This window comes from Dermochelys coriacea, chromosome 14 (genome assembly GCF_009764565.3).
Source record: "Dermochelys coriacea isolate rDerCor1 chromosome 14, rDerCor1.pri.v4, whole genome shotgun sequence".
In the NCBI taxonomy this organism is placed as follows: Eukaryota; Metazoa; Chordata; order Testudines; family Dermochelyidae; genus Dermochelys; species Dermochelys coriacea.
Window position 1 is genome coordinate 37751470 of NC_050081.1, and position 121896 is coordinate 37873365.

Below are 121896 nucleotides of genomic sequence, written 5' to 3' on the forward strand. Positions count from 1 at the left end.
GAGCTACAGCTCACTTCATCGGATGCATTCAGTGGAAAATACAGTGGGGAGATTTACATACACAGAGAACATGAAACAATGGGTTTTATCATACACACTGTAAGGAGAGTGATCACTTAAGATGAGAAATTACCAGCAGGTGGGGGGGGGGGGGAGGAAGAAAACCTTGTGGTGATAATGGCCCACTTCATTTTCCACTGAATGCATCCGATGAAGTGAGCTGTAGCTCATGAAAGCTTATGCTCAAATAAATGTGTTAGTCTCTAAGGTGCCACAAGTCCTCCTTTTCTTTTTGCGAATACAGACTAACATGGCTGCTACTCTGAAACTCTGGGGAAGAGTAATCTCTAGCCACGATAAACACACTGGCCCAGCGGAGCTGCATCCACGGGCCTGGAAGCTTGACTCTGGCCCAGCGCCAATACAAATCTAGCATGACGCAATATTAATAAAGTATGTACTTGCGGGTTAACTGACGACTCTCGAAAAGCAGTTGTCAAAGGGGAATATCACTGAATGGAGGTGTTCATGGGTGGCAGGTATAAGAGGCCAGGGGAGGCTAAGCCTTCCTTGGTAGAGCGGCCGCTGTCCTGCTGCTGGATGCCTGGGCCATGGTGGCTCTGTCCATGCTCCACCTCGTCCCTTCCCCCATGTGCCCCTTCCCCAATGCCCCCACCATTGCCTGGCTGAGTCCCTCCTTGTGTCTCTCCTCCACCCTCCTCCCCAGTGAGATCTGCCACTTGCTGCATCCCTCCTCACCCCCCGCCTCCATGGAGGAGAGGAGGGATGTGGAGAGTGGGGGGGGCTGAGTGGGGAGGGAGCCAAGTGGGAAAGGACCTGGGACAGAGTGGGAGTGGGGCCTGGGGTGAAGCAAGGGTGGGACCATGGGCAAAACAGGTGGGACAGGGAGTTAGCCTCCTCCATGGAAGTGTTCCTAGCTAGCCCTGATGTGATTCCACATCTTCATCAACGATCTAGAAAGAAACCTAAAATCCTTTGCAGCAGCCATTTGTGGAAGACACAAAGACTCGTGGAACAGTAATTACTGTTGAGGAGCAATCTCGTTAGTGTGGAGAGCGGGGCCCATTCAAACAAAATGCACGTTAAAGCAGCCAAACTCAAAGTTGGACATGTAGGACCAAAGAATGCAGGTCAGACCTATGGAATGGAGGACTGTCTCCTGGAAAGCAATGACCCAGAAAAGAATTTAGGGGTTATAATGGACAAACAGCTGAATGTGAAGTCCCAGTGCGATGCTTTGGCCAAACGGGTGCTCCTTGGATGTATAAAGAAGGGAGAAGCGAGCAGGAGCTGGAAGATGATTTCATCTCTGCGTATGGCACTGGGGAGACCCATACTGCAACAGTGTGCCCGGTTCTGGTGTCCACATTTTCAAAAATGTGGACACCAAAAAAACATGTTTGAAAATTGGAGGGGGTGCAGAGAAGTGCCATAACAATGATCCAAGTTTAACCCAGACACCTGGGTGGGGTGTTCTGTCCCATTTAGTGGCACCGAGACCACTTAGAGAGAGAGATTAAATTAGTCTGCTGTACAGCCTGAAATACGAGGCAGTTGGCTTTTAGCTCATGTGGTAGAGGCTCATGCACTAAGCTCGGTTACCAAGTTCGATCCTGCCCGACGACAACTGAGGTCTGTCGGTGTTACACAAGGATTGGGAAAAAATGCTTCATAGTGAGAGAGATTTACAGAGCTTAATCTATTTAGATTACAAAAAAAGAAGGTCAGAACCGAGGTGACTTGGTTACTGGGTGTAAGTACCTTCATGTGGAGAAAATACTAGCTGCTAAAGAGCTCTGTAATCTAGCTGAAAAAGGTAGAACAAGAACCAATGGTAGCTGAAGCCAAACAAATTCAAACTGAAAATATGGTTAAGATGTCTAACAGTGAGGATCATTAATCATTGGAACAAACTCCCAAGGGGACTGGTGGATTCTCTATCTCTTTGGTATTTTCCACCAAATGCATCCGATGAAGTGAGCTGTAGCTCACGAAAGCTTATGCTCAAATAAATTTGCTAGTCTCTAAGGTGCCACAAGTACTCCTTTTCTATCTCTTGAGTATCAGAGGGGTAGCCATGTTAGTCTGGATCTGTAAAAGCGGCAAAGAGTCCGAAGTGGATATTCATCCACGAAAGCTTATGCTCCAATACATCTGTTAGTCTATAAGGTGCCACAAGACTCTGCCTCTATCTCTTGAGGTCTTCAAATCATAATCAGATGCCTTTCTGGAAGAGATGCTTTAACCAACATTGGACTCAAAACAGGGGTAAGTAGGTGAAATCTTCTGGCCTGTGATAGATACACAGGAAGTCAGATGATCTGATGGTCCAGTCTAGACTTAACATTATTAATAAATTGTCCTATCACGGACCCTACGAGCACCTATCACCTCTGGCTAGAGATGGCCATTTTAAAAAAATATATGTCTCCCCATCTGTACGTGCTTGGGATCCTGGGGAGAGGAAGTGTGACATCTAAGACATGACTGTGTGCACACACGTAAAAGAGGTGACGAGGAAGTGGCAGGTTGAGGTTTGCTAGCATGCGTCATTCAGGCAAGTGGAGAGGGTGTGAACTGAGCCTTGAGCGGAGGTTTGCTGTTCTCTGTCTCTCTGTAGGTCAACTTGTCTAAACTCAAAAAGCATCAGTTTAAGGCAAATCATTTTTAAGTCAGTTTAGTGAAACTGGTGCTACAGACTTAAATCAGTTTACACCCAGATCTCACTGATGTAGCTCAATGTGGCTCTGTCCCTTCCAGATGGCTGGGGAAGCTGAAAAAGTGCTTCCTTTTCTCAGCTTTTGATTCAGAGTCAAAGGGTTGTGGTTTTGTTTAATAACAAAAATAAAGAAACACAGTTACTTCCTGCTGCCCCTGCCATGCACACATTGAATGTGCTCTTTCCTGGGTCACGCTATTTGGTGTTTTACTTCTCAGTAAGTAGAGGGAAGCATCTGGCATGCATGATTAGTGCTAGATGGGATTTTTTGTTGTTGCTGACAAATTGTTTTGTCATTGAAACATTCCGAGTTGTCAAAACTAAAACTTTTGCAGGGAAGGGTCAGTTCTGAGAAATGTGTTTTGTCTTGAAAAAAAAAAAGTCAATTTTTTTTTGAAACGGTCGAAATGGAAATTTAATTTTGTCAACATTTTCAGTGGGGAGGAAAAAAAAAAAAAAAAAAAAACCATTTTCCAACCTGTTCCAATTTGTAGCAGTTTGGCTCATCTCAGTAAATTTAAAGCTGCAAGATTAAGCAATATAAGTAGGCTTGGCAGAATTCAATTTTCTTTTTTTAAATAATTTTGATGGATAATATTGATGTTTATTTTAAGCATTTTCTTCTATTTTTATCTATTTGAATTTTCACAGTTGTGCAAAGTTACGGGCTTTAAGCTTTTATCTGTATTGATTTAAATTTTTACAGTTGCCTGAAAATATGAAGGGTGTCAGAGAATAATTAATTAATGGCAGTAAATGTTGAGATTCAAAAAGCTAAAGCTTTATAACTGTTAAAGCACAAACTGTCAACATTATAAGTCAAAACATACAGTCAATATCCTTCAATCAAACTCAATTAAGTTCACAAACTGCATTTTGCTTACTTTGCCTGTCTGTAAATTTTGATGATCAGCGGAAATATTTTGTCATTGGTTTGTGTGTGTGTGGTGGAATCGAGGTTCACCGACATTTACGGATAAAAATCTATAGCCATAAATATCAGCAAGCTGATTTTACATACAGGAGTTTGCAGGAGTTGAGCTAAAACTGTTTCTGTTTAAACAAGTGTAGCTTGTGTGTGTAAACAAGGCCTAGATCCCCAGCTCCCGTGATAATATCAGAATCTTAGCTTCGAAGGACACAACAAAAAATTGTCAAGTCTTCATTATTGTGATTTATCTATACTAAATAAATAATCATTTGAAAAAATATTAAGTGTTATACTGTAATGCTACCTAACTCTAAGAGATGTTTACTATGGGTTCTCATTTGTTGGCCAAATGCTTAGGATTGTGTCAAGATTACAATAATGTTATGTCGGAAGTCAGCTGGTGACAATGTTAACATAATCGTGTCTAGTCTCAGCATGCGACTAGACATGAGGTTTCATTGCCTCCAAAATAATCTGTATCACAAAAACAATCTGTTGTTAGTGGCAAGAATATTTACTCCCTGCTTAAATGGGATAGCTAGCTTGACACAAAAAGAGATACTATCTAGAGCATCCGATGAAGTGAGCTGTAGCTCACGAAAGCTTATGCTCTAATAAATTTGTTAGTTTCTAAAGTGCCACAAGTCCTCCTTTTCTTTTTGCAGATACAGACTATAACGACTGCTACTCTGAAACCTATCTAGAGTAGGAACAACATATAGACAAATGATGACCCCTACTGATAGAAGAGGTATAGGCAGTACTATACAATGATACAATAAGGGTGCATATACACTTTGTACACAGTTACTTGTGCATTGTTGTGCCCTAACCCTTGATCAGCCACATCTGAGCTCCTGAAACATGCTCCTGAAGGAGAGTGAAGTGCATGAATGCTAGCACATATAAGAGATGTGGGTATGTTCAGGCCTCTATTGAGGCCTGGCCCCATACGTGTTCCATCATGCACCAAGGACGGGGGGGGAAGGGGAATGCACCAGGTCATGGATATCGCTAGTCCTCCAGGGCTGTCCCCACAATGCACTGATGACACAGACAAAGAAAGCAAAATTAAAGAAACAATGAAGATATCTGATTCCGAGCGGTGCTTTTATGACTCCCCTCTCTCCCCCACCAAATAGTTACCACACACAGGTGTGGGAGGAGTCACATCCTGAGAGTAATCATGCATAGAACTTCATAAGAGCTGTAGGCAATTATGGCTACATCTACATCGCGGCACTTACAGCAGTACAGCTGTACCACTGAAGTGCTTGTGGCAGAAACTCTAAGCCAATGGGTGAGAGCTCTCCCATTGATTTAATAACTCCTGCCTCTGCGAGAGGGGTAACTATTTTGATGGGAGAAGCTCTTCCACCGACATAGCACTGTCCACACCAGCACTTATGTCAGTATAACTTATGTCCCTCCAGGGTGTGGATTATTACAACATAAGGTATTCCAACGTAACCTGCAGTGTAGACAAGGTCTTGGTCAGACATAACGGTGAGGAAGGAGTGTGTGAAGTCACTCACCAAACCTTACAGGACTGTTTTTGAATTACTTTAATGATACTTAAATGCTCCCATAAACCACCTCAAAACAGAACAGTGAACGTGCAACAAACACATTACGGTGTTAAAGTATGTCAACAGTTTTCTTAGCACAAAACCACATCCAAAGGTGTTAACCATGAAGACCTCCCACAGCTGTCTGCTTTCATTTAGTACAGTAGTAGTGTCAGTAGCTGCAGGGGATTGAAACCCACTGAAGTATGTTGTTACACAAGTGTGCTGTAAAAGTCTATTGAGCTTTTTCCGCACCACCACAGCATCACAATTCTATGCCTTTCCACAGTCCCAACTCACCTGCTAACTCAGCTCCCCACTCTTCCATGATGTTCAAGCACACAGCATCATGAATGTCTCTGGACCATCAGGAACCAGGAGCAGTGTGCATACAGGTGGGGTCTGGCTTTGGCTTGTGCCTACTCACTGTGGAAATATTTCCGTTTAGCTTCATCTGCATTTTGCTAAGCACAGCATGCTGGGATGATCCGGATTGGTCACACAGGCAATCAGATGGTCCGGAGGCATCGCCAACGGGCTTTCAGATGCCCAAAAGGGCACTCCACTCCAATTCGGCAGCTACTCAGTCTGTAGTTGAATTCCCTTTGTCTTTGGTCGGTGATGCCAGGGTATGGCTTCGTGAGCCACGGTAGGAGCAGGTATGAGAGGGTCTCCCAAAATAAATGTTGGCACAGAAACTCTATGCATAAACACATCATTTCTGGGGAATAACATCCCTTTTCCCCCATGTGGGTACAATCCTAACCTCCTGAGCACCCTGGCATCATGGACCTTTCCCATGTGTCCAAGGATGGTGTTCATGAACTGACCCCTGTGGTCCACTAAGCCTTGAAGAACTGTGAATAGTAACCTTTTCGGTTCATGAATTGACTGGCCCTTTTCAGTGGGCAAAGTACAGGGATGTGTGTTCCATCAATGGCCCTCACAAAGTTTGGAAAAACTGTCCACTGAAATCCTGCTATAATGTCAAAGACTTTCAGTCCCCTGTGGATAGCTCAGAGTACTAAAATCCTTGCACACCTGTTTAATCACTGCCAACAGGTCACTTTGCAATTCCAAACTGGTTTGCAGCTGACCGGTATCTGTCAGGTGTTGCCAGCTTTCAAAGGGTGATAGCCACCTGCTTCTGCATCGATATGCATCAGCAAAAACAAGTGGTCTGGCACTGGACGGCTGGTGCGAGCTCCTTGCTCAATTTGATGAAAGTCTGCTTTCTCATTCTGAAGTTCTGCAGCCACTGGTTGTCATCCCAGGGTTCCAAGACGATGTGGTCCCATCACACCAAGCTGGTTCTCCGGGACCAGAAGCAGTGGTCTACAAATGGGCATATCATTGCAAGCCCAGCATTTAATAATCCGTTCCATGGGTCCCCAGTGGATTTTCATTTCTGTTCTGGACCAACTGTCTTTGCTGTCTCCAATTTTGCTGGACCGAATTCATCCAGTGGTCTGCGGTATAGCACCAGATGAAAATCTGACCAGCAAGCAGGAGCAGAAACACATCATCCCAGGGGTGCAGGAACAATTTGTACAATGGGGGTGCTGAGAGCCATTGAACAAAACTGATGGAAACCTCTTCAAGCCAGGTGGTGCAGCAGCACCCTCCTCCCCTCCTCTGCCCCCACCTAGTTGCGGTTAGCTGGATCCAGCCAGCTTGGGTTTAACACTAGCAGTGAAAACAACAGCAGCTCCAGTTTCAGCATGAGCTAGAAGCAGAGTACACACCCAGGGCCTAGCTCAGGCTCTCTAGCCAGCACTGAAGGCTGGGCTGTGATATCTTAAATTGTGACCGTTACCCACTATAATGGGGTGCACTCTAATGGAGCACCCCCTGGTGGAGTGTGTGTCGGCCTGCACTATCTTTCCCTGTAGCCCTTCTTGGGCTTAGGCCCTTAATTAGTCCCGTGGTCTCAGCCCTGGTATCGGGCCATACTCCAGGACTTCCCTTTAGAGTTAATGTCTTCACCTCGTTTCAGGCCTCAGCTCTCCTGCTGGGCCACTATAGGTGTCAGTTCCTGTTCCAGGGTGCCGCAAAGTCCGGCCACTTCCCCCTGGGGCTAACGTGGGGGCAGGATCCAAGCCTGCTCACTACTCCGGGTCCCAGCCCAGGGACCCGGTAGGTAGCAGCCATCCACTGTATCCCTTTAGCTAAGCTGCACCTTGGCTCTAATTCCCTGGGCCATTTCCCTGCAGCCCCACAACACTGCCCTTACCTTGGGGTCTTGTCATGATGAAGTCCAGCAACAAGCCCACAGCTTCTTCTTGCTCTGGCAGCACTGCCCTGTCCGAGGACCTGCCGCTCCCTCAGCCAGTCACACACCAGTCACCCTCCTCCAGCTCCAGCAAGGAACTGAACTCACTCTGGACCTGCAGCTCTCCTATTATACTAGCCTGCTGGGCCCTGATTGGCTGTGTCCCACACAGCCACTCTAGGCAGCTTGGAGGACTCTCTCCACTGCCCTTTTGTGGGCCGTGGTGTGGCAGGGCCACAAGGTCTTCAGCAGGGGGCCTCAGAGGGTCTGGTATACCCCATGACAGCCACCCTTGATGGATTCAAGCTAGCTTAGTTTGGGTAGCCCATACACTGCTTTTGATGTGTAGACACACCCAATGTTAGTGGATTTTTTCATTGATTTCAGCTCACCACTCAACAACCACCGACGAGGTTTCACCTGTGGTTTAAATTCTACAGTTTCTTCCCTGACTCTTCGCTGGTATAAAATCACTGTAGGGGTTTCGTTCTCAGAGAACGTTGCCCTGAAGTGGGCTGTGATCATTCTGAGACTGCCAGGTAAGTTTCAGAGCTAATCTGTTTCTTACGCATATGTACCAAAGGGTGTCCCATATCCCGGAGCATGCAACAGGAGCCTTTCAGTGACTTCAAGGGGCACTGGGTGAAAGCCTACATTGCCTGTTGTCTTGGTTATTCTGCCTACATTGTATTTACTTTATGTTCCTCGGATGCAGGGATAATGACAGGATCATGAAATATCCCCTTGAGGAGGATGATAAAACTCCTATCATCCAGTTCTGGCAGCTTTCACCATAAAGAGGAGGACACTTATATGCTTTAATGTTTTATCACACTTATCCTGTAGCTCTGCTATGACACAGACAGATGGCGCAAGGAACAAAATTAACTAGTAAATCCTATTCTGAGTTTGGCTCTGAATCCGGCAGCAGGGTGGTGAACGTAGAATAAACGCTTAGATTAGATTTAGATATAGCGATAAATAATCAGAATTAATTATATTGGGTTTTGATTGATTAGATTTAGATTTAAATCGATTATAGATTAGTAGTAGATACATATAGATTAGATTTTAATGGATTTGATTAGAATTAGATTTAAATAGATTCATTTAAAATTGACTAAAACGCCATTTGACAGATTAAATTGAAATACATTGTGTTTAAATGGATTAACATTAGATTAAAATGTATTAATGGGAGTTCGTGTTCACCTGATTATCCACGGCAAATGTCAAATCTTTCTCAGAGTCCCTGCTTCCCAAAATAGAGTCCCCCATCCTGTAAGCCTGGCTTGCGTTCTTGGTTCCTAGATGTAGACATTAACATTTAGCCATATTAAAATACGTGCTGTTTGTTTGCACCCAGTTTGCCAAGCGCTCTAGATTGCCCTGAGCTAGTGACATGTCCTTTTGATTATTTACCACTTCCCAATTACTGTGTAATCTGCACATTTCTTTAGATTTAGATAAGATGGATATAAATGGACACTTTAGGCTTAGACTTGTCCTTATTAGATTAAACTGAGGTGAAATAGATTTAAACATATTAGGATTGGTTTAGATTGACCAGAAGTAGCTGTAAATAGACAGATGCTCTTTTGACTGAGAAAATTTTCTTGATCACTTGTCAGTGTAGCGCCTGGCTGGCTGTCTAAAAAAACCCTGAGACAATCAGAAATTCTGACGAAGAAGAGAGAAGTAAACAAGGCAGCCCCAGGGTAGTTTGTGGTGGGCAGAAAAAGGTGTTTCAAAGCCACACTATTTTTAGTCAAGTGTCAATTGACTAATCTATCTGTGGGAAGCCTTATAACATCCAAGCTGTCATAACCAATAACAGAGGAGGAAGCTATGCACTCTTGGTAGTTTTAGTTTCATATTGCAGGGGTTAGAAAATAGAATAGGAAATCCTAGAAATCATAAAAATACATGTCTGGAAGGGACCTCACTAGGTCATCGAGTCCAGCCGTCTTCACTGAGGCAGGTCTAAGTATTGTCTAGACCAGTGTTTCTGAACTTTTTGATGCCAGGGACCGGTGTGCAGCTGTGTCAGGTCCATCTCAGGGACCGATGCTGGTCCACGATGGACCAGTCATTGAGAAACACTGAGTTAGACCATCCCTGACAGGTGTGTGTCTAACCTATTCTTAACACTCTCCAGTGATGGAGATTCCACAACATCCCTAGGTAATTTGTTCCAGTGCTTAACTCCCCTGACAGTTAGGAAGTTTTTCCTAATGTCCAATCTAAACCTCCCTTGCTGCAATTTGAATCCATTACTTCTTGTCCCATCCTCAGTGGATAAAGAGAACAATGCAAAGTCCTGGGTTCTAGTCCCAGTTCTACCACAATCTCAAGCTCTTGAGTCCAGTTACTCAGTAAAGTTTGTAAGTATATGCTTAATGTTGAATCAGTAGGATTTAAGCACTTGCTTTAATGTGAAGCCAACTGAGATCAGGACCCCGTTGTGCCGGGTGCTGCAGAGACACACAGGGAGAGACTGTCCCTGCCCCAGCTGAGATCAGGGCCCCGTCGTGCCGGGCGCTGCACAGACACACAGAAAAAATATTTTCTGTGAAAATATTTTCTGTTTTCAGAAAAAAAAATTGATTCTCTTTAGTTTTCAAAACCTGAATGTTTTTTGTATTGAAAATGGAATTATTTCCTAAAAAATGTCTGATTTCCCCTTTTTCAAGGGGGAAAAACCCCCAGTTTTTGTGCGAAACTATTTGGCTTTTGTTTTCTGTCATTTCAACAAAAACCCAGCAAATTTTAACCAAAGCAAAAATTCGCTGGGAACAGGTTTGTTTGGGTTGAAAGCCTTTCTTCACTGGAAAGAAATGGTAGACGAAAAATTTTCAAAAAAGGCCTGCTATTTATAGCAGTGTCATTTCATAACCCCTGTGAAGGTCATTCCATTTCTCCATCCCCTGCCCTCCTCCCCACCCCCAGCTGCATGCTAAAGTGACAAGAAAATTCACGAATCACATTGTATAGCACAAAACTCAGAGCCGGACAATTCAGCTTTACCTCCGCTGGAGAGAATTATTGCAGGATCCATTCACTGGTTTATCCGCTTATCACCCCTAGGGGGCAGGGTCTGACTATGCAGCAATGGAGGGAGTGTGGCCAGCGTTGTAATAAATTCACAACCATACTCGTGTGTAAACATAAGCAGCCATGATCTATTTAACCCTTTTATTCTGTGCAGTGACTGGAACTTATGAAGTCCAGCATCTGGTCACTATTCCCAGTTCGATGCCTCTTTTGTTCACGGAGAGAGCCATTTAACAGATTTAAGAATAACAACACATGCTAGATTCCACTGAATTCCCATAAGTTGGGGATAGAGGCCAGAGGTTGAGATTCCAGCCACTCCTGCTCTATCTATTACATAGCACTCTCTTTTTCCAGAGCTGGCATCACGATTCCCTGTTCCTAAATCCTGTTGGGGCTTGTTATAGATTCATAGATTCATAGATACTAAGGTCAGAAGGGACCATTCTGATCATCTAGTCCGACCTCCTGCACAGCGCAGGCCACAGAACATCACCCCCCCACTCCTATGAAAAACCTCACCCATGTCTGAGCTATTGAAGTCCTTAAATCATGGTTCAAAACTTCAAGGAGCAGAGAAGCCTCCCTCCAGTCAACCATGCCCCATGCTACAGAGGAAGGCAAAAAAACCTCCAGGGCCTCTCCAATCTGCCCTGGAGGAAAATTCCTTCCCGACCCCAAATATGGCAATCAGCTAAACCCTGAGCACATGGCAAGATTCACCAGCCAGATACCCAGGAAAGAATTTTCTATAGTAAATCAGATCCCATCCATCTAATATCCCATCTCAGGGGATTTGGCCTATTTACCCTGAATATTTAAAGATCAATTACTTACCAAAATCCCATTATCCCATCATACCATCTCCTCCATAAACTTATCGAGTAGAATCTTAAAACCAGATAGATCTTTTGCCCCCACTGCTTCCCTTGGAAGGTTATTCCAAAACTTCACTCCTCTGATGGTTAAAAACCTTCGTCTGATTTCAAGTCTAAACTTCCTGGTGGCCAGTTTATACCCATTTGTTCTTGTGTCCACATTGGTGCTGAGCTTAAATAATTCCTCTCCCTCTCCTATATTTATCCCTCTGATATATTTATAGAGAGCAATCCTATCTCCCCTCAACCTTCTTTTAGTTAGGCTAAACAAGCCAAGCTCCTTAAGTCTCCTTTCATAAGACAAGTTTTCCATTCCTCGGATCATCCTAGTAGCCCTTCTCTGTACCTGCTCCAGTTTGAATTCATCCTTTTTAAACATGGGAGGCCAGAACTGCACACAGTATTCTAGGTGAGGTCTCACCAGTGCCTTGTATAACGGTACTAAAACCTCCTTATCCCTACTGGAAATGCCTCTCCTGATGCATCCCAAAACCGCATTAGCTTTTTTCACAGCCATATCACATTGGCAGCTCATAGTCATCCTATGATCAACCAATACTCCAAGGTCCTTCTCCTCTTCCGTTACTTCTAATTGATGCGTCCCCAACTTATAACTAAAATTCTTGTTATTAATCCCTAAATGCATAACCTTACACTTCTCACTATTAAATTTCATCTTATTACTATTACTCCAGTTTACAAGGTCATCCAGATCCTCCTGTATAATATCCCGATCCTTCTCCGAATTGGCAATACCTCCCAGCTTTGTATCATCTGCAAACTTTATTAGCACACTCCCACTTTTTGTGCCAAGGTCAGTAATAAAAAGATTAAATAAGATTGGTCCCAAAACCGATCCCTGAGGAACTCCACTGGTAACCTCCCTCCAACCTGACAGTTCGCCTTTCAGTAGGACCCGTTGCAGTCTCCCCTTTAACCAATTCCTTATCCACCTTTTGATGTTCATATTGATCCCCATCTTCTCCAATTTAACTAATAATTCCCCATGTGGCATGGTATCAAACGCCTTACTGAAATCTAGGTAAATTAGATCCACTGCATTTCCTTTATCTAAAAAATCTGTTACTTTTTCAAAAAAGGAGATTAGGTTGGTTTGGCACGATCTACCTTTTGTAAAACCGTGTTGTATTTTGTCCCATTTACCATTGACTTCAATGTCCTTAACTAATTTCTCCTTCAAAATTTTTTCCAGGACCTTGCATACTACAGATGTTAAACTAACTGGCCTGTAGTTACCCAGATCACTTTTTTTTCCTTTCTTAAAAATAGGAACTATATTAGCAATTCTCCAATCATTCGGTACTATTCCTGAGTTTACAGATTCATTAAAAATTCTTGCTAATGGGCTTGCAATTTCAGGTGCCAATTCCTTTAATATTCTTGGATGAAGATTATCTGGGCCCCCCAATTTAGTCCCATTAAGCTGTTTCAGTTTCGCTTCTACCTCTGATATGGTAATATCTACCTCTATATCCTCCTTCCCATTTGTCATGCTACCATTATCCCCAAGATCCTCTTTAGCCTTATTAAAGACTGAGGCAAAGTATTTGTTTAGATATTGGGCCATGCCTAGATTATCTTTAACCTCCACTCCATCCTCAGTGTTAAGCAGCCCCATTTCTTCCTTCTTAGTTTTCTTCTTATTTATATGGCTATAGAACCTTTTACTATTGGTTTTAATTCCCTTTGCAAGGTCCAACTCTACTCGACTTTTAGCCTCTCTCACTTTATCCCTACATCTTCTGACCTCAATTAGGTAGCTTTCCTTGCTGATCCCTCCCATCTTCCACTCCCTGTATGCTTTCTGCTTCTTCATAATCACCTGGTTATATCTGGTGGCAATGAGTTCCGCAGGCTAACTGTGTGTGGAAGTATTTCCTTGAATTGATTTTGAATATGTACCCTTTTCAGTTTTCACAGAATATGACTTCATTCTTGTGTCATGAGACAGGTAGCATATCAGTGCCCAATCTATTCCATCAATCCTGTATACATTTATTGTGTCCCCTCCATCTCCCCTCAAAGACACTCCCAAATACTTTTGATGTTGAAGTCTTTCCATGCCCCTAATCACTTGCATTTCTTGTTGTTCCAATAGGGCAGTAGATGCTGAAGAGCTGCCTTAGAGTTTGCAAAGGAGTTCTCCAGTTTGTTATCCCCCGAAAAGTACAGAAGGGTGGATAGCATCAGAGAGCAGCATCCGAGAGCAGCAGCTAAGGGTATAGCTACACTATGGAAACTATACTGGCATAGCTACATCAGCGTAGCTGGGCTGGCATAACACTGTAGTGTAGACGCACCAATGGAAGGGGTTGGAAGACTTCTTCCATCAACCAAGCTATATTTACACCGAGGGCTATGTTGATAGCTACGTAGCTATGTCCACTTAACTTCTTAATGTAGACCAGGCCGAGGTAATGTGATTTCATGGACTAGACTTTGGGATAGGAGCCAGGAACAATTCCAGTCTCAATTCTCAGGCTGAGTCACTGTACGAATCAGGCCTAATCTAACTGCTTCTGGTCTCCCATCCCTGCAGTAGGTCAGCACCTCAAAATCGCTGATGGAGTTTATCACCGCAACACTCCAGTGAGGGAGGGAAGGGTTACACCCATTTTACAGATATGGAAACTGGGCTGTATTTACACTACAGAGACTATACCAGTGTAGCTAGGTTGCCATAGCTGTGCTGGCACAACCCCAGAGTGTAGACAGAGCCTACGCCAATGGAGGAGGTTTTTCCGCTCGGTGTAGGAACATCCTGCTTCCTGAACGACGGTAGCTAGGTTGATGGAAGCATTCTTCTGTCGACCTAGTTGGGTCTACACTGGGAGTTTGGTTGGCATAGTTATGGTGCCATAGGGTGTGTTTTCTCACACCCCTGAGCAAACCCTAGCTACTGCTCAGAAAGGAGGAAGAACCTGTCCTATCAATGTAGTAAAGGTCTACACTGACATGCTCCAGCGGCACAGCTGTAGATTAGCTCTGAGAAGTGTCAACTAGCTCTTAAAAGTCAGAGTCGACGTAGCTACATCAGGTAGGGGTGTGAATAAAAGAATTAGATAAGTTCATGGACGACAGGTCCATCAATGGCTGTTAGCCAAGATGGTCAGGGATGCAACTCCATGCTCTCAGTGTCCCTAAACCTCTAGAGCCCTGCAAATCTGCACATATCCGCTTTATATCCATGGACCATTTCTGCAGATAGTGGCGCGGGTGCGAATACAAATTTTGTATCAGGCGGGCAGCTGTGAGGAACAGTGGTGTGGATCCTCTACCTACCCTGGGATGAGGGTTTGGGGGGCTGGGACACTGGGTGGGGAGCTCCTTGGGCCCCCTGCCCAAGGCAGGTGAAGGGTCCACTGTCACTCCCCACAGCTGCCAGCACGGCTCTCCCTGACCGGACTCCGGAGGGGGTGTGCCTCGGAGCCTCAGTCCATCCCCCGGTGTCGAGTCCAGCCTCACTCCAGAGCCTCAGTCCAGCTCCCCGGTCTGATCCAGTATGGCCATTCTTATGAACAACACACATCCCTGATGGACAGAGCTACGCCTAACTCAATGTAGACACAGCCATGGCGACCAAAGAATGTGTCCGTCAGCATAGCTAACATCACAGTGTGGAGTTCCTACAACGGAAAAGCTCTGTCCATTGGCATAGGCTGCGTCTCAGCTATGAGGTGACGCCGCCATCGTTAGGCCAAGGTTTTAGTCACCTTTCTTGCAAGTTTTGGTTTTTGCTCTCCAAAAGCCAGCCTTCACATCTCCTCTGAAAACTCTGCCAAACGATTTTTTTTTCATCATTGTCACCATTTTTCCTCAGAACCCCTCCTCCTCCGTTTCCTGACCGGCTCTAACTACAGGCATTAAATAGAAACTAAATAAATGCCTTCATGGGAGAAAATTCTGGCTATTGAAGGAGGCTTTAATGTAGCCGAGAAAGGCAGAACAAGAACCAATGGCTGGAAGCTAAAGTCAGGCAAATCCTAGTGAGAAACAAGGCACAAATGTCGAACCGTGAGGATGATTAATCACTGGAAGAAACTTCCAAGGGAAGTGGTAGATGCACCATCTCTTGATGGCTTGATGCCTTTCCGGAAGATGCTTTTAGTCAAACACAAGTCACTGCGCTCAGTGCAGGAGTAACTGGGTGAAATTCTTCAGCCCTGTTTTATTTGGAGTGATTTCTTGCAACACGTTAGCTCCTTATGCCTAACCATCTCTTCCACCTTGTTTTGAGCTGTGACACGCTGAGGAGCTTTCCCAGACCTGCAGAAGAGCTCAATGCACCTCGAAGGTTTGTCTCTCTCACCAACAGACAGCTGATCCAATAAAAGATATTACCAGAAGTGATGCGTGTGTGTCAGACATGCCAAACCCACGAAAAAAAACGAAGAAATTGGGCTTATTTTTGGCTTAATTGGCTTGTGAGTTGCTTGTTGACTAGTTTTTGACTTGTAGCTGGTTGCTTGTTTAGCTTGTTGCTTGTTGTAACTTGTTGCTTTTTTTTTTTTTTGATTGGCTCCTGGCAAGCAGGGGCAAGGCAAGCCGGGGCAAGGGGGGGAAAAGCAGGGGCAAGGGGGGGAGAGAGTCAGGGGTGCACAGCGGGCCCACCACAGTCCCAGATTGCATGCCGGGGGGATCTACTCACATAGAGTGTTGGGGTTCTTAGGGATTGGCTTGTTTTGGCCTTGTTTTGAGATGCGATTAGCTTGATTTTGGGCTTATTGTGAAAGTCGGGGTGCTTATTTATCGCGGGAAAGTTGGCAACTGAGGTATGTGTGTGTGTATAGGGTCACGTGGGGTCACATGCACCCTCCCTCCAGATTTGCTGCTTGGCTAGTTCTGCGCACGCTCCCGCGGGCTGAGCATGCTCAATAACATCTGCTGAAGCCACCGCCCTCGCTCTGCTCCCCGCACTATGGGCAGGTCTCAGGATATCACCTTATACAGGACGTCAGGCTAGGGGGCCCATCCGACTATGACATGTCTACAGCAAACCGCTCTGCAGCCCTGCCCCCCGCCACCCTTCCCCCCAGCAGCAGCTGCAGGCAGCCCCATTCTGAGGCACCATGAGAGTCCCAGCATCTGAAGAAGTAGGATGCAGCAGGGGTGGTGCAGGGGTGGACCAATGAGCTGGAGGTGATAACCTGTGCGTGCAAAGGGCTGCTCAAGCTGCTTAGCTAGCAGCGCTGTCCTTGCCCAAAGATGGTTTCCTGTGGGCTAGCGTGACCGTGAGGTTGCTAGCAGAGGTGTGACCTGCTGCAGCTCAGTTTGCAAACCCTGATGCCCCGAGGCTAGTTCCAGCAGCCCCCGTTTTGTCCGCACACATAACAATGAGACATTCACACTGCCCAGTAAAACATTGCAGCCTTTCAGTGTGGACACTCACTACGGCAATGGGAGGGGTTCTCCCGGGAGGTGGTACGTAGGGCGGTGGAAGAATTCTTCTGTCAACCTAGTGCTGTCTGCTCTAAGGGTTAGGTCCGTACAGCTGCATCTCTCAGGGGCATGGATTTTCCCCCTGAGACACACACCGTTGCTGCCATAAGTTTTCAGTGCAGATTAGACCTTCAGTCCATGGGTCTCTTCTGGGACCAGAGTGCATTCCCTGCTTCCCTGAATCTCTGCTCAGTCCGCTGCAGAACGTATGCCATGCAGTGGACTCTCAAATACTCCATGGTCTGCGCTTCTGTCTCATGGATGGATAAGCTCCTAACATAGCAGCAGAGTGGTCCAGTGGGTAGGGCAGCACTGGACCGGAATTCAGGAGACCTAGATTTGTGTCCTAGCTCAGCCATCTGGGTGACTTTTGGCAAGTCAGTTCATCGCTGTTTCATCTCCCACTGACTGTCTTGTTTATTTAGTTGCAAGCTCTTCAGGACAGAAGCAGTGGTTCTCAATCTATTTACCATTGTGGGCTGCATATGCAGCTCGTTATGTGTTATGTGGGCCGCAATCCCATCCACACTATATATATACTATGTGTATGGCCCTGAGGATGTCACATGGACCACAGCTGTGCTTTGATTGGGCCATAAGCAGCCCCCGGGCCACAGGTTGAGAACCACTCACAGAAGGTCACTTAGCATTTGTATGTAGAGCAGCAATGGGACCATGCTGATGCTACGGTAATATAATAATAAATCCTGGAATAAATTCCATGCAGCCGTGGGGATTATTCCCTCTTCCCACAGTTCCCCAGGTCGGAGGGATTTCTCCCACAATCCTGAGCAAAAATAACCCACAATGAAGTGGGGGCAAGGATCGGATTGCATGCCAAGGGCGTACAGGTAGGTGAAAAATGGACGAAAGCTTCCAAGTTCTTGAATCGAGGCTGGTCCTTTTTCTGAAAGCCCGGCTGTAGTTCAAAGAGGAATTAACTCCGGGGAGTTCTATGGCTTGTGTTACATAGGTTGGAGATCAGGGATAGTCAATAAGCGGACTGCAGGCCAAATCCAGATTGCCAGATGCTTTTGAACGGACCCCGAAACCTTTTTTTCTTTTTTTACTTATTTATTATCATTATTGGGCATTTTTAAATTATTTTCTCTGGGGTCTGGACCTTGACTAGACCTTGTCGAAGAAATTGGGTTGTTGACCTAAAATAATTGACAGCCCCTGGACTCGATGATCACAGTGGTGCCATTTGGCCTTCGAATCGATGGACTCTGCTTCATTTGGAAGGTTTTTCAATGTTTCATTTATTCAAATTTTCATGTGAGTGGAAGTTTTCATCAGAAATTTTTTAGAACTTTTTCATTTTCAATTTTTTTTTCATTTTTCGGGGGGGGGGGGATTGTGTGGATTTTTTCTTCTTTCCACCCCTACCCCTGATCTTTTTCCTTTTGCCACTGGAAAAAAAGGGGAGGGGGGAAAAGGATGGGGGGGGAGAAAAAAAATGATTAGTAACTAAATATTTTGTTTCCCAAAAAACCCCTCAAAATACATTTATGGGTGAAAAGATCTGGTTTTGAAAAGGCCATTTTTTTCAACCCCAAAATGTTTAACGCTTTCACTTTTGACAAGTCCTGTCCTTGTGCAATACATCTATTCACCACAGAGGGAAGTAAGGATAGTTTAGTGATTTGAGCATTGGCCTACTTAAACCCAGGGTTGTGAGTTCAATCCTTGAGGGAGTCATTTAGGAATCTGGGGCAAAAATTGGAGATTGGCCCTGCTTTGAGCAGGGGGTTGGACTAGATGACCTCCTCAAGTCCCTTCCAACCCTGTGATATTCTATGATTCTACTGTCAAGTATAATTAAACGTCCTAAAAGATACACTCTAGCTCCTTGGTTCTCAAAGTTTTATACTGGGGACCCCCTTTCACACAGCAAGCCTCTGAGTGCGACCCCCTTTATAAATTAAAACACTTCTTTTTATAATTCACACTATTATAAATGCTGGGTTTGGGGTGGAGGCTGACAGCTTGCGGCTCCTGCGCCATGTAATCATCTTGCGACCCCCCCTAAGGAGGCCCGACCCCTAGTTTGAGAATCCCTGCTCTGACTCAAATAGCTGCTGTGGACTCGACATCTGCACTACGGCAATTCTCTGGCCTACGTTATAGGTGTTAGACAAGACGTGCTAATGACCTTTAAATCTATGAAACTATTAATCACTTTTCACAGCCACGTTTGCCAGCTGTTTTCACGCTAGGTTCTAAACCTCACCGTAGGTCACCATAGGGGGTAGCATCACACTCAGAGCAGTGGGTGGGCTGGAAAGGTCTTCTGCAGTAGAAAGAAAAACTTCACTGATGGGGGAGGGGGCTGACCTTTTTCGCCAGCTTCTAGTCAATGAGCCGGGAGGTTCGAAGGACAGCTGGGGGCACGCGCAGGAGAGTAGGTCATTGCCAGTCTCTGCTCCCACTTAGGGCCGCTTGTGCAAAGACTCATGCTCATTTCACTAGAGCTAGCAAGCAAAATATGGCAGGGTGGCTGGGACTTGGGCTAGTCCCCTCAGCTCAGACCGGAGGGAAGGCAGACGACCGGCCTGGACTTGAACTGCTAGCCTGAGACAACATCCACACTGCTATTTTTAAGGTGCTTGCTGCAGTGAAGGAAACACAAGCCTAGCCACATATATAATGAAACAACTGCCCCAAGGTCCTTATGCACATAATGAATATTAAAAACACCAATTTCCAACCCCTTGGACCATGCAGTTGAACCGTGCAAGAAAAGTTTGATTTCAATTGCTGGGAAATGCTGTTGGTTTTTCCATGGAAAATTTTGATGGAAATGATTTCCCCCCTGCCGGTTTCATCAACATTTTCAGTGGAAACTTTCCACTTCTTGTGCAACCACCCCACAAAATCTTTTGACCAAAGCCTTTCCTTTTTGGAGGCGGGGGGGGGGGGGGAGGAAGGCGGTTTAGTTGGGGGACAAACATTCCAAACTTTTCCAGGAACGTGGCTGCTTTCTGCAAAAAAATGTCATTTGAGTGAAACCCCCAAGAAAACATTTTCATCGAAAACTGTCCACCCACCCTCTTTTCGAGCTCATTTCCGCCTCCAGCTAAAACAGCTACACAGGCTTTTGACAGCTGGCTGCTGTGGACAGCCCCCTCAAAGACCATTTATTCTCCGAGCACAGAGGAAAGCAGAGGGGCATGAGCTAGACACACGACTGTCTGCACTGGCTCTGCCTGGTGCTCCAAGCTGGGATTTGCTGCCTGACTGAGTTAGAATCGCCATCGAATCTGAGTAGAGTCAAGCATCCAACCCTCAAAGAGCAGCTGGGGCAGAAGGTACAAATTATTCAGCCATTGGCCAGTGCCCAGGCAGTGGTCAGAAGTGGGCAGATTTCAACAGAGACAATATTTCCTGAGAGAAGAAGTGTCAGTCATCTTAGGTCAGACACAAGGATGGTGCCTTCACACCCAGCTCCCTGCCTGTGACCTTTGCTGGCAATGGCTGACAAGGGGGTAATCTACACTTATCTAAACCACCCGGCAGGCTCTCTGCCCATCGACACGTCGGCCCCGGCTCAGCATCACAGTGAGTGCTCTTTACTTTGTGGCGTTTTTTCAGGGGTGTGGATTTTGGGAGGCTGGGATTCCATTTTTGCAACTGTAATGTTGATAAATAGCAGGTCTAGCAATGCATGAGGGGTCAGATCCTGATCTGGTGTAAGTGGGCATAGCTTCACTGACTTCAGTGCATTATGTCTGGATTTACACCAGGGTCACGGAGATCAGAATTTGGTCCTAACTCCATTGACTTCAGAGAGGTTGCTCTGGATTTACCCCTGGTCACTGAGGTCAAAATCTAGCCCTGACCCCCATTCATTGCAGTGGAGTCACTGTGGATTTGGAACAGGGTCACTGAGATCAGAATCCAGCCCTGACACAATTCATTGCAGTGGAGTCACTCTGGATTTGGAACAGGGTCACTGAGATCTGAAACCAGCACTGACTCTATGAAAGAAAATTACCTGAAGACAATCTAATGTCTCTTTCAAATCAGCTTCATCAAACCCAGCATCCAAAATGCTAACATGTGTGCATCCTAATTGCATATTTATTTCATGGCATCACTACAGGGCAGATGTAAGTTGTGTGGCTGCCTTAATTGTGCATTTCCAGACCTGGATTCCTTTTCAGGGTAACCTTAACTCTCAATTTTGGGGCAGCGCTTGGTGGTAGGATGATTATAACACCCCTGGAATGTGTTTACCATTAAATTAAGGATAAAATATACACTCCACCTTCACATTGATTTTTGTCCGAGCATCACTATGCAGGGCCAGATAATCAACAGGTGCAAATCTGCTCTGTAGACTACAGTAGCGTTTCAGCTAATTTGCAGCTGGGGGTCTGGGTTTAGGTTCCTCTAGCCCAGTGGTTCCCCAACTGGGGTTCATGAACCCCTGGGGGTTTGCGAAATGTTACAGGGGGCTCTCGAGAAAAGATTCCCTAATGGCAGAGAGAGATGTCCCTAGGGACCCCGGGCAGTGCGGGGCCAGCAGCCTGGAGCCCATGGACTTCCAAGAGCTAAGCCGATCAAAGCAAGCACCTGCATCACACTGAGGTGATTTAAACTTCAAGATTCCTTAGAAGAAATGGAAAGAGAGGGAGATATTTTTGCTGTTTTTAAAATTAAATAGGCAGCTAATATTGTTTTTAAAATTATGATGAAGAATAAGTGTAAGCTTTGTTGTAACGTGTGTTGTTTGCCTGGACTGCTCAAGATCTGAATGCTTGTGTAGGAGGAACTTTTTGAGCTGGCTTCTTAAATCCCTTCACGCTGTTTCACATCTGATACTCCTTGATGAAACATAGGAGCCTTGTCTTCTAACAGGCTTAATCTAAACAGGCTTAATTGATACAAGCTACGAAGTGCGATCTTGGAAGAGTGCTGCCATTTTCATAATGTAATAAAAATACTGTAATGATCAATAAAAATTTATAATAAATAGTGTGTAGTAAGCATGTCATAAAAACAAATTGTATATTTCCAACTTCGCTGCTTTTATAATTTATACTCAGGTAAAGTATTTCATTTTTAGGAGGGGATTCGTGAGACTTGACATTTTAGTAAAAGGGGTTTGCAGGTTGTTAAAGTTTGGGAACTGCTGCTCTAGCCTGTGGGAGAAGGTCAGCATAATGCTTGGACTTGTTTCTGGACTGGTAAACGAGACAGTGTCTTTGAACTCTTGCAGACCAGCTACAATCTAAGAGCCAGATTGGCACTGGTGTAAATCCTGGTATCGCCACTGGCATCTACAGGGCTTTGCTGATTTACAGCAGCTGAGCATCTGGCCTTTATACCTTGACTTATTTATTTATTTTCCCACAATGCTCAGCACCGCAAGTGGGACCAAATTTGCAGGGGATCTCAGCTTTCGTGTGGGCACCCAACTCAGTGGCTAGGTTTCAGGGGAGCCCAGCATATTGGGTGCTAATCTCTGGAGATCTGCCCATACACCGTCACAGCCGGGGTTGCTGTTGGACTGGGAACATCTGGAAAGCTGTCTCCTCAGACACCGAGCCCTGATTGTGGGTCCTGACGCCTTGCAAATCTGGCCCTGAGCGCTGAGGAAATTGTGACCCCAGTCAGTGGCGGATTTAGAGTTAGTGGGGCCCTGTGCTCAGCTTCATTTTTGGGGCCCCTCCTTGGGACCCAGCCAAGAAAAAAAACATTCTCTCTGATCTCCCCCCAAACCATGTTTTTCATTTTTTTTTCTTCATCCTCCTCCTGTAAGTAATAGGAAGTAAATGAAAATAAAGTGAGGGACCTTGATTGTTCTTGTAGCCTAACTTATTTTTCCACAGACCACTTGAAAATCGCCGAGGGTCTCAACGGAGCACGTAGTGATCTTTCCAAATATTGTTTATACTGACAGGTTTCAGAGTAGCAGCCGTGTTAGTCTGTATTCACAAAAAGAAAAGGAGGACTTGTGGCACCTTAGTACTCCTTTTCTTATTGTTTATACTGTTAGCCAACTAGTGTAAAGCGCTTTGGATAAGAGCACTTTATAAAAAAAATGTAAAAAACCATTGGGGTGCGGGAGAGGGCTCAGGGCTGGGGGTGCAGGGTCTGGAAGGAAGTTAGGGTACAGGAGCAGGCTGGGGGTTGGGGTGCAGGGTCTGGCCAGGAGTTAGGGTGCAGGAGGGCGCTCAGGGCTGGGGCAGGAGGTTGGGGTGTGAAGAGTTTACCTGGGGCAGCTCCCATTTGGTGCGAGGGGTGCAGGTGGGGATGTGGGGGGGTACAGGAGTCAGGGTGGGCAGGGTGCTTGGGGTGGGGGGCAGGGCGTGGGGGGGTTGCAGGAGTCAGGGAGGGTAGGGTGTGTGTGAGAGGGGTGCAGGAGTCAGGGCTGGGGGTGTGTGAGGGGGTGCAGGAGTCAGGGAGGGCAGGGGGCTGGAAGTGTATGAGGGGGGCTGCACTGAGTACAGGACTGGGGGTGCAGGATCTGGAAGGGAGTTGGGTGCAGGAGCGGGCTGGGGGTTGGGGTGCAGGGTCTGACCAGGAGTTAGGATGCGGGAGGGGGCTCAGGTCTGGGGCAGGAGGTTGGGGTGTGGAGCGCTTACCTGGGGCAGATCCCATTTAGTGTGAGGGGTGCAGGTGGGAATGTGGGGGTGGAGTGCAGGAGCTCCCATTTGGTGTGAGGGGTGGGGGGGGATGTGGGAGGGTGCAGTCATCAGGGAGGGCAGGGGGTGAGGGGGGTGCAGGATTCAGGGCTGGGGGTGTGGGCTGGGATTGGGGACGTGCTCCCAGCCCACTGCCCCATCCCAGCCCCCTGCCCTGAGCGGCTCACAGCAGGGGGCTGGGGGGGGGGAGAATATGTGTAGGGGGAGCGTGGGGGCCCCGCCTTTGCTCCGCCCTGCCCCGATTCTATCCCCTTCCCCAAGGCCCCACCCCCACCTCTTCTCCACCTCCGCCCCCAAGCGCACTGCGGCCCCACTCCTCCCCCTCTCCCTCCCATCCCAGAGTGACCTGAGCTCTGCCAAACAGCTGTTTGGTGGCAGACGAAGCACTGGGAGGGAGGGGAAGGGGCGGGAGTGGGGGGAGCTTGGCTGCTGGTGGGGGCAGAGCCTGCAGCAGGAGCCGCTGGGACCAAGCTTCTGCCCCCCGCAGCTGCCCAGCCCTGGGGCCCTCTGTCGTTGAGGGGGCCCCATGCCAGGGCCCCGTGTGTTTTACTGGAAATTCGCCTCTGACCCTGGTGCTGAGTAACTGCAGCTTTACTTTGCACAGAAAATGATTTCATGCAGGCTGTGGGCGAAGTGAGAGCAATACACAGTTGGTCACAGTATATTGTACAGCTCTGCCCTCCTGTGCCATCCCATTGCCCAACTGGAGTGCGGTCGACACGTACTGAGACCAAGAGGAAGGAGCAGGGAGGCCCGGGGGGGGGGAGAAGGACACTTGCCCAGGACTTGGAAGATCTGGGTTTAAGTCCTTTATTGCACACGCCCTGTGTTGTCTTGAGCTAAGCACGTAGGGTCAGACTTCCACAGGTACTTAAGGTGCCTGAGCAAATTGGCTTCAACGGGACTTAGAGGCTTTAAAAAAATCACACCCAGCCTGGTTTTTAGGTGCCTAAATACCTTAGGAAAGCTGGCCCTCCATCAATCGGTGCCTCCGTTTCCCACCTGTAAGCAGGCGTGGAGAGACAGGGCAGCGTTCTATTACCTCTGTATTTGTCCCCGGTACAACTGCTGCTGGGCTCCTGCGGCCAGTGCTGGTGTGCGCTGTTCAAGAAGGAGGTTAATGAACTAGAGAGGGGTCAGGGAAGAGCCACGAGAACGATTAAAGGGTTAGAAAACCTGCGTTACACTGAGAGACTCCAGGAGCTCCATCTAGTTAGCGTAACAAAGAGAAGGTGACGGGGTGACTTGATCCCAGGCTGTTAGTACAAATATTTAATGACGGGCTCTTCAGTCTAGCAAAGCTCTAACACAACCCAAGGGCTGGAACTTGAAGCTAGACAAATTAAGGCTAGAAATAAGGAGTGCATTTGTAACAGGGAGAGTAATTAACCTGTGGAACAATTTACCAAGGGTCACGGGGGACTCTCCATCATAGACCGTTTTTAAATCAAGCTGGGACGTTTTTCTGACAGCTCCGCTGAAGGCATTATTTTGGGGCAGGTCTCTGGCTTGTGCTATCTAAAGGTCAGACTAGATGATCACAAAGGTCCCTTCTGGCCTTGGTATCTACACAAGGTGGGGATAACGGTGCTGCCCGGTCTCAGAGCAGGGCAGGTAGGGTAAATATTTCCCGGGTTACGATGAGGCGCTCAGCTGCTACAGAAACAGAGCCAGATGAATTCCTTAGGAGGACAGAATTCTGTTACTGACTCCAGTTTCTTCTAGAGTCGGGTTGACTCCTGGAGGGGATAAAAAACAGCAACGAATTTTTAGTCCCTAAACCGATCAGCTATGGCTCTGAATCATAGAGGGAGCAGAGCTTTCGCTGAGTCACCATCCAGAGGCAGTCCCACTCCAGTGTTTCAGTGCAAGTGCCTCTTTTAGCTAGATGTCCTTGTTGCTAAGGTACCAGGCTAGCACGTGGGAAATCTGGTTCTTGGCTTTGCCACTGACTCCGTGTGTGACCTTGATCAAGTCACTTAATTATGATTTGTCTTAGCATGGCCTCTAGCAGCCCCAGTCGTTTACCAGGACGCCGCTGTGCTTGGGGCTGTACAAACCTGGGATAAAAAGGCAGTGCCCTGCCCTATGGCATTTCCAATCTGGGCCTAAGACAAGAGACGACAGAAGGTGACAGACAGATGGCTAGGGGAGAATAACGAGCCCATAATGGTCGCTGTGATGAGCTGTAGTGGCTGCACCCTCAGCCTAGCTGTTGTCAAGTTTTTTTGTGGGTTTCACAACCAAGGAGAGTGTTGGTCTCTCCGCGCTGGGTCCGACAGCTCCTCCCCCTCTCTAAACCGGCATCGCAGCACAAAGGAATCCCTTAGAAGATGATGCCTCCTGCACAGGTGTGTCACTGATCGATGTATTCTGTGGCACACTTTCATCTGACCATGTATTGCTGGGCTCGAGGCAGGAAATCCTAGGTGAAATTCTCAGCCCTGTGTGTTGCAGGAGATGAGACGAGATCGGAATCATCCCATCCAGCCTCAGTTTAGATATCTACTCAGAGCTGATGGTTTACACCCGTTTATTGTATCTCTGTATGATCATTAGCACATGGGTTTCAGATGGATAGCCGTGTTAGTCTGTATTAGCAAAAACAAGGAGGAGTCCTTGTGGCACCTTAGAGACTAACAAATTTATTTGGGTATAAACTTTTGTGGGCTAGAACCCACTTCATCCACTGCATTAACACACGTTCATCTCCCCCCACACACACTTCCGGCAGTGGGTTTCCTGATCTGCTGAGCTGAGAAAAGCAGTGTCTTCTCCACCGCCGTCTCAGAGACTTTTGCAAGCAATTTGCTCAGCTAGCCACAGTCAAACAAGGGGGCTTGTTTCCACTGACAGGCGAGAACTGCAAACAGGCCAGGCCAGCGCGTTAAAGGACAGAGACGTCGCCTTGCAGATGTCAGTGGGTGTGGGTGCACCACAGACAGTTATCTCCTCTGGTGCATGCAAACCGGCTCTGCATTTCCCCCCTTGCTTCTTGCAGCTTGTCCGCAATGTCCGCTTTGGCATCGGGTCAGCTGCGCCGGGAACTTCGTCCTGCTGGGAGCTGTGATAGTGCTGGTGGTCCTGGGTGAGTAGCCCCCGGCTGTGGGTTTTGTGCTGCGGCCCAGCAACGCAGCAGGAACTCAACACACGTGGTTGGGGCGCAATGCCAGCATCGCTGAGCGGCAGCCTCAGGCCTGGGTGATACAGGAGGTCAGACTAGACGATCCAAATGGTCTCTTCTAGCCTTGAAATTTGTGATTCTGGGTCAACTGTGCCAGATTCTCAGTTGCTATAAATTGCCAGTGTCATTGATTTACACGGCCTGGGGATCTGGCCCATTGACTCCAGTGGAAATACATTGATTTACACCGCCTGGGGATCTGGCCCATGGACTCCGATGGAGCCATAGGCGCTGATGCCAGGGGTGCTCCGGGCCTCAGGCACCCACAAAAAAAAATAGGGGTTCAGCACCCACCAGCCACTGTGGTTTGGCCTGGCCCCAGGGCTGCTGGCCGATCAGCTGTTTGGAGGGCAGGGGGAGGGAGCAGGGGGAAGAGAAGGGGATGGGGCAGGGGACAGTGGGGAGAGAGGATGGGAAAGGGGGATCTCGAGGAAGGGGGTGAAGCGGGGGCATGAAGCGGTGTAGCAAGGGCAGGGTTTTGGGGGGAGAGGCAGAGCAAGGGTGGGGCTTCGGGGGAGAGGCGGAGAGAGGGCAGAGCCTCAGGACAGAGCGGGGACGGAGCACCCCCTGGGAAAACCAAAAATCAGTGCCCGTGGATGGAGTCACGGCCGATCTACACCAGCTGGAATCTGGCCTTGTCTTTTCCAATTTTTTGCTTCTTTTTATCTTGAAGTTTGCCAGCGCCCATCTCAGAATCGCCACACGGCAGCCGTCCCGCAGACCGCTCAGAAGAGCGATTCCTGTGAGATAAATCGAAACACAACAGTGTACAACTGTACATTGGAGGATTTCCGATCTTACCTGAAGCAAAACTTGTGTGAGGTGGAAAACAGCTCAGCAGGTAACCCCCGCGCATCCTGTATCCAGCCCGTCACTCACCCTCACTGTTACGCACCCTGATGTTTTCATAAAGCCGAGACACCTTCGTTCCCACCCCCTCTCTATCCCATCCCTCCTTTCCTGAGCCTCTGTGATATCGCCAGGAACCTACAACCTCAGCTGCGACAGCTCGTGGCCAGTCAGGGTGGGCAGAGCCCTGGAAAATACAGGCAGCTGGAGCCATAATAGTGTAATAAGATTTTACAGTTCTTTAGCTCATACGTGTATTACATGTGTAGCACCCAGAGGCACTAACTGAGATCAGGGCCCCGTTGGGCCGGGCGCTGCACAGACCCACAGGGAGAGACAGTCCCTGCCCCAGCTGAGATCAGGGCCCCGTTGTGCCAGGCGCTGCACAGACCCACAGGGAGAGACAGTCCCTGCCCCAGCTGAGATCAGGGCCAGCATTGACTGACATTAGCATACTCCCTATTGAGCCCTGCAGCACAGCGCCTCTTAGCACTGCACTGGTGCATTGGGGTCAGCAGTGGATGCAAGGTGAGAGTGCCCCCATTGAGCCTCTGATGGCCCAACACAGTGCCCCCAGTGCCACACTGGGGCTTTGGAGCCAGTAATGGCTGTGAAGGGAGGGTGCCCCCTCCTGAGCCCCCCCGCTCCACTAGCCTGCAGTACAGCGCCCCCTTGCATCACACAGAGGTATTGGGGTCAGCACTGACTCAGAGCACCCCATGGTGTTATGATCTTGCCACCCTCCCCAGAGCTCTGCCAATGCACTGCACGTTGTCTCACTAACACACACTGAGTGGGAAGGCTCCGTGCGTCTCTGCGGGGGAAGCTGGTCAGAGCTGTTCGAATGATCAGACCTGTTATTGATACTGTTCCATTTCCCCATCCAGAGGGCTCCGAGTGCAAACTCTGCCCCAGGCACTGGGTGCCACACAGGGACAAGTGCTACTGGCTGTCTGAAGAGAATCAATACTGGAGCAGGGGCCGTGATGACTGCTCACGGAGGGGATCTCAACTGCTAGTGATCCAGGACCAGGAGGAGCTGGTAAAGAAAGTGCTAAACTTCACCGTATTTGTGTCTTTGTTATTGAGAGCAGGTCAAGAATCCCTATTAACAAACTTTTGAAAGCAACATTTTCATTCACAATTTTTCTATTTTTCCCTGGAAAATTTTACAGTGAAACGAGATGTTCATCTTTTTCAGAATTTTGACAGATATTCTCCATTTATTTTTAATAATTTTTAATTTTTTTAGCAATTTAAATTTTCAGTTGTGCACACTTATGGGTTATAAGTATTTTTATTGTTTTACATTTCCACGGTTGTGGGAAATCATGGGGCAGGGGCAGACACTGGGCAGGGAGGTCCGACCATAATTATTTAATGACAGTAGACATTGAGATTCAAAACGGTAAAGGTTTGTAACCATCAAAATATGCAAAGTAAGAATCCTTAAATCAAATGCTAACTTCTCAAGCAGTATTTTTCTTACTTTGCCTCTCTGTAAATTTTTATCATCATCAATGGAAATATTTTTTCATCAGTTTGTGTGTCTACAGTGAAGTCGACATTTACCAATAAAAATCTAATCTTTCCAAGCCTAAATATACTGAAATCAATACATTAATAATAGATCCCAAAGCATTTTACGGTCTTAAAATGATGAAGTACAAACTGGAGACAGGGATTGTTCAGCTATCACTGGGATGCGGCTACTTCTGGGGTGGGGCAGCTGGGTAACAGCTGTATAGCAATGCGGCACAGGGTTTGTTCACTCAGTACAGAATCATATATGGAAAGAGGTGCAGTAGCTGGATAACAGCAAAGAGTTTGCCCAGAGCTGAGATGTTACTAATTATTCATTAGAGCTGTGTTAAAAAAAAGCCAGAAAAAAAATTGTAAAAAAAGTTTCATTCAAAAACATTGAGAATGTTTACTGAAGTTCATTGAAAATTTTAAACAAAATTAATCAAAATCTCAGTTATTAATTAGTAGTGTAAGTTATTTGTTATGTTTACAGTACTTTCAGTTGGCATTTCAGCTAGTCCTGGTTTGTCACCAATATTAGTGATCAAACCCCCAACTAGAGATCAGGTCTCATTCGCATCATGAGCAAAGGAACCAGAGAATTCTACCTTGTTCTGTTCTCTCTGACCCTTGTCCATTTCACAGGAGTTCATACAGAATACTACAAGAAATCAAAATCCGATGTGGATTGGACTCAACATCACATCCCCAGGGAGGAAGTGGACCTGGATGGATGGTTCCCCATTAAATCAAACACGGTGAGTGTTTCCTGATTAGTATTTGACATCAGCCTGCAATAAGTATATAGAGTGAAATCCCCATTAAAGCCAATGGCAAATCTGCTGGTGAAGGATTTCATCCATTAATTTTACAGTATAAAGGCCTCAATCTTGCAAACACACATGGGTTTAACTTTAAGTCTCATTGGAGTGAATGGCAGCACACAGGGGAGGAAAGGTCAGCAAATATATAAATGAATCAGGGTCTTTGTTTGCATGGGCTCATCTAGGGTTGCCAGCTTTGGTTGGCTGAATTCCTGGAGATTTCATCACATGACATCATCTTTAATTAAAGATTAATCTTTAATTCCTGGAGATTCCAGGGTAATCCTGGAGGGTTGGCAACCCTGGGCTCATCAGTCCTTGGCAGAACTGGTCACAGGTGCTGACTTTCTTCTTTCTGGGGGGTGTTCCACCCTTGCTGCACCCCAAGGCCCTGCCTCCACTCTGCCCCTTCCCCCATGGCCTCACCCTCACTCTGCCTCTTCCCGCCCTGGCTCCGCCCCCTCCCCTCAGCATCTCCCGCCTGCCACTGAACAGCTGATTGGCGGGTGGCTGGTGGGTGCTGAGCACCCACTATTTTTGCCCCGTGGGTGCCCCAGCCCCGGAACATCCACGGACTCAGCACCTATGGAACTGGTCACACAACAGGGGAAACAATTTTTAAAGTTATTTCTTGTTTTTAATCAACATTTGAGATTTCAGAATTCCAAAGCTGATCGGTTTCAAAACTCAGAAAGTTCCAACTACCTCAAATAATTGGTGAAAAAAAACAATTCTAGAAAAAAAGTCTCACAAATTTCATCAAAACTTCCCCATTTTTTAATTGAAATTTGAAATTGACTCAACTTTTCATGTAAGTGTCAAAAGCGGAACATTTGCAGAGTTCTAAAGCTTGGCCTCTTTGAAGGAGCACCAGCATTAAACACTGCGCTGCAAGTTTCTGTACCGTGTACATCTCTCCAAAACATACCAACTTGCTTTACATATTAGCCTATCTAGGGAAAGACCAAAGATCATGGCAGGAACTCCAGCCTCCTGGAAGGGAGGAGAAAGGCGGCTCTTCTCCACCTCTAAACACACCGATAGTGACTGTCTCCTTCACTCCTTAGATTCACGGTATTGGGTTCTGCTGAAGAGAACAGCTGTGCTGCAGTAAAGAAGAATCAGATCCAGTCTGAACTCTGCACCACTGTCTATAAATGGATTTGCCAAAAGGAAGCTGTGCTAATTTAACCAGCTGGATTGGTGACCTCTGTTTGAATAAATGGAATGCAAAACACCAAGTGTGTTTGTCTTTATTACCACTAACAAATTCTCAGGTAGGGGAAATCTGGGCTGCTCCATTAAAGTCAGTGGAGCTAGACTGATTCACAGCAGCCGGGGATCTGGGCCCACTGATTCAAATGGAGTTGTGGCTGATTTCAACCAGCTCGGGGTCTGGCCACATTGACTCCAATGGAGCTCCCCCCGATTTATACCAGCTGGGGATCTGGCCCTTTGGAAGGGTTCTAGATTTACAAAATGGTAAAATCAGTTAGCTTCCAAAAATTGTTTTCAATGTATAAAAATTTGATTCCTGTGATGACATTATGTGCATTATGGTAGAGCTCAGATCAGGGCCCCGTTTTGCCGGGCGCTGCCCAGACACAGTGTGAGACACTCCCTGCCCCAGAGAATTTACAATCAGAGTCTGAGATTCCAAGGCCCCTGAGGGTGTCAGGTGTTCAAATCCCAAAGAAATTCAACTCTTAGGCTCCTCTGAAAATCAAAGCCTAACTGGACAGAGCAAACATTACTATCTACATTTAATAAATGGGGGAACTGAGGCCCAGTGATTAAGTGATTACAAGGTTACAACAGAAGTGTAAAACAGAGGGTGTGTCTACACTACAGGGACTATAGTAACATAGTGAGATTGCCATAACTGTGCTGGTGTAACCCTGTAGTGTAGATGCAGCCGACAGCAACGGGAGGGGTTTTTCCTTGGTGCAGGAACTCCACTTTCCTGTGCAGGTTGACAGACGCACTCTTCCATTGACCCAGTTGTGTCTACACTGGGGGTTAGGCTGGCTTTGCTCCCGTGCTTAGGGGTTTGGCTTTATCGCACCTCTGAGAGGCCTCGCTACACCAACTTACATTTTGAGTGTAAACCAGGCCAGAGCCAGGAACTGGAGGGAGAACGCTTGGGCTACCGTTCAATGTCTTATCCACAAGGGCATTCCTCTTACTCCCTGCATACGCTGAGTGTGATCAGAACTATCTGTGGGACACATCAGGGCCTCCAGGGAGTAGCACTCTGTCCTTTAAGCCTGTATTTCTTTGTCACCTGCCTGGCTTTTAGCTGGTTGAGTTCTCTCACTGTTAGCTCAATGCGAGTCTTTTTGCATGACATTTCCTCCTCTATTTAAAACGTGTTTTAGACAAATACATAAAAATGGACAATAGGGATTGCCGGCTCTCTGGATCCAGAATCCGCTTTGTTTAAAGAGACCACATCAAACTGAAATGTAGTTACTTTTTAAAAAAAAAACAGGGACAGATTCTTAACTTGTGTAAACTGACATCAGTCCACTGATGTTGACGGAGCTATGACAGCTTACGCCATCTGAGGATTTGGCCCATAGAGTTTAAAGTAGTCTCAGTCCATAGGTGCTGACTCCGTGGGTGGTCCGGGGCTGGAGCATCCATGAAAAAAAATAGAGGGTGCTCAGCACCCACTGGCGGCCCCACCGATCAGCTCCTCCCGCTCCCTCCCAGCAACTCCAGCCCGCCGCGGATCAGCTGCTCAGTGGCATGCAGGAGGCGCGGAGCGGGAGGGGATGGAATGGTGCGGGAAGAGGCGGAGCAGGGGCGGGAAGACACAGGGTGGGGTGGGGCCATGGGGCGGAGCGGGGGTCGAGCACCCCCAGGGAAATGAGGAAGCCAGTGCCTGTGCCTAAATCCCCTGCCAATTGTTGTGGTTTTTAAAAAAACGGTTGTTCTCTTCTTGGCACAGGACAGATGCACAAACAGAGGCACTGGACTATGGTGCAGATTTCGGCCGTTACACAAAGTACAGTTAAATGAGCAAAGTAACCAAAATAAATATAAATTCCAGAAACAGAAGGAAAAACGCCGTAGATTTTTAAGGCCAGAAAGGACCATTCCGATGATTTCGTCTGATCTCCGGCATAACACAGGCCGGAGAATCGCATCCGGTGATTCCGGCACGGAGCCCAATCCTTGTGGCTGAGCGACAGCTCTTAGACCAACCCAATCGTGAGTAAAGAGCTCACGCGATGGCGAAACCACCATGTCCCTCGGTAAGTTGCTCCGATGGCTAGTTCCGCTCACTGCTAACAAAGAGGCAGTTTATTTGCAGTCTGAATTTGTCTTGCTTCAGCTTCCAGCTACGGGATCTTCTTCTGCCTCAGTGTGTTTGACTCGAGATCTCGATTAGCAATGCTCTTCCCATGTAGACTGTGAACTAGTCTCTCCTGAACCTTGTGTGTGATAAGTGAAGTAGACTGATCTCTTTAATGACAGGTTTCAGAGTAGCAGCCGTGTTAGTCTGTATTCGCAAAAAGAAAAGGAGGACTTGTGGCACCTTAGAGACTAACAAATTTATTAGATCCGATGAAGTGAGCTGTAGCTCACGAAAGCTTATGCTCTAATAAATTTGTTAGTCTCTAAGGTGCCACAAGAACTCCTTTTCTTTTTTTGATCTCTTTAATGTCATCCACTGCCTGGCATGTTTGCCAGAGCTTAAATCCTTCTTGTAATTCTCTGAAACAGCTGCAATTTTTCAACATCTTTGTAAAGAGACAGCTCTGACCACCTGAGGTAGTAAGTTAAAAAAACCCTCGCTCATCTTAAAGTGTGATTCAAAGTTCTTAGTTGATCTTCGATACCTCCGGAGCACAGTTGACCACAAAAAAGCAGATATTGCTTCCATCAGGTGACGAAAAACACATAGCACTATTCCACTGTATGTGTGAAAGGCGTCTCTTAAATGCTCATTATAAATATAGTTACAATTATCAGGCCATAGCTCAGTGCTCCCCAAACTGTGGGGTGGGACCCCCAAAGGGGGGCACAGAGGAACGTTTGGGGGGGGGTCCCAGGCCAGCCTCCATGTTGGGCAGGGAGTGAGCACGACCCAGCCCAACTCTGCCCCCAGCTCTGCCCCACCCCCAGCCTTGCCCCTGGCTCCCAGCCCCAGCTGCAACTCTGGCTCCGGCCATGGCCCCAGCTGCAGCCCCAATCCCAGCGGGGCAGGGACCAGGTAAGGAGGGGGGCCGGGAGGGGCATGACCGAAAAAGTTTGGGGACCACTGCCATAGCCCCAGCCAGCATTAACTGGCGCAGCTCCTTTGACTTCTACCAGCTGGAGATTTGGCTCTAATGACTCTAACGAGCTCTGGCCGATTTACCGCAGCTGGGGAGCTGGTGACAGTGAAGTGTATTTTTATCACAGAAGCCGGGCGCTAAGAGGATCTGCGAGTGAACTCTGGCTCCCTCTGCTGTCTGCACCACAGCACATAGTCAATATTGTGCCATGGTATGTAAACAGATTTGGATGTGTCGACACCTCCCCTTTGGAGATACAGGGCCTGATCCCCAGTGACTACGTTCCTCAGCTCAGGCTTGGATGTAAGCCCCCTTTTTGCTTCCCCTATTCTGGGTCTGTGCAGAGCTCTGCCTGCCCCCCAGTGTAAATCAGAGCAGCTTCAAGGCTGCTGTAATCTACAGTCTGTTCTCTATTGGCCTTAGGTAGCACAGAATAGGTGTAGCACAGTGCATTGCGACCACATCCTCAGTCCAGCCCCTACACCAAGAGCCTAGAAGCAGGGTATGTGCAGGGTCCTTATGCCAGCTCGCACCGGCCATGGTAGTATAAAGGTGAGTGTAGCCGAGAATCAGGCCCCGAGCACTGCGGAATATAGCTTAAAGTCATGTAACCTTGGTGTAAGTCATCCCTGGAGTAAATCTAAGACCCTGAAACAGTAGGCAGATCTCTGCGCCAATGTAGCAGCACACTGAACTCAGGATCACGGGTCTTTGGTCTGAAACGACCCGTGTCACATGAGCTTCAAGGAATGTTGCAAAATATGTAATTTACAAATGTTGTAAAATATGTAATTTAATTGTGTGCATGTGTGTTAGTGGAAGGGGAGGTAGATTTGGATTTGGGTGTGGATTTGTAATTTGCCTGACTTATTGCAGGCAGGGCCTATATTAAATTGTACTGCTGCACTTAAGGCATATTATTTGTGATGCATTTTCAAGTTATTGCAGGGCGGCTGGAGTGTTAGGAACAGGCGCCCCTCTTCTAGCAATGTTCAGGAGGGGTTTTTTATGGAAATTGGGAGAGAAAATCAGTGGGAGCTGGGCCCACAAATCTCTTCAAATCTGCCGCCCCTCCCCCCATACATCTCACTAAATAGGCTGGAATTTTCCAAGGAGTTTAAGGTAGTTTGGTGCCAAAATCCCATCAAAAGTCATCCAAAGAGACTGGAGTTGAGAGGGAAACTGGAAATTCCCTCCCATGGAAAATTCCACATTTCCAGCAGAGAGAGTGTGTTCCAAACAGGAATTAATGGTCAGCTGTGCGATACTTTCCATGGAAGGGATTGTTTTAAAAAAAATCAATTTTGGAAGAATTTTGCACAAACATCCAGTCCCACCTCCCCAGCTCCCTGGCATCCCAGTGGGGGCAAACTTCCAAACAGGTGGGAAGCACTGGGAGACCCAGCTCCCCACCTGACACAATGCTGAGGACCTGGGAGTCTAACAACTCAAGCTCCTAGCAAGTCACCTGGCTGCTGAGGAGCCAGGAAGGCAGGCAAGCGGGCAGGAGACCAGGTAAGTTTCCGTCCAAACTTTTGTCAAAATAGACGCGTCCCTGCAGAATGTCTTGATTTTTGATGAATCACCATTTTCCCAACAGGAAAAACAGCCTGTCGAAAAATTTCTGCCTGGATCCATTAGTGATTCTGTAACACACTGGTCAGCGTGTGTCACAGATCATTGTCTGCGCCTGCTCCACAGAGGATCTACGTCTGTTACACCCTTCGCTACAAAGCCTGACGCTTCAGCTCAAGCCCATGGCCCTTTATGCGTCTTGTTCTGTACATTCCTTGGCTCATAAGAATGGCCATACTGGGTCAGACCAAAGGTCCTTCAAGCCCAGTATCCTGTCCTCTAACAGTGGCCAATGCCAGGTGCCTCAAAGGGAATGAACACAGTTTATTATCGAGTGATCCATACCCTGTCACCCAATCCCAGCTTCTGGCAGAGAGGCTAGGGACACCATTCCTGCCCATCCTGGCTAATAGCCACTGATGGACCTATCTTCCATGAATCTATCTAGCTCCCTTTTGAGCCCCATCATAGTTTTGGCCTTCACAACACCCTCTGGAAAGGAGTTCCAGAGGTTGACAGGCTCAACTCCTGGGGTGTCAGCCAAGACAGCAGCTGTCACAACTCCACTGGGACACCTAGCAGAAATAAACACACACTTCTTAATGCAAGGACTGTTGCAGGACAGGCAACAACAGGGGTTGGGATTCAGTTTGGGGCTGGGTGGTGGAACGCAGGGAACCCCAGGGCTGGGGTCTGAGCTCCCTGCCCCCCAGAAGGACTTGACTGAGGGGTCCTGGTTGTACCCACAAGCTCTGTTTTAGACTGTGTTACTATTGCCCAATAAACCTTCCGCTTTACTAGCTGGCTGAGAGTCACAGTGAATCACAGGAAGAGGGGTGCAGGCCATGGACTCCCCCACACTCCGTGACAACTGGTGGCAGCGGTGGGATGTACTGCACCCCGTGAACGGTGCTTCCTGCAGTAAGTGACTGGGGAACGATAAAACAAAGGGGGATTGATGGGGACCGGGGTACTGAAGATTCAGAGAGAGACGGTTTCAGGGGGTGGTTAACCCCTGGGACTGTGTGACCAGAGAAAAGGACTTTTGCAGTAACATGGGCCCCTGGGGGATTGCAGAGAGCGGTCCCAGGGGTGGAGGATTCTGCAGCTCGACCCTGGAAAAGAGGTGGTGATCTCAAGAAGGACTGGCACCCTCGGGGTTCTTCCTGGAAACAGTGGAAAGCTGCCCAGGCCAGCGAGTGGCCAGCAGGGTGATGTATGCTAAATGCCTTAAGAGCAACCTGGTGGAGCTGTGCAGGCAGAGGGGACTGCGCATTGGGAGGTCCAACAAGGAACAGCTGATTGCCCAGTTGGAGGAGAGGGAGCGCTTGGATGACCCGATCCCTGTCCCTGAGGGAAACCACCATGTGGATGCAGCGTGGACCCTGATCGGGCTGGGATGGGTCAGACTGCTGCTGAGGACATCCTGAGACCCTTCCTACCTATGCCTAGGGGAGGGGTTGAGGGAAGTCCAGTGAATACCGAGGGCACCCTGACCCTGGCAGCCAGCAGGGGATCCTCCCCACGGAGCTCCCCATCCCTGGAGCAGAGGTGGCTAGAATGGGAGAGGGAGATGAAAATGAGGGAGCTGGAGGATCATGAAAAGCAGCATTAGCATGAGGAGAAACAACGTCAGCAAGAGCAGGAAGAGAAGGAGAAACAGAGGCAGCATGAAGAGAAGCAAAGACAGCATGAGCTGGACCTGGCCAGGCTGAGGAGCAGAGGGGCCCGGCTGCGGTGAGGGGGAACCCAAGACTGCAAGGAGCTTTGATAAGTGCTTCCTGGCCCAGCATAAGGAGGGGGAAGGACATAGATAGCTTCCTGATGGCCTTTGAGAATGCCTGCGAGATGCACAGGGTTGACCCTGCAGACAGACTCCAGTTTCTCACCTCCTTACTGGACCCCAAAGCTGTGGAGGCGTACAGCCGAATGAAAGGGGTGGGAGCAGGGGACTACAAACTGTTCAAAAAGGCCCTGCTCCGTGAATTTGGGCTGACCCCCGAGATGTACCGGAAAAGGTTCCGGGGTCAGCATAAAATGCCTGAGGTCACATACCTACAACTGGTCAACCGAATGAAGGGATATGCCCGCAAGTGGACAGCTGGGGCCCAAGCTAAAGAGAACCTGCTTGACCTATTCATACTGCAGCAACTGTACGAACAGTGCCCTTCCGACTTGAGGCTATGGTTGGTGGACAAAAAGCTAGAGAACCCACAGCATGCAGGGCAGTTGGCCGACGAGTTTGTGAACAGTCGGTCCGGGGGTAGCAGGGAGGAGTCCCAAAAGAACAGGCCCCCCACGATGCAGAGAGAGAGAGAGAGAGAGAGAGAGAGAGAGAGAGAGAGAGAGAGAGAGAGAGTCACCATGGGACCTCCCAGCAGGGAAATATGGAGAACCCTCTCCCAAGGGGAACGCCTGGTGTCAGGACTCTCCGACCCGCTAGAGGGGACCAACGTGACATGAGCTGCTATCACTGTGGCCAGAGAGGCCACGTACGGACCCAGTGCCCCAGGCTCAGGGACAGACTGAGCAGACCCAACCTACCCAGGGTTAACTAGGTAGGGACCCAGCTGGACGAGGGGCAGACAGCCCAGGCAAGGGGGGCTGCCAGCTTACCACCTGCTCAGGAGGGAAGAGTAGCCCCGGCCAGCTCTGCCAGAGGGCTGGAGGCTCTGGACTCAGGGTTCTCGGTTTACCGGGTGGGCGCAGGGCTGGTCGCAGCTAGAGCTGGGCAAATAATAGATTTTTTTCAGTTTGCTGTAAATTCCAACAAATCAAACAAAAATTCAGTTTCAGATTGAATCAAAACCGATTTTTTCCCCCAAAATTCTCATTGCATTGAAAAAGTTAAAAAAAAAAATTGAAAAAAACTCTGATTTTTAAGGTTTTAATTTTTGAAAACAAAAATTAAAGGAAATCATGAAATAAAAAGCCATTCTCAGTCAAAAAGTTTGGTTTCAAAAACAGGAAAATGAAACATTCAGCTTTATTTTTTTTCCAGTTATTTTTCTGCCAAGTCTATTTGGCAAAGATCGACACAAATTCACATGGTTTCGGTGACGCCCGCTCTGCATTTTTTGCCTAAATAAATAAAACAAACAAAATAAATAGAATAAATAAAAGGGTTTGGTCAAAAAAATTCACCTAGTTCAAGTTGTGACCAAAACGTATGACCTTTAGATTTTGTTAATCCAATTTTGTCAAACCCAAACATTCAAGAATCCCCTCAAAACCATGACTTTTTTTTTTTTAATTTAATACACAGGGTGAGGGGCTCAGCTCTTTGGGAGTGCCTCGAAGTACAGCTGCTACACCTCCGGATTGAGAGGATCCAGCTGGGGATGCCCCCCGGTAGGCTTCTTCTACTGAAGATGTACCACTAGGAGGAGGCCCCGAGGCCAACCCAGAACACGCTGGAGGGATTATATCTCCCAGCTGGCCTGGGAATGCTTGGGAATTCCCCAGGAGGAGCTGGAATCTGTTGAAGAGGAAAGGGAGGTCTAGTCCTCCCTACTCTCCATGCTGCTGCCACAACCCTCACCAAGAAAAGTGGCGTAGAGGAAAAAGAAGGAAAGAAGTTAGGGTCATCATTAGGTTCCAGTGTCAATTAATTAAATGGCACACTTTTCTGAGTTATTGTTTCAAGCTCTCTGCTGACTCAGACTCAATTTGATTTGCCAGAGCATATTCAAAACCAAGCTAGCTATAGACATGCTCTTTTTAAATAAAAGCTGGGATTGCCTGTATCCAGTAGTACCACGACAATGGAGTTATTGTGTAATAGAGTTAGTGTAGTCAAGCGTTATGAAGATAGTTTTTCAGCAGGGACCTGGAGGGAGCAATGGTTGGAGAGGTAGGATGCTCTGCAAGAGATGATGAATGAGTAAGTTCTGCATCCACTGAAGAGGCTGCATCGGCCCTTTAATGATAGGTTTCAGAGTAGCAGCCGTGTTAGTCTGTATTCACAAAAAGAAAAGGAGTACTTGTGGCACCTTAGAGACTAACAAATTTATTTGAGCACTTCACTTCATCAAGTGAGCTGTAACTCATGAAAGCTTATGCTCAAATAAATTTGTTAGTCTCTAAGGTGCCACAAGTACTCCTTTTCTTTTGGCCCTTTAAGTGATCTTAGACATTGTGTCCCCTCCTGCGGCGCTTGGCTTCCTTCTAGAGCACTCATCCGGCTGCTTGCAGATGAAATGTCTCTCTGAGTAGCACCTGGAGCTGCTAACCCCATGTTCATTCAGGTAGGCGCACTGCCCTTCCCCTCTGACCGGAAACCTGCAATGAGAAGCAATGTGGGGTTATCAGATGCAGCCAGCTTCCATTCCTGCTAACGTACAGGGAAGCAATGTGGTCCAGTGGTGTATGATGCAGGGGAACTGGGTTCTCAACCAGGCTTTGCTACTAATCAACCCTGAGCTAATCACTTTAGCTGTAAATGTCACAGTGTACACTGAGCGCCTGAAAATCAGGCTCACAGAGAACAGGCAACAGAGGTTGTCAAGCTTCTTGCAGGTTCTTCCAGTGTATGAGGGGACATAGGCCTGGAAGGGAGTTCCTGGGTCACTGAGTCCAGCCCTGCTACGGCAGGCAAAACTGGCATATCGGCGATAGAGGATCAGGCTTTTAAGATCCTGAGGTCTCGCTTCCAATCCTTGTTCTCCACCCAGCCCAGAGTTTTGTTGCATTTGTCTGCGCCCCAATACTGAGAAAGCAAATAAGGAAAAAGGACGCACAGGTTGTTGAACATGGTACCGTTGGTCCACTTCCAGGGCTGGCCATGGCCTTGCTCCCTCTGGAGGCCAATCCAGCGGTAAGGGTTCCCCCTATAGCGCAGCGTGAAATTCTGTGGATAAGAACACACACATTATATCCTTATCTGTTTTACAGCCACCTTAATGGGGATCAGGGCCCCCATGTGGTAGGTGCTGTACACGTGAAGAAAGCTGGTCCCTCGCCCAAAGAGCTTCCAGTCAAACTACATAGGACAAAGCGGTTTATCCAAAATGATCTTTGCCCTAGGAAAATTTATTTTAAAAAACACACCAAACCAAATACTGCCCCCCACTCCCTATTTCATAACTGGGGGGGTTTCCTCCCATTTTCTTACAGTTTCCCAATTTTTGGGAATCACAGAAATGCGGGGCTGGAAGGGACCTCAAGAGATCATCACGTCCAGCCCCCTATGCTTAGGCAGGACAAAATAAACCTAGACCATCCCTGAGAGGTGTTTGTCCAACCTGGCCTTTAAAACCTCCGATGATGGGGATTCTACAACACCCCCTTAGCAGCCTGTTCCAGAACTTAATTACCCTGAGAGTTAGAAAGTTTTTCCTAGTATTGAACCTTCATCTCCCTTGCTGCAAATTAAGCCCATTGCTTCCTGTCCTGCCTTCAGTGGACACAGAACAACCGATCAGTGTCCTCTTTATAAAAGCCCTTAACATACTGGAAGACTGTTATCGGGTCCCTGCTCAGCCTTCTCTTCTCACGACTAAACATGCCCAGTCTTCTAAACCTTTGCCCATAGATCAGGCTCTCTCAACCTTTCAAACACTTTTGTTGCTCTCCTCTGGACTCTCTCCAAATTGTCCATGTCTCTCCTAAAGTGCGGCACCCAGAACTGGACACAATACTCCAGCTGAGACCTCACTAGCGCCCATAGGCACCAACCTTCCCCAGAGCCGGTGGGGGCTTGCGCCCACCCCTCCGACCCCACCCCAACTCCACCCCTTCCCCAAATGCCCGCCTCCTCCCCTGAGCGCACCCTGTTTCCCCTCCCTCCACCCTCCCTAGGCTTGCCGTGCGAAACAGCTGTTTGGCACGGCAAGCCTGGGAGGGAGGGGTGAGAAGCAGAGCAGCAGCCCGCTCAGGGGAGGAGGCGGAGCGGAGGCAGAAGTGAGCTGGGGGGGCTGCCAGTGGGTGCTGAGCACCCACCAGTTTTTCCCCATGGGTGCTCCAGCCCCAGAGCACCCATGGAGTCGGCACCTATGCCAGTGGCAAGTAGTGCGGGACAATTACCTCCCATGTCTTACATACAACACTCCTGTTCATACACCCGAGGATGATATTAGCCTTTTTCTCAGCTGCATCACATTGTCGATTCGTATTTAATTTGTGGTCCACTGTAACCCCCAGATCCTTTTCAGCAGTACGACCGCCTAGCCAGGTATTCCCTATTTTGTCTCCATGGATTTGATTTTTCCTTCCTAGGTGAAGTACTTTGCTCTTGTCTTTATTGCTGGTTAAATGATATAGATATAGGTAGATCTAGCTATATAGGCATATACTGTTGAGATGAAGACGTTCCTTTCTTTTTCAGAGTAACATTTGCACTGGTTTCCTGTTTTGGAAATAGTTTATTTCTACTTCTTTTAAAGGCAGGTTTCCACACCTCTCTCCCACACTTTTTACTTTTCTTCCCTTTTCTATTTATAAAATTATGTGGAAAAAGGCCAAAAAAAGAAGGGAACCCAAAATTTTGAAAAATGAGATTTTGGAGTTAAATAAACACCCCCCCCAAACTGAAATGGCATTTGAAGTTAAAAATGAAGTGAAAAATTTGGGGGGGGGGGGGGAAATCAACTTTTTTCTATTAAAAATTGTCAAATCCTATCCCTGAATTTCCATTTTACAACCAGCTCCGTAGGAGATTCAGTTCCTTGAATCTAGAAGCTGCCTTAGGCCTTCGGGGGCTCCAGGCTCTGGCATGTCCCTAGCTGTGGTTATGAAGGTGCGTGTCTCTTCCTTACCAGTTCTGTCAGGGAATCAATCGAAGCCAGGGAGGCGTTGAGAGAAGAGCAGTGGCTCTGGCTCGTGCTCCAGTTCCCTTCAGTCTCTGAGAAGTAGTAGCATTTCCCTTGGTATCCAACCCAGCCGTCCGGGCACGCAGCAATGACGTGGGGCGGGCAGCATTGGCAGTGGGGAGTCTTCTTGGCTGAAAATAAGTAACACAGTGGTGAGAGATGGATCTATCCCTGGTGTCTGTCTCCGTGTGGGAATCCCGGCCAGAGAGAGCACCAAGACCCACACGTCTCAGGCCCGGGTTGTCGTTTTGCATAGATCCCAAGACCAGAAGGGACCATTGTGATCTTCTTATCTGACCTCCTGCATCACACAGGTCTTAGAACTGCCCCCAAAATAATCCCTCGAGCAGAGTTTTTACAACAATGTCCCATCATGATTTAAAAACGGTCAGTGATGGTGAATCCACTGCGCCCCTTGGTAAATCGTTCCGATGGTGAATAACGCTCTCTGTTAACAACTGATGCCTTATTCCCAGTCTGAATTTGTCCAGCTTCAACTTCCAGCCATTGGATCATGTTAGACTGAAGAGCCCATTGTTAAATATTTGTTCCCCAAGTAGGTATTTATGACTGGGATCAAGTCACCCTTTAACCTTCTCCTGTAAATAGATGAAGCTCTTTGAGTCTATCACTATAAAGCAGGTTTTAATCCTCCTTGTGGCTCAATTCTGACACTTCTCCAATTTATCAACATCCTTCTTGAATTGTGGGCACGAGAACTGGACACAGGATTCCAGCAGTGGTTGCACCAGGGCCAAATCCAGAGGTAAAATAACCCATCTTCTCCTACTCAAGATTCCCCTGGTTATACATCCCAGGGTTGCATTAGCTCCTCTGACCCACCGGGAGTTCGTGTTCAGCTGATTATCCCCCATCACCCCCAAACCTTTGTCAAAGTCCCTGCTTCCCCGGACAGAGCCCCCATCCTGTATGTATGGCTGCCATTTGCATGGGGTGGCTGGGGAGGACAGGGTGGAGCTAAGATGACGTCATGACAAACAGGCCCATTTGGATGCAAGGGTACAGTCTGCCATCTTAACTTCTGGCACCGTCAGGGTGGACCCATTCTGTCAGGCAAGGGGTGAAAAAATGGAAAGGGTGGGTGCATTTCATGGACTCCCCTTTGACGTACCCTCCTCAGTGCACACATGTGATGGCTGCCACACCAGGGCTAGAACTGGGGCCCTTCACAGCTCAGAGCGAGACCCGTAATATGGGAGCCAAGAGCCCCTAGATGGCGCTATAACAACTCATGTTCTCTGTGGCTGGGCCCAAAGGCCGGCCTGTCACACAAGCTCTCTGAGGCGTTCCACTCAGTCGAGCAAAGCAGCCACTAAAACTGAGGGCAAAGGAGCCTAACAAGAGGGATGCAGGAAACGGTTTTCCCAACATCCTGCAAAAACGTTGGAGGTTTCACAGAAATTTCCCTTCCTGAGTCGGGGAGAAAAGTCAAATGTTTTCATGAACTGAAAAGACAGAAACAATTTCAGTTAGGGTCAATGGAAACTTTGACCAGCCATGTGATTTCCCAATGCACAGACACGTTAACTATGGGCAGAAATGCTGGCGCGTGCTCTGTAGCAAAACAGCACGTGTGGCTGTCTGGCACATGTTGACATGATGCTGGCTTTGCGCTTCCTGTATTCCGGGGCCATTCAGGGCCCTGACCTTCCCCTGGTGTGACTTAGAGCAGCCTCAGGGTTGCTCTAACTTACCCTCTGCTTCTCAGGCCACCTAGGAAGCACAGAACAGCTGTAATGCAGCGTGCTCTGCCACAACCCCAACCCATCCCCTCCACTCCGGGTGCAGAGCCCATACACCAGCTGGGAAGGCCCCCTGAATTGGGGGGGGATTCTCAGAGGGATCTTTGCATCCACCTCGAGTCCCCAGAGTGGTGTCAAGTGGTCTAAGGATCCAGCCCAGAGTCTCCCACTCTCCACGCAGTCCAACCCGACCCCTACAGCGTGTTTCTCCCTGTAACCATTTCCTTGTGAAGGTCTGTTTGCAGTGAGGCCAAGCAGCCGGCCCCTCGCTCCAGCACTGACACTCCCTACAGCATGCGTCTTCTCTAAGGAATCCCGGGAACTCTTCAGTTCTTGGGGGCAGGGCGCACACACTCCAGCACACCCCCTTCCGCTGCACCATTGATGCCCAGACACGAACGGGAAGAACCCGTACGGCGCGACAGTTTCACTGTGTCATGTGATTTTTACAGAGGAGCTTTGGTACAGAAAAAGAAATTCAGAAATGCTCCCGAAGCCACGAGAGACTGGCCCGGATCAGGGAGCTGAATTCTCTGCCTGAGGCTCCCAGTTGCATTTACACACAGTACGGTGGATGCGGGAGGATAAGTGGACTGGAAACAATTTTAGAGACGCGCTGTGAGCCATGGCCAGACGGTGGCACCCAAACCTACGGCAATTTAAGGTGAGACTGGGCGTTGGATGACACAGGTAGTGCGAGGCAGGGAGACCCACCCACTGCATCTCTACACGGCTATCCAGGCCTGGGCTCTAGTGGGGCTGCTTCCGAGGGGGCAGGGAATGGGGTGTTCTTGGCTTCGTCTCCTGCTACTCAAGGCCCCCAGAGCAGCTGGGCCAGCCCAGGGGATGTTGTAAACCAGAGTTTACTCACTTCTTGTTTAAGGAATAAAGTGTTTCCTCCTATACTCATTCCCAGCTGGAGGAAGGGACCAGACTCCCCCGGGATCACCGCAGCCCCCCACCAGGATGTCCCCTTAGCAGCTGCCCGGTGGGGATGTGGCGGCAGCAATGTGGTGTTACACCACTAGCCGCACGGCAGCGGTAATAACCCCCTCAGTCAATCGGGATCCTGCACTATTCCTGGTGGCCAATCAGCGACTGCGCCAGCTCAGAGCAGGAAGCCAATGGGTCTGTGGTCAGAACGACTCCAGGCTGCTGGGCCCCCAAGATCTTCCTGTGCGAGAGACAGAGGGCGTGCAAGGGAGCATGCACGCACAACGAAGAACGTGCAAAGCTTGCCTGCACGACCACCGCAATTGACATGCGCGTCACGTTTCTGTGGGATAGCGAGTGCCCAAAGTGCATTTTAATGGCAACTCTGGAGATCCCGAATTGAGGGAAGGTTGAGAGCTTGTGGCCATTCTGGCAGCGAACGCTGGAAAGCCTGATTCTCAGCAGAGCTAGTGCCACTCAGGCAGATGTCAGAGTACGTGCGCGGGGGAGCGGAAGGATCTAACCACTAGGTCGCTGCCCCCCCCGCCCCCGACAGAGAAGAGTCACTGAGTTGGCTCCATCTCCCATAGACCTCACCAGCAGATCACAAGGGAAATCAAAATCATTATCCCTGCTTTTACATATAGGAAACTGAGGCATGGAGCGAGGAAATGACTGGCTCACAGTCACACAGCAGGGCCAGAGCTGGGAAGAGAACCCAGGTCTCCTGCATGCCAGGCAAGTTCTCTATTCATTAGGTAATGCTGCTGTCCCTAACAGGGCTACTCTCATCATCAGTGGGTGGGTTCTATGAGCTGAGTGCTGCCCAGAGCTTGATTTTCCCAGAGGGGATCAGCAATTGCCATTCCTGTTGGCTCTGGGTGGGGTTGCGGGTGCTGGGAATCTAGGCCCTTCCTCTTTGGGGGAAAAGGGTCTGGAGAGAGATTTCCCCTCTGAAACGGGGAATGTGCTTCAAGGGAGGCGTCAGACCAGGGCAAAGACAGGGTGAGAAGAGGCCATGGAAAATGCAAGTGGGCCCCGTGACCTTGGGGCTAGGACAAGCGGTGAATGAAGAATCAGTGACAAGGGAATGAGAATCAGCAGGGTTAGCAATGACCCTTCACTCACCCGCCAGTGCAATTACGGCGATGATCAAAGCTGTGATGACGACAGTAACGGTAATTGGGATCCGTTTATCTTTAATGCATTTTAGGCTGAAATCTGCAAAATAAAAAAAATAAATAAGACATGAAAGCAGATGAAGGCAGGCAGCTAACATATCAACAGCACATGCTGCCGGTGCCTGAAAATGGTTGTTTTGCTAAGTGCTTCCTTGAGTGAATAAATCTAGCTGATGATGATCAAGGGTGTGGAACAACTTCCATACAAGGAGATGAAGTGGGCTGTAGCTCACGAAAGCTTATGCTCAAATAAATTTGTTCGTTTCTAAGGTGCCACAAGTACTCCTTTTCTTTTTTGAGGATACAGACCAACATGGCTGCTACTCTGAAACATACAAGGAGAGATTACAAAAAGATTAGGGCTGTTCAGCTTAGAAAAGAAACGACTAAGGGGGGATAGGATAGAAGTCTATAAAACCATGAACAGTGTGGAACAAGTGAATAGAGAAGTGTTATTTACCCAGTGCCTGGCACAATGAGGTCCTGATCTCAGCTGGGGCAGGGACTCTCTCCCCCTGTGGGTCTGTGCAGCACACAATGGGGCTCAGCTGCTATCTCTAGGTGTTACCATATTGTACCTAATAAATAATATAATTTTTTACCTACATCTCTTCTCCTTTCTGCCACTGGTCTGTTATCCGGCAGCATTGGGACATTCACTTGTCTACCTACCAGAAAGCAAAAGAAACTGTCATTTAAGGTCAGATCAAACAGTCCCGTCCACGAAGGGCCCAGTGCTGTGTATCAAGTCCATGCCTTTTGAATGTATCCATCACTGCTTCCCCTCGCACATCTCAGTGACTGGCAGTCCCCAGATCTTGCTATCCTCACCCCACACAGCCCAGCCTTAGCCTGATTGAGGGGCTCCAAGCAGATCAGAGAGCATGGTAATGCATTTGACAAATTGTGTGCCATGTCCCCCTTAGTGGCTGGTAAGAGGATAATATCTCTGCCAACATTTTTGTTAGCATTATAACAACTCTGGCTCTTCTGTTCTCCATAGAAATGTCCAGTCCCCCTTGGAATTTTGCTACGTTCTTGGCCTTAACATCATCAGTTGATGTCACCTAGCAGTGAGTTCCACCACTTAATTACCCAGTGTGTGAAAAATTGTTTCCTCTGATCAGTTTTGAGGTTCCCACCTTTCCGTTCCATTCCTTTGTGCTTGTGCTAGACACGGATCTACCTTCTCTATCCCATCCATTATCCTGTCCCTTGTACCAGTCTCCTCTCCAAGGTAACGGCCTGTCTTTTCAAGCTCTCTTCACAGGAGAGTTTTCCCAGGCCCTTGATCCTTCTCGTCACCTTTCTCTGAACCCCTCTAGTCTACAATATCCTTTCCGAGATGGGGTGCACACAGATTCCAGATTTTCAGCCTTTCACTACACCAATTCTCCTGTTGGCCAGAGTCCTTCAGGGTGGAAAAGACCCAAATTGCCAAAATAAAAAACAAACATGAACCAAAAAGCAACAAAAACTCCTTGTATCCTGTCTTTATCCCTCATAAAAATGAGGGGGCAACCCACCCACCATATTTTTGTCCCTATGCGAATCACAGCACAGGATCCCTTTTAATTAAGACCGAAGTATTTCTTATTTACTGGTATCGCTTGTTGCTTCAGCGCTCTCTTCTGCCATTTTCTGGACAATCAGCACCGAGACTGCTGTGTCTCCACCTACCAGGAAGGAACAGAGATGGTCACTCAGGGTGGGTTATTTTAATTATGCACTTCTCCTTTAAAGCTGTCAGAATGTACCATGTGCCAAATGCAACAGACAATGCCCGGTCCAACCTCTCACTGTGTCCATCTCGGTGTTTTCAGTGCATCCATCACCATGTGAGACCCAGGGTTGTGGCTTCCCCTGGCCTTAATATCCTCAAATACACAACAGTCCCCACCCCTCCTTCAGAGGTTTTAAGGCCTGAAATAGGGCTGTCGATTAATCGCAGTTAACTCACATGATTAACTAAAAAAAAAAAAAATTAATCACGATTAAAAAACTTAATCGCAATTAATTCCGCTGTTAAACAATAGAATACCAATTGAAATTTATTAAATATTTTGGATGTTTTTCTACATTTGCAAATATATTGATTTCTATTACAACGCAGAATACAAAGGATACAGTGCTCACTTTATATTATTTTTTATTACAAATAATTGCACTGTAAAAATGATAAACAAAAGAAATGGTATTTTTCAATTCACCTCATGCAAGTACCGTAATACAATTTCTTTATCATGAAAGTGTAACTTACAAATGTAGATTTTTTTTGTTACATAACTGCACTCAAAAATAAAAACAAACAATGTAAAACTTTAGAGCTTACAAGTCCTACTTATTGTTCAGCCAATTGCTAAGACAAACAAGTTTGTTTACATTTATGGGAGATAATCGTAGAAGATTAGGGATTATGACAAGATTGCAGACTAAACAATCCCAGTTCCCTCAGCCTCTCCTCGTAAGTCATGTGCTCCAGCCCCCTAATCATTTTCATTGCCCTCTGCTGGACGCTCCAATTTGTCCACATCCTTTCTGTAATGGGGGGCCCAAACTAGATCCAATACTCCAGCTGTGGCCTCACCAGTACCAAATAGAGGGGAATAATCACTTCCCTCGATCTGCTGGCAATGCTCCTACTAATACAGCCCAATATGCCGTTAGCTTTCTTGGCAACGAGGACACACTGCTGACTCATATCCAGCTTCTCATCCAGTATAATCCCTAGGTCCTTTTCTGCTGCCTGCTTCTTATTTATGATGTCACCTGAAACTGATAACAGGCATCTGCATGGCACTTTTGTAGCCAGCCTTGCAAGATATTTATGTGCCAGATATGCTAAACATTCATATGCCCCTTCATGCTTCGGACTCCATTCCAGAGGACATGCTTCCATGCTGATGATGCTTGTTAAAAAAAGTGTGTTAATTAAATTTGTGACTCAACTCCTTGGGGGAGAATTGTATGTCTCCTGCTCTGTTTTACCTGCATTCTGCCATACATTTCATGCTCTAGCAGTCTCGGATGACGAGCCAGCACATGTTTGTGTTAAGAACACTTTCACTGCAGATTTGACAAAATGCAAAAACCATACCAATGTGATATTTCTAAAGAGCTACAGCACTCAACCCAAAGTTTAAGAATCTGAAGCGCCGTCCAAAATCAGAGCTCCACACCTCGTCCCGCTCACTTTCAGAGGTCTTAAAAGAGCAACACTCAGATGCGGAAACTACAGAACCTGAACTATCAAAAAAGAAAAATCAACCTTCTGCAGGTGGCATCTGACTCAGATGAGGACGTGTCAGTCTGCTCTGTTTTGGATCGTTATCAAGCGGAATCAGTCATCAGGGTGGTTGAAGCATGAAGGGACATATGAATCTTTAGTGCATCTGGCACGTAAATATCTTGCGACAGCAGCTACAATCATGGAATGAGAATGCCTGTTCTCACTTTCAGGTGACATTGTAAACAAAGAAGCGGGCAGCATGTCTTCAAGTCACCAGGGCCTGATGAAATGCATCCAGGAGCTGACTGAGGAGCTTTCTGAGCCATTAGCAATTATTTCTGAAAAGTCATGGAAGATGGGAGACATTCCAGAAGATTGGAAAAGGGCAAATACAGTGCCCATCTATAAAAAGGGAAATTTCCCCACAAGAGTGGGACTCTTTCCTGGCTTCTGCACAACCCCAGTGAAGTGAGCTAGCGAAAGGATCTGAGTCCTCGCTCCCACTTTCTTTACCCAGTGGCCTCCCTGCCCTTGAGGGTTCCCCTTCCACTCTCCTGTCTGGCAGAGTCCTCGTAACCCCAACAAGGCTGGGCCCAGGATTCCTGGGGAGCTCAACCCCCAACCCTGCTGTGGTCACCTAGGACAGGGGCGAGGGTGTCCCCACTCCAGGGGGGGTCTCTCTGCACTGGGCACTTCTCTGACCCACTGACCATTACATACAAGTTAAAGCAAATGCAAGTTATTTAATCCACAATTAATTTTAAAAAGAATAAGGAAAAATGGGAAAGTTTAAAGGAAACATCAGCCCGCTCTGTGGCAGGGAACATCACAAACTGTCTCTGGAACGTCAGGGGATTTCACAGTCTGTTCCTTGCAAGTCCCAGGCCTTCTTCTCAGGCCCTGGCTGTGCTGCAGGGATGCTGTGGGTTGGACACCGGCTCTGGTGGTGGCCACATGCTCTCAGGCTCTAAGTGGTAGGACCCTTCTTCCCAGTGTTGCCCCTGCCCTGTTGGGGTTACGATCCACACCTGGCCTGCAGAGCCTCTTGGCTGAGGTGTCTCACTGTGCTGGGCCCACTGCCCAGGGTCCCCCTTGCTCTCCCCAGCTGCTTACCGCACCCAGCTCCGGACTGTTCCAGCCCCAGCTCCACCACTCGGTCTCTGCACGGCTGCTGCTGCTCTGCCTCCAGCTCCCTTGGCTGCTTCCTTGGCCCCCCTGGCTCCGGTTGCTGCAGTTCTGCTCCCAGGGCAAGTCTGCTCTCTCTGGGCTGCTTCTCTGGTGCCTCTGGATCTGGCACAGCTCTGACCCCCAGCTCAGCTTGGGCCCCTGCTTTCTCCTTAGCTCTGCCCCACTCTGTCTGACCCAGGCAAATCCAGCTCACATGGAGGAGGACGGGACCTCCCTGGCCTCCTGACTCTCTGATTAGCCTGCCCACCCTGTCATTCAGGCTGACCTGGAGCATTGGCCTCTCCCCATTGTTCACAGGGACTATCAGTCTCAGGGTCCTGGTTTCCCATAGACCCTTCCCCTTTTACTACTGGGAGCTAGTCAGCCAAAACACCCCCACTGAATGTTAATAAGGGGGGCAACAGTCCCCTTACACAAGGACAACCCGGGGAATTACAGACCAGTCAGCTTAAACTTCTGTACCTGGAAAGATAATGGAACAAATAACCCACCCCTCGTCTAAATGGAAAAGCACCTGGTTAAAGATGGATTCCAGTTCAGGTGACATGATCACATGTCAACCATGGTTGACCGTATCAATGTGGAATCTCCATTATTGCATATTTTTAAGAGCAGGTTAGACAAACACCCGACAGATGGTCTAGATAATACTTAGTCCTGCCATGAGTGCAGGGGACTGGACTAGACGACCTCTTGCGGTCCCTTCCAGTTCTGATTATCTTCTGCAAACTGCAACCAAACTTCTTGTTCAGCCAATCGCTCAGACAAACAAGTAGGACGGAGTGGACTCATAGGCTCTAACGTTTTAGAAAAAGAAAAGAAGTACTTGTGGCACCTTAGAGATTAACAAATTTATTTGAGCATAAGCTTTCGTGAGCTACAGCTCACTTCATCAGATGCATTCAGTGGATGCATCTGATGAAGTGAGCTGTAGCTCATGAAAGCTTATGCTCAAATAAATTTGTTAATCTCTAAGGTGCCACAAGTACTTCTTTTCTTTTTGTGAATACAGACCAACATGGCTGCTACTCTGAAACCTAAGGTTTAACACTGTTTTATTTTTGAATGCGGATATTTTTTGTACATAATTCTACATTTGTAAAGTTCAACTTTCACGACAAATAGATTGCACTACAGTACTTGTATAGGGTGAACTGAAAAATACTATTTCTTTACGTTTTTTTACAGTGCAAATATTTGTAATAAAAAAATATAAAGTGAGCACTGTACACTTTGTATTCTGTGTTGTACTTGAATATGTTTGAAAGTGTAGAAAACATTCAAAAATATTTAGATAAATGGTATTCTGTTATTAACAGCGCGATTAATCACGATTACAAAAAAAAAAGTAATCGCTTGACAGCACTAGCCCAAAGACATTAAGTAGTGGAAAATCCAGTGCTTCCCTAGGGAATTTGGTCCCAGGGTTAAATGCTCTCACGGTTAGAAAACCTGGGTGTTATTTCTCATTTGAATTTGTCTGGCTTCAGCTTGCAGCCACTGGGCCTTGTCCTGCCTGTCTCTGTTAGTTTAAAGAGGCATTTAGCACCCAGTATTTCCTCCCAGGGCAGGTCCAAGTCACCCCTCAATCTTCCGTTTAAGAAACTAACCAGATGGAGCTCCTTAAATCTCTCACTGTGAGGCCTTTTCTCCAGTCGGCAATCATGTTCGTGGCTCTTCTCCACCCCCCTCTGATTTTTCAACATCCTTTTTAAAATGTGGGCACAAGAAGTGGAATCACTGATCCAGTATCAGCCTCACCAGTGCCATACACAGAGGTTAAATCACCCGCCTTCCCCTGCTCCCATTTACATGTTCACAGATCGCGTTTGCAATTTTTGCCACGATATCACACTGGGTTGAATTGCTTGTTCATAATCAGCCCTGCTCCCCCAAGCTGAGATAATAACCTGCCTTTCAATACATTCAGTGTAATGCATTGCAAAGTGAGACTCTTGTACCCCTCTACTGGTCCATTCGCACAGTGGATAACAGCCTACTACTGCTGCTGCCATCTCATGTTCTATGTTGTGGTGCTAACTGTCCCCACTTCAAACCCAGCTCATAACCTAAAGACTTTCCTCGTTGTCTAACAAAGAGTTTAATGGGTTTCAGGACACACCCACTGATCAGAGAGATCTCCTGGCTGATAAAGGGGCCCTTAATGTAATGGGGTGCACAGGGTTCCCCACACAAGGGTTTAATAAGTAAGAGCAATGGGCCAGCTTTGCTGAGTCATCAGTCCCCATCCCCAGAAACTGCAGATTCCCCTGTTCCAGCCACTGGACTCTGGGCCACCAAATTCCCAACCTTCACGTACACCAACCAGATGGCTACTTTTAAGGCATTAAAGAATGTGACCCTCTCTGGCACCAGTTAACTCAGGGGACATGCAGCATTTCCTTTCCACCTTGGCTTCAGTGGTGCAGGCTGCTGGGAAGGGCAAGCGAGACTTTGAACAGACACCCGGGAATGCAGATGGCTCTTGTCTGTCTCCCTCATTCCAGCCCTTAGTGCTACAGGTTCTATCTCATCGCCATAGCTTCTGAGAATCTCCCACGTACTTGGTGTCAATGGACCTACGGTTAATATTATTAACTACTTCTCTTGCGGAAGTGGCACGGGACACCAACCAAGACTGGAGTCTCGTTGTGCAGGGTGTTGCCCAGACACACAGCGAGAGACAGTCCCTGCCCCAGCTGAGATCAGGGCCCAGTTGTGCCGGACGCTGCACAGACACACAGGGAGAGAGAGCCCCTGCCCAGTTGTGCAGGCACCAGTTCTGACCCAAAGAGCTTACAATCTAAACAGACAAAGGGCACGAGGGGAAATACTGCAGAGAGGGGACTTGCTCAGAGTCATACCACAGTTTAGTGGCAGAAACCAGGATTAGAACCCAGGTCTTCTGTCACCCACTCTGGTGCTCCAGGCACTAAAACTACAGTGTTGCTGTGGTTTTTGTGTCTGATTAGCATGGGCCTGGGCTGGAGCCCTTGGCATAAACGAACAGTGTGAACCAAGCAGGTCTGGACTTTGGCAAGATAAGTTTTAGCTAACACCAAGCAAGCATATCCTGACCAGAGACAAAAGCCACACAGCTCTCTCAAGAGACTACGTCAGCACGTTCCCAAGAGGTGGTGCAGGGAAAACACCGACCTCTCCTGACGACAAGGAGGGGAGGGACAGAACAACAGAAAAGGATGTTTTGGTGGAACTGGACAGGTACAAGGACAAGGGTGGTAACTAGCAACTTCTGGGGCGTCATACGTCACTTGTTTGTTTCAATGCCTAAAAAGCAGAGTGCCAGAGGAGGGGTGACTTATGCTGATCTAGGGGACAGGATCCTGGTGTGCTGACGGAGCAGGTACCATTGGCACAGGTACACATGGGTTAGTGTCCTTGTGGCTCCTATGGGACGCTAGCGCCGTGGTTGGCCAAGTGCCTTCGCCACTGAATTGAGCTCAGGGCCTTAACAACACACTGAACGAACACACTGTGCTGCACGAGGGGGACAACGCAGGAGCAGCCACCGCACCCCCAAGCGCGGACGGCAGTCAGTCATTTCCAAGGGCCCAATCTGCCGCAACAGCCGGGTATCAGGGCTGCCTGCAAATCAGGCTTCTCTTCCCCAATTCAAAGGCCAGCTGTGCCCGTTAAGATCATCTGGCAGAACACAGGCCAGAGAGCCTCCCCCCCACAGCACGTCCGGCATCCAGAACGGGTACGTGTAAAGGGCCGTGTGCGTTTCAGAAAGATAGCGAATCTCAGTTTAGTGGCTTCACTGCTGTGGAAAACCACACTTGGCCTTGGAGCGCTGTTCCCATGATCGAGTGACGGTTACTTTTCTGCAGTATGACTTTCCCCAGCCTCAGCTTCATTCTCGTTCATTCTGCTTTTGTCTGCTCCATGCCAGGGACTTCTGAGGCAGCCCGGCATGGCCTCTCCAGCCACAGTGTTGTTTAGAGCGGCCCTCTCTGCAGGCAGCAACAGGGACAAGGCCTGTGGTCCCCGTAGCAGCAGCGTTCATCGTGTGACAGCCACTGCGGGCTCCCATCTGAGGGCTGGGCTACGAGAAGAAGTGATTCCGGAGTACGATAGAGAGAGAGACGTTAAAGGGCCAGAGCTATTCTGGAATAACTCCCAGGGTGGGCGCTCTCATTCTGAAATAAGATCACCTCATTCTGGTTCAGCTTCCTCCACTTCTGGAACAAGGGGAGCCATCCCGGAACAGCTTAGCCCACGGGAGCTATTCCAGTCATTTCCCTGTGTAGACAAGGTCCTGCGGAAAGTGTTTGATCGTGAGCGTCAGACATGAGCTCAGGAAGTATTAAACCATCCCTCCAGACGGATGAGGAGCCATGACAGTATGGTGGATTCTCTCCCCACCCCCCTTGAACCCCTTATGCCACTGGACTTGATCAGAAGCCCTGTGACCCCCCCTCCTACACAGACCGTAGCATAAAAGCCTGCTGGGGATGCAGCTAGGGCAAGGAGCAAGCATGACTCTGCAAGGGTGCTGCAAATTAGAGTAGCCCTGGGGCTCCTCTGACTTGCACTAACATCCCACAAGCAGTCCTGAATAAGAGAGACCCACCGGTGGCTTTAGACCTTGCACCCCCACTGCCTGGGCTCTGATCCCTGTGCTGACCTCCCCCCCCTCCACCCCCCATCTCCCCTTGTCCCTTCTTGTCAGAACTCCAGGGGTTAAAGAAAGGGGGTGCTAAAAGCAGAGGCAAGGCCCATCCTCCTCTCCCTGGCTTGGGTTGAGCAGCCTCCTTTGCAGCTCCCCCTCCTTTCTGGCTGGTGCAGAAAGAAACGGGAAGGGGCCATCCTATCTAGTTCAACACCCATGGACTCCTGTGGGACAGGATGGTCTAGTAGTGGTAGGGTGACCAGACAGCAAGTGTGAAAAATTGGGACAGAGGGTGGGGGGTGTAATAGGAACCTATAGAAGAAAAAGCCCCAAATATCAGGAGGTCCCTATAAAATTGGGACATCTGGTCACCCTAAATAGCGAGGGTACCACGCTGGGACTCAGGAGAGCTCAATTCTGTTCGCAGCTTTGCCACTGCTTTCCTAGGTGACCTTGGGCAAGTCCCGCTCTGTGACTCAGTTTCCCCACCTGTCCCTTTCTTTCTGGTGCATTTCACTTGCCAACCCTCTGCCTCTGAGTGTGTGTCTGTTCTGTGCCCAGCACAGTGGGGTCCTGGTCTCAGTTAGGGCCTCTAGACCCCACAGTAAGAATACAACCAGTAAAGTAACTGTGATTGTGAGTGAGAGACGCCAGAGGACACATAACGGAGATCAGCTGAGGCACTTCAGCTGAAAGTCTTGTGCTGGTTTAATGAGGAAGGGGCGGCTGACTTGACCTTGGTTACAATCACAGTTCCTAAATGCTAGAACTTTCACCTCACTCTCACCTTCCTGGACCTAGTTTTCTTTCTCCCACACATTTTCAGGTGGAATTGGCAGAGCGAGACCTTTAATTGAACTTGAGCCTTTAACGTCAATGGGCCTTGGAGGCTTTTAGCTTTGGAGCCATTGTTACGTGGTGTGCATTTACTGAGACAGGGTGGAATGGCAGGCAGAGCCGGGGTTGAGCGCATTTTCAAATCAACAAATATTTCAGATTAACAATGCTTAAAAGCAAAAATCCAAGGAGGCAAATTGCCCCTGAACTCCTCAAAGAACCAGTTCATCAAATCATAGGATCCAAAAAATGTCAGATGGGAAGGGACCTCACAGGTCATCAAGTCCAGCCCCCTGTGCCGAGCATGACCAAGTAAACCTAGACCGTCTCTGACAAGTGTTTGTCCAGCCTGGTCTTAAACACCTCCAGTGATGGGGAATCCACAACCTCCCATGGACGCCTGTTCCAGAGCTTAACTCCCTTAGAGTTCTATTTTTTCCTAATATCTAACCTAAATCTGCCTTGCTGAAGATTCAGCCCATTACTTCTTGTCCTGCCATCAGTGGACATGAAGAACAATTGATCACAGTCCTCTTTATAACAGCCCTTAACATATTTGAAGGCTGCTATCAAGTCCCCCCTCAGCCTTCTCTTCTCACGACTAAACATGTCCAATTCTTTCATCCTTTTCCCATAAGTCGGGTTTTCTAAACCTTTTATTACTTTTGTTGCTCTCCTGTGAAGTCTCTCCAAATTGTCCACACCTTTCTTAAGGTCCAGAATTGGGCACTGTACCCCAGATGAGGTTTCACCAGGTCCAAGGGGGCTGGACAATGACCTCCTCTGTCTTCCACATGGCACTCTTGTTCATGCACCCCAGAATGATATTAAAGCCTTTTTTTGAAGCTGCATCACATTGTCGTCTCACATTCAATTTTTGATCCACTAGAACTCCCAGATCCTTTTCCCCACTACAACCACCTGGCCACTTCTTCCCCAGTTTATAGTCGTCCATTTATTTTTTCCCCTCCTTCTTACGTGTAGCACTTTACACTTGTCCTTACTGAATTTCATCTGGCTGATTTCAGACCAATTCTCCAATTTATCAAGGTCATTTTGAATTCTTATCTTGTCCTCCAACGTGCTTGCAACCCCTCCCAGCTTGGTATCAGCCTCCCAGTTTATAAGCATATGCTCCACTCTATTATCCAGGTAATTAAGGTAAATAATGAAAAGCACCTGACCTACAACTGACCCCTGCTAAACCCTACTAGATACATCCTCTCAGCTGGACAGAGAGCCACTGATAACTACTGAGTACAATCTTTCAACCAGAGGTGCACCCACCTTATAGTAATTTCATTTAGACCACATTCCTCCGTTTGCTTTTGAGAATGTCATGTGGGACTAAGTCAAAGGCCTTACTAAAAATCAAGATACATCACGTCTCCTACTTCTCCACTTGGCCAGTGACCCTGTTAAAAGAAGGAAGTTAGGTTGGGTTAGTATGATTTTTTTCTTGACAATCCATGTTGACTCCTACTTATTACACTAAAAAAAAAAGGAGGACTTGTGGCACCTTAGAGACTAACAAATTTATTAGAGCATAAGCTTTCGTGAGCTACAGCTCACTAAGGGGAGTGGCACTTTGTAGCATATGCTGACTGGCCTCACTGCACCCAGCAGGGGCTCCTTGGATGTCCCCATATCCCGCCCCCACCCCACAAGCTATCTGATGTCACCTTCCTCTACTCCCCCACTGCAGGCACTTCCTGAAACCGCCCCCAGGCTTCCCCCAGCAGTTTGCCCTCCCTTGGTTCCTGTCATGCAGACTAAAAGCCGAAGGCCACAGTCCCAGGTGCAGGCACAATGTTTATTGGGGTTACCAAGCAAACACAATCACAGATCTGCACACCAGCAGAGCTATTCCCGTTCCCCCTCCTCTTTCTTATCAGGCCTAATCAGACCTGTAGTGCCTGCCCCTGCCCCATCCCTCCCCTTACAATTGATGGTCATGGTCCCACCCCTTTCAATTGATGGTCATGGTTTGTTTTGGAGGATCAGGAGTCGGGGGCTTCATCACCACTTCTTTCCTACGGGGTAAGGAGTGAGGGCGTGTTTTGGCCAGGATCACTGTTTCTTTGGCTTTTAGCCTCTCTTATGCCTTCCCCTGCCCCCCCATCACAGACCTGTCTCTCCCCTCCCGACTGGTTGCTTGACCTTGGCTTGGGAGAGGAGTCAGGCAGCCTTCGAGTGTCTGCTCGTAAGTCAAACTCCCACCATCCCCAGCGAGACTTTAACTCTTCTCCTTCTCTTGTCTCATTGTGTGCTATAAACCCCATCTGGCCACCAGCAGATGCAACATACAGAAGATCAAAAGTCAAACAGGCAAACAAACCCCCAAATTCCATCTCAGGCTAACAAACAGGGCTAAATACTAGATGATCGTCACTAAACCCCGCCCTCCCCAGCAGAGGTACTCTGTGCCCCAGCTCTGTCCCCTCAATAGAGATTTCAGAGCTGGGGCACAGTTACTAGGCAAAGGACAAGCTGTGATGATCACCGGCTATCTAAATCATGCTCACTGCACTTGCCCCATCTGTTTCCTCCAACGGTTGCTACATTGTTGTCACAACTTGTTTGCCTGCCTCTCCACTGTTGCCATAATTTGAGCCTGTGGGTTGTGTAGGAGGGAAGCATCTGTGCAGGCACCTACACAATGGGGCCCCTAAGCAGGGCTATCATGCAAACAATGGAAATGCCAGTTGAGTTCATGCTCCTTCAGTGGAGCGAGTCTGTTTGCAGAGCTGGGCTTTAATTAGCAACTCCCCCCTCCTGAATTTAAGCTGATAAAAATCTCACGGTGGAGACAGACAGATGGGAGTCTCTTCTCTCTAAGCCAGAGATAAGTTCCCAAAATAATTCCACTGTGACCGCTGTGTAAGTTGTTCCAGTGGTTAATTCCCTTCCTTGTTAAAAATGTACATCTTATTTTCAGCCTGATTGGGCTAACTTTCATTTCCAGTCACGGGAGCATGAGAGCAAGGCTTCTGACACAGCCCCACATGACATTTTCATAAGTGACCTAGGGAAGCATGGTCTAGATGAAATTGCTATAAGGTGGATGCCCAACTGGGTGAAAGACCGTACGCACAGAGTGCTTTTCACTGGTTCACTGCCAGACTGGGAGGAAGGGTTGACGGCATTTTCAATCTAATATTCCCTGGGTCCTCTTTCTTCCCCTTCTTAAAGGTAGGTGCTGTGATGGGTTGGGTCACAGAGACCCCCTTGGGACTGTCACCTGATGTGCTGAATTTACTTCGGAGCCCGTTTTCCCTGCCAGCTTGGGACTCCAGCACCCTGCCTTGTTGAGTCAGACATGCTAGCCTGCTGCAAACACACACACCCAGGTCTGGTCCACGCCCCCAAAGCTGCAGAGGAGCCTTCAAGTGTCTACTCGTATGTTACTCTCTTCCTTCTCTTTTCTCATTGTGTGCTATAAACCCCATCTGGCCATGGGCAGATGCAACACACAGAGTCTACACTGCAAAACACCACCCATGGCAACAAGTCTCAGAGTCTGGGACTACAGACTCGGGTTTGTGCTATGGCGCTAAAAATTGCCATGTAAATGTTGTCGCCTGGACTCAGAGACCCGCTCATCTCACCGGGCTTCAGGGCAGGAAGGTCTACATGGATCTAGTGGCGTCTACCAGGGTCCTGTCTCAGGTGCTTGTAAAATTTGCAGCTGACACCACGCTGGGAGGATCACAAGCACTTTGGGGGGGCTGGATGAGAATTCAAAACGACCTTAACAAATAGGGGAATTGGTCTGAATTCAACAAGATGAAATTCAGTAAAGACAAGCTCAAAGTACTGCACATGGGAAGGAAAAAAAAAATCAAACGCTTACCTACAAACTGGGGAATAGCTGGCTCGGGGGTTGTACTGCTGAAAAGGAGCTGGGGATGCAAGTGGATCACAAATTGAAGGAGTCAGCAATGGGCTGCAGCTGCAAATAAAGCGAACCCACCCCTGGGAGTCGGATTTTCCAAAGAGCCCAGCACCCAATATCCCTTCTTCCCACACAGCTGAGCTAACCAGGGGGAACAGAGCCTCCTTGCATCCAGGATAGTAGCTGATGCCGTTGAGGCCTTATCAGAGACAGAGGACGGCCCTGTGATAAAGGCCTTGTCGATGTGGGGAAAAAAGATTGTAATCATTTTTTCATGGGTGGTGGGGGCAATAAACTGCCTGGCACCCACACACGAGTGAGTGAGCCAGAACAAGGAACCACAGAAATAATCATAACTCAGAATACCGTTATTTCATCAAGAACAGATTTCCCCTTTCATTGCCTTGCAGATTGTCACAGACGCTAGCGGGAACCTTGCTGTGCATTGAGGCAGGTGCGTAGCCCTAAATTTATGCCCCAGGGTCCCCGGATTGTGATTAAAAACAGAGCCGGGCCTGTCGCACAGAATTAATTGGGGAACTTTCGTATCATATAAATAGAATGAAACTAAAACTATCAGGGGTAAAAACAGACCAAACAGCAGCTGCAGCATTAAACTTAACTAGATAAGTAAAACACACGCGAGACTGCAACCAGTCACAACCAACCACATCCCTAAAAAGCTATTCCCATTCTTCACTACTTTCACATGCACGTTCTAGCAAAGGCCCCAGCTGCTGGTCTGTTGTGTCTATTCAGACTGCAAGCTCTTCAGGGAAGGGACTTAACTCTATCTGTAAAACTCCCAGGGCAAAGAGGCTCTGATCCCAAAGAGTCTCCAGATGCTGCCATATAAATTCTATTCTTTTCCCCTCCTCATTGCTGCACTACATGAGCACCTGTCGGTGACATGAAATTCGTTCCCTCTCTCATCCCATCCATGGAGAACAGAATAGGGTGTGCTAGGGAGCGTTTTGTTTTGAGGGGGGGGGTTGTTTTTAGTGCACACACTGGTCTGGGTACTAAATATAAAATGCTTACTCTGGCAGCATAAAGCATCTTTCATATTGATGCCAATTTTCCCTACGCTCGCTTTAAGGTCCCAAAGAGAAGCAATTTTCTCTCCCTCCCACACTGTCCCCCCTCCTTTCTTCCCCCCCCCCGGGTGTGTGTGTGTGTGTGTGTGTGTGTGTGTCTCTCTCTCTCTCTCACACACACACACACACAAGCTCACCCCTTCTCCACTTTATTCACAATGTGGCTGTTAAGAACACAGAGTCACAGCAATGTCGGGCTGGACAGGACCTCGAGAGCTCATCAAGTCCAGACCCCTGCTCTGTGGCAGGACCAAGTAAACATACACAGATGCTGTCAGGGCTGGTCTAACCTGTTCCTAAAAACCTCCAGTGACGGTTACCCTTGGAGTTTGTTACCCTGCCAGCTTAGATGCCTCTCTGGTCTCTCCCACTGGCTCCCGCTCCTCTACAGCATTAGACACAAGCCTCTCCTCTATACCTTTAAGGTTTGTGTAACAGTGTCCCTGCAGGGCCCTCCTGGCTCCTACTCTCGCTGGACTGAAAAAGTCACACAGACCGAATGCGTCCGATGAAGTGAGCTGTAGCTCACAAAAGCTTATGCTCAAATAAATTTGTTAGTCTCCAAGGCGCCACAAATACTCCTTTTCTTTTTTTAAACAGACCTTTTAGGTGCAGTGCCCACCTGGTGCTTTTACTTACAGGCTGTGCTCCCAACACCTTTCCACCATACAAGTTGTCCCCTTCTTGCAATCCACCAGCAGGAGTGAGGGGGCCAAGCTGTCTCTCTACTTCCCCTCACTGCCTTTCCTCTTTCCAGCTCCTCCCCCAGTTTCCTTCCCCTGGGGCTCTTATTCAGCCCCAGCCTAATGAGGCAGCAGCTGTTCAAGCTTCCCCAATCAGGGCCAGGTGGTCTACCCAGCTCCAATTCACCTCCCTTAATTGGAACTGGAGTGACAGAGGGTTGGCTAAGCAGTTTTCTGCTTGGCACCCTGTCACAGTTCTTCACCCTTTAGCCCCTCATTTCCTAGCAGACCTGCTATTTTGTCATACCAAGAACACCACTATTGCACTGCCAATGATATCCAGCCTTTTCCCCCCTGCAAGGCTCTCCCCTCATCAAGGTATAAAACGTCACCAGCAAAAAACAGAAAGTCCCTACAATACAAAAAAGAAAAGGAGTACTTGTGGCACCTTAGAGAAACCTGTTATTATGCAAGGCACTGAATTTAGCTGTATGGAGTGGAAATCTATACACTTCATGAAAAAACTCATACAGATACAGACAGACATCATCTTCCTCTCCAAAAATTTGTTAGTCTCTAAGGTGCCACAAGTACTCCTTTTCTTTTTTGCAAATACAGACTAACACAGCTGCTACTCTGATCCTTACAATACATTCCTTTCGACTCAGTTCTGCTGCAACACCCATAGAACATGGCCAGCTGCTGAGGGCATGGCCGGGGGAGTAAGCGGAGACTAACTGACTATGCAAAACATGCCATTACAATAGCATCCAATCATCTTAATATTTTAAAGCATTTAACCCTACAAGGTAGGGCAGTGCTTTTACCTCCCGTATGACAGATGGGGAACTGTGGCCCAGATTGATTTAAATGGGAAATAGGCTTGTAAATACCAATGAAGATCAGGACCTAGGTGATTCACCCCAGGTATCACGGGTTGGAGCAGGGAATCAAAGCCAGGTTTTGCAGGTCCCAGGCTAATGTCCTAATGACTGGACCATCCTTCCTCTCTTCAAGGCAGGGAGGCCTGGACTCACAAAGGGTGTCTGGCTGCTGAAAGTCACAACACCATTTTTCAGATGCCTAGAAAAATCTCAGGAACTGCACCAGCATCCACCATGCCTGGGTTAGGTTCCCCGGCTCCCTACACAATGAATGGGGAGAGGTAGATGCCATAGAATGGGGTCCACAACAGCCAGCATGCTAGGCAGGGAGACGCCTACTCCAGCCAGTGCTAATGAGATGGGCATGTCCTAAGCCCTGACCCCTCAGGGAGTTTAGCACCTAAGTCCAGGCTGGAGCGAGGCACCTATCTCCGCTAGCTATCCACAAACGGGACATGTCTCTGGAGTCAGGCGATTAAACCGCCCGAGTAGTTTCTTGTGAGATAGTCACCTCCCTGGCCAGCTGCCTCTCTCTATGAGCCAGAAGTGTGATCAGGCCATGAAAAAAGCTAATGCAACCCTAGGATGCATTAGACAATATATTTCCAGTAGAGACAGGGAAGGGTTCATACCGTTAGTCAGTACTAACTGTCAGGGTGGTTAAGCACTGGCATAAATTGCCTACGGAGGTGGTGGAATCTCCATCATTGGAGATTTTTAAGAGCAGTTTGGACAAACACCTGTCAGGGATGGTCTAGATAATACTTAGGCCTGCCTTGAGTGCAGGGTCCCTTCCAGTCCTATGATTCTCTGATTATACAAAGCACTGGTGAGACCTCATCTGGAATACTGTGGGCAGTTCTGGTTTTCCGTGTTTAAGAAAGATGAATCCAGACTAGAACAGATGCAGAGAAGGGCTACTAGGACGATGTGAGATATGGAGATCCTACCTTACGAGAGGAGATTTAAGGAGCTTGGCTTGTTTAGCCTAACCAAACGAAGGCAGAGGGGAGATAGGATTGCTCTCTATAAATAGATCAGAGAGATCAATACCAGGAAGGGAGAGGAGTTATTTTAGTCAAGGGCCAATGTTGGCACAAGAAAAAAAATGGATATAAACTGGCCATCTAATTTCAAAACTAAATTTATGATGAAGGTTTCTAATCACCAGGGGAGTTTAGTTCTGAAACAGTCTTCCGAGGGGAGCAGTGCAGACAACAAATAACTTATTTTAAGACTGAGCTTGATAAGTTTATGGGAGATGGAGGGGGGAGTTACGATGAAGTTCCTACAGTGGCATGTGGCCCATCCATGACTGCCATCCATGACTGCAAATATCTCCAATGGCCCATGATGGGACACTAGAGGGGAGGGCTTGGAGGTACTACAGAGGATTCTTGCCCAGGCGTCTGTCTGGTGGGTCTCGCCCACATGCTCAGGGTCTAACTGGGGTCGCCAGATTTGGGGTCAGGAAGGAATTTTCCCCTAGCTCAGCTTGGCAGAGACCCTGGGGAGATTTCATCTTCCTCTGCACCATGGGGCATGGGTCACTTGCAGGTTTGAACTAGTGTAAAATGGTGGATTCTCTTGTCGCTTGAAGTTTTTAAACCATGATGTGAGGAGGTCAGTGACTCAGCCAGAGATTTGGGGTGGATCGCAGGAGTGGGTGGACGAGGTTCTGTGGCCTGCAAGGTGCAGGAGGTCAGACTGGATGATCACGACGGGCCCTCCTGGCCTTCAGGTCTATGAGTCTATAAGGCTGCGTGCGTGTCTGGTGGGTGGGCAGGTGGGACTCGAGTGTGCAGGCCAGAGATCAGCAGATGAATCCCGCACTGCCGGGGGTGGGGGTACCGACATGGGTGAGTTGGGAAGAGTCTGAGGCAGGCGTTATTCTCTCCCTCCATCACTAACAGGTATCTCAGAACAATCCCCATGACACCTGCATCTGCCGAACCGAACAGGCAGTTGGAGGCTCCCTGCTTCAGGGCACTGTGGGCGAACCGTCAGAAAACAGCAGTTGGGAGTTGTGGTTGACTGCAGTAGCTGCTGGGGGGTAGATACAACATATCTCACAACCGATTATTCTCTAGCCAGGCAAGGACAAACTGGAGAGCTAGATAAGGAAAGATGGAGAGTGGTGAAATACCACAGCCCTCCTCAACGGAAAAGCAGCTGAAATAAATTTCTTCTTTGACAGGTGTTAAAATCCCCTGCCCCTCCCGAAACCACCAATTACAGTGAACAATGAAGAATTGTAGGTGTCTGGCTGGCTGAGTTTCTGGCTAAATGCCTATTTAATGCTTATTATACAGAATGCCATTTGTTTTCAATTTTTAACTGAAAAATTCCAGGGTTTTACAAAATCTATTTGGTTGGGGAGGAGTTAACCAATTTTTGACCTCTCCAGTACATGAAAATACTGATTATGTTTAAAAAAATCCAGTACTTTACATTCGGTGGGTATGTTCACGTTTATAATAAGTTAGTCTAAGTGTAAATGTGAGGCTGTCTATTAAAGTGAAACACACACACATATGTGAGTGCCTACAATATTTACCTAGAAACCTGTGCAGTTAGTTTTTTTTTTAATTTTTGTAATAAACAAAACTGATAAATTCCCAGGGACTTTTAAACAAAATAAAAACCAAAAAAATCCAAAACAAGTGGGTCTTGGTTCTATATATTACAAAAATAAGACATTAGAAAAGTCTGGAATTGGTACCTTTTTATTATCTGAATATTAATAAAATCTCCACCACTGTAAATGTTTCCATCAGGATTGGATGTTTTTCTAAACCCTTTGCTCTAGTTCAAACTGGAATTCATCCAGGGCCGTTCTCTGGCGGGTGCTATTCGGAGCTTGGGCTACGTGATCACAATGGTCCATTCTGGCCTTGGAATCCATCAATCTCATCCGCTCTGTCTCAAAGTTGTGGGACATCAATGGGGCCCCAGTTCCAGACCCTTCAGTTGTCATGAGCAAGTCTTACCACCACAGTTTGGTGCCAGGCTTTGTGTCTCCGCTGCGCTGGTATAAATGGGCTGCATGAACTGGGCCCATTGTTTGCCCTGCGGCTTCAAAATCAAGCCAGACTGGCATCATGATGCAGTGGGTAAAGAATTCTAGAGCTCCTGTCTCTGAACAAAGAGCTCTGCTATCATGAAGAACTGGGTCAGATGCGAGATCAACCCACCCTGCAGCCTGGTCCCCTAGTAACAGCATCTGCAGGGCATGAAAACCAGCAGTAGGCACTTCAAAGGAAGCAGCATTATCCCCACAAGCTGCTCTGTCCGTCTGCAATGTGGATACAAAGCCTGGCACCAAACTCTGTGGGGGTAGGATGTGCAGAGTGCCCATGGCAATGGACGGGTCTGGAACTGAGGCCTGTTGATGTCCCAGGGCTTTGAGACAGAGCTGTCCTAGCTTACGTCCATGCTGGATTCAATGTGCTGGCTGCTGTCCGCTTTTGGAGGCCAAACAACCCCAAGCCTGGCTAGCACTTCGAAGGCCAGTCAGGGACCCAGTGGTCTGCGTCACTGCAGAGCTTCCGCCTAAAACATCTTTCCCAACCCCCCACTCAGACTCATTTCCTGAAGAAAAACAGGCTATAAAACTAAAAAAAAAAAAAAAAAAAAATTGGTTAAACCAATTTGCTTAAAAGCACAAGAAACAGACTGCAATGTGATGCAGCTGTTATTCGTTGGCCGGACTCCTAGCAACCACATTTGCATTTAGATGCTAGGGAAGCAAAGGAAAAAACAAGCAGCAAAAGAAGATAAATGAGCAATTAACAGACAGTTGAATCTGATCAAAACCAGTTTTTGCAATTTCCTAGGGGATGGTTCCCCAATTTTTGCCCCAGATCCCTAAATGGCCCCCTCAAGGATTGAACTCACAACCCTGGGTTTAGCAAGTCAGTGCTCAAACCATTGCACTATCCCTTCAAGATTAGGGAGGTAACCACAGCAGCAGAAATGTTGTGCTAAGATAAGCAAATGGACCACATGGGGAACCATTTGTTAACAAGAAGAAAACAAAGGACAAGAGTAAAGTCAAACATACTGCGTGGGTAGAACTTGCTGTACAGGGATTGGTTCCTGCAAAAGGAACCAAGGCAATACCAAAATGTGAAGCGATGTATCATGAATGCAACGTAATGTATATAGGAAGAGGTTGGTGGTATAACTTGTGTAGGGGGTGGATATAGGTCGTACCACACCTCCCTTGAGTCTGATCAACTCAGAGTAGCTTTGCTATATGCCAAATAAGAAACTTAAGTGATCAGCCCAGAGTTGTTCTTGGGAAGCTGAGGGGAAGAGGTCTCAGGGGAACCCCAACGTAACTAAACAGAGAGGTTGCCCTGAGAGGTGTGCTGCAGTTTAGTTTAACATCTGCTCCCACTGACCATAGGTCCAAGCGTCTGGCATTTAGAAGCAGCCGTGGGGGGGTGTGAGAGCAGACGTAAACAGAGTGATTATTGTGGTCCTAGTATGCTGGGGGTGGGGCGGATGACAGATGATCTCTTAGCAGCTGCATGGTGGGGGAAGCAAACAAAGGACTCTTTAAAGCAGAGAAGCAAAGTGCATTGGCCTACAGAGCATGGCTCACATGCCACATGTCTGGAATGGAGCTACGCAGCAGGGAAAGATTACCTTTATCCTCAGGAGGAACAAAGCAGGGGGCAGTGGGAACAGGTACAGACACCCACACCCACACCCACACACACCTGCCCAGGGACGGACATACACACACAACTGGCTTGGATTCCTGAATCTCTCATGTCACAGGTGTATATAGATCTCTTCTGAAACCTGGTCCTCTTTCTTCCATTATGAGATCTTCCTACAATACATACTTGGGGAGAAAACACACATAAAAGGGGGTGCAAAAGGCACATACACACACCCCAAGGCAGGGGGGACTCACACATACTAGGAATCAGAGAGGACACAATGGCGGGGAACACAGAGAGCAGGAGAGGGAAGACACACATTTTGGGGGGGAGCGGATGAGGACACTGAAAACACACACACACACACACACACACACACACAACCACCCCCCCCCAGGGGTCGACACAAACTGGGGCAACACAGACACACACACGCGTCCCTCTTCACCCATTTGGGAGCAGAGAATGTTCTGCAATGGAACTATTTTCCAGGCTCCTGAAAGCTACCTGGGGAAAGAGGGGACTTTCCTTTGTGAGGTTTCAGAGTAGCAGCCGTGTTAGTCTGTATCCATAAAAAGAACAGGAGGACTTGTGACACCTTAGAGACTAACTAATTTATTAGAGCATAAGCTTTCGTGAGCTACAGCTCACTTCAGCGGATGTTTTCTTTTTTCTTTGTGAACCATTTATGCAGTGTAAATAGGCTCGGCAGGATTAGATTTTGATCTGCCACTGATCAATTTCACCGCAAATGCACAAACTGACGACAAAAATATTTCCATCCACAATTATCAAGATTTACAGAAGAACAAAGTAAGGAAAATACTGCTTGAGGACGGATTAGGGTTTGTCTGACGTGTATTTCCCTTATATGTTTTGACATGAGATGTTGCAATTTGTGTTTTAAAGGTTATAAAGCTTTAACTGTTTAAATCTCAACATCTATTGTCATTAATTATTGTCTGCTCCCCCTCTCTCCCAATTAATTTCCCACAACTGCGAGCATTTACAAAAACATTTTTAAAAGGCTTAAAACTCATAGTTTTGCACAGCTAAGAAGATTTTTATCAATTTTAAATGTTCATTTTTAAAAAGCTTAAAAATAAACATCAATATTATCTGTCAAAGTTATGAAAATTATCAAAGTCTGCCAAGCCTATCTATAAACACAAGCCATTTAAAGTCCCCTAGTAAACAAATCCCCACTAGCCCAAGCTTTGGCTGTTACCCACCTACTGTGGTTCTGCCAGCTCGGACCCACCACTCAGTGACCTGAACAGAAACGGGGTTTGGGATCAGGTTCTAATATGTCCACATTGCAATGTAAGCCCAGGGTTCAAACTCAGGCTCAAGGCTAACCCCTCTTCCATCAACACACAAATCACGCTAACCCAGGGTTCCACTGGGGTAGAAAGCCTGAACCTGATTCAAGCCGGGACCCAGGGTTCAATCCCTACTGCTTTGTTGTGTAGATGCAGCCCCACTGGATTCATGTTCTGGGAGTCCACCAATAGTATCCCACAATCCCATAGGCCGACGTTCTTTGTCCTCTGGACAGTCAAGTTTTTCCCACACTGCACCAGAACAAAGGGCTAGAGTGGCCACATTTTGGCAGGGCGCATTGCAAACACTGGAGCCCTGGGGTGGGGCCCAGGGTTGAATAAGTGTAGATGCTCAAGTCCTAGGTCAGTGATTCCCAAACTTTAACTTTAATCCCCTTTCACTAAAATGTCAAGTCTCGCAAACCCCCTCTTAAAAATTAATGTTTCCAGGGAATTTCTCCATTACCCGAGTATAAATTATAAAAGCAGTGATCTGGGAAATACAAAATTTGTTCTTATTACATGCTTATTACACACTATTATTAATCATTACATTATGAAAACAGTAGCACTCTTCCAAGATCTCACTTTCGTAGCTTGTATCACTTTGATTAATCCTGTTATAAGACTAGGCTCCTATGTTTCATCAAGGATTATCAGACATGAAACAGCATGAAGGTATTTAAAAAACCAACTCAAAGAGCATTCAGGTCTTGAGCAGTCCAGGCAAACAACTTATGTTACAACAAAGCTTAAACTTATTCTTCATAATAATTTAAAAACCAATACTAACTGCCTATTTAATTTCAAAAACAGCAAAAAATATCCACCTCCCTTTCCATTTCTTCTAAGAAGTCTTGAAGTTTAAATCTCCTCAGGGGGATAGATACGCTTGCTTTGATCTGCTTAGCTCTTGGAAGTCCAGGGGCTCCAGGCCCCATGCTGCCCGGGGTCCCTAGGGACAGCTCTGTCCACCATTAGGGAATTTTTCCCCCCCGAAAACCCCCTATAACATTTTGCGAACTCCAGCTTGGGAACCACTGTCCTAGGTTAACAAACCCTGGGTCTGCTCAGTTGAGGTCTACGAACCCTGGGCTTACATTGCAGCGTAAACATACCCTTTAGGGCTACCATCTATATCTTACCTCGGTCCCAACAAAAGATGGAAACAGCACTGATCTGCTGACCAGGAGGTCTTGGTTCACTTCCCAACAACGACGTCACAAGGTCCTTGAGCTAGTCAGTTCATCGCTCTGTCCCTCACCTACCAAACAGGCTCCTGATAATGCTTGCTTGGCGAGGAAATATTTCATTCCTATTCGGGAGGCTCAGACTCTGCAGTGATGAACAGCAGACACCTCCTAAACTCCGCACACCTGGAATAGAAAATTTCAGCCACCTCCAACTTGGCTGCTATCCCAGAGAGGCAAGGCTGGAACAGCAGGTTTGGAAGCGAATGCCAGAGTGACATCTGTGTTCCTTCACAGACACGCAGCTCATTTCAGATCCATAGTTTGTACTCCTGGGTTGCAATACCAAGCACAATAACCAGATGAGCACAGGGCACTTGTTTTTACATCTCATGCATTCATTGTTGATTTCCACTGTAAGCTCTTCAGGGAGACGGGCTGTGGCGTTTAATTAATTTGTATGGCTCCAAGGATGTTGCTAAATAACAAATCATAATCCCTTCCACAGAGATCAAATGGCCTTCCGCCTCCTACAAGACAAGAAATGTTCAATATGAGGAACGGAGAGGAATTCTCCATACCCTTGAGATCAGCTGCTGAGCCAGCCCACATAGGCAAATGTCACCCTTTGCTAACATTTCAGTATTCCTAAATAACAGAAGGGCTCAAACATCACGAGCAACAGTCATAAGACTGGTTTTCAGCAGCCGTGTTAGTCTGTATTCGCAAAAAGAAAAGGAGGACTTGTGGCACCTTAGAGACTAACAATTTATTAGAGCATAAGCTTTCGTGAGCTACAGCTCACTTCATCGGATGCATTTGGTGGAAAAAAATCTCCCCTCTGTTTTTTCCACCAAATGCATCCGATGAAGTGAGCTGTAGCTCACGAAAGCTTATGCTCTAATAAATTTGTTAGTCTCTAAGGTGCCACAAGTACTCCTTTTCTTTTAGTCATGAGACTGGCTTCTAAAACCATGAACTATGCCAACATTTACTAATTTTGTGCAACAGCTGCTGTAGATGCATTTAATATCTTTGAGACCCCAGATAGAAAGTGTGAAAAATTGGGATGGAGGGAGAGGGGGGTAATAGGTGCCTATATAAGAAAAGGTCCCAAAAATCGGGACTGTCCCTATAAAATCGGGACATCTGGTCACCCTAGGCTTTGATCTACAAGAAAGCACTAGAAGAGAGGTGTGGCTTTTGGTAAGATTAATGTGCATTTAGACCTTTGACATGTTTTCACTAATGCCTTTGTCCCTCAAATAAGGCACTTAGCATCCAAGGCATGGGGTACATGGAGAGACGTGAGCAGAGTGAGCTGTGGCAGGAGACAGGAGAACGCCTATCAAATTGCAATGCGAAGATCTACAAGACGATAATTAGGCCTGGATTTTTATAGGCTCTGAATGCTGGGCAAGGAGAAAGAGACAGGAGCAGATCTTTGAAAACAGTGAAAAAGAGAAGGTGGCGCTGGCCGCTGGGAGTTAACAAGGAGGGTTCTGTTGTTCGCCTCCTGGTTTCTCGGCCTTTCGGATTCATGTTTTCCAGTTTTCTCCCTGGCCACAAGGCCTAGAAACGGACCAGAAGGTGAATAATCATTCGGGGTTCGCTGCACGTCTCTCCCCTTCCCTGGCCTCCCTCAAGCCCAGCCTCTTAAATTTCAGGCCTCTGACCTGGTGCCATGCTACCAGGGAGACAGCTGCTGGCCTGGCTGAATTCAGGGATCTCCAGCGCTAACAGCATGAACTGCTCCAGTGGTGAGCTGAGCCAGGCTCAACATGCAGATCCTCTGTGCATTGGGTAGAGGAACAGCCTGTAACACACTACAGAATGGGCAGCTTGTTTCCCGTCTGGTCCTGAAAGGCCCTTGCACTGGTGAGGGGGATTTTTGGGGTATTCCCAAAGCAGGGGGACCTTGATCTCTCCCCTCCAGCCCCATTGGCATCCCTGACTGAGGCCCTCGCTTTGGCAAAACAGATATCAGACTCCTCTTCCCAGCCCCGCTCCCCTCTGCTCCCCCACCCAGCCCCATCCCACCTGGCTCCCTTAGCCTGGCTCCACCCTGCCTGCTGCAAACCAGACCCCCTCTGCTGTCTGCCTTTCCCATGGAATGAGCACGTCTCTGTCCTTCCCCAGCAAGCATGGATCTCCCCCTCCTGCCCCACCCCTCAAATCCAGGGGCCTCCTTCCCCCCACCCCACATCCCATATCCACCCACCCAGTGCTGCTGGTCCCAAAACAGGGAGCCTCCTTCCTCCATGTCGAGATCCCTCCATCCTTCCCCCAGCCCATTGAGCAGAGCAGGGGCGAGGCTGGTGATGGCTTCAGCTCTCCCTGCATGAGGCCCCATAGGAAGGGAGGTGATCCAGCAAATCCACGATCGCCCATCTGTTTTGGCGGCCCCCTGGCTCCCATCTGCCCACAGATGCCCCGGCCCTGCCTAATTCAGGAACCCCACTCCCTTTCCCCAGGGATTTGGGGGTGTGGCCCAGTGGAGATACATCCAGGCAGTTGGATGGAGGACAAGCAGGCACCTGGCTAATGGAAATAAACTCTGCGGGCCTTGTGACAGCCCCTGCCTTCTCGCTGCCCACAAGAAAACAGACACACACACTGCCCTGAACCCCACCGGGGGTCCCACACTTCACAGCCTGTGCAGGCCAAGTTCACTGCACACACCGTGGGCTACCTACATCCATCCTGCCCCCCCCCAATACGCTCCCATCCCCCTTATTGTGGGGACTCCAAGCAACTCCCGCCACTATGCCAGGGCCTCTGTTTGCCCCCAAATTCCTCCCTCCCCAGATACAAGGATCCCCCATTCTGCTCCCATGCCAGGGCCTCTGTGCATCCCCCTCCCCACACACACTCATTTCTTTTCTCTGAGCCATCAATCATGCAAGGTGACAACCTGCCAAACACCCTGGGGACAGGGACAGAGCTGAGCTGGGGAGCGGTGATGCTGGAAGGTGCTGCCAGCACCCGGCTCTTTCATCCCCAGACCAATCCCTGCCATCCTGCAACTGATCAGCTGCAGTTTTCTAGAGTCATCCTGACACAGAGAAACGGCACCAAGCCGAGGGCTGCCCTTGCTTGGCTGGGCCAATTCACCCGCCTGAACACCCTTTTCTCCACCGTCGGATCCACTCCCCCTGGATCTCAAACCCGCAGTCCCTTCTCGGATGTTTCCCCCACACCTTTGGGGGGCTGAAGGGAGGTTTCCCCTCTTCTTCTTCCAACAACCATATTCCTTTAAGAAATCCACTAACTCCCCCAACTTCCCCTGGACACAAGCACCACTTACCTGACCCCAAGCAGCTGCAGCGAGCTAAATGCATTGGGCCTGCTCCATGCAGTGAGCATCTGTAGGACCCCATGGTTGGTAGCATTTCAGCCCCTCTTGCCTTTTTTCTCTCTCCTGCGCCCTCCTACTCCTTCTCCCTTGGGTGTTGAGCTGTGACGACAAAAGGGGGGGCGGGGAGGAGAAAGTGAGTGAGGAATTGAGTTTCAGAGAGAATTGTGTTCTAACAGAACACAGAACACAATAAGAAAAGGAGTACTTGTGGCACCTTAGAGGACTAACAAATTTATTAGAGCATAAGCTTTCGTGAGCTACAGCTCACTTCATCGGATGAAGTGAGCTGTAGCTCACGAAAGCTTATGCTCTAATAAATTTGTTAGTCTCTAAGGTGCCACAAGTACTCCTTTTCTTTTTGCGAATACAGACTAACACGGCTGCTACTCTGAAACCTGTGATTAGCAAGGCACAGAACACAATGCATCCGATGAAGTGAGCTGTAGCTCCGACAAGCTTATGCTCAAATAAATTTGTTAGTCTCTAACGTGCCACAAGTCCTCCTTTTCTTTTTGCAAATACAGACTAACACGGCTGCTACTCTGAAACCTGTCAAAAGAAACTACAGGCATTTGCCTCAAGAACTCCCTGAAAAAGTACAAGAACAAATCCGCACAGACACACCCCTAGAACCCCCGACCTGGGGTATTCTATCTGCTACCCAAGATCCATAAGAGAGGAATTGAGTGATGGCTGCTAAGAACTGGAATAAATTGCCTAGGGAGTTTGTGGAATCTCCCTCCCTGCATGACCCTTTCCCTCACCCTGTGTTGTCTAGTTGGATATAAAAACTCTCTCTGGGCAGGGCCTGGGCTGTGCCTTTTGCTCTTTGCACAAACAAAATAGCGTGTAGCACTCACACAGGCACAGGGGAGTTCCTAATCACCATGTTTACTGACTACACACCCGGCTTAGCTCCACACACAGCGCCGCTCCGGCTGCGCCTGGCTCAGGAGCGCCATTCACTTAGTCAGTCCGAGCCCTGGCCCTTTAGTGTTACTGCTAGCAGGCTGGCTTACAGGACAACTGACACAGTTGCTGGTAAAAAGCACTTTATTTCCCTTCCCACAGCAAAATATATACAGCACTTGTTTATTCCTTTTCTGTTGTTTATCACCCAATGTTCTCATCATTCTTATCTTTGGGTTCCATTATCTTGTGGTAGTAAAGACTCTCAGGTGCTGCTTATGTCATTAGTCCTTAGTTCAGCCAAAGTTTAGTCCTCAGTCCAGCCAAAATCTTCTGGCCTTGTCCTTTATCTCTTGTACTGTTATTTTCCATTACTTGGCACACATTTCTAAAACATCTGATACTCAGCATTTCCCACACTTTAGATCGCAGAAAAACCCACCATCAAAAGGTAACAAAAGTTTCTCCCCGGTTCAGTGATTTTTATACCAGCCCTGCAATGAGATCACTTTTCCCCCAGCCATTCCCTGCTGGCAGAGCCTGAGAGCAGCTGGTTTATAGCTTCCTCTCCCACAGCAGCTGTATGTACCTGAGCTGTTATTTAAATCATTCTCTCCCCACAGGTGCCACAGGACAACAAACACTAGATCCCCAGCCAGTGTGTGTCAGTGTCGCTCCATTGGAGGCAATGGGGCCAGATCTCCAACTGGTGTGGCCACACCTCCATCCCAGACACCCAGCTGGTCTGAGCGAATACTTAACCAGCTGTACTCCTTCCTGGCTAGATTACCTAGCTGGGATGAAGTGACTGCAGTGGATCTAGGCTGAGTTACATGTAATTTTACATAATTAGACTATGGAACTCATTGCCACAGGAAGATGTCGGTTGTAAGAACTTTGCAACATTTAAAAAGGATTGGACCCTCTTATGCATAAAAAGAGCCTCCAGAGTTACAATAGTTAATGCTAACAAATTGTGGCAGGGAACCTCCTGGTTCAGGGGATAGCTCAATCTCCAACTATTAGAGACCAAGGTGTGACCTAATATGGGGAGCAGATTAACCCACCTCTCCTGCTGCCTTTGAAGCATCAGTTACCGGCCAGAGGCACGGTACTGGATTAGATGGATCTTGGATCTGATCCGATCCAGTCCGGCAAGTCCTATAGGAAGTGCCCCGAGTATAACGGACGCAGTGACTTCTGCCTGCGTCTGCAGACAGCCTGAAACAATCACTCTGAGATACGAACTTATCTCCACTAAGCGAGATGATGCCTTAAATATTAATTTTGTGAGTTATGTCACTGCTCATTAATGACTGGGAACAAGGAGAGGGCTGATTAGTGTTATGAAAATCCACATTAGCAGTTCTTTTGGTGAGGAATGATGGACTAGCTGGGGCAGGGAGCAGACACGGTGCATGGTCTCAACTGAAATAAGGAGGCCGTAACACCACTTGCTTTCGTTACAAAAAGGGGCACAATTAGTTTCATTTCCCTGACGTGGGAACATGGGGAGTCAGGCTGGGTTTTGCACCTGTTTAACTAAATGGATTTAAAAATGCACCTTTTGTGAAACCAGTACAACCTTGATCCAACAGCAAAGCCAAAGTCTCTGGATGTGTTGAGCAGTGTTGGCCAGGGGCAGCCATGTTGTGAAGAAGGCTGGCTCAGCGCTCGAGGCATTGCCATGGTACCTGGAAAATTTAGATTTAATTCCTGACTCTGCCACAGACTCCTGGTGTGACCTTGGTCAAGTCATAACGTCTCTACAGCTCACGTTGCCAGACTCTGTGGGGCAGGGAGGATTGCCTCTCCCTGTGTCTGTGCAGCGCCCAGCCCAACGGGGCCCTGATCTCAGCTGGGGCAGGGACTGTCTCTTGCTGTGTGTCTGTGCAGCGCCTGGCACAGCGGGGCCCTGTTCTTAGCTGGGGCAGGGACTGTCTCTCCCTGTGTGTCTGTGCAGCGCCTGGCACAACGGGGCCCTGATCTCAGTTGGGGCAGGGACTGTCTCTTGCTATTGAGCTGTAGCTCACGAAAGCTTATGCTCAAATAAATTTGTTAGTCTCTAAGGTGCCACAAGTCCTCCTTTTCTTTGTGCAGCACCTGGCACATAGTATTCCCTATAATTTTTTCCACCCATGTGCAGAATGAATTTTGTTATGTGCACCATATTGAGGTAATGTGCGGATGTGCATCACCAGTAGAAACCAAAAACCTAGATATAATATATATTTTTAAAAAGTTACCAAAGGGAGAATTACTCCAGTCAGGACAGGTTGGGTATTTTAGAACTCACTACTCAAAGAATTAAATTTAAGCGTAAGAGAGAAATAAAAAATATGAAATGCATAGACCAGTCAAAAAATTAAAACAACACACTTTGAAAGAAGTATCAAGAAGTAACAACAAGAACACAAGCATGTGTTGGGAGGTAAGTGAGAGAGAGAGAGACGTGCATTGCACTTTAAGTACGCTGCCCTTTTAAGTAGATCAGCGAGTTCAGATATAGCGCAGCAGCTGCCAACAAGCTCCCTCTGTCCTTAGCCTTGGTCTGCCCACCCCCCTGTGGAGATGGGGTGCAGGGGGACACCCTGACATCAGCACCCCTCTCCCTCCTCCTCCTTCCCTACACTGAGGCTCCCAGGTGCAGCTCCAAGGCAGAGGGCAGGCGTGCACGGCAGTGGGCGGACGGACACCTGAACTGCGTGGGACTTGATAGCCTGATGGAGGCACAACGGGGCCCTGATCTCAGCTGGGGCAAGGTCTGTCTCTCCCTGTGTATCTGTGCAGCGCCTGGCACAGCAGGGCCCTGATCTCAGTTGTGGTCTCCAGATGCTATAGCTGTTAGTAACTGTTCACCCCAGCAGGGTGTGCCTAGTGGGGAGCTCAGTACAGCACAAGGCCAGAGAAGCCCCCGGCTCCAGCCCATGAACCCCACCCATTCCCAGTAAGCAGTGGATAACTCCATACTGTAGCTGGCAGAGATAGAGGGAGCCAATGCCCTGAGCACTGGGACATCAGCTTATAACAGAAGATCAGCGCAGCCGCTGCTAACCCAGCCCCCCAAGACAGGCGGTTAGAGGGGAATTGAACCCAGGGGCCCCTCTGTCCTAGTGCCATGTCCCTCCAGGGTCCTTTCTCCCAGGGACAATCCAGCAGCTCCTTGCCGATCTGCCAGGCCGAGCTCCGATTTGTGTCTGTGGCCTCACTAGGGACTTTCTGCACCGTCCTCCTTCCACCCCATGTGCATTTGCCCCACACCGCCTCACTGCCATCCCCCCCGCCCCATCCACAGCATTCCCGGTCACTTTAGCAAATCACTTCAGCAATCTGCTGAGACTCCATCCCCTGCAAACTTCCTCCTGCAGAAAATGAATAGAATGCACTGCGTCAGGGTGGCAATTATTTTTCCCTCCAGTTTCATGGGAATTTTCCCCAGGAGAGGAAAGATTTCCTGATCGCTCTAGCTGCAAGCTAAAGTTGCATGTGTAAGAATTAAATTAAATAGTTGTCAGAGTTGCCAACTCTCACAATTCTATCACAAGCCTCACAATATTTGATGATTTTCTTAAAGTGCTAGCTCCTGGAGTCATGTGATTACATAAGAATCTAAAAAAGAAAAGGAGTACTTGTGGCACCTTAGAGACTAACAAATTTATTTGAGCATAAGCTTTCGTGAGCTACAGCTCACTTCACGAAAGCTTATGCTCAAATAAATTTGTTAGTCTCTAAGGTGCCACAAGTACTCCTTTTCTTTTTGCGAATACAGACTAACACGGTTGCTACTCTGAAACCTGTCATAAGAATCTAAGCATTTGTTTTATAAAGCAAATTCCTTACCTTTTTGGTTCCATAGGACAGCTTAAAAAAATGACCAGAGTTGGCCCTAAATGCTCAGAAAACATAAGTCAAATAAAAGTACCTTCTAACATTTATTTTTTAAAAAACCTCATCATTTTGAAACCAGTTTCATTATTTGGGGACCTGATCCATGATTTTTAAACACTTGGGGTTGACAATACTGATTACTGGCTGCATCAATATGTGTTCCCATTACCTTCCATCTGTACTATAGCAACGCAATCGATCTGGGCATGGAGCCAGCTCCCACAGGACAGTATAATGAGCTTTTAAACCCGACATCATGTTGGCTTAGCAATGGGGGTTCCCACCCTCTGCTCTCTGCACTGGCTCCCTAGAGAACAAGCCTAAGATCTCCCAACGCACTTAATGAATTGGTCACCTAAAAGCCCAGCACCACATCTCTGCCACAATAGAGCTGTCTGAAACAAAGGTTCCGTATATACAGCTGGGTGAAGTTTTTCACACAAAGCTTTTTTCCCCTGAGATAAATGCAGATCTAGCGACATCAGGATATTTGGCAAATTCATCTTGGTTTTGCCAAATTGTCTCAATAAAAATAACAAACCAAAACTAACTCCAAAAAGGTCAAAATGTTTCATTTTCTGGCCTTTTTTCCACAAAATGTTTTGATTTTTTTGATTCAACCTGACTTATAGTTTCAAAAACTTCCTTTCATTTTACTGAGCAAATGCTTAAAATGCTCAAAAGAAACACACCACGGTTCATTTTGGATCCAACAAAATGTTTAATTCGACCCCAAATTAACTCTTTTTTCTTCAATTTTTTGATTCACCAAAACTTTCAAAGAGTTTCATTTTTCGGTTCAACCCAAAATAAATGTTGGTATTATTTTTCAGAATGGGCAGCGTACCAAAACAAATCAATTATTTGCCCAGCTTTATCTGCATCTCATTGTGCAAAAAATAGAGGTTTCTTGGGGTACGTCTGCAGTGCAAAAAACCCTGCAAAACCCTGCAGCCGCAAGTCTCAGAACCCGGGTCTACAGACTCAGGTTTGCAGGCCTTGGGCTACAGGGCTAAAAAAACAGCCATGCAGATGTTCCCGCTCAAGTGCTGAAACCCAGCTGGGGGGCGGCTCTTAGACCCTGAGCTCCAGCCCAAGGGGGAACGTCCACACAGCTATTTTTAGCCCTGCAGTGTGAGCTGGAGACTTGCTACTGCACGTTTGGGTTTTTTTTTTGCTGTGTAGACATACCCTGGGGAGCTGGGTGGGCTGTGGAACAAAGTCCAGCAGACTCTACGAGCTGCCCAAACAGAAGCCCGGCTGGTAGAAATCAACCTGGAAAGTTCACCGCTCCCGGCAGTAGGGGGCAGCGTGCATCCATGCTCGTTTACACCCCTAAAAGCGATGCAGAGTGTGCTGAGTCTTGGTAATAGCCAGGCTCTCTTAACTCCCCGAGGTGCCCCGCGAGTTAGGAGAGAACTTTCCCCAGGGGCAGATGATCCGATAGCTGCAGGGTTACAGCCCCTTCCTGCAGCTGGCGCTGACCACCGGCGGAGACAGGAGACTGGACGAGGAGACGATCCAGCCTGGCAGTCCCTGGGAAGCCAGAGGTTACGCACCACTAAGTCAGTTGTGTTCTCTGGCTGAATCGCCTCCGCAGAGCCACCCCGACCCCCACTCTCAGCCCCCCACCGCCGAGAGTTACAGGAGTGAGCGAGCAGCTGAGAGGCAGGGTCATTCTACAGGGCCTGGGCAATTTCCCGGGTCTGAACGAGCTCTCCGCTGGCATCTAGCAATGAGCTGGGGGGGTAGGGGGGGAGAAGACCTCAGCACTGGACTGAATTTGCATAGACACACCCACTCTGCTCAGGTATTCAGCCACGCAGCTGGGTCGCCAAAGTGTTCGATTCTGGCTGGTGCTGGGTTACAAACCCCTTTAGTACTGAGTGCAGGGGTAATGAAAGGTGGTTTTTCCGCTTGTGCGAGTAAAGGGCAGCAGAACTGTGCTTAGCCTGCCCAGAGTGAGGAGGTCACCCTCAGCCTGATCTCACTCGCTAAGCCTGGGGTAGGAAGGGCTAACCCCACTGAAAGCAGAGAGAGAGGGGGTTGGGTCCTGGGTCCTCCTGAGAGGAAGGCTAAATTCTCCCTTAGGCATAGCGCTGTCTACCTGGGTGGGGGGAGTAGGTCAGAGTAACTACGTTGCTTGTGGGAGAGGGGATTTTTACACCCCTTAGTGATGTAGTTGTACCCATGTACACAGGCACCGGTTTCCCTGGGGGTGCTCAACCCCTATTCAGCCCCATCCCTGCGTCCCCTCCATCCCCATTCCCACTTCACCCCTTCTCCCAAGGCTCCACCCCTGCCCTGCCTCTTCTCTACCTCTTTCTGTCCCTCCCTCAAGCTGGCCCCGTCCCCGCTCCACTCCCTGCGCTGCCTTCACACTGCAGAACAGCTGTTCTGTGGCATGCAGGAGGTGGGGAGGAGTTGACTGGCGGGGACTGCCGGCAGGCAGGAGTGTGGAGCGCAGGGAGAGAGGGAAGCTTGGCTGCCGGTGTTGATGCTCCATGGCTGGAGCACCCACGGAGTCAGCGCCCATGCCGATATAGGTTTGCAGTGTAGACCTGGCCTTAGAGTCCTTGATACCCTTTGACCTGTCCCCTCTGCACTGTTTAAAGACAGCACAGATAAGACTCAATGGAGAGTCTTTTGTTGCGGAGCTGAAATCACCGGTAGCCCGGTCGAGGTGCTAAGCCTTAGATCCGCTGTGGGGCAGTGAAAGACACGGCCCCTCCTGCACGAATGGTGAGGTTCCCGGCTAACTGCTGAGATCACCGAGAGCCGGGTGAAGGGGTGGGACGTCAAGACACGGCATCGCAGAGAGTGCCGGGCGGCAGCAGAGAAAGCCATGGCCCCGGGGTCAATGATGGCACAGCGGCCAGGGGGCGGAGTGAACAGTGGCCCGGCAGTGGGCAGCTAATGCAGAGTGAACAGGGCAACTGTGAGCCCGGTTGCAGCAGCGGGGGTGGGAGGTGGCCCCGTCTGAACTCTGGGCCTTCCCTGGCCAAGGACAGCGACTGAGTGTGGGATGCGATGGAGGGAGAGGGGAGCAGCACGTTAAAGGATCATCTGTGAGTCAGACTTTCACTCTGCCAGGCGAGCCACTGAGGTGAAGGCCACCGCCCAGCGTACTCTGGGGTGGGCGGTTTGTTTATGGTGGCATGTCTTGGCATGTGGTCGCCATGTCTTCCTACACTAACACTCGGTTCCCTTTCATAAAAGTTCTCATTTCCTAGACGCAGACTCTGTGCTTGGGAAAGGGGAAGTTCTGTCTGGTAGAGATACCCAGGGGTGGGGGTAAGTTTTCACAGAATACTGGGTGGGGGCTGGAGCTGGTTCTGTTTTGTAGGGTTACGAGGAACCGCTAGATATTGAACCCAGCCCTCGTTGCTGCCAACTTCACCAGGCAGAAGGGTGACGCTTGTAGATCCTCAAGCACGACAGGGCGTTGAGACCTCACTTCTTCCTTGTAGGAGAAAACACACCAGGCAGCTTTGCGTGTCCAACCCTGCAGAGCTCCATCCATCGACCCAGCCTGACCCCACATGGATCCATCCACCCATCTCTGCAAATGTCTCTGTTTCTGTCCTTCTATCCAGCCACCTCTGCAGATTTCTTTCTAGCCACCCCTGCAGGATCTTTCTCTCCTTCTCTTTATTCACCTGTCCCTGCAGATTTTCTCTCCCTCTATCTCCACAGATTTCTGCTTCTATCCAGTCATCTCTGCAGATTTAAATTTCCTTCTATGGCATGGTCAACCCTAAGGAGTTTATCAGGCAAAACTTTCCTTTTGTTGGCACAACCTGTGTCCACACTTAATTTTGTGTCCTGCCAAAGAAAACCTTCCACTTTTGCGCACTTAAATAATCCCCTTGACACACAGTGAGAGACAATCCCTGCTCCAGCTGAGATCAGGGCCCCGTTGTTCCGGGCGCTGCACAGACACACAGCGAGAGACAGTCCCTGCCCCAGCTGGATCAGGGTCCCGTTCTGCTGAGCGCTGCCCAGACTGATAGTGAGAGACAGTCCCTGCCCCAGCTGAGATTAGGGCCCCGTTGTGCCGGGTGCTGCAGAAGCAGAGTTCAGACTCACGTGGCTATTAATGCAGCCATGGTGCTGAGATGGGAGTCCATTCTACATGAATGACCACTTGCAAGTCTCCTTCTTTCATCAAGAGTCAGTATGGGAGGCTTTAGCCTTCTTACAGCCCTCAAAATTGTGTCTTCCAACCTCATTCATGGCCAACCTCATAGTGTATTTCTTTCCACCAATGCTCTGTAAACCTTCTGTAGATGCGTATCTTCATTTGCATGGTGGACATGATCCCACCATTGCAACTGTCATATTCTCAACTGGTGTAAGCCTCAACTTGCAGGGGTTCTCTAAATATCTCCTAGCTTATGACAAAAATCAAGTCAATGGATGTTAAGAATATGTTGTAATTTTTGACATCCAAAACTGTTTCATTCTCTCTCCTCAGCTGTTTTTAACAACCATGGTTCTGCTCCATAGAACTGGGTTGTCACCGCCACTGCATTGAATGTTCCCCTGAATTATCACACAGCTATCCTGCCACCCAAACAGGGGCCTTTGAAGATACTGAAGGGCCATCGATGCAGGACCCAATGCATGACTTATGTGGTTAGAGAACCTCTCGTTGCCAATCGACTACCTAGAGAAATAAAGCTATTCACCCATTTGGTATCATTGCCATCTACCTGCAGTGTTGACAGGTCGTCTGTTTCCATTTCTAGGAGGCGTGTACACCTTTAGTTTGATCACCATTGATCTTACGTCCCATACAGTCTGCAGCTCTTCCACCATTAGCTGTTGTCTCTTCAAATCAGGCAATATCCTCTAAATACTCAAAATCCTTTAAAGATTAATCTTCATATTTCACATCTCCTACTTTGGCATCCATCAGCTTTGGCATCAGATAATCTATTAGAACATTAAATAATGTAGGCAAGAGAATGCATCCCTGGTGTACTCCTAATTCTACGGAAAACCAGTCTGTAATACAACTGTTGACAATCACACAATGAAAAGGTACCCCAGTAAAATCACTCACTAGGGACTCTAAATTGTCATGTGCCCCATACTGATGTAACAGTAACCACAGTGCCAATGGAAGCACTGTGACAAGAGTCTATACAGGTGATGCTAATATCCCTTTGTTGCTCTCGTAATTTTTAATAACATTCCACAAGGCCTATATAGCATGGATTGCAAGTCAACCTATAATGAAGCCACACTAATTGTCGTTCATTTTAGGGATGAGCCAATTTTTCAGTCGGTTTAGGAGTGTGATGATCAACACCTTCGCTGGGACTGACAGCAGCGTGATGTGATTTGAGCAATTTGGTCGCTCTCCCGTTTGTAAAAAAGGGATACTGCAGTCCTTTCCCCAATCTTCTGGAAAGTGACTTGTTCCCCAAACATTTTAAATGATTCTGTGAAGCCAGTGAATGAAATCCGGACTTCCCCTCTATAGCAGTTCTGATGAAATACTAGCAAGGCCAGATCCTTTATCATTTCCTGACCGTTTTGCTTGCAAGTATGACTTCTTCTTATGTCACCAGCTGACTTTCTGTTGGATTCATTTATGGCACCTATGTGTAACAGGTGGCTTGGAGGGCCAGGTGGCCTAGTGGTTAGGGCAAGTGGCTCTCAGCCCCACTGCTTGGTTGAGGAGCCTTAGTCTTTAAGGCCTGGGAGGGGGGGAATAGAGGAACCCAGGCCCACCCTCGCCACGCAGTCCCATCCCAGGCCCCTGTACACATCAAGGCCCTATTAGTAAGGAGTCAAAATCTGCTGCCCTGGGCTACTTTCCTACCAATGTCTGTTCAGTTTGGGGGTGTGGCCCCTCTAGTCCTGTTTGCAGGTGGGTTGCTTCACATTGGATCCTCTCTTCGGTCTTGGGTGGGACCTTGCCGAGGTCCTTCAGGCTCCTTCAGGCAGGGCAGCTGCATGTTGATGAGGGTTAGGGTTAGGGTTAGGGTTGGTGGTTTGAGCATTGGCCTGCTAAACCCAGGGTTGTGAGTTCAATCCTTGAGGGGGCAATTTAGGGATCTGGGGCAAAAATTGGGGATTGGTCCTGATTTGAGCAGGGGGTTAGATTAGATGACCTCCTGAGGTCCCTTCCCACCCTGATATTCTGTGGTTATCTGACCTCTCTTCCAGTGAGTTGCGTGGCCCCAGAGCCAGTTCAAATCTAGTTTTTTCATGACCCGTTCAAATCCAGTTCTCTCATGATTAGTTCTCACGTTCATCTCTCCTGGGTTCCTTTGTGAACCCCACCCCTTGGTGCTTTTGAAAACCCCACTGGGCACCTATCATCATCGTTAGGTGGTGGGAGGTGGGGGCTAGCGGGTGCAACAGGTGCTCTGATGTTGAAGTGATGCATTAGCTATGTCATCGAGCCTGGCATAAAAAGCAGCTGATTCATACATTCCAAGGCCAGAAGGGACCATTGCGATCATCGAGTCCAGTGGTACTCAAACTTTTCCTCTCCCCCCGCGAATCCCATTACTAGTAATAGAATGTGTCTGGGCCCCCACCCGGCCTGGGAGCGGAGTCGCGGCTGGTCCAGGGCTGGGAGCAAAGCCGCAGCTGGGGCTGATGGCCGAGAGCGAGGGCTGGGGACCAGCGGCTGAGCCGTGGCCAAGAGTGGAGCTGGGACTGCAGCTATGGCCGTGGACAGGACCAAAGCAGAGCTTGGGGCAGAGTAGGGCCAGGTGGGTCTCCCTCCCCATGGGGGCTGGCCTGGGGCCCACCACATCCCCCTGGACATTCTTTCATGCCCCCCGGGGGGGGGGCATGTTCCACAGGTTGGGGCCACTGATCCAGTCTGACATCCCGTATATCACAGGTCAGAGAACGTCCCCAATAGCCGCTAGGGGGTTCACAAAAGGTCTAAGGTGACAGGCCCATCAAAATACATTTGGGGCCTCTGTACCTCATTTGCCGGTGCCCCACCTCCTCCTATTTCACCCCAGTTTCAGACATTCTGAGCCCCCCTAAGCTGGGGTTCCCCCAGGCACACTTAGGTGTTATGACGCTCAGCACTGCAAAGCCAAAGTCCCTCTGTGAACCAGGGCCCTGCGTGCTTTGAAAATGCCACTCAGGGCCCTATCTGCAATGGTGGGTGCTTAAATACCTTTAAAAATCTGGCCCTTCATTTTGGTCTTTGTTGCCCTGCTATAAAGCGGGGTGACCAGCACTTCCCTGCCTCCCAGTGGCATTGCGAGGGTAAGTGTGGCACAGGCTAGAACATGCACAGACATTACAGTAATAGGGATCAATAAAAGGGTACAGCACAGTGAGCATCATTAGAGGGGTCACAAACTATTTGAAGAGATACTACATCATTCCTAAACACGACACGCAGCTGTGTTTAGCATCAGCAGGGCACTGATATCTGACTGCCCACCTTTAAAGGGCTCTTTATTTTGGCCTCTACATAACCCAGTGGCCTTTCCGTTAAATTGTGTCTTTCCACCCTTGCTGACTGGGTTATTTCTCGCCTCGCTGAGTTTTCCGCTGCGTCGATTCATGTCCATGAGGGATGGGAGGGCTCGACCAAGAACAGACAGTTCAAATCTGCACGCCCCTTTTCCTGTCCCCTCACATCCCCTTTATACCGAACACACCAAAGGGTGGCGTGAAACCATGAGAAAGAGCCATGTCAAGTAAGAGGACACACTTCCCTCAATGGAATAGGGTTGTGGTTAGCAGTATGTAGCAACCGAGCCTTCTCTGAAGTGCAATGGGCCAAACCCTCAGCTAGTGTAAACCAGCACAGCCCTGGGGAGCTCAGTGAATCAATTCAGATAGACAGCAGGGATCTGGCTCTATTGGCTCCAATGGAGCTAGGTCCAATTTACATAGGAAATGCCATACTGCGTCAGACCAATGGTCCATCTAGCTCAGTATCCTGTCTCTGACACTAGCCAGTACCAGAGCTTCTGGAGAAGTGTACTGAACAGGACAGTTTTGGAGAGATTCACCCCACCCGCCTCTTCTGGCTTCTAGCAGTCAGAGGTTCAGGGTCATTTCAAGCATGGGGTTGCATCCCTGCCCACCTTGGCTAATAGCCATTCATTGACCTATCCTCCGGGGGCTTACCCAGTTCTCTTTTAGAACCCAGTTATATTTTTGACCGTCACAATATCCCCTTGCAATGAGTTCCACAGGTTCAATGTGCAGTGTGTAAAAAAGTATTTCCTCTTGTTTGTATTAAACCTGTAGCCTATTAATTTCACTAGGTGACTCGTGGTTTTTGTGTTATGGGAAAGGGTAAATTACACTTCCCTATTCATTTTTTCCCCACACCATCCATGGTTTTATAGTCCTCGATCATATCCTCCCTTAGTCATCTCTTATCTAAGATGAGCAGCCTTAATCTTCTTTGTCTTGCTTTGTACGGAAGCCGGTCCATCCCCTTGATCATCTTTGATGCCCTTCTCTGAACCTTTTCCAGTTCCACTATCTCCTTCTTGAGACAGGAAGACTAGAACTGCACACAGTATTCAAGGTGTAGGCGCACCATGGATTTATACATGGATATATATTATGATATTTTCTGTCTTATTTTCTATCCCTTTCCTAACATACTGCTACCCTTTTATGGCTGCTGCACGTTTTCGGAGAACAAGCCATGGTGACTCCAAGATCTCTTGCTTGAGTGGCAACAGCCAATTTAGACCCCATCATTGTGTCAGCATAGTTGGGATTAGTTTTCCCAATGTGCATTGCTTCACACGTTGGAAAAAATTACCTTGCACTGGTAGGGGGGCTTTCTGGCCCTATGGATTCCAGCAGAAACAGGGCGATTTCACAGCAGCTGGGATCTGGCCCGAGAGTCCTGTTAATACTTTGTAATGGATTTTTTACCTTCAGTCCTTTTGGTATGATGTCCATCTGTTTGCATTTGGAAAGGAAGATGATGTCTGTCTGTATCTGTATGAGTTTTTTCATGAAGTTGATAGATTTCCACTCCATATGGCTAAATTCAGCGCCTTGCATAATGACAGGTTTCAGAGTAGCAGCCGTGTTAGTCGTATTCGCAAAAAGAAAAGGAGTACTTGTGGCACCTTAGACACTAACAAATTTATTTGAGCATAAGCTTTCATGAGCTACATCCAATGAAGTGAGCTGTAGCTCACGAAAGCTTATGCTCAAATAAATTTGTTAGTGTCTAAGGTGCCACAAGTCCTCCTTTTCTTTTTGCGAATACGACTAACACGGCTGCTACTCTGAAACCTGCCACAAGTCCTCCTTTTCTTTTTGCGAATACGACTAACACGGCTGCTACTCTGAAACCTGTTAACAAGTATTAACAGGTTTCAGAGTAGCAGCCGTGTTAGTCGTATTCGCAAAAAGAAAAGGAGGACTTGTGGCACCTTAGACACTAACAAATTTATTTGAGCATAAGCTTTCGTGAGCTACAGCTCACTTCATCGGATGCATTGGGGAAATAGTTTACTTTATGTAATGACCCATCCACTCCCAGTCTCTATTCAAGCCTAAGTTAATTGTATCCAGTTTGCAAATTAATTCCAATTCAGCAGTCTCTCGTTGGAGTCTGTTTTTGAAGTTTTTTTTGTTGAAGGATAGCCACTCTCAGGTCTGTAATCGTGTGACCGGAGAGACTGAAGTGTTCTCCGACTGGTTTTTGAATGTTATACTTCTTGACGTCTGATTTGTGTCCATTTATTCTTTTACGTAGAGACTGTCCAGTTTGACCAATGTACATGGCAGAGGGGCATTGCTGGCACATGATGGCATATATCACATTGGTAGATGCGCAGGTGAACGAGCCTCTGATAGTGTGGCTGATGTGATTAGGCCCTATGATGGTGTCCCCTGAATAGATATGTGGACAGAGTTGGCAATGGGCTTTGTTGCAAGGATAGGTTCCTGGGTCAGTGGTTCTGTTGTGTGGTGTGTGGTTGCAGGTGAGTATTTGCTTCAGGTTGGGGGGCTGTCTGTAAGCAAGGACTGGCCTGTCTCCCAAGATCTGTGAAAGTGATGGGTCGTCCTTCAGGATAGGTTGTAGATCCTTGATGATGCGTTGGAGAGGTTTTAGTTGGGGGCTGAAGGTGATGGCTAGTGGCGTTCTGTTGTTTTCTTTGTTGGGCCTGGCCTGTAGTAGGTGACTTCTGGGTACTCTTCTGGCTCTGTCAATCTGTTTCTTCACTTCAGCAGGTGGGTATTGTAGTTGTAAGAATGCTTGATAGAGATCTTGCAGGTGTTTGTCTCTGTCTGAGGGGTTGGAGCAAATGCGGTTATATCGTAGCGCTTGGCTGTAGACAATGGATCGAGTGGTATGATCTGGATGAAAGCTAGAGGCATGTAGGTAGGAATAGCAGTAGTAGGTTTCCGATATAGGGTGGTGTTTATGTGACCATCGCTTATTAGCACCATAGTATCCAGGAAGTGGATCTCTTGTGTGGACTGGTCCAGGCTGAGGTTGATGGTGGGATGGAAATTGTTGAAATCATGGTGGAATTCCTCAAGGGCTTCTTTTCCATGGGTCCAGATGATGAAGATGTCATCAATGTAGCGCAAGTAGAGTAGGGGCATTAGGAGACGAGAGCTAAGGAAGCGTTGTTCTAAGTCATCCATAAAAATGTTGGCATACTGTGGGGCCATGCGGGTACCCATCGCAGTGCCGCTGATTTGAAGGTATACATTGTCCCCAAATGTGAAATAGTTATGGGTGAGGACAAAGTTCAGCCACCAGGTTAGCCGTGACATTATCGGGGATACTGTTCCTGACGGCTTGTAGTCCATCTTTGTGTGGAATGTTGGTGTAGAGGCTTCTACATCCATAGGGGCCAGGACGGTGTTTTTAGGAAGATCACTGATGGATTGTAGTTTCCTCAAGAAGTCGTGGTGTCTCGAAGATAGCCGAGAGTGCTGGTAACATAGGGCCTGAGGAGGGAGTCTACATAGCCAGACAATCCTGCTGTCAAGGTGCCAATGCCTGAGATGATGGGGCGTCCAGGATTTCCAGGTTTATGGATCTTGGGTAGCAGATAGAATACCCCAGGTCGGGGTTTTAGGGGTGTGTCTGTGCAGATTTGTTCTTGTGCTTTTTCAGGGAGTTTCTTGAGCAAATGTTGTAGTTTCTTTTGGTAACCCACAGTGGGATCAGAGGGTAATGGCTTGTAGAAAGTGGTGTTGGAGAGCTGCCTAGTAGCCTCTTGTTCATATTCCGACCTATTCATGATGACGACAGCACCTCCTTTGTCAGCCTTTTTGATTATGATGTCAGAGTTGTTTCTGAGGCTGTGGATGGCATTGTGTTCTGCATGGCTGAGGTTATGGGGCAAGTGATGCTGCTTTTCCACAATTTCAGCCTGTGCACGTCGGCGGAAGCACGCTATGTAGAAGTTCAGTCTGTTGTTTCGACCTTCAGGAGGAATCCACCCAGAATCCTTCTTTTTGTAGTGTTGGTAGGAAGGTCCCTGTGGGCTAATACGTTGGTTAGAGGTGTGTTGGAAATATTCCTTGAGTCGGAGACATCGAAAATAGGATTCTAGGTCACCACAGAACTGTAAAACTGCCCCTGTAAAAGATCCTTCAATTCCCATAACTTATAAACATGATTTACACGCAGAGTCTCTAACGGCAGGGCAGACGAACCCCGAATCCACCGCTCCTCCTGGAGCTGCTGGGGGGACCCCCCCAATCTGCTGTTCCTCCAGGTGCTGCTGGGACCCCCCAAACCATTGCTCCTCCAAGTGCTGCTGGGAGGGGAAGGGAAACAGAAGCACTGGGAAAAGAAGTGACCTGTGCAAATTTACACAGCAGGGCAGAACTCAGATCAGAAGCCAGGAGTTTTAATTCGCAGCCCAATAGCTTTGCCCCTGTGCCTAGAGCCTGCAACAGTTACCTGAGAGCTCCGGTGCATCCGAAATCCTGGCCCCAAGACTGCACCAGTCTCTACATTTCAAGGCCAGTTGCATTGGTTTAAGGCTGCAGAACCTAGACAGCCTTGGCTGTGACAGGACCCTTTGCCACATGTCACAGGTCACATGTGAGAGGAGTGGAATTCCGCTCTCAGAGGTGGCACTTCCTGATGTTGGACTGAGGTCAATTTTATACACACACCAAGTGGCAGGCTTCCCTGCGAACACAGCCTGGTGCTCTTATCAGCTGCTCGCATCATGGCTGGGGAGATAGTCTATGCCGATCTGAACCTCCTCTCTGGCTTTCCTGACTCCAGGATGCCCCTTTCAGCTCAGCCCCTCAGTAAGTGACTTTTATTTCCCAGGGGGTTCATTGTAAACCCAAAGATGGATTTTGCTGGGAAGCTGAGAGCAGGTCTGTGCCAGGGGAATTTCAGGCTTTTGGGGAGGTGGCTGCAACATTTTTGATCAGCTCTCTGTAACTGCTCACTTCTGTGTAAGGGGCTATCTCTGTGCAGAAGCCTGGGGTGGAAAGGGGAAGTCTATGCACCCACTCGCCTATCTGGATGATGCACCAGACGGCACTTCTCCAGTTACGACTCACCGAGCTCTAGTTGGGGGCTTGTGGAATTACAGATGGTTGCGTGACAGACTCAGACTTAGGGCATTGCCAAGAATAATTTGAACTGCTCGGACACGACCCTAGAGTGGGGATGAGCTACAAAAGCTACTACATGAACTTTACGTGCTATTGAGACAGTGGGGGCTGTCTCTGGCTATATGCTCCTGCAGCCTCCAGCCCAACAGGGTCCTGATCTCACACAGCCTCTCAGGGTGCTATTGTAATTGACTCTTCCTTCCGAGGAAAACCGGTATGTGTAACTGTCATGCTGCCGCCAGGCGCCCTCTGTAATGGTCCACAGAGCTGCTACTCGAAAGCTGAGGAGCACTGGCTGGGCAGGGAAGCCTAGCTTCCGGGGTAAGCCCCTGCACTGGGAATCTGGACATGGTGGGTCCTTATTTTGGTCAAGTGCTCAGCCCCCCACAGCTGGAGCCAGTTTTCCGAACACAGCTCAGCACCCAGCCTGCCTCAGCCCCTATACTCCACATCTGCAGCACACAGGGGCAGGATTTTCCTGCAAGTGGCCAGAGGAGAATTTGAAGGTACAGCATAGGGCAGTCATAAGCTACAGTGCCCTCCCCCCCAAAAGAACACCCTAGCAGAGAACAGTTTCCAGCAGGGGTGGGTCTGGGAGCAGTAAGGAGAATTTCTGCTGCTCCAGATAATCCGAGTTTCTTGGGACTGTCCTTAAATTAAAGCAACCCCAGGGCTGCTCTAATTGACACCTGAGACTGTTTTGGAGAAGCCCAGAATTACAAGCCCCAGGGTTGCACTTCCCCGCTGCACAGAATCTCTGCAATGCACAGCATTAATACGCTTCTTAAGAAACTCTTCGAGAAGCCTACGGTTCTAACCTCGCTTTGGGCAGCTCTGACTTCATAGCAGCTCTATTGTTTCCTGTCCTAACCTCTGTGAGGGAAATTCACATCTCTGCAGAGGGCCAAACGCAAAGGCCAATGCTCTACTTCTAGCTTGCAAAATAGGACAGGAGTGGTGTCTGGACTTTGTGTTGGTTCTCTACACAGGGGTGAATTTCATCCCGTGCACCCAGTGTCTTGAAGGCAGGGCATGTCTCTTGCTAGGCATCTGTGATTCATACACGTTGCATGTCTAAGTGTCACTCTGATCATCAAGTCTGACCCCCCGCATAACCCAGGCCAGAGATTTTCACCTACAGATGGCGACTTTGATTAGAATTATTCTTCCTTATGCTGTGGCCCCAATTTAGCAAAGAGCTTAACACGCGTGCCTCTCATTAACCACTTCCTTAAGCCCCATTACAGTCAATGGGACCGGAGCACACTGTTCAAGTTAACCCCACGTCCAAGTTCTTTGCTGAATAAGGATGTTTTGTTGAACTGGGCCCTAACTGACATGACTGAGTCCAACAGGAACAAAGCATGCAGGCCACGCTTACAGGATGGGACACTCTGTCCTGGGAAGCAGGGACTCTGAAAAGAATTCAGGAATGGGGGGTGGATAATCAGCTGACCATGAGCTCCTAGTGTGACACTGTGGCCTAAAAGGCTAATGTGACCCTGGGATGCATAAACGGGGATCTCGAGTAGGAGCAGGGCGGTTTTTTTATCTCTTGATTTGGCCCTGGTGTGATCGCTGCTGGAATCCTGTGTCCAGTTCTGGTGCCCACAATTCAGATATTGCTAAATTGGAGAGGGGGTCAGAGAAGAGCCACAAGAATAATTAAAGGATCAGAAAACCTGCCTTGTAGTGATAAACTCAAGGAGCTCAATCTATTTAACAAAGAGAGGGTTAAGGGGTGACTTGATGACAGTCTAAGTATCTACATGAGGAAAAATATTGTACAAGCAGCTCTCCAATCTAGCATAGAAAGGTTCTAACATGATCCAATGGCTGCAAGTTGAAGCTAGACAAATTCAGACTGGAAATAAGATGTAAATTTTTAACAGGGAGAGGAATTAATCATTGGAACAATTTACCAAGGGTTGTAGTGGATTCTCCATCACTGACAAGTTTTAAATCAACCCTGGGTGTTTCTTCTACAAGATCTGCTCTAGGAATTATTTTGAGGATGCTCTCTGGCATGTGTAATACAGGAGATTAGACAGAACAACCAGAATGGTCCCTTCCGGCTTGGGAATCTCTGAGTAGCTCATAGTTTAACTGTGATTAGTTCAATCGGTTTGTGACAAGGGCTGGTATTCTTGTTCTTAGACCTTTACCACGGAATCTTTTTAATCACCATTTTTTGTTGTTTTCAAACATCATCATTTTGAAATGTTTTGATTTCAAGACAGAGAAATGTTTAGAAGAGGTTTAGAAAACATGATCTATGAGGAGAGGTTGAAGAACTGTATGTGTTTAGTCTAGAGGAGAGACGGATGAGGGTGGACATGAGACCAGTCTTCCAGTATGAAAAAGGTTATTATAAAGAGGGTGTAGATCAGTTGCTCTCCATGGCCACTGAAGGTACGATAAATAGTAATCAGCTTAATTTGGAGCAGGGGAGATTTAGGTTAGATTTTAGGAAAACCTTTCTAATGCTAAGGGTAGTTAAGCGCTGAAACAGGTTAGCTAGGGAGGTTGTGGAAACTCAGTCATTGGAGGTTTTTAAGAATAGGTTAAACAAACACCAGTCACGGATGGTCGAGGGGTAAATATGGTCCTGGCTCAGTGTGGGGTGAGGGAGGGGGAAGGTGGGCTACATGACCTCTTGAGGTCCCTTCCAGCCCTACATTTCTGTGATTCTCTGTCTTCAAGATTGAAAGATGTTCAGTCTGAAATAATAATGTCATTTGACTAAGCTGACCAATCAAGCCTGGCCATGCAACATAGCAATTAAACCTTGAAAATGCAAAGAGAAAGCACCAAACCAAGATGTTTACAAATGGGAAAAAGTTTCCAGCCAAAAAAGTTGCAAATGGGAAACCTTTGAGAAAAATCAAATCTGGGAAAGCAAAGTAATAATAATAGTGATGCCAAATCCTGTCCGGGCCATTGTAGGTTTCTCAGGGCACGACCCAGGCTCCACCATCCCTGTCTAAACTGGGCTGCTCTTTGCCTGTCTTTTATATTGTTACGTTCTGCAAGCTCGCTCTCTCTCAGGACTGGCCTTTGCTAGGCCCCCTTTGCATGTTCTTCCAGCTGCCCAATGGCCAATGCTCCGCTTCATTCTTAACATAAGAACGGCCATACTGGGTCAGACCAATATCCTAATATCCTGTCTTCCAACAGTGGCTAAAGAAAACACATCCCAGATCTTTCCAACTTCTGTTCTAGATAATTTTAGAGAGCAAGTGATGTTGGACTCTTGGCATTTATTATTAATTAATTGCATTTAATGTCTAGTAGTTTTCTAAGGCATTTGCTTTCTAAGGTATTTAGACATCTTCTATGCCTCTGGTGGATTTTCAGCTTTCACATCTATGCATTAGGGTGGAAATAACATGAGTTGAACATTCATAGTTTGGTCTTTAAACTGCAATGACCAAATCTTATTTAAGCTGGTCCATGCAGCTGCTACCTTGCCAATTTGTGACATTATTTCCTCCTGGACTTTCCATTGGTGTGCATGTTACAGCCCAGGTATGCAAATTGACAATATATATAATGAACACAATAGACAATAATTAAGAATAATGCAATCGAACAGAAAAAGAACTTGAAAAACAAACAAATATGGTGAAAAATAAAAAAGGGGGGGTTGGTTTAAAAATATGGGAAATGTAAAATATTGAGCAAATGTTAATATTTTCATAAAAATTCCCATTTTCAAGAAAATGGCCAAAATTTCACCCCGTTGACTTTACATAAAAAGTCAGGCAGCTCTCCAGTCATCCCAGACTAGCCTACGAAGGGAAACAAGATGAACAGGTGAGCGTATAGGCCCCAGTCCTGTAATAAACTCCCTGTGGGCATAGGATTCTACCCACGCTATAAGACTGGGGATGTATTTTTCTTTTAGTCGGTCTTTCATACACCAGATTCTGATTGTTTTTCACCAGATGTTGGCTCTTACAGGTCCCCCGAGTCCCCGGTGGCATCGGACAGCGCTGTGGGTCGGATGGATTGGGAATATTGTCCTGGTGATTGCTGTGATAGTGCTGGGGATTTGGGGTGAGTAGCTGACAGTACCGTGTTTATTTGTGCGGGTCCATCAGTGTATAGCATGGATTATCCTGTCCCTCCAGAACTCCATTGTGGAGCCCCTCCCACTAGCTGGTACATTTTTTTGATGCTCCAAAGAGCTTGACTGTAACGTAGAGAGAAAATTAAATATGTAGGGAGATGGGTGTGCATGGGGATTGATGGATAACTAGATAGATCCAGGCATACACTGAAACTGGTTAAAAATAAGGGGGGAAATTACTGATATATTTAAAAAACCACCTTGTCACCTTCTGTTCAAAATTCAAAAGACCCCCCCCCCAAATTCTGAAAGCTCAGAATTTGAAAAGCTCTGCAAGTTGGCTGAAAAAACGGGAGGGAGTGGGGAGAATTAGGTGACTGTTTCATCAACATTTTCCCTCATTTTTTGTTTTAAATTTACATCAACATTTTAAAATTAGCAAAAAATTTCAGCCAACTCTAATACTAGCCCTGGTTGAGAATTTGTCATCCAAATGTGTGTTTTAAAAAGGAAAATTTGGATTTTGCTATATGTGTAGTGCTCCCTATCCCCCCCCAGTTACCTTCTTTAGCACCAATCCCCTGATGGGTTTTGAGGGATGGGCCTGGGTTCTTCTGGATCCCGCCTTCCGCTCCCCAGGGTGTAACATTTTTATTTGTGTCCCATATGAATTTATTTGCCGGTGCCTCCACTTGCCTCGCTGCTGCCTGGCAGGGTCACCAGGGCAGCTTGGGAGGAAAATTCTAACCACAGGGTAACCCCCACTTACTTGCCAGTTAGCTGGAGACTCCCAGGAAATAACACAGACACATACAACATATTCCACACCATAATTATATTAGACAGGAGATAAATATAACAATATTCGGGGGAAACCGGTGCCCACGCTGATAATACCCATGAATTTCCCCAGTCACTTGGACCTGATCTAGCAAAGGTCAAATTAGTGTCCTGTTGGCGCGAGTACTTGTAGGGGCCCTTGATGACCTGTGACCACGATATCATCTGTGCCTCAGTTAGCAGCTTGGCTGACTGGGCTCAATGTAGCCCAAAGGACTCACACATGGGATAAGGCGTCAGTCCCGCCACGGGTTTAATAGGCAGCAGGTTATAAAATCCCCAGACCCGGACCCGCTGGCTTGAGGGCACATTTCCCAGGAGTAGGGGGGGTTTCTTCCAAACTATCTCCTTGACTAGCTAACGGAAGGATGATGACTCACAACTTCACACCGGATCCTCACGGTCAGAGATGGCTCTGGACTGCAGAGGGGCTGATGATCACTGCGGGCAGGCGTCCTCTTCATGCAGGGATCAGGCTGCTGCTGCTCCCAGGATTTCTCCTCACCACCAAGGGGTGTACGGCTCAGGGGGCAGGTTACTAAACTAGCCTAAAAATCCTAACTTTAGTCTCCCATCCCAGCACTCAGCCACACTCCCAGCAGGTGGCAGCCCCGGGCTAGCAGCCAGAGCAGTGGTGCTATGGGGTGGCTGATTTTCCCTAGGGAGATGGGGTCTAAACTCAGCCAGGCTGTGGGGGGAGTTTTCACACACACAGCATATCAGGGTTGGAAGGGACCTCAGGAGGTCATCTAGTCCAGCCTCCTGCTCAAAGCAGGACCAATCCCTAATTTTTGCCCTAGATCCCTAAATGGCCCCCTCAAGGATTGAGCTCACAACCCTGGGTTTAGTAGGTCAATGCTTAAACCACTGAGCTATCCCAACAAAGGTCTCTAACATGAGAGTCACCTTCCTCCCAGGGACAGCACCTCTCCCTGAGCTACTGGCACACAGAGCCCCAGGAACCTAGGGAAGCCCCTTGGGGGTTACACATGTATATATAGCTCTGCTCTGGCTGTGTCACTGCAGTGCACCTTGGGAGTCCCAAGCCTGTGGTGCATCATGGGAGATGTAGTCCAGCCAGGAAGCCTAGCCCATAAGGAGGAACAGCAGCATGAGGCACGAAACTACAATTCCCAGCAGCCTAGGCAGTGGCATGTCAATATTGAACCCACCTGAAGTGAAACATTTCATCCTCCCAATCAGATTGACTCTGAATTTTTCCTTCCACAAACAAGTTTTTGATACTTTGACTTTTTGTCCCAATTCAGGGCAAAAACAAATGTTGAAATATTGGAATTGCCTGTGGCACATAAATTCAGATTTTTTTACCGACTCTATCTAATACATACACAGCCCAAGAGAGAGTCACAGCAATGGAGACACAGCGAGCGAACCAGACCTGTAAAAAGAGGATATTGTCTTTAACAGACCTGGGTTCTGTTCTCACATCTGCTGGGTAACCTTTGCACAAGGCACTTTGCCTTTGTCTTTCTGTTCCCTCCCCAGCCTATGATTTGCCTTGTACATTTACGGGGAGATTTTCAGAAGTCCTTAAGGAATTTAGGAGCATCACCTTCACATTGAATACCCTCCATTTGGCTGTAAGCTGCTCTTAGTCTAGCATCAGTTCCTGACTCTGCCACAGATTCCCTGTGTGACTATGGGCAAGTGCTCTGGGCCTTAGTTTCCCCATTGAAAAAATGGAGATTGTGCCTCCTTCCTCTAAGTAGATTGCAAGTTCATAGAATAGAATAATAGAATATGAGGGTTGGAAGGGACCTCAGGAGGTCATCTAATCCAACCCCCTGCTCAAAGCAGAACCAATCCCCAATTTTTGCCCCAGATTCCTAAATGGCCCCCTCAAGGATTGAACTCACAATCCTCGGTTTAGCAGGCCAATGCGCAAACCACTGAGCTATCCCTGCCCCCTTCTGTGAGGCAGCGCCCGGCACACCGGGGCCGTGATCTCAGCTGGGGCAGGGACTGTCTCTCCCTGTGTGTCTGTGCAGCGCCCGGCACACCGGGGCCCTGATCTCATCTGGGGCAGGGACTGTCTCTCCCTGTGTGTCTGTGCAGCGCCCGGCACACCGGGGCCCTGATCTCAGCTGGGGCAGGGACTGTCTCTCCCTGTGTGTCTGTGCAGCACCTGGCACACCGGGGCCATGATCTCAGCTGGGGCAGGGACTGTCTCTGGCTGTGTGTCTGGGCACAGCTGGGTCTCTAGGTCCCACAGTAATAGATATAATACCAGTAACAGAAGGCTGGTCCAAGGGCCTACAGCCTGTTTGCAGCCTAGAATGTGTCTGTGCTGGGCTGTAAGGAGCCAGCTGGGCTCTGGGCAGAAAATGCCGTTTGCTGCTCTGTCCCTGTTTGTAACCTTGTTTACTTGGGTGGCAGGAGCGACACTGGTGGTTTCTCTTTCTGGTACAGGAGAGGAAGTAAAATGAGGACAGGAGCTGTGTCTGGGCAGTGAGGGTGTGATTCAACTTCAAAGTCATCTAAATCAATGGAAAGTTTTATTAACATTGCACCAGTAACCCAGCTGAGATCAGGGCCCCGTTGTGCCAGGAGCTGCTCAGACACACAGCGAGAGACGGTCTCTGCCCCAGCTGAGATCAGGGCCCCGTGGTGCCGGGCGCTGCCCAGACACACAGCGAGAGACGGTCCCTGCCCCAGCTGAGATCAGGATCCCGTGGTGCCGGGCGCTGCCCAGACACACAGCGAGAGACGGTCCCTGCCCCAGCTGAGATCAGGGCCCCGTGGTGCCGGGCGCTGCCCAGACACACAGCGAGAGACGGTCCCTGCCCCAGCTGAGATCAGGGCCCCGTGGTGCCGGGCGCTGCCCAGACACACAGCGGGAGACGGTCCCTGCCCCAGCTGAGATCAGGGCCCCGTGGTGCCGGGCGCTGCCCAGACACACAGCGAGAGACGGTCCCTGCCCCAGCTGAGATCAGGATCCCGTGGTGCCGGGCGCTGCCCAGACACACAGCGAGAGACGGTCCCTGCCCCAGCTGAGATCAGGATCCCGTGGTGCCGGGCGCTGCCCAGACACACAGCGAGAGACGGTCCCTGCCCCAGCTGAGATCAGGGCCCCGTGGTGCCGGGCGCTGCCCAGACACACAGCGGGAGACGGTCCCTGCCCCTCCAAGAGCTCAGAATCTCAGTAGACAAGACAGTCAAAGCAAATGAGTTGAAATTACTTGGCCAAGGTCATGCGGCAGAGCTAAGTCTTGAATCCCGATTTCCTCCTCACGCTGCCTTTCCATTAATCACGCTGGGCACTAGACTGTACCATCGGCTGGGGAGTTGTAAAGGGATTGTGGTAATTTCAAATTTTGAAACATTTCCATCTGCTTCTAAATCTGGAGGCAGGGGGAAATGATCCTAGTGTCCCCCCAGCTTTTCATCAGCCGTGGGCATTTCTATACAACTGTCCTCAACGCGTAATAGTGAGGAAATGTAGCTGGTGGATAAAATGGAGAAGGGACGTCCCCAAAATGTGGCTGGGAATGTTTCCCCCTGAAGGTCGTGTTCCCATCGCCAGGCTGACATGTCAGACACAGCTGGCTGTTTGCTGTGGGATGGCGGGACGGGGCGGGAGCTCACAGGCATCCCGAGAGGAAGGCTAGCCACTGGTTTTGGTACTAATCTGGGACTCCGGAGCTCTGGCGCCAGTTCCTGGTTCTGCCACTGATTCCCCGTGTGACCCTGGGCTGGTTCCTTAAGGCTGGAATTCCACAGGGGTTTAAGTACCTAACAATGCATCTAGGCACCTAAAAACAACCCACTCAGTGACTAATGCCTATTGAAGTCAATGGGAATTGGGCTCCTAGGGCCCATTTTCTCAAATGTATTTAGGTGCCCAACACTCATGGGAGTTAGGCACCTAAATCCTTTTGAGGCTCTGGGCCTAGGTGCTTCTGAAAACCCTACTCAGGGTCTCTTTGCAGCTTTAAGTGCCTAAACCCCTTGAACAATCTGTCCCCATGATCCTCCCCTTCTTCACAGGGAATGTGGGTGAAGGACAGAGACAGCAAATGACAGGGGCCAGATAAACTCCGCAACAGACAGGCTGCGCCCCTCAGGGTGGCTGCATTGGAGGGGGAGGCTTCTGGGAGCCCAGTTTTCACTGAGCCAACTTCCACAGCAGCAGAGAACCCCTGACACTGGACTCAGTGACCCCCGCCCTGACTCCCATGCGGCTGCAGCCCAGAGTCTCGGTTTCCTGTGTGATCTCACACTGCTGCCCATGTGGCTCCCGGCCCCTCTTCTCTCCAGGGCAGGACGCACAGTGAGGAGGGCTACACTATATTGAACCTGCAGCCCCAGAGGGGCAGCTGAGGTGGCCTGTCCCGGCTCGGAACCCAGGCTGGTCCACACCACTGTGAAGAGCTCTGTGCCTCAGTTTCCCCACCTGTACAATGGGGATAACAGCCCTGTGCCCTGCCTCACAGAGTGGGACTGGGAGGCAAAATCTAGCAAAGACTCTGAGGTGTTTTGATACTGCTTTGATGAGGGCTGGATAACTTAGATGCAAAGATGAGGTGCGTTTGCAAAGAGGCCCAAGGGATTTAGGCACCCAGCTCTCACTGATTTTCAATCCCAAGCCACTCTTTTGGACTGTGAGAGCTGTTCTGAAGCCCATGGGAGTCAATGGAGACGGGGCTGAATGGGCTTTGGGCCAGGCCCTGTGTCTCTGCCGGTGCTTTTCCCCAGCAACTCCCCATCACATTGACCCGCCACCTCACTCCCACCGATGCTGCTTTGCAGTTTCCCACTTGATGTCTGAGAAGGGACAGACCCCGGCAGCTCCTGGAAGCGACGGAGCCGGGAGCAGAGATACACCGACACCCCCTGGGAGCGCAGACCCCTGCACGGCAGAATGCAGCGCCCGCCTGGAGCGTTTCCGATCCCAGCTGAGCCAACGTCTGTGCCACCCGGCTCGGCCCAGCCCAGCAGGTAACCCCAGCTCGTGTGTCTCTGAGCCGCCCTCCGCCCCGGGCACGGCCAGTGGAAACCCAGCTGCCGTCCCAGCCCGTGGGGATCCTGCAGGGCAGGGACACGCCGCCCCCTGCTGGCTGCACCGATCTAGCCACCTGCCCCGCTGGGTGCCAGGCTAGGAATGTACCTGCCTCAGCTGGGACTGGGTGTGGGGGCTCTGCTGAGACTTGGATGGGGGGGGGGAAGAGCGACATCTAGTGGCTCAAGGGGGGGGTCTTAAAATAATCGAATACCAGGATGGCCAAATGTTTGCAGAGCAGGGACAGATCCCAGCAGAGAGACGGTCTCATGGATTCACCCCCTCCCATTCCCAGCCATCCCTGGGATCCCACCTTCTCTCCTATGCTCCCCAGTTACCACCTCCCCTCCCATATCCTGTTAGATTTCCACTAACCAGCCCCCAAACACATCTTCAGTTGTCCTAAGCCCCTTCTAGGCCACGCTGGCAGAATAATGTAGCCTTAAAATGGATGCAAATAGCCCCATGAGATCCCTTCCGCCCTGGAGACTTCCCGGCCTAGTGTGGGGCTGGAGTAAGAGCCCCTCACACACTCTGTTCCCAACCCCCAAAGTAGGGAGCAGATTGGCATGTGTGGCTGGAGTGCAGTGCACTATGGGTATTCTCTGCTCCCCAGAGCCCATATGGGAGCAATGGATAAGGCAGAGCAGCCCCGAGGCTGCTCTAACTGACGCCAGGAGCCAGGCAGGGCCCGGCCTAGCCCCGGATTTCAGGGAGCACAAAGGGGACTCAAACCCATTTTATCCCCATCCCAGCCCCAGTCACAGGAAGGGAATAGCCGGGAACGAGGCCCTGAGGGCTCAGAGCATTAATGAATCCTGTCTCTCTGCAGGGGACTCTGGGTGCAAACTCTGCCCCATGGACTGGCAGCTGCACAGGGACAAGTGCTACTGGGTCGGCAGCGGAAGTAAAATGTGGAGCGAGAGCCGCGCCGACTGCTCAGCGAGGGGCTCCCAGCTGCTGGTGATCCAGGACTGGGAGGAGCTGGTAAAGGGGACAGTAACATCTGCTGGAGCTGCCACTGCAGGGCTGGGCCCTGGGTACAGAGTCTGAGGGCTCGTATATGTGACGTGGTGGATCTAGGATTGTCAATGCTGCCTAAAGGACTTGGACACCCCATCCCCATGAATTGTTAATATCAGGGTGTCCAAATCCCCTAGGCCGCTGTGACAAATCTCAGCCTAAATCACCAGCCCTGAGATCGGGGACACACAATGGTGGCTGAAAGCTACCGGTACCCTCCCCGTTCTGGGATGTGCCCAGTATAACTCAGCTGGAGAGTGGGGCTGAGGGTGTGTGTGTGTGTGAGAGAGAGAGAGAGAGAGTTATGAGGATTGAGGGCTACAGAGAGGGGCGGTAGGTGTGGGGCTGGGGGAAAGAAGACTATACATGGGGAATAGTTGGCGAGAAAGACAGGTATGTGTGGGGATGGATAGGTGTGAAAAGGGATAGGTGGGCAGCCAGACTATAGTTCTGGTGCTAAAGTTGTTGAGAGCTTGGATTTGCAAGAAAAGAGCCGACAGCAGGTTCTGGTCCCCAGCTGCCTGTCCCACACTCCCTGCAGGAGTCCCTCCAGGCCCTGACACGAGGCTCATCTCAGTTCTGGGTCGGACTGTCCCGCCTCTCCCCGGAGAAGGGCTGGACCTGGCTGGACGGCTCCCGGCTGGATCAGACCCAGTGAGTGATTCCTTGAGTCAAACCCTTTCCCTCCCCTCTGTGGGCAGAAGGGGCCGGGGACAGCGATGGGGGAAGGGATGTTTGGGGGGAGGTCAGGAGTTTGGGGGAAGTCATTTTCAGTGTAAGGTGACGACAAAGACACCCTCTCCTTCCCCCCTCCCTCTCCCCCGCCCCCAGAGGAGGTGAAGCTGGAGCCTTGGGGGCGGGAAACATCTCCCAGAGTTGGGGTGTGGAGGGAGAATAGCAAAGGGGCAAGGCCAGAGCCCTGGGGATCCCTCAATGGGGCAGGGGGGAGGGGGAGACACAGAGCAGCCAGAGAGGCAGGAGGTGATCAGGAGGGGGCAGCCGTCGGCCCAGCCCGGTGGGGAGGAGACGCGGAGCAGGGGAGGGAGATGGACAGGGTCTAGCCCAGCAGGGAGGATGAGGCGGGAGCAGGTCCCTGGGATCTGGGAAGCGAGAAGCCGTTGGAGACCCTGGCCTGGGCCCTGACAGTGGGGAGAGGGGGCAGCCCCCAGGGCAGAGCTGGAAGAGACGACGGCTGCGGATCCTGTTGGAACAGGGAAGAGCCGCTACCAATTGCATGCGATGGACCCACACGCGCTCACAGGGGCCCTCTCCTTTGTCCTGCAGGTTCCCGGTGTCAGGCCCGGCAGAGGGGAACAGCTGTGGGTCGGTGAAAGGGAATCGGCTTCATTCTGACACCTGCAGCTCTGGATTTCAGTGGATTTGCCAGCAAGACGCCACCCCGCTGTGAGCAGGGTACAGGGGAGACCTCAGAGCGTGGCACCGTTATCCCCTTATCACACGTGGGGAAACCGAGCTGCAGACACTGACCTGCCCAAATTACACCAAGCATTGGTGGCAAAGTGGGAAATGGAACCCAGGAGTCCTGGCTCCCAGCCCCTCCCCCTCGCCCAGCGCTGGGAATGGAACCCAGGAGTCCTGGCTCCCAGCCCCTCCTCCTCACCCAGTGCTGGGAATAGAACCCAGGAGTCCCGGCTCCCAGCCCCTCCCCCTCGCCCAGCGCTGGGAATAGAGCCCAGGAGTCCTGGCTCCCAGCCCCTCCTCCTCACCCAGCGCTGGGAATAGAACCCAGGAGTCCTGGCTCCCAGCCCCTCCTCCTCGCCCAGCGCTGGGAATAGAACCCAGGAGTCCTGGCTCCCAGCCCCTCCTCCTCGCCCAGTGCTGGGAATAGAACCCAGGAGTCCTGGCTCCCAGCCCCTCCTCCTCGCCCAGTGCTGGGAATAGAACCCAGGAGTCCCGGCTCCCAGCCCCTCCCCCTCGCCCAGCGCTGGGAATAGAACCCAGGAGTCCTGGCTCCCAGCCCCTCCCCCAGTGCTGGGAATAGAACCCAGGAGTCCTGGCTCCCAGCCCCTCCCCCAGTGCTGGGAATAGAACCCAGGAGTCCTGGCTCCCAGCCCCTCCCCCTCGCCCAGCGCTGGGAATGGAACCCAGGAGTCCCGGCTCCCAGCCCCTCCCCCTCGCCCAGCGCTGGGAATGGAACCCAGGAGTCCTGGCTCCCCAGCCCTTCCCCCTCGCCCAGCGCTGGGAATGGAACCCAGGAGTCCTGTCTCCCAGCCCCTCTCCCTCGCCCAGCACTGGGAATAGAACCCAGGAGTCCTGGCTCCCAGCCCCTCCCCCAGTGCTGGGAATAGAACCCAGGAGTCCTGGCTCCCAGCCCCTCCCCCAGTGCTGGGAATAGAACCCAGGAGTCCTGGCTCCCAATGCTACCTCAGCCTAGAGAAGAGCGATTCCAAACTCTGGCTCCTCACATTCCAGCAGGGGCTGGAGAGGGCTGCGGGGGCAGAGCTTGGGGCTGTAGGTATCAGGCTTTGCACAGCCCTGGGGCAATTTATCCCTCACTCCCCCCCAGGACTGGGAGAGAAGAGTCTGCCCCAGGTCACGTAAATCAGCCCAGATTCGGTGTCCAATGGAGCAGAACTTTTTGATTGACCCCAGCTGGGGATCTGGGCTTTCCCCGGTATTTCACCCCTGATTCATTTCCTTTCACCTCTCTGCCAGCTTACGCTCTCCGCTCTCTTCTCCAGCCTGCCCACTGCTCCTGTCCAGCCTGTGATCTGATGCACCTCTGCCCATCCTTCCCCAATGGATCGTTAACTCCTGTCACTAACGATGGACGAACCTCAGCTTCAGAGGTTTCTGTGTGGATGTGCTGTCCACTTGCTACCTCCTTAGAGCACCAATAAGTAGATCAGTGCCCCCAACCCCGATCCCAAATGGAACCTTTCCCTGTGCATTATTTGATGCTCTCAGGGGTCACTGTCTCTGTCAGAGGAGCCGGGTTGGGGTGCTCCATGGCAGTGAGGGGGGCACTACGGGGACGGCTGGGAGCTAACAAACGCCCTGTAACCCTGTGGCCTGGCAGCCCAGGAGGAGATGGACTGGCAAAGCTGGAGGGCAGGGTGACTGGCCAGGCTGAGAGGTGACCTTCCAAACAGACCCAAGTGTCTTTAGGAGCCACCCCCGAGACAACTGGGCTTGTGAGTGCAACAGGACAGAGCTTGTCCAGCGTGTGGAAGAGACAGGGCTGGCAAGCTCTGGCCCGTTCAGGGTTTGGTCATGGGGCTGGATGAATGCAACAAGCTGAAGGTGCTGTCACAAGAGGGAGACGGTGTGGCCTCCAACCAGAGCCCCAGCATCTACCCTGCCGTTAAACAGCTCCTTCGCTCAAGCCCAAGTTAGGTGGCATGAGCCAGGCGCAGGTGTCCAACTGCCATGTAAACATCGACTTTGTGCTTCACTTTCCCCATCTGTGAAATGGGGATATTGATATTGATCTTCCTGTTTGAAACACTTTGAGATCTACAGATGCAAAGCTCAAGATCGGAGCAAGGGGTCATCATGATCATGGGGACATTAAAGGTTTCCATTAAACCGTGCAAGAGCTGGGTGTTTATTGTTGATGGGTCACAGAGCGACTAGAACCATGGCTTTGACGTGTTATGTGACAAGTCACTAGGCCAATCTGTGCCTCAGTTTCCTCTCCCACCCTTTGTCTGTCCTGTCTGTTCAGATGGTGAAGGGACCACAATATAGTCCTGATCTCAGCTGTGACAGGAACTGTCTCTCGCTGTGTCTGGGCAGCACCCAGCACAACGGGGCCCTGATCTCAGTTGGAGCCTCTAACCACTGGTGTCGTACTTGACGCTTAGCATGGTGGTGTGGGTTTGTGTGTAATTGTTTGCAGTTTGTCTATCAGTAATGGTTCCTGGGGATTGTGTATGGCTAGACAGAGAACAGCTCAGCTCTTTGATCTTTCTCTCTCTCACACAAACACACATTCTACTGTGCTCATGACAGACAAGTTCTTTCCCTGGGAAGAGACATCAGGCTGATCCCTGCCCTTTATATGCAGAGACCAGAGAAAAGCCCTTCCTCTAGTGAGTGGCGAGCCTTCCCCTAGAGAACATCACCCCTTGGCAGGCAGTGGGAAAGATGAAGAGGATCGGGCAGAAAAAGGAGAGAGAGAGAGAGAGAGAGAGACACACACACACACATACTGTCATCAGTTCATTAGTCCTTTGTGGGAGGGGCACTCACAGCCCTGTTGGCAGGATGCAGCTGCTGCCTCAGTTTCCCTGTTGGGGTGGGAGGAGCCATTCACATAAGGATTTAAGGTTTACAAAATAAAAATTTCCCTTCTGGAAGCCAATTTATTATTATAAAAGTTTTGCACACACACACACACACACACACACACACACACACACACACACACACAGTCTATCCTAGCACATTCCAGCAATCCTCTTGTCCACTCTTCACGCTCCTGCAGCCCTCGCAGCAGGGCCTGCAAACCAGCCCTTCTCGCCTTACAGCAGGAGTTTGAGTCCTTCCCCCAGATTGCCGGGGCCACCCCGGCCCCTTCACTCCATGGCTGCAGGGGCCACAACACCTCCAGAGACAGTCTAGCCACTGCTCTTCTCCGGCTCCTGCTCTGAGAGGAGGGACGCTGCAGGTTTGGCTGCTCCCCTTCCAGTTTCCAAGTCAAAAGATTCCTGTCCTTGTAGCACAGAGTGAGCCAGAGCCTTTATATCACAGCCCGTCACAGCATGTTGCTCATGAAGGACAGGGCAGCTGCGTCCTGGACTGTCCCATGGCTATTAGGTGTTCCATCTGTCCGATTGTTGGGGTGTTGGCTGTCTGGTTACAAGGGGTTCACTCAGGCCGGGGGTAGCTGCATGCGGGCAGGAAAAGGAACATGGATGAGGACATAGCAGCCAGGTAAGCATAGCCCCAAGGATGGATTTTAAGCGGCAGGCTCCAAATGTTATTAAACCTGAACACAGGGGCTGCCCTCAGTCTGGGAGGGCCATGGAGTCTCACCCTTAATTCAGGGTGGGGCTGCTGGAATGGAGCCAAAAAAGACCGACATTATATGGTCTCCCTGTTAAATCCCTGGAGCACCCCACATTCCCAAAGGGACCAATGAGTGCCAGAGGCTCCAAGGGGAGGAGCTATACGCTTCTTTCAGTGAGCGTCTCTCTTCCTTGCTGCTGCGGCTGTCCCCGTTCACCAGCCCCATCAAGTCCCCCACTTGCTGAGGCAGCTTGGGATAGCCCCGTTAAAAGGACAAAGCCCCGCCTCATCCAGGTCACTGTCACTTTGCTCTGCCTTCTGGTTTCTCCGTGGGTTTGCTGCAGATCCAGCGTGCGTCCCTCGAACAGCCTGAACTGGAAACATCGCCGCTGTTCAGAAAAGCACATGATCCTCCTCCTGCAATTGTAAACCTGCAGCAGCAACAAATAGTAATAATCATAATAATAATTAATAATGATAAATCCAACAAAACTATGAAAGCAGCTTCAACTAGCAGCCATAATCTGGCTCCAAGCAATTTTCCCAAAGGTCACAGCAAACCTGGGGTGAAACCAGGAATTGAACCAGATTTCCTAAGTCACAGCCCCGTGCCTTAACCACAAGGCCAGTCTTCCATTTTAAATGTGAGCTGCATCATTCACTGAGTTAATAGAACTCAGAGGGACTCACCAGTTGCTGAATTCGGTGCCACTGGCCCATTTCCAGGGCTGGTTCAGGTCCCTCCAGAGGCCGATCCAATAGTTGGGGATGTCTTTATAGTGCATCATGAAATTCTTTGTTAGAAAAATAAAAGTAAATATGCATCACACACCATTTCTGGGCCCCCTACAACATGCACTTGATTCTCTGAGCTACTACACAGGGTGCTGGGCAGGGGGTCCAAGCTGGGAATTTTACACCAAGAAATAACAGTCTAGACTCAGAGGCAGCACCCATCCACTCCATGAACTACGGGGAAGTCAATCAACGTGTGGACATTGTGCTAAGACTAGTCTAGTTTCAGAGTAGCAGCCGTGTTAGTCTGTATTCGCAAAAAGAAAAGCAGTACTTGTGGCACCTTAGAGACTAACAAATTTATTTGAAGTGAGGTGTAGCTCACGAAAGCTTATGGTCAAATAAATTTGTTAATCTTTAAGGTGCCACAAGTCCTCCTTTTCTTTTTGCGACTAGTCTAGTGTATTTAGTAGAGCTGGCTGGAACTTTTCCGTCAAAATATTCTGTGACAGAAAATGTGTTTCCTGCAAAAATGAATTTTTCCAAAAGTAAAAATGTCAGTTTTGCTGAATTTTTTCCATTTTCCACTGAGCAATTATTGTGTTTTGGGTCAGTTCAGCATTAGTCTGTAGCCAGCTGAGCTACCAGGGTGCCTCGTGGGAAATATAGTTGTGCCTCACACCTCCATCTTCCTCTACTATGGGCTGGTTCCCCCTAGACTACATCTCCTATAAAGCACCATGGTTTCCCTATTAGCTGAGCCACTGCTGGGCATCATGGGTGATGTAGTCCAACCCGGGATCTCAATGCACAGAAGGGGGCAGAAGGCACCCAAACAACAACTCCCATGAGGAACCACAGCTGCTGTTCAATGCTGAACCATGCTGAAACAAAATGTTTTGATTTGCTTTGACAAATCAAACTCTTTTGATCTGTGAGTGTCAACAGAAATTGGTTTGATCAAATGTCAAAACCAGACATTGTCACATATTTCTGGAACTGAAAGGAAAGTTAAAAGTTGAGTTATTTCAGCTTCTTGTCCCGATTCTGATATTTTGACATTTGTTTTTATCCTAAATTTCCCATAGGCTGGAAATTCTGATTTTCAACCAGTTCCGATAATTAGCAGCCATCTGGCTCGGCTCTCAGCGGCATTCCAGGCCTTTACCACTCCTGCATTCTGACCAAATCCCGTGATTTTACTGAGAGTCTCATGCTATTTGGTGTTTTTCTTAACACCCCAGCTCCTGGAGTCAGGTGATTACAAGAGACTCTCATCTTTCATAAGTTTCTAACTCTCATGGTTGCAGAGATAATCTTGAAAATGTGACCCCCTAAAAGCTACAACACCAGAAAACAAATTAGAAGCCCTGGAAGCTGTTATTTTACAGTCAATCTCATGGTTTTGGGGGTCCTGACTGCTGATTTTTAAATACCTGGGTTGGCAATGATGCTCCTGTCACATAAAAGGGGCTGGAAAGCATCTAGATTCCCCCACTGGGAATTCCCCTGGAGCCGAGCGTCAGCACATTAGCCCCACACTGCTCTGACTCAATCCCTGGTGAACGGGGAGGATGGAGAGTGGGTGGAGCACTCTGTACTCTGGCTATTCTGGGATGTGAGAAGTTGCCCTATATTCAAGCAGCATCTGGGGCCCTGACAGCCCCAGGGCAAACCCAGCATAAAGACACCTTTGCCATCCCCACCCTGTGGAGCCCAGGATCTGGGTCTCACCATTTCCTGCTGGGTGTCAATCACAGCCAGGGAGGCACCGAGTGCAGAGCAGTTGTTCTGGCTGTAGGTCCAGTTTCCTTCAGTCTCTGAGAAATAGTAACACTTCCCTAGGTACCCAATCCAGCCGTCTGGGCAGGCAGGACCAGCTGAACATGGCTCAGATTTCTTTGCTGGAGATAAGAAAGTAGCAGGGTAAGAGATTTACCCTTCTCCCGCTGAATCCACCCCCCCCCCCCAGCTGCCCCAGTGACACCACAACACAGAACACCATGCACGCACACCATGGGAAGCTGATCTTGTGCCTAGACATGTTCCCCTTTACAACAGAGAGAGGCCAGTGCCCATCCACCAGCTCCCCCCAGTGACACCAGCTGTGAATTTGGAGCCACGTTTCCAGCCCTGGTCTCCTTTGCTGTGCCCCAGTTTTGCCCCCTGCAGTTAACTGCAGGCACAGACGGTGCCAGTGAGACACCTGATTACACCCGCATGTCAGGCACTTCGGCTTCTGCATGGCAGGGCTGGTCTGTGGGGGAAGCAATACCAGAGCAGTGTGTTGTGGGCACAAACCTGTGCTCTAAAAAAAGGCCAGTGGTGAGTCCTTGTGTGGTATCAACCAATCGATGAGATAATTATAAACAGCCACCAGGTGGAGCTGTTACCCCCTAAAAAGAAAAGGAGGACTTGTGGCACCTTAGAGACTAACAAATTTATTTGAGCGTAAGCTTTCGTGAGCTGTAGCTCACGAAAGCTTACGCTCAAATAAATTTGTTAGTCTCTAAGGTGCCACAAGTCCTCCTTTTCTTTTTGCGAATACAGACTAACTCGGCTGCTACTCTGAAACCTGTTACCCCCTGTACACCTACAGGTGAGATGCTAGGTAGAGAATAGATGCAACCAGACACCAGGTGGTACTGTTGTCTCTCAGTTTGAATATACCAGAGGAGAGGAAAAGACCCTCCGGATCCATTCACTGAGGAGGAGCCGGGGGGGTTTTCATGAAGGCTTGGACCTAGGTGCCTGTGAAGCCAGCTAGCTCGACAAGACACTGGACTTGGGGGAAAGCGGCTTCATTAGACAGGAAAGGTGAGTGTAGACCCAGGTTCATGTTTTGTGGTTTTGTTTTGTGTTGTTATCATTTGTTCCCACCTCGTTCTCTCGTTTCTAGTTAAATCTTTTTTCTTTCCTGAACAAACCTCTCTTGTTTATTAGCCATGCTCACAAGGGCTGTGTGTGATACAGGAGCGGTGGTTTATGGTAAAACTGGTAAATAGGGGCATGCTGCACTTTTGGAGCAGAGGATCTGGGATTTCAGCGAGTAGCCGGTGTCAGGGCTGGAGGTCACAGGGACGCGCTGCAAAGGGATGTGGGGGCTGGGGTGCAGGTATTGTTATCTACAAGGTAAAGCCAGGGCTGGCCTAGCCGGGAGGAGAGGGCTTGCGAGGCTGACAGGCTGGTGGTGTTAGGGAGCTGACAGCCAGCTGGGGACAGGTATGACACCCTCCTGCTGGAGACAGGGGGGTAACACGGTGACTCACAGCCCTGGGTAACCAGGTCTGTTTGAGTGACATGGCAGAGCGAACCAACAGCCAGTGGGAGCTTGACTGGGGGGGTGGGGGGGAGAGACCCCACAGAAACACCCCGGGCTCAGCAGAATCTGATGTGACTGTTGAAGCAGGGGTGGGCTGTGGGGGAGGGGGGAGAAGTTGGGGGGGGGGATTCTGAGATTTCCAGCACGGAGTGTAAGACACAGAGACGGGGCCAGTGCAGGCTCCACACTCACCTGACAGGGCGATGAGGGCGATGATGAGGATGATGATAGTGATGATCAGGATGAGAATGAGAACCACGCTCGGACGTGCCTGTAATTTCAACCTAGAGAGCAAACCTGTAATAGAAACAGCCATTAATGCTCACGGTGCTGCTAGAGCAGGGAGAGATGCGCCCTGCACTGATAAGCAGCACCAAATGGAGCTGGTTTAAAAAAAGGGGGGGTGGTATTTTACAAATATACATAGAGAAATTTAGAGAGCATGAAGTGAAAATTTTCATTCCAAATGGGGGGGGGGAAAGTTCTTTCAACTTAAAAAAAAAATAAAATCAGAAAAACAGGGGTTTCAACTGGAGGTTTTCAGAGTTTTCCCCAGCACTTTCAAACTGTTTCCAGTGAAAGTGTTTATCTAAAAGGGGAGAGGATGGGGTGGGGGGGCAGACCCCAACATTTTAAATCAAAAATAGATTCTTTTCCTCCTTCAAACACAAAATTCTCCCCCTCCCAAACAAAAACCTTCCCGTTAGAAATGAAGATTGGCATTGTTTCCATTTGAAACCCAGAAAACTTCTGAGCAAAAAGAGTTGTGGGGAAAAATCTGTCTTGTTCAAAAAAGCATTTTCCACCCAGAAGACATTCATGGAAATTTGACCAGCCTGTCTTGCACTGATGGATAAATTGAGGTGACTATGCAGGGACTGAAGCAGAGATCTCTGGACACAGAGCGAAAGGCTGCAGTACATTGAAGGCCATGACTAATTTAAGTGTATTTTACCTGTCCAGCCACTAAAGGGAGATAAAGGCCCTCCTGAGTTAAAGTGTAAGAAGATCCCAAAGAGGCAGCTGTACCTGCAGGATAGATTTTGCTGCTCTCTCCATCCTTTGGTGGGATGGTCACATGAGTTGTTCCGTTTGGTTTCATTTGGGTTTCCTGGGAAGCCAGGAGTGGATTTGGCTTTATCTTCTCAGCACGATACAGCCCTTTCCACATCTCTTCTCTCTCCGAAAGAATCGCGGACTCCAAAACGGGGGACATGTTCACCTTTCTGCAGCCAGCGGTAACTATGGCCCTGTTCACAGTGGGTCTGGCAGCGCTGGCAGAGCCCTTCGTAAGGAGATCTTCAAAGCAGCTCACTGGATTACAGCTCAGGCGCAGTTTGGTGACGTGGGGTGATCAGGAAAAACTCCTTTCAAATATAATTGGATTGTGAGTTTTACCTGAATACCCCGACCAGCCAGGCTGGGTCTAAGTTGTGTTCGAATGAACTGTTTCAAAGGTATCCTTGGCACGGCTTTTATCCCCAGGGTCAACTAGGCCTTAGCAGGCGTTGGCCAAATCAATTCCAGGTCGCAGAATCATCCTGGTTCTGTTTCCTCTTACTGGCTTCCGTAGGGTCTGGGTTCGAGGTTTCCCTGTGGAGAGAATTGTCAGGTTACTCTGGCTGGCTTGTGTCAGTGTTTTATCTGCCCAGCCACAGCCCTGCACAGCAGAGGTAGTTAGAGCTGACAGTGCTAGGACTGCCCAGGTTTCTCTGCAGAGATTGTCATCTGAAGGATCCCAAAGCACTTGACAAACCCATGGATGCATGCGCTGGAGTGGGGTCAGTTTCATGTAGAGAGCGTGGGACCAGATCTGATGGTGTGAATTGGGGCAGCTCCATTGAAATCACTGAACCTAGATCCCCAGCTGATGAAATTAGCCATCGCTCCACTGGAGTCAATGGGTCCTGATCCCCAGCTCTGATTGGTGATGTCTGTTTATATAGTTGTTACAGCCACACCTGAATTAGCAGGAATGATCACTTCCTCTTATGCAAATAGTTTACAAGAAGTCGTTACGGTTTAATTGGAGTATCTGGAATTTTGCATGGGGGGCTGGGGGCAGTTCCCTCTTTCTGCCTTTGGGGGATGCTCCAGGAAGTCCCTGCACCCCTGATAGGACAGGGCCTGGGAGAGCAGCAGCAGACAGACATTCCCAGCTGAACCCTATGACAGCAGCAGAGCTGTTACTGAGCAGCTCTGAAGGGAGCGCCCCATCTCCAACACCTGCCAGCACTAGCTGCTTCAGCGGGAGGGGCAGGACACCCCTGTACTGGATGGTGATGGAATAACCTGCCCCAGGGACAGATTCCTCCCTCACCCCCATTGGTTAGAAGCTGGGGCTTATACCTTGCCCAGGAGGGTTTAGAGCCCTTCCCACTCCAGGTTATTTTCTAATATTGATGTTTATAACTCTGGACGGTCCCATTATATCTATAAATGCCAAGAGCTTGGCAGGATTTGGAAAAGAAGATTGACCAAGGAGATCTTGTGGCAGCGAGTTCCACAGGCCAGCTGTGCCTTGTGTGAAAATGTCAGGGGCGTGGTTCTGATAGGGCTCTCAGGGGAGAGCTGTTGCAAAATGACAGCTGCCCCCTAGTGGAAATGAAATGTCATTTCAGTCAGGCAGTAAACTGCTCCATCCCTGTTTATAAACAGATGCAGAGTGATTAAGATAGCAAAAGTTTTGGCATTAAATTAAATGAAGGTTAGATGATCCTGAAAGCATTGCCAGGCGCACCAGTTAAAAGGTAGGAAACAAAGGGCGGGAATAAATGGTCCATTTTCAGAATGGAGAGGAGTGAACAGAGGTGTCCCCTGAGGGGCTTGTCTTGGGACCAGTACTGTTCAAAATTCATCAGTGATCTGGAAAAAGGGGGAAGCAGTGAGGTGCCAACGTCGGCAGTTGATACAAGAAGAGAGAAGACAGAGGGGACATGATAGCCATTTTCAAGTACCTAAAAGGTTGTTACAAGGAGGAGGGAGAAAAATTGTTCCCCTTAACCTCTGTGGATAGGACAAGAAGCAACGGGCTTAAATGGCAGCAAGGGAGGTTGAGGCTGGACATTAGGAAAAACTTCCTGTCAGGGTGGTTAAGCACTGGAATAAATTGCCAAGGGAGGTTGTGGAATCTCCATCACTGGAGATTTTTAAGAGCAGGTTAGACAAGCACCTGTCAGGGATGGCCTAGATGGTGCTGGTCCTGCCATGAGCGCAGGGGACTGGACTTGATGACCTCTCGAGGCCCCTTCCAGGTCTAGGATTCTATGATTCTACTCAAGAGAGTTAAGACCCAGGCAGACTGCGAAGAGCTATGAAAGGATCTCTGAAAACTGGGTTGTTAGGATATAGATATTCAGGCCTGTCTGTAAAGGCCTTTTCTCTAAGAATTCAGGTGTATTCTTATCACTTAGCTAGTTCTAGAGGTACAAACGAAAGAATCAAAATCACCGTCTGCCAGTGTAAGGGCCTCCTCTCACGGCGACGGTCTGAGGCCCTGTTCTTAGGCTAAGATCTTTGGCTAAGCAACAGAGGCAGCCATAAGCTGGGAAGCGACCGGTCACCTCCTCACATCCCAAACCAGTCACATTGACATAAGGCAATCTGGGGCTGTTGGAAAGGCGACCCGATCTATCGCCTCCAGAGAAAGGGAAGGGCCTAGAGGATGCAAAAGGAAGTTTAGTTTGATAGTTTTCTGTCTGGTAAGAACTCTCTTATCAATAGACACAGCTGGGAAACCCTTATGTCTTTATAGGGGTAGTTGTGAAATCCTCACTTCTGTATTGTTTTGTCATTATAGTTCCCACTTTGCTATTGTTTATTGGCATGGTCTCTGTCTGGTTCTGCGATTGTTTCTGTCTGCTGTATAATTAATTTTGCTGGGTGTAAACTAATGAAGGTGGTGGGATATAATTGGTTACATAATCATGTTACAATATGTTAGGATTGGTTAGTTAAATTTCAGGAAAATGATTGGTTAAGGTTCAGCTAAGCAGAACTCAAGTTTTACTATAGTCTGCAGTCAATCAGCAAGCGTGGGGGGGGGGGTGGGAATGGGAACAGGGAATGGGGGTAGGGAAATTGGAATCATGTTTTGCTAAGGGGGGGAATGGGAACAGGGACACAGGTAAGGCTCTGTGGTGTCAGAGCTGGGAAGGGGACACTAAGGAAGGAAACTGGAATCATGCTTGCTGGAAGTTCACCCCAATAAACATCAAATTGTTTATTGCACCTTTGGATTTGGGGTATTGTTGCTCTCTGGTCATGTGAGAAGGACCAGGGAAGTAAGCGGGTGAAGGAATAAGTCCCCTAACATGGGTGACTGGGTGACTAAATGGCAGATGAAATTCAATGTTAAATGCAAATTCAGTTGGGGTTGGTCCTGCTTTGAGCAGGGAGTCGGATTAGATGATCTCCTGAGGTCTCTTCCAACCCTAATCTTCTATAATTCTATGACGTGGCAAAATATAAACCCAACTATACATACAGAATGATGGGGTCTACATTAGCTGTTACCCATCAATAAAGAGACCTTGGAATCATTTGCAGGACTCTGGAAGTATATGCAATTGAATCCATCTCACTGTGCCAGTATCATCCCCAACTCATTCTCTAGCTTCAGAAGACTTAAAAATTCTCTCCAGTCTTCTCACCTGGATAATGCAGCTGTCCTGAACGTGCATCAAGACCATACCAGGGAACTAGATGTAAATAAGATTGCGGGCTGGAGACATAATGTCTTTAAACTGGGACATTAGTGAACACAGCTTGTAGGTGACTGCAATTATCTTAATATACTGTAATTCATGAGAATGTAATTAGGCAGTTCATAACAACTGAATCATTATTAAAATAGTAAAGATACCAATGACTGATACATCCAATAACTAGAATATGAAAGAAATGTTTACATATGCTGAAAATAGCCTCCCCCCAAAACTAGCAGAATGCCCGCCAAAACACACACAACCTCTTCAAAAGCACCCGCCAGCAAAAAGAAAAATCAGGGCCTATGAATTTAATAATTGGTAACTCAAGTCCAGCCAATGCAGCTGACAACCACTCTCCAGTGTCTCTGTGGATCTGCTCTGGCAGGGAGAGAAGCAGCAATTGCTGCCCGGGGTGTTTGCAGGAGGATTCCTATCTGCAGGGCCCGCCAGCGCCAGAGCAATGGGGCAGGAACCCGGGGAGTGAATTCGGCAGCTCCGGCCCCAGCAAAGGCATCCAACAGAGCCGGCACCAAGGGTCTGACCCCAGGGCACAAATCCGGGTGCTTTGCAGTGGGGTGAAGCAATCAGATCCCAGCTGGCTCTGCAGGGCAGACACGTCCCAGACCATTCACTACAGCCTGCCCAGGGGCATTGCATCTGCCCCTGCACACCCTGCCCCATAGGAGCCCCCTGCAACTAGCCCCTCAGAGACCCGCTGGGGCAACTGAGCTGGGAGTTAAACTGGATTTGTGGGGACAAAGCCAGGGAGAGACAGAATGGAGGCAGCCCAACCCCTCCCGCAGGAGAACTCCCCATGCAGATATTGCCCCACCCGGCTCTTGCAGCTCTCTGCTCACCTGAGCAGCAGCCAGGCAGCTCCCCGCAGGAGAACTAACACCAGCGAAAGGGTTAATTCCGATCATGGAGGGTTTGCTGGGCTGTGAGATACTCACGGTCCTGTGTCGGCTGGCTAGAGCAGGCAGTTATATGCTGGCCCCACAGCTCCTCTCTGCTCTGTGGAGAATATTCAAACTGCACTGTGGAGAGGATTCAAACCAAACCAAACCGCCCCAACACGTCCTTCAGAAACAGAAACCTGCCCTGGTGGCAGAAAGCTGAGCTGCCACAGAGATCCGTGCCAAAGACTCCATGGCCCAGTGAGCACGGCAGGGTCACTGAGGCAGGCAGGTCAGGCCGGGCTAAAGTCTCCCCGTGCAACACAGCTTGGGGGCAGATTTCCCCTGGCGCTGAAACCTGCAGGCCACTCTGGACTTGGGGCCTGTCTGCACTACAGGGATCTGCAGCCCTAACCGTCCTGGTTGGCTCCCCGGTGTGTACTTGGATAAAGGGGCTCAGATTGGTACCCAGATCCCCTGGCAGGGAGGGAATATGCTGTAGAGGTACAGGGCACCTTTATACAGAGGCAGATCACTGTTTTTTGGGGCCCTGGGCCAGAGCAGATGGAGGCCCCTCCAACCCCCCTACAGTACCCCTTCCGGAGAGCAGAGTCAGGATGCGGGGTCTTGCCCCCCCCCGCCCCCCCACCTGCCTGGCGCTCCTGTCAGGGAGTGGGGGCCAGTGCATCCCAACCCTACTGCTGCAGTGAAGCTGGCTGGGGATCCTGGGACAGCTTTCATCAAACTGAGACCCAGAGGCTCTTAAAGACCTAAAATGGAAAACATATGGGCCCAGTCAGCACAGTGGCCCCCGTATCGGTCATAGGGGATTTTAAAGAGAATTTATTTTAGGCTGCTCCCAGATTATTCACATGCCTCTAGTTAAACCACATATGTATTGCAGCTGTCTTCAGGAATGCTGGAGGCCTGGGAATCAGGGCGAGTGGGGGGGAACATGAATTGGCCTTTGAGATAGGCAATGGGTTGCGGGATGCAGGGTTGGAGGAGGGGACTTTGATGGGGGGGGGGGTGATATCTCCATCCCCCAGCCCAGCTGACCAGCCGCAGCATCAGTCATCCTCTTGGCCAAAAAATTATCAAGAGACAAAGATAAGCCAGAACTCACAATGGCTTCAGAGTCCTGGGATTCTTTGGGTGTGGGCTGGGGAAGGAAGGACCATTTCTTCTCAACCTCCACTATGAGCACCGTCCCCTTTCCTCTCCTCTTGACCCGGCTCTCTGCCCCGTCACAGATACCTTGTACTTAGCAGGGCATGGGGCTGCTCCTAGGAAGTCAGTCATCTGTATTAGCTCCGGACAGGCTACAGAGCTCCAGTTAGAGAGAGAGAAACCAGAGATGTGTTTTCCATAGATGCCTTTAATGCCCGGCCAGGTATGGCGGAGGTTGGCGTCAATAAGGTATGTTATGCACGGTGCCACCCAGTGGTAGGACAGTAGGAGAGGGTGACATTCCAGGCTGGATTTTACAGCCATATAAAGATCTCACATGCCATCACGATGAGCGCAGCAAAAATAAACCAATGGACAGAGCTATTCTTCCCGATAGACGCATTCTAAGAGAATTATTCAGCATTTTAAGCTTCCCAAGCTAAACTTCAAACTGATGTTCTCTTGTAAACTCCTCTGTATATAGTTTTATAAACTGGCCAGCAGGAAGTTTAGACTGGAAATTAGATGAAGGTTTCTAACCATCAAAGGAGTGAAGCTCTGGAACAGCCTTCCAAGGGGCGAAGTGGGGGCAAAAGACCTATCTGGCTTCAAGACTAAGCTTGATGACTTTATGGAGGAGATGGTATGATGGGATAGCCTAATTTTGGCAATTAATTGGTCTTTGAATATTAGAGGTAGATATGCCCAATGGCTTCTGAGTTACGACAGAGAATTCTTTCCTGGGTGTCTGGCTGGTGAGTGTTGTCCACATGCTCAGGGTTCAGCTGATTGCCATATTTGGGGTCAGGAAGGAATTTTCCTCCAGGGCAGATTGGCAGAGGCCCTGGGGGTTTTTCGCCTTCCTCTGTAGCATGGGGTACAGGTCACTTGCTGGAGGATTCTCTGCTCCTTGAAGTCTTTAAACCATGATTTCAATAGCTCAGACATAGGTTAGGGGTTTACTACAGGAGCGGGTGGGTGAGATTCTGTGGCCTGCGTTGTGCAGGAGGTCAGACTAGACGATCATAATGGTCCCTTCTGACCTTAAAGTCTATGAGTCTATGATATGAAAGCTCTAGGATTCGTTAGTGCAATGCTGACACCTGCATTCGTTAGCGCTTTTTCCATGACATTAATGAGACCACTACTATGAGAAAGTATCACCCAATGTAAAGGTTCCACAATCAAGTCCATAATTTAATTCTATATCGGTAGCGATTGTATGTTTTCAGTCTTTCCCAAAGAAACTGGTGACTGGGGAAACATGGACCAGTATCAGAACTGTTGTCGGGTGTCTCAGCTCATATTAAATGAAGTAGTCAGTTTCTAGCTCTTGAGGTTGTGTGGAAAACCTTGAAAGAGTATCCTCAGTGTAACCAACACAGTGACATCTTCCTGAGTCTGCAGAAAGCCTGAACTGATTGCTCTGAAATAGTGGAATGGCTCTGATTATAATCAATGCAGCAATGCTGCCTGCATCTGCAGAAAGCCTGAACCCTCCAATTCCCTCCACTGGAACCCCATCCACAAGTGACAGGGGATATAAATGCCCCATCCAAGTATTTCAAAATTCGGTGACATACAGAGGGGAAAATCAAAACCATCCAGGGAGTTTAGTAGCTAGGAAACAGAACCAGCCACTGATGCTGCAAAGACTTGAGTAACTTGCTGGGTTCATCAAGTTAATCACATACATAAATCTTTACAGAGTCCAGAACATGTCTAGCTCATTCGCATCAGAGAGCAAAGGCCAGCTGTGGAGTTAGCAGAAACTTGTTTCATTTTCCATCTTCCTATAGGTTTCAGAGTAGCAGCCGTGTTAGTCTGTATTCGCAAAAAGAAAAGGAGTACTTGTGGCACCTTAGGGACTAACAAATTTATTAGAGCATAAGCTTTCGTGAGCTCCGATGAAGTGAGCTGTAGCTCACGAAAGCTTATGCTCTAATAAATTTGTTAGTCTCTAAGGTGCCACAAGTACTCCTTTTCATCTTCCTATAGAAAGGCTTGGCTGGGAAAGACAGGGAGCATGAGCGGGAACCAAGCAGAAATTTTCTAGTTATGGGAGATCCTTCAGCCTAGCGAGAAAGGGGAAGAGTCAGCGTGGGAGCAGAGGAAGCATTCGATGGGAAAGCTTTAGCAAAAGCCCTTGAGAGGTTTTTGATTAGCGAGTGGGTGACAATCAGTTCTGTTCAGTATGTTCTTATCCTGCTCTCGTCACCAGGTGTGCATTAAATCTAGGGTGACCAGAGGGCAACTGTGAAAAAACGGGACGGGGGGTAATATAAGAAAAAGTCCCAAAAAACAGGACTGTCCCTTTAAAAACGGGACATCTGGTCACCCTAATTAAATCATACAACTGCCAATAGAGTTTGGTTTTTTTCTCATCCTTTCCCTGTAGGCGAATTGTGTGGGCAGTGGAATGGAGGGTTTTCTCTTATCTACAGCCTGACCTGTATGTATACCAGAGAAAGCAGATCAGAGTGGAGGGCGAGAGCAGTGCGGGGTGAATAACGCCTTTTCCAGTTCATTGGCCATATTGAGAAGTCAAGGGGGGGAAATGTTGGGCTGGACTGAAAGTCTCAACAACAAAAAAATTGGCAAAATGAAAAATAAAACAAAACAAACAACAAAGAAGAGGTGGAACTAACGCCTTTCGCTTGGCCCGAAATGAAATATTTGGTTTTGATTTCAAGCCTTTTTTCTTTGAAATGGTTGAATTGATAGAACTAAAATGAAAGGAAATTTCTGAATGGAAAAAAAAGATATTTTGAATGGAAGATGTCAAAACAAAACGTTGTGATTTCTTCAGCATTTAAGGGGTTTCCCACTCTCCAAAATGAGCAAATTGGCAAAATCGACATGAACTCGCAAACTGTTTCACTGTTGACTCATCTACTTTTTTAGCCAAAATTTTTTTGATTGAAATATTTCAGCTAGTTTTAGTAGGGAGGTTTGTGATGGTCTTTAGTGCCTAGGGGAATCCACGCCTGTTTCAAAGCAGGTTCCCGAAGAAAGCTCGCCCCTGCACTGACGTGCTTTACCATTAAGCTAGAGGGATCCCTTGTGCCTGAGAAGCAGAGTTGTTACCCATGATCCTCATCTCAGAGCTTTCAGCTCCTTTGGCTACCCTGGGCCCGGTCCATGGAGCGCCTTGAAGATAAGGATCAAGGCCTTGAAATCGACTGGATATTCCATGGGAAAGCAGTGTGGAGAGCACAGGACAGGTTTCCACCTGCCACCACTTGTCTCCCTCCCACAGCTTCTTGCAAAAGAGCTGGTCTCTTTGTTGTGTGCTTGCATAGGGCTGGTGACCACAGACGCTCCCATGTTAATAATTTGCCTCTGATCCTGGGCCTCACCCCATTGCTCATTGAAGTTCATGCAAAGCCACTCGTGAATGTCAATGAGCTTGGATCAGCTGCCTTAAGTTTCCTTAACAGCCTCTTGTGAAGGACCCGAGCCCCAACCACACACAGTCTAGGGGTGGGATCTGCACAGCACATAGGCACAGTGTTCTTTCAGCCTCATCCCTCTACTTGGCCACACACATGCTGTCCTCTCCCACCCTTATGCACTGTCACACTTGGAGCACACGCTCCCGATTCCACTGCTGCGGAGTGTCAGCAGCTATAGACACTGTGACTGGATCAGCTTCCTCAAAAGTGTGTGTCCCAGGCTCTTTGCTATTCAAATCCCCACTCAGCTGAGAAATTTCCATCTCAAATGAGGCTCCTTTTCCATTTGCCTAACTAGGGCTGTTTCCCCTGTCCCGGAGGCGCTCTGTTTGGCGTGAATGCAGTATTTAATACTGATTCAACCAGACTGGGCCCCATTCACCCTTGCGCTTGCTCCCTGACTCTCCAACTGAACTACATCTCCCATAAGGACAGACTGAAAAAATTGGGTTTGTTTAGTGTGGAGACTGGAAGACTGAGGGGGAGGCCTGATAACAGGCTTCAAGTACGTAAAAGGTTGTTATGATGAGTGAAGTGACTTGCACAAAAGAGATTGTGGTTGAAGTGGGAATAGAACCCTGGAATCATCGAATACTAAGGTTGGAAGAGACCTCAGGAGGTCATCTAGTCCAACCCCCTGCTCCAAGCAGGACCAACACCAACTAAATCATCCCAATCAGGGCTTTGTCAAGCCAGGCCTTAAAAACCTCGAAGGATGGAGATTCCTCAGGACTTCTCATTGTTCTCCTTATCCACTGAGGACGGAACAAGTAGCCCTGATCACCTTGATCAATCGGTCCTTCAGCCTTCATATAGATTGCGCCGATCACAACATGT

At 48.7% G+C, this 121896-nt stretch overlaps 4 protein-coding genes across 29 annotated transcripts; 2 read left to right on the top strand and 2 right to left on the bottom strand.

The window, feature by feature from the left end:
* Positions 1-19970: 19970 nt before the first annotated feature.
* On the top strand, positions 19971-31174 carry LOC119842543 (killer cell lectin-like receptor subfamily B member 1B allele C). Its single transcript, XM_038370829.2, has 6 exons — positions 19971-20464; positions 26558-26644; positions 27414-27581; positions 28477-28631; positions 29759-29871; positions 31005-31174. Exons 1-6 carry the CDS (start codon positions 20377-20379, stop codon positions 31126-31128), a joined length of 735 nt encoding a protein of 244 aa, XP_038226757.1. The 5' UTR covers positions 19971-20376; the 3' UTR covers positions 31129-31174.
* Positions 31175-38748: 7574 nt separating this feature from the next.
* LOC119842540 (C-type lectin domain family 2 member D-like) lies at positions 38749-74988 on the bottom strand. Of its 23 annotated transcripts, none has more exons than XM_043497058.1 (12): positions 73423-73564; positions 70071-70645; positions 57659-57786; positions 55077-55180; positions 54685-54875; positions 48086-48162; positions 47087-47152; positions 46432-46524; positions 42554-42738; positions 40538-40647; positions 39910-40079; positions 38749-39712 (listed from the first exon to the last, which is right to left on the bottom strand). In XM_043497058.1, exons 5-11 carry the CDS (start codon positions 54777-54779, stop codon positions 39917-39919), a joined length of 789 nt encoding a protein of 262 aa, XP_043352993.1. In that variant the 5' UTR covers positions 54780-54875; positions 55077-55180; positions 57659-57786; positions 70071-70645; positions 73423-73564; the 3' UTR covers positions 38749-39712; positions 39910-39916. The 23 variants fall into 23 exon arrangements, with proteins under 23 accessions (XP_043352993.1, XP_043352992.1, XP_043352991.1 ...); XM_043497057.1 differs by having other exon boundaries at positions 54685-54967; XM_043497056.1 differs by lacking the exon at positions 73423-73564 and adding an exon at positions 74972-74988 and having other exon boundaries at positions 54685-55180.
* Positions 74989-90353: 15365 nt separating this feature from the next.
* On the top strand, positions 90354-105352 carry LOC119842542 (killer cell lectin-like receptor subfamily B member 1B allele C). Of its 3 annotated transcripts, none has more exons than XM_043497046.1 (7): positions 90354-90528; positions 94807-94902; positions 100526-100714; positions 101608-101762; positions 102340-102452; positions 103083-103202; positions 104475-105352. In XM_043497046.1, the coding sequence occupies exons 1-7, from the start codon at positions 90444-90446 to the stop codon at positions 104527-104529; spliced, it is 813 nt and encodes a 270-aa protein (XP_043352981.1). In that variant the 5' UTR covers positions 90354-90443; the 3' UTR covers positions 104530-105352. The 3 variants fall into 3 exon arrangements, with proteins under 3 accessions (XP_043352981.1, XP_043352982.1, XP_038226754.1); XM_043497047.1 differs by having other exon boundaries at positions 104501-105352; XM_038370826.2 differs by having other exon boundaries at positions 90355-90528; positions 103083-103211; positions 104475-104525.
* A 739-nt stretch (positions 105353-106091) lies between these two features.
* Positions 106092-116631, bottom strand: LOC119842546 (early activation antigen CD69-like). Of its 2 annotated transcripts, none has more exons than XM_038370835.2 (6): positions 116492-116631; positions 111859-112422; positions 111022-111126; positions 109242-109411; positions 107463-107566; positions 106092-107203 (listed from the first exon to the last, which is right to left on the bottom strand). In XM_038370835.2, exons 2-6 carry the CDS (start codon positions 112043-112045, stop codon positions 107074-107076), a joined length of 696 nt encoding a protein of 231 aa, XP_038226763.1. In that variant the 5' UTR covers positions 112046-112422; positions 116492-116631; the 3' UTR covers positions 106092-107073. The 2 variants fall into 2 exon arrangements, with proteins under 2 accessions (XP_038226763.1, XP_038226762.1); XM_038370834.2 differs by having other exon boundaries at positions 116396-116595.
* Between the last annotated feature and the right edge of the window lie 5265 nt (positions 116632-121896).

What these genes read in the sequence shown, in the direction of transcription:
- LOC119842543 (XM_038370829.2), top strand. Translation starts at nt 20,377, where the DNA reads ATGGCTGACAAGGGGGTAATCTACACTTATCTAAACCACCCGGCAGGC. An exon ending in TCCAGGACCAGGAGGAGCTG is followed by an intron (nt 28,632 to 29,758) that starts GTAAAGAAAGTG and finishes TCCATTTCACAG; the next exon opens with GAGTTCATACAGAATACTAC. An exon ending in TCCCCATTAAATCAAACACG is followed by an intron (nt 29,872 to 31,004) that starts GTGAGTGTTTCC and finishes TTCACTCCTTAG; the next exon opens with ATTCACGGTATTGGGTTCTG.
- LOC119842540 (XM_043497056.1), bottom strand. Translation starts at nt 54,779, where the DNA reads ATGAAGCTGAGGCTGGGGAAAGTCATACTGCAGAAAAGTAACCGTCAC. An exon ending in TGAAGCAACAAGCGATACCA is followed by an intron (nt 47,153 to 48,085) that starts GTAAATAAGAAA and finishes GCTTTCTGGTAG; the next exon opens with GTAGACAAGTGAATGTCCCA. An exon ending in TTGATTCCCTGACAGAACTG is followed by an intron (nt 40,648 to 42,553) that starts GTAAGGAAGAGA and finishes TCTTATCCACAG; the next exon opens with AATTTCACGCTGCGCTATAG.
- LOC119842542 (XM_043497046.1), top strand. Translation starts at nt 90,444, where the DNA reads ATGGCTGGGGAGATAGTCTATGCCGATCTGAACCTCCTCTCTGGCTTT. An exon ending in GGCTCGGCCCAGCCCAGCAG is followed by an intron (nt 100,715 to 101,607) that starts GTAACCCCAGCT and finishes GTCTCTCTGCAG; the next exon opens with GGGACTCTGGGTGCAAACTC. An exon ending in TCCCGGCTGGATCAGACCCA is followed by an intron (nt 102,453 to 103,082) that starts GTGAGTGATTCC and finishes TTTGTCCTGCAG; the next exon opens with GTTCCCGGTGTCAGGCCCGG.
- LOC119842546 (XM_038370835.2), bottom strand. Translation starts at nt 112,045, where the DNA reads ATGTCCCCCGTTTTGGAGTCCGCGATTCTTTCGGAGAGAGAAGAGATG. An exon ending in CAGCAAAATCTATCCTGCAG is followed by an intron (nt 111,127 to 111,858) that starts GTACAGCTGCCT and finishes TTTCTATTACAG; the next exon opens with GTTTGCTCTCTAGGTTGAAA. An exon ending in TTGACACCCAGCAGGAAATG is followed by an intron (nt 107,567 to 109,241) that starts GTGAGACCCAGA and finishes TTTCTAACAAAG; the next exon opens with AATTTCATGATGCACTATAA.